Source organism: Mustelus asterias, chromosome 19 (assembly GCF_964213995.1).
Source record: "Mustelus asterias chromosome 19, sMusAst1.hap1.1, whole genome shotgun sequence".
NCBI lineage: Eukaryota > Metazoa > Chordata > Chondrichthyes > Carcharhiniformes > Triakidae > Mustelus > Mustelus asterias.
Genome location: NC_135819.1, coordinates 13,599,444 through 13,709,679, shown reverse-complemented (window position 1 = coordinate 13,709,679; position 110,236 = coordinate 13,599,444). Strand labels below are relative to the sequence as shown.

At 47.7% G+C, this 110,236-nt stretch overlaps 1 protein-coding gene across 1 annotated transcript; it reads right to left on the bottom strand.

Annotated features, from left to right (window-relative positions):
* Positions 1–15,501: 15,501 nt before the first annotated feature.
* rtbdn (retbindin) lies at positions 15,502–90,144 on the bottom strand. Its single transcript, XM_078235083.1, has 6 exons — positions 89,896–90,144; positions 67,193–67,345; positions 43,219–43,306; positions 37,481–37,609; positions 32,324–32,435; positions 15,502–17,313 (listed from the first exon to the last, which is right to left on the bottom strand). Exons 2-6 carry the CDS (start codon positions 67,323–67,325, stop codon positions 17,044–17,046), a joined length of 732 nt encoding a protein of 243 aa, XP_078091209.1. The 5' UTR covers positions 67,326–67,345; positions 89,896–90,144; the 3' UTR covers positions 15,502–17,043.
* Between the last annotated feature and the right edge of the window lie 20,092 nt (positions 90,145–110,236).

Sequence of the window (110,236 nt, the reverse complement as noted above, 5' to 3'; positions counted from 1 at the left end):
CTGAATTCCATATCCCCCTGTTAATACACTTCTGTATGTATGTAAATAGAAACAGCATGTGTACTGTCAACTGCAGTCCATGATTAATGGTTTAAGGTCCCCCGCGTACACCGATAGGAATTCACTGGTGGTTAACTGTACAGTGCATCAGCCTCTATATTTTAGGTTGAGCATGAAGGACGCCGCCAAGGTCGCAAAGAAGCTAAAACTAGGAGATAAATCAAGTAGCAGTGATCATTCCCTCAGTATTGTACTGACGTGGGCAGCACGGTGGCACAGTGGTTAGCACTGCTGCCTCACAGCGCCAGGGACCCGGGTTCGATTCCCGGCTTGGGTCACTGTCTGTGTGGAGTCTGCACGTTCTCCTCGTGTCTGCGTGGGTTCCCTCCGGTTTCCTCCCACAGTCCGAAAGATGTGCTGGTTAGGTGCATTGGCCGTGCTAAATTCTCCCTCAGTGTCCCCGAACAGGTGCCGGAGTGTGGCGACTGGGGGATTTTCACAGTAACTTCATTGCAATGTTAATGTAAGACTACTTGTGACTCAAATAAATAAACTTAACTTAAAGTATGGGCTAAATGAGATGCCGAATTCTCTAGGCGTCTGCGTTGAACCTCCTGCCTCGGAGGTGAGACTGGTTTTAACTATACTAAACTGACACTGAAGTTGCAGATCGTGTGGCAGAGATAGAGCGAATCATAGAATCCTAGGGTGCAGAAGGAGGCCACTCGGCCTATCGAATCTGCACTGACCACAATCCCACCCAGGCCCAATCCCCACAACCCTATGCATTTACCCTAGCCAGTCCCCCTGACACTAAGGGCTAATTTAGCCAATCCACCTAACCCCGCACATCTTTGGACTGTGGGAGGAAACCGGAGCTCCCGGAGGAAACCCACGCAGACACGGGGAGGACGTGCAAACTCCACACAAACAGTGACCCGAGCCGGGGATCGAACCGTGTCCCTGGCGCTGTGAGGCAGCAGTGCTAACTACTGCGCTGCCACCAAGCCCGCCCAGTGAGTGAACTGTTTACAGTGTGTCACCGCTGCCAATCTAAACCATGGGACTGTGACCTGGTTCTGTCTTTTAGCTCCCTCAGTGGCCTCTCCCCTCCGTCTCTCTTTAACCTCCTGCAGCTTTACAATCCAATGAGGTCTACTCCAATTCTGACTCTTGTGCATCTTGTCTTTTTATTGCTGCATGATTGGTCGCTATGCCTTCAACTGCCAGGGCCTTAACAACTGGAGTTCTCTATCTAACCCTCTCCTTTTTAAAAATTTGATTTATTGTTGTCACATGTATTAGTATACAGTGAAAAGTATTTTTTCTTTCGCGCTATACAGACAAAGCATGCCACTCATAGAGAAGGAAAGGAGAGAGTGCAGAATGTAGTCTTACAGTCATATCTAGGGTGTAGAGAAAGATCAACTTAATGCAAGGTAGGTCCATTCAAAAGTCTGACGGCAGCAGGGAAGAAGCTGTTCTTGAGTCGGTTGGTACATGTCCTCAGACTTTTGTATCTTTTCCCCGGCAGAAGAAGGTGGAAGAGAGAATGTCCGGGATGCGTGGGGTCCTCGATTATGCTGGCTGCTTTGCCGAGGCAACGGGAAATGTAGACAGAGAGAATGGATGGGAGGCTGGTTTGCGCGATGGATTGGGCTACACTCACGACCTTTTGTAGTTCCTTGCGGTCTTGGGCAGAGCAGGAGCCATACCAAGCTGTGATACCACCAGAAAGAATGCTTTCTATGGTGCATCTGTAAAGGTCGGTGAGAGTCGTAGCTGACATGCCAAATTTCCTTAGTGTTCTGAGAAAGTAGAGGCGTTGGTGGGGCTTGCTTAACTATAGTGTCGGCATGCGGGGGGGACCAGGACAGGTTGTTGATGATCTGGACACCTAAAAACGAAGCTCGACCATTTCTACTTCATTCCCACTGATGTAGACTTGCAATGTAATGCAACCCTAGAATGCAATGTTTAGAGACCAGTCTTTTTTAAATGTTTTAAAAATCCAGTCAAATGTGAATGAATATATAATCAGTCTCTGCATCCTGACCCCGTGCACTCTAATTAATTATTAATTTCTCACCGAGTGCATTTCTTTGACAACCTCAGTCATCACAAGGCCCCTTGGGTTGCTAGGGCCTTTCTCCCGTTAACAGTTGCCATTAATGGATGTCGCTGTCGGCTAGCAGATGGCTCCCCAATCAGTTTCTGGAGCTTAAGACAAGCACATTGAACCGAACAAAAACAGAAGTAACGGGTGAGTGCGCTGTAGCAGCATTGCACACTGATGTGTTGAGTGTCGCGCTGAGTAATCCCCCACTTGCACGGAAGTGGCCAGTGCCTGGGTTAGTTCCTCCGCTGCTTAGTAAAGAATTCCGGCCTTTATGTTCTCACTTTAGCAGCATCCTTGCTTTCCCCGCAGAACTGGTCCTGACTGACCATGATTCACAGCGCCAGGGATCCGGGTTCGATTCCCAGCTTGGGTCACAGTTTTATTTAAAGTTTATTTATTTATTAGTTACAAGTGGGCTTACATTAACACTGCAATGAAGTTACTGTGAAAATCCCCTAGTCGCCACATTTCGGTGCCTGTTCAGGTACACTGAGGGGGAATTTAAGTTTAAGTTTATTTATTAGTGTCACAAGTTGGCTTACATTAACACTGCAATGAAGTTACTGTGAAAATCCCCCTAGTTCCTACACTCCGGCGCCTGTTCAGGTACACTGAGTGAGAATTTAGCACGGCCAATGTGCCTAACCAGCATGTCTTTTGGACTGTGGGAGGAAACCGGAGCACGTGGAGGAAACTCAAGCAGACACGGGGAGAATGTGCAAACTCCACACAGACAGTGACCCAAGCCAGGAATCGAACCCGGATCCCTGGCGCTGTGAAGCAGCAGTGCTAACCACTGTGCCACCGTGCCACCCTGTCTGTTGTCTGGAATCTGCACGTTCTACCCGTGTCTGCATGGGTTTCCTCCGGGTGCTCCTGTTCCTTCCCACAGTCTGAAAGACGTGCTGGTTAGATGCATTGGCCATGCTAAATTCACACTCAGTGTACCCGAACAGGCGCCAAAGTGTGGCAACTAGGGGGATTTTCACAGTAACTTCATTGCAGTGTTAATTGAAGCCGACTTGGACAATAATAAATAAACTTAAACTTTAAACTTAAAAATATTCGCAGTCCAAAACTAGTCTTGTCATCATAGAATCCTACAGTGCAGAAGGAGGCCATTCGGCCCATCGAGTCTGCACCAACCACAATCCCACCCAGGCCCTATCCCCATAATCCCATGCATTTATCCTGATAATCCCCCTGAAACTGAGGGGCAATTTAGCATGGCCAATCCACCTCACCTGCACATCTTTGGACACTAAGGGGCAATTTAGCATGGCCAATCCACCTAACCTGCACATCTTTGGACACTAAGGGACAATTTAGCATGACCAATCCACCTAACCTACACATCTTTGGACACTAAGGGGCAATTTAGCATGGCCAATCCATTTAACCTGCACATTTTTGGACACTAAGGGGCAATTTAGTATGGCCAATCCACCTAACCTACACATCTTTGGACACTAAGGGACAATTTAACATGACCAATCTACCTAACCTACCCATCTTTGGACACTAAGGGGCAATTTAGCATAGCCAATCCACCTAACCCGCACATCTTTGGACACTAAGGGGCAATTTAGTATGGCCAATCCACATAACCCGCACAACTCTGTCCCCAAAACGGCTTAGCTCAGTGGCTGATTTTAAAGAGAGGCGTGCAAGGGTTAAATGATGAGGACCGTTTGCAAGATTAAGCTTGCATTCCCTTGCGTATATGCGATTAAGTGGTGATTAAGGGCAGTTAGCTGTTCCCTCTGATGTTGGAATCCAGGACAAGTGGACATGGCTTTGAAATTGGAGCATAGCCATTCCAGGCTTTGTCGGGCTGCACTTCTCGATGTAATGGGTAGATAAGAACCTGGAAATCTCTTTCTCAAAATCCTGTTGAGACTTGCGGGGGTGGAGGTCGGGCGGGGGTGCGGGGGGGGCGGGGGGTGCGGGGGGGGCGGGGGGTGCGGGGGGGGGGGGGTGCGGGGGGGGGCTGGCGGTGTGGCCAAGTGAAGGTTGTAAAACTGAGAATGAATGATTTTTACAAAAGCAAAATACTGCGGATGCTGGAATCTGAAACAAAAACAGAAAATGCTGGAAAATCTCAGCAGGTCTGACAGCATCTGTGGAGAGAGAATAGAGCCAACGTTTCGAGTCTGGGTGAGCTCTGATGAAGGGTCATCCAGACTCGAAATGTCTGTGATTGAATGATTTTTGTTAGGCAAGCGTGTTAAAGGAGACCGTGTCAGTGCTGTTTGTTGGAGTTAGTTTTAAAGTTTATTTCTTAGTGTCACAAGTAGGCTTACATTAACACCGCAATGAAGTTACTGTGAAAAACCTCTTGTCGCCACACTCCGGCGCCTGTTCGGGTACACTGAGGGAGAATTTAGCACGGCCAATGCACCCTAACCAGCACGTCTTTCGGACTGTGGGAGGAAACCGGAGGACCCGGAGGAAACCCACGCAGACACGGGAAGAACGTGCAGACTCCGCACAGTCACCCAAGCCGGGAATCGAACCCAGTTCCCTGGCGCTGTGAGGCAGCAGTGTTAACCACTGTGCTACCGTGCCGGCCAGTCTGAGGTGTATCTTTAGTGCCCTGGGGTGGCACAGTGGTTAGCACTGCTGTCTCACAGCGCCAGGGACCCAGGTTCAACTCCAGCCTCGGGTCACTGTCTGTGTGGAGTCTGCACATTCTCCCCGTGTCTGCGTGGGTTTCCTCCGGGTGCTCCAGTTTCCTCCCACACTCCAAAGATGTGCGAGTTAGGTTGATTGGCCATGCTAAATTGACCCTAGTGTCAGGGGGATTAGCAGGGTAAATATATAACAGGGCGTGGGTGGGATTGTAGTGGGTGCCGACGCGATGGGTCGAATGGCCTCCTTCTGCACTGTAGGATTCTATGAAGATACAGATTGGCTACAATCTAACTGAATGGCGCAATAGGCTCGAGGTGCCAATAGCCTACTCTGATGAGAGAATTTAAGTTCTTAACGATCAAGCTTATTCCTTTCTTTTGTGAATTTTATCTTTGTTGAGATAAGAACCATCCATAATGGGAAGTGGAGCTACTTCTATTTCAGTCACTTGGAGGCCAGGTATGAGAAAGTTAAATGTAAAGCAAACTTCCTGCTGTTATTGCTCAATAATCTACCTCGATCACTGACCTTGGAAGCAGCTACCCCTAATTCAATGCTGCGTTGCATCTTTCTCAGCCTCATGCTGCCATTGGAATAAGGTTTCCCAAACTTATTGGATTGTTTTACAATTTGGTAATGGTGAGAGAATTCAATTCCTATGCTGAGTTAATACTATGATGTGGAGATGCCGCCGTTAGACTGGGGGGTGGGCACAGTAAGAAGTCTCACCAGGTTAAAGTCCAACAGGTTTATTTGGTATCACGAGCTTTTGGAGTGCTGCTCCTTCATCAGAGGATGAAGAGGGAAAGTTTAAAGGAGATGTGAGAGGCAATTTTTTTTTCACAGAGTCATAGAGGTTTACAGCAAGGAAACAGGCCCTTTGGCCCAACTTGTCCATGCCGCCCAGTTTTTACCACTAAGCTAGTCCCAATTGCCCACATTTGGCCCATATCCCTCCATACCCATGTAACTGTCTAAATGCTTTTTAAAAGACAAAATTGTCTCACCACTCACCTGATGAAGGGGCAGCGCACCAAAAGCTCGTGATTCCAAATAAACTTGTTGGACTTTAGCCTGGTGTTGTGAGACTTCTTACAGCTGATACTAAATCACCCAGGCGGCACGATAGCACAGCGGTTAGCACTGCTGCCTCACAGCGCCAGGGACCCGGCTTCAATTCTGGCCTTGGGGTCACTGTCTGTGTGGAGTTTGCACATTCTCACCGTGCCTGCATGGGTTTCCTCCGGGTGCTCCAGTTTCCTCCCACACTCTGAAGATGTGCGGGTTAGGTTGATTGGCCGTGCTAAATTGCCCCTTAGTGTCAGGGGGATTAGCAGGGTAAATATGTGGGGTTACGGGGATAGGACCTGGGTGGAATTGTTGTCAGTCCAGACGTGATGGGCCGAATGACCTCGTTAAGTCAGCTAGGATTATATTCATAGAATCTACAGTGCAGAAGGAGGCCATTTGGCCCAACGAGTCTGTGCCGACCACAATTCATTGGAGTTTAGAAGAGTGAGAGGGAATCTCATGGAAACGTATGAAATTCTAACAGGGTTAGACAAGGTAGATTCAGAAAGAATGTTCCCAATGGTGTGGGGGAGTCCAGAACTAGGGGCCATACTTTGAGGATAAGGGACTTTTAGGACTGAGGTGAGGAGAAATTTCTTCACTCAGAGAGTGATGAATGTGTGGAATTCACTACCACAGAAAGTAGTGAGGCCAAAACATTGTGTGATTTGAAGAAGAAATTAGATATAGCTCTTAGGGCTAAAGGGATATGGGGGGAAACGTGGGGAAGAGGATATTGAATTTGATGATCAGCCATGATCATAATAAATGGCAGAGCAGGCTTGAAGGGCCGAATGGCCTCCTCCTGCTTCTGGTTACCATGTTTCTGCACTGTCGGGACTCTACGATTCTAACACCTCCTTGTCGCTGTGCTCTATCAGCTATTCAACTTCCTCATTCACTGCCAAAGGTTTCACAAACACTTGTTGCTTAAATAATTTGGAAAATGGAATTAAACAAAAAGATGTTCATGTTCATCAGAATTTTTGGTACCTTTGAGAGGGCATCCTGATGGTAGAATATTCCGATTAAAATTAAAATTGAACTGTGTTTGATCGTTCTGGATTTTCACCGTGTATCCATTGCACTGGCACGAGCTGAGGGTTACAAGAGAAACATGGATTGAGTTAGTGGTCCTGATTTGTGACTCGGAAGCCATCATGGGCATGGTGGTGCTGTGATCATATTGCTCCATTCGGAGCACGGTCGCAGCAGAAGATTCCCAGAAATCATTCCCACGTAAATGCTTTAGGGTGTCCTCAAAGTTCATAAGATATAGGAGCAGAATTAGGCCATTCGGCCCATCGAGTCCGCTCCGCCATTCGATCATGGCTGATATGCTCCTCATCCCCATTTTCCTGCCTTCTCCCCATAACCCTTCAACCCATTACCAACTAAAAATCTGTCTCACTCCTTCTTAAATTTACTCACTGTCCCAGCATCCACCGCACTTTGGGGCAGCGAATTCCACAGATTCACAACCCTTTGGGAGAAGTAGTTTCTCCTCAACTCTGTTTTAAATTTGCTAACCTTTATCCTAAGACTGTGACCTCTCGCATTAAAGCATCCCTGAACAGGTCAAATATACACACTAATGCATGGGAGACGAGCTCATGACTGGCCAAAATAGGGAAAGTTCAATTGGAAAGGCACTGAATGGGGTGGCACAGTGGTTAGCATTGCTACCTCACAGCACCAGGGACCCGGGTTTGATTCCCGACTTGGGTGACTATGTGGAGTTTGTACGTTCTCTTCCATGTCTGCATGGGTTTTCTCTGAGTGCCCCGGTTTTGTCCCACAGTCCAAAGATGTGCGGGTCAGGTGGATTGGCCATGATAATTTGCCCCCCTTTGGTGTGTAGATTAGGGGGATTAACCATGCTGAATTGTCCCTTAGTCTCCCAAGGTATGTAGATTAGTGGGATTAGTGGGATATGCGTGTGAGGTTACGGGGATAGGCCTGGGTAAGATGCTCTGTCGGAGAGTTGGTGCAGACTTGATGGGCCAAATGGCCTCCTTCTGCACTGTCGATTCGTCAGGAATGTGCAGAGACAAACTTGAGGCAATGAAGGGAGTGCATAAACCTCCAGACAACCCATCCACCCAACCCTCCGAGTACCACCTTCCCCACATGGAGCAGAGTCTGCAGATTGTACATTGGACTGATTCACCACCTCAGAAAAAACAAGAAGGTTAGCAAGTCATCCCCAATCCTGAGGGACTGTCTAACAAGAAGATACTACTGGAATAGTACCTCAGAGACCTAGACGTGCTGGTTAGGTGTATTAGCTATGCTAAATTCTCCCTCAGTGTACCCGAACAGGCGCCGGAGTGTGGCGACTAGGGGATTTTCACTGTAACTTCACTGCAGTGTTACTGTGACACTTGTGACATGAATAAATAAACTTTAACTTTTAATAATCTGGAGACATTGATTCAACTCCCACTACGACAGCTGGAGAATTTAAATTCAGAGAATTAAGTAAATCCTGCAGTTAAACTATATAGAATTTTAGTTTGGCCACATTTGGAATATTGTGTACAATTCTGGTCGCCACACTACCAGAAGGATGTGGAGGCTTTGGTGATAGGACAGAAAAAGTTTATCTGGATGTTGCCTGGTATGGAGGGTATTAGCTATGAGGCGAGATTGGACAAACTTGGTTTGTTTTCACTTGAGTGTCGAAGGGGCAACGTGATAGAAATTTACAAAATTATGAGAGGCACGGATAGAATGGATAGTCAGAGTCTTTTTCCCAGAGTAGAAATGTCAATTACTGGGGGACATAGATTTAAGGTAAAAGGGGGAAAGTTTAAAGGAGATGGGAGAGGCAAGTTTTTTTTACACAAGAGTCACAGAAATTTACATTCTGGAAACAGACCCTTCGGCCCAACTTGTGCAGGCTGCCCAGTTTTTACCATTAAGCTAATCCCAATTGCCCGCATTTGGCCCATATCCCTCTATACCCATCTTACCCATGTAACTGTCCAAACGCTTTTTAAAAGACAAAATTGTACCCACCTCTACCACTACCTCTGGCAGCTTGTTCTAGGCACTCACCACAGTCTGTGTGAAAGAATTGCCCCTTCTAGACCCTTTTGTATCTCTCCCCTCTCACCTTAAACCTATGCTCCCCTACCTTTGGGAAAAGAAGTTGACTATCTAGCTGACCTATGCCCCTCATTATTTTATAGACCTCTATATGGTCACCCCTAAGCCTCCTACGCTCCATAGAAAAAAGTCCCAGATGATCCAGCCTCTCCTTATAACTCAAAACCACCAAGTTTCAGAAGGTGCCTGGAACGCCCTGCCAGAGGAGGTGGTGGAAGCAGATACAATGGCAACATTTAAGAAGCATCTTGACAGATACAAGAATAGGCAGGAAATAGAGGGATACGAACAGCTTGGAGTTAAAAGGTTCTTTAGTTTAGAAAGACATCATGTGTCGGCGCAGGCTTGGTGGGCCGAATGGCCTGTTCCTGTGCTGTACTGTTCTTTGTTCTTTAAAAAAGCAAGACTCAGTGATGGTGACCATAAAACTACTGAACTGGCATTAAAGACCCATCAGGTTTGCTAATGTCCACTAGGGAAGGAAATATGCCATCCTTACCTGGTCTGGCCTACATGTGACTCCAGACGTACAACAATGTGGTTGATACTAACTGTCCTTTGAAAGAACTTCACAAGACAATGCCTACTCATGAACATTTTGAAATGGGCAATAAAAGTCAGCATTTATTCTGATTCCTCTAAATGAATTTTTAAGAAGTGTCAAATCTCTGAAGGCGGAAAGGCAGGTTAATAGGGTGGTGAAAAAAGCATAAGGCACACTCGCCTTTATCAATCGGGGTATAGGTTACAAAAGCAGAGAGGTCATGATGGAGTTGTATAGAACTTTGGTGAGGCCACAGCTGGAGCACTGTGTGCAGTTCTGGTCGCCACATTATAGGAAGGACATGAACGCACTGGAGGGAGTGCAGAGGAGATTCACCAGGATGCTGCCTGGGATGGAACATTTAAGTTATGAAGAGAGGTTGGGTAGGCTTGGGTTGTTTTCTCTGGAGCAGAGAAGACTGAGGGGTGACCTGATCGAGGTGTTCAAGATTATGAGGGGCATGGACAGAGTGGATAAGGAGCAGCTGTTCCCCTTCAGTTGAAGGGTCAGTCACGAGGGGACATAAGTTAAAAGAGAGGGGTGAGAGGCTTGGGGGGGGATTTGAGGAAAAACATTTTTACCCAGAGGGTGGTGACGGTCTGGAATGCGCTGCCTGGGAGGGTGGTGGAGGGGGGATGCCTCACATCCTTTAAAAAGTACCCGGATGAGTACTTGGCACATCATAACATTCAAGGCTATGGGCCAAGCAGTGTAAGTGGGATTAGGTGGGCAGGTCAGGGCCTTTCATGAATCGGTGCAGACTCGATGGGCCGAAGGGCCTCTTCTGCACTGTAGCATTCTGTGATTCTGTTGTACAATTTAACACAAGCACTTTGAAGGAAACCTGAACAGCACAAATGTTGTGAGAAATCTCCAGATATTTTGTTCTGGAATGCTAGAATATAAATAAGTCTTCATGACGTGAAGCGTTTTATCACCGTGTTTCCCATTTTATTAGTAAATCTCACAGTTCTGTAGAATTGCACAATACCAGTATTACAGGGACAGATAATCTGGTTAATAAAAATATAGAAGGAGCAGAGACAAGAAAAGCGCACTATCCACGTATACAAGGACATCCTGCTTACAACACACATTGCACAGGGACCAGATCTTTACAAGCTGCTGCAGCGAGGTAAACAGACTTTAATAACCAACATTTTACCAGACATTACGAGGCAGGTACGGTGCCTAAAATACAAAAGAGTCTGCAATAAAATCTATTATACTCTTCATTTTCAACGTACGTGACAAGGAAGGGGTTGGCAAGGGGAGCAAGTGAATTGTTGCGAACGTGTTGTGTGACAGGAGGATCTAGTCTGAAGTGAGCAGCGATCAACGCAAGAACGTTCTCCGCTTGTCGACATAGCTGCAGGCCCCCAGGTTGGAATGTTGCAAGAAAATTGATCATTCAGATGTTTGTTGGATGAAAAAGGTCAAGGATAGAACTGTTCTCCCCTTCTCTCACCACCTCTCACTTTGACTCATTGACTTCCAATTGACTTTGGCCAATAGGCCCAATCTCTCCTCAAGTCTCAAGAGGTTTGGACTACTACTCTGTTTGAATATTGTCAATAAAGCCAGAATTGGCACCATGCCAACACCAACACGCAGCAGGAGACAGAGAATGATGATTTTTATTGTGTCTCGCCAGACTTGGATAAGTTATCGACCCATCTCTCGTATCTCTGTTTCCAATTTATATATTTTTCCTTCCATAGTGTTGTAAAGTCGACAAAAAAAAGAGACTTTAAGTCTCCGGTAAACTGAGAAACTCTCAATAGATCACGGTCAAATCATCGAGATAAAAGCAAAAAACTGCGGATGCTGGAATCTGAAACAAAAACGGAAAATGCTGGAAAATCTCAGCGGGTCTGACAGTATCTGCGGAGAGAGAATAGAGCCAACGTTTCAGGTCTGGATGACTGAGCTCTGACGAAGGGGTCATCCAGACATGAAACATTGGCTCAATTCTCTCTCCACTGACGCTGTCAGACCTGCTGAGATTTTCCAGCATTTTCTGTTTATGTTATGGTCAAATCACCTGTGCTTTTTTTGCCCTCGTTGTGAAGCAATGCACGATTGAAATGTGGCGTTACTCGAGTCCGGGCTGTGTTGATTTATCACTTAGCTTCCAAGGGCGAGAATTCGTACGACAAAGCTAAGCATTTTTAAAGCCACCCAGTGGTACAAACTGCAAAAAAAATTAATAAAGAGAGATCCGCAAGCAAGGTTAACCCAAGTCTATGCTGGGACAAAATTCTTCTGCTTCACAGCCTATTTCTGTTTCAAGCTCTATGTCCTGTTGTTGACACAGTCTTGTTGTATCTTAAATGGAATTTGATTTTTTTTAAAAAAGACTTAAGTTTCTGCGCATGCTTACTCTGCAGCAAGTTGCTAATTAGGTCACATCAGTCAGTTCTCTGGCTGAAAACGCAGCATTGGCAAAGCAAAAAAAGATCTGTTTCACTGATAGTTAAATGCAAGCATTGAAGCAGTCTGTACTCTGGCTTTCTCCGTGTCATTGTTAATATGATTCAAGTAAGATGCCTAGGCAAATCCTTCACCCTCTGGTAAATAAGAATGTATTGTAGGAATACTGAATAGTACATTGAAGTGTAATAAAGTGTACACAAACAGCTCAGAATATCAAGTACAGAGCTACATCACTGAAACCAGCCTCCCACCCATTGAAACTGTCTACACTTCCCACTGCAAAGCAACCAGCATAATTAAGGACCCCACGCACCCCGGACATTCTCTCCCTGCCACCTTCTTCCGTCGGGAAAAAGGTACAAAAGTATGAGGACGCGTACCAATCGACTCAAGAACAGCTTCTTCCCTGCTGCCATCAGATTTTTGAATGGACCTACCTCGCCTTAAGTTGATCTTTCGCTACACCCTAGCCATGACTGTAACACTACATTCTGCACTCTCTCCTCTTATGAGTGGACTGCTCTGTCTGTATAGCGCGCAAGAAACAATACTTTTCACTGTATGCTAATACACCTGACAATAATAAATCAAATCAAATATCAAATCAATTTACAATTAAACGGTGGAAGAAAATTGTGGACTTCCAAATAAAATAGTTTTAGAAGCTTTTAATACCCATTTTATCCTGTCCTTTAAAACAGCGAAGCAGATGTAATGTTTAAAATTTAATTTGGAGGGATAAAAAGCAAGCCAGCACGTACATACCGGTCTGATCATTGAGGGTCTCATTCTAGCAACTCAGCCAGCTGATGCCACTTGGATGACAGGGGTCCTTTTTAAACATTTAACCCAAACTTTGCCAGTCACCCAACTGTAGTTACAACCTCAGGTGGTCTTCAGTCATGTGATCTGGAATGTCAGTAATAATGCCCCATTTGTGATTGGCCCGCTTGCTATGACATCGCAATGACTGTGAGGTTAATATTGCAATGGGGGAAGGTCAGAGTGGGAAATGGCCACTCCCAGAGTGCACCGGGACTAAGTTGTAAGGTAGACTTGTACTAAATGGGCTGGTTTGGCAGAAATGGCCACAGTTGGCCTATGTTAAAGACTGGGGGTAGAGGTGGCTCAGATCTCCAATCCTGATTTCTGCTGGAGAGATTTGAGCTCCTTCCTCCTCTTCCACTCTCCTCCACCCCCCCTCTCACCCACCTCTTCGACCCCTCTCACCCCCTCTCCTCCTCTCACCCCCAACCTGTCTCTCACCCCCCAGCCCTCTCACCCCACCTCTCTGAGCCCTTTCAGTCCCTGTTTCCCTCTCCCCCACCCCTTTGACCTTTCTCTCCCTCCCCACCGCTCTCATCCACCTCTCCTTCTCCCCTCAGAAGCACGGTGGTTAGCACTGCTGCCTCACAGCACCAGGGACCTGGGTTTGTTTCCCGGCTTGGGTCACTGTCTGTGTGGAGTTTGCACATTCTCCCCGTGTCTGCGTGGGTTTCCTCCGGGTGCCCCTGTTTCCTCCCACAGTCCACAGATGTGCGGGTTAGGTTGATTGGCCATACTAAATTGCTCTTTGGTGTCAGGGAGCGGGAATTAGCAGGGTAAATAAATGTGGTTACAGTGATAGAGTTGGATTGTTGTCGGTGCAGGCTCGATGGGCTGAATGGCCTCCCTCTGCACTGTAGGGATTCTAAGATTCACCCCCCCACCCCTCTCACCACGACCCCATTCCCCCCCCACACCCCTCTCAATCAAATGGTCAAAGTGAACGTAGTTACTTCAGTGAGAGTTTGAGTTACTGGTAGCCACTGAATTGTACTTTAGCATGGCTTCAGGAAAGGAGCGAATTAAAGGTTGTGACAATATTTTCTTTATGACTTGCCCATTGTATGAAACCTCTGTTCATGCAGGTCAGGTTAACTTTGCCTTAGTGATCTTGTCCTGCAGTGTGTAACACTACATCACCAGCCCTGTATTCCTACACACACACACACGCTGTGCCACCCCATGTACTGCGGTGACACTCTAACACGCATATACATTCTGAAAATCACCACGGAATTACATGTTCAATATGGTGACTAATGCTCCATAGCTATTCCATCCTTTTACTTCTACTATGGAGCAGAGAAGACCGAGAGGCGACCTGATTGAGGTGTTCAAGATTATGAGGGGCATGGACAGGGTGGATAGGGAGCAGCTGTCCCCCTTAGTTGAAGGGTCAGTCACAAGGGGACACAAGTTAAAAGTGAGGGGTGGGAGATTGAGGGGGGGCGGGGGGATTTGAGGAAAAACGTTTTTACCCAGAGGGTGGTGAGGGTCTGGAATGCGCTGCCTGGGAGAGTGATGGAGTCGGGGATGCCTCACATCCTTGAAAAAGTACCTGGATGAGCACTTGGCACATCATAACATTCAGGGCTATGGGTCAAGGACTGGCAAGTGGGATTAGGTGGGCAGGTCGTGGCATTTCATGAGTTAGTGCAGACTCGATGGGCTGAAGGGCCTCTTCTGCACTAGAGTATCCTGTGATAAAATGAGCAATTGTAAATTTACAGAAAAAAAGTGATTATTTTGGAAGCCAAAAGATCATTAATTGTAAAATCCAGCAAGTAAACTATATCTTTGTGGATATTTATATGTTATATTTAAATACAGAGTACAGCTTATAGAATCTTATCCCCCACACCCAACAGAATTAGGCTGTGATGCATATAAAGCGTGATTTGTCTTTGTTAAAAATGCCAAGTGTCAATAAATCTCCTGTCTTCTTACAGCAGGGTTTAGGATCAAAGGTCGAAGATTCCACGCCGTTTACACCCAAACTGCAAAATTGGAGTGTCTAAACATTTGCGACTGCGGTGCGAGTTGAGATTCAGAATTGACCAGAGATTTTCCAACACCTAATGCTTGACACAATTCCTGATCAAAGGTGAAAAGGAGACGGCAGCTTTTGTGGGGGAACTTTGCCTGAAGTGTCGGCATTGCTGTCGGACGAATTTTAATTTTGTACGTCTTGTGTTTCATTCTGAGTCTGTCTCCAGTGGAGAAATTGGATTTCAGAGGAGATGCGGGTCAAAATGAGGTGAGGTAGGGGTGGGGGCCGGTTATTTTAATTTAGATAAGGAGCCAGAGAACAGGAATACAATATTAACGAACCTCAATTATAATCAGATTTCTTGCCAAGACCCCGACATCAAGAATAGTAGCTGTTCGGCATGGAACCCGCTTTGCTAAGTCTCTTGTGAACAGTTACTTATTTAGTCCTCTCAGGATTTAGATTAGTCGCCACACTGTAGGAAGGACGTTATTGCCACTGGAGGGGGTGCAGAGGAGGTTCACCAGGATGCTGCCTGGGATGGAACATTTAAGTTATGAAGCGAGGTTGGATAGGCTTGGGTTGTTTTCTCTGGAGCAGAGAAGACTGAGGGGGTGACCTGATCGAGGTGTTCAAGATTATGAGGGGCATGGACAGAGTGAATAAGGAGCAGCTGTTCCCCTTAGTTGAAGGGTCATTCACGAGGGGGGGGGCGGGGGGCATCAGTTCAAGGTGAGGGGCAGGAGGTTTGGGTGGGGGGGGGGGGGGGGGGATGTGAGGAGAATCTTTTTTACCCAGAGGGTGGTGGTGGTCTGGAATGCGCTGTCTGGGAGGGTGGTAGAGGTGAGTTGCCTCACATCCTTTAAAAAGTACCTGGAGGAGCACTTGGCACATCATAACATTTAAGACTATGGGCCAAGTGCTGGCAGGTGGGATTAGGTGGGAGTTCAGGTGTTTCTAATGTGTTAGTGCGGACTCGATGGGCTGAAGGGCCTCTTCTGCGCTGTATGAGTCTACGATTATATATATATATGTGGGCTGACTGAATGATTTGTGTGCACGGTTAAATAGTTTGTTGTTAAATACTGCTTCCAATTTCTTTTATTTATTAGTGTGACAAGTAGGCTTACATTAACACTGCACCGTATGATTCTACGATTAATTGTGACATTCTATTATTCCGCTCAAGATAACAACCCCAGAATGGAGGTCGGAGTTAGCTGTAAGATTAGGTTGATATCCTGTGTATCAGGCATCAGGGACAGAATGCAGAACTTTTATCTACTGGCTCGTTTTATTACCTCTCTTGGGTTAGGTTGTGTGCACGTTCTCAAGAGGGGACTGGCTCATGAGCTAAAATGTGTACTTGAGGATTGTCTTAGGAATGGGGGAATGTCCATGAAGGTTTTTTTTTTGATGGGGTAACCTCGCTGTTTGAGTCTTGCCCTATAATTGCTTTCTTTAAAGTTTCCATCCATCCTTCTGTATTTTTGCTTAAGGGTCATTCTCGATGAGAATCAATAAAGGAAGCCTCCTTGAAACTGATGGGTCTAACTCTGCCTCAGGAAGAGTCCAATAGCAACCAAGGTCCCACCTTCAGACACCGGCTATTTTCGTAACGATATTGCACCACTTATTCATGTCTGAAAAGTTAGCAGCCTGATAGTTACCCTGGAACTTTGACGCGGGTTGTAATCTTAATCCCGGTTGACTAGATTATGAGGGGGAAAACTGTGCAAAACTGAAAACTGGGCTGGGGGAGGATAGAGAGAGGAGATGTTTTTTCCTTCCTCTGTGGTGCTTTGGTTGACGTTAGGCTCAGAGGGGCGGCACTATGGCACAGTGGTTAGCACTGCTGCCTCACAGCGCCAGGGACCCGGGTTCGATTCCCAGCCTTGGGTCACTGTCTGTGTGGAGTCGGCACATTCTCCCCGTGTCTGCGTGGGTTTCCTCCGGGTGCTCCCGTTTCCTCTCGCAGTCCAATGATGTGTAGGTTAGGTGGATTGGCCATGCTAAATGCGTGGGGTTACGGGGATAGGGTAGAGGGGAGGGGGCCTGGGTGGGATGCTCTTTTGGAGAGTCTGCTCAAGACTCGATGGGCCGAATGGCTTCCTTCTGCACTGTACGGATTCTATAGTTCTATATAAGGGAATTTGGTGGTGTTTATGGAGAATAGTGGGAGGGGGTGAGGGATGGGTGTTAGCTCTGGAGTATTTCAGTGTATGATCGCAGCAAGGAGCAGGTTCTGTTAACAAGAGCAGCAACTATGCAAAACAAAAAACAAAATAAAACAGACAGCAGCTGCAGTTTTAACTATTCGCTTGTCGGGAATCCGCTTCCGCTGCCGTCAATATCTTCCACAAAGAGCGAGCGCTTACGGATAGAGAGCCTCAGCTGGTTCAGAGTGCTGCGCTTCTCTTTGCATGGGAGCTCTCCATTAATACCAGCCTTGGTGCTGTCCTCCTGCATCAGGTTTCTAATCACCTGCTCATCACTCTTGTCCATGTTCAGGCAGTTGCAGGATCTGACCTTGAAAGAATCCCCAGACGTACTCTCGCACAGGTCCTTGCCATCCTTGTACATCTTGGAAGGAAATAAAGCAAAGAGGGTCATTAATCCGTGAGCATTAGCTAACTTAAGGATAATTTATTGGAGGCTGTATCATCGATAGTGCGCACTGTCATATATTACCATGATCATATATCTGTAGTCGTGGCATCTAACCTTTGCTTTCTGTGCAACACTGCAGTAGTGATCTCCAACTAAAGTTTAAAGTTTATTCATTAGTGTCACAAGTAGGCTTACATTACCACTGCAATGAAGTTACTGTGAAAATGACAAGACAGAGTACAGGAATGAGATAGAGAACCTGGTGAACTGGTGCTGCAATAATAATCTCTCCCTCAATGTCAACAAAGCAAGGAGATTGTCACCGACTTCAGGAAGCGTAAAGGAGAACATGCTCCTGTCTACATCAATGGGGATGAAGTAGAAAGGGTCGAGAGCTTCAAGTTTTTAGGTGTCCAGATCACCAACAACCTGTCCTGGTCCCCCCCATGCCGACACCATAGTTAAGAAAGCCCACCAACGCCTCAACTTTCTCAGAAGACTAAGGAAATTCGGCATGTCAGCTACGACTCTCACCAACTTTTACAGATGCACCGTAGAAAGCATTCTTTCTGGTTGTATCACAGCTTGGTATGGCTCCTGCTCTGCCCAAGACTGCAAGGAACTACAAAAGGTTGTGAATGTAGCCCAATCCATCACGCAAACCAACCTCCCATCCATTCTCTCTGTCTACACTTCCCGCTGCCTCGGCAAAGCAGCCAGCATAATTAAGGACCCTCACGCACCCTGGACATTCTCTCTTCCACCTTCTTCCTTCGGGAAAAAGATACAAAAGTCTGAGGTCACATACCAACTGACTCAAGAACAGCTTCTTCCCTGCTGCTGTCAGATTTTTGAATGGGCTTAATTTGCATTAAGTTGATCTTTCTCTACACTCTAGCTGTGACTGTAACACTACATTCTGCACTCTCTCCTTTCCTTCTCTATGAACGGTATGCTTTGTATAGCGTGGAAGAAACAACACTTTTCACTGTATGTTAATACATGTGACAATAATAAATCAAATCTAATCAAATCAAAAAATCCCCTAGTCGCCACATCCGGCGCCTGTTCGGGTACACTGAGGTAGAATTTAGCACGGCCAATGCACCTAACCAGCGCATCCTTCGGACTGTGGGAGGAAACCGGAGCACCCTGAGGAAACCCACGCAGACATGGGAGAATGTGTAGACAGACAGTGACCCAAGCCGGGAATCGAACCCGGGTCCTTGGTGCTGTGAGACAGCAGCGCTAACCACTGTGCCACCATGCTGCCCAGTCCGACGTATATCTTTAGTGCCCTGGGGTGACACGGTAGCACAGTGTTTAGCACTGCTGCCTCACAACACCAGGGACCAGGGTTCGATTTCAGAATTGGCACGTTCTCCCCGTGTCTGAGTGGGTTTCCTCCGGATGCTCCGGTTTCCTCCCACACTCCAAAGATGTTCCTGTTAGGTGTATTGGCCATGTTAAATTGCCCCTTAATGTCAGGGGGATTAGCGGAGTAAATACAGGGGGTTATGGGGATAGGGCCTGGGTGGGATTATTGTCGGTGCAGGCTCGATGGGCTGAATGGCCTCCTGAAATGGATTAGCGATGGGAAAAGTGTGGGGTTACAGGTATAGGGTGGGGGAGAGGATCTGGGTAAGATGCTCTGTCAGAGAGTTGGTGCAGACTCAATGGGCTGAATTGCCTCTTCTGCACTGTAGGGATTAACACTATAGTTAAGAAAGCCCACCAATGCCTCTACTTTCTCAGTAGACTGGGGAGATTTGGCATGTCAGCTAAGACTCTCACCAACGTTTACAGATGCACCATAGAAAGCATTCTTTCTGGTTGTATCACAGCTTGGTATGGCTCCTGCTCTGCCCAAGACCACAAGAAAGTACAAAGGTCGTGAATGTAGCCCAATCCATCACGCAAACCAGCCTCCCATCCACTGACTCCATCTACACTTCCCGCTGCCTCGGAAAAACAGCCAGCATAATTAAGGACTCCACACACCGTGGACATTCCCTCTTCAACCTTCTTCCATTGGGAGAAAGATACAAAAGTCTGAGGTCACTTATCAAGCGACTCAAGAACAGCTTCTTCCCTGCTGCTGTCAGACCTTTGAATGGACTTACCTCGCATTAAGTTGATCTTTCTCTACACCCTAGCTGTGACTGTAACACTACATTCTGCACTCTCTCGTTTCCTTCTCTATGAACGGTATGCTTTGTCTGTACAGCACGCAAGAAACAATACTTTTTACTGTATACTAATACATGTGACAATAATGAATCAAATCAAAGGATTCTATGATTGAGGAACTTTCCAACATCTCGATCAAAAACAAGAACTCTGAACTTTTCTTTCCAGTCTCTATACTGGGATTCTGATGCCATTTTGCCCCTTAGTGTTAGGGAGATTAGCAGGGTACATATGTGGGGTTAGGGGGATAGGGCCTGAGTGGAATTGTGGTTGGCGCAGGCTCGATGGGCTGAATTCAGTGTAGGGATTCGATGATTCTATTCTATGATTCCAGAATTGGGAGCAGCAGTGGTGCAGAGTGAGAGAGGAGCCTGGGGCCACATTGATCTCCTTGGAGCATAGGAGATTGAGGGGGAGTTTGCACATTCTCCACGTGTCTGCGTGGGTTTCCTTCAGGTGCTCCGGTTTCCTCCCACACTCCAAAGACGTGCGGGTTAGGTGGATTGGCCCTGCTCAATTGACCCTTAGTGTCAGGGGGACCAGCGAGGGTAAATGCATGGGGTTACGAGGATAGGGCCTGGGTGGGATTGTGGTTGGTGCAGACTCGATGGGCCGCATGGCCTCCTTCTGCACTGTAGGGATTCTATTCTACTACATGGTATCCATAGCAGCCTTACCCTTTTAGAGTGGCTTCTGAACAGCTTGAAGCCTGACTGAGGGACGGAGGGTAATATTGAGGTACGCTCATTATTTTGGGAAGTGAGTCAGTCAATTCCTGACCCGTATCCTGTTCATGTTGGAAAGCGCATTTGTGGATGTAACACAGTCTGCTGGTCAAAGAGCCTGCTGTCTTAGTTTCAGCCAGAACAATGGCTTCTTGGAAGGTACGAGAGGACATTTCAAAGAATCCCTACAATACAGAAGGAAGCCATTCAGCCCATCTAACCTACAAATCTTTGGACATAGGGGGCAATTTAGCATGGCCAATCCACCTAACCTACACATCTTTCGGACACTAAGGGGCAATTTAGCATGGCCAATCCACCTAACCTATACATTTTTGGACACTAAGGGGCAATTTAGTATGGCCAATCCAACCTAATCAACACATCTTTGGACACTAAGGGACAATTTAGTATGGCCAATCCAACCTAATCTACACATCTTTGGACACTAAGGGACAATTTAGTATGGCCAATCGAACCTAACCTACACATCTTTGGACACTAAGGGACAATTTAGTACAGCCAATCCAACCTAATCTACACATCTTTGGACACTAAGGGGCAATTTAGCATGGCCAATCCACCTAACCTACACATCGTTCGGACACTAAGGGGCAATTTAGCATGGCCAATCCACCTAACCTACACATCGTTCGGACACTAAGGGGCAATTTAGCATGGCCAATCCACCTAACCTATACATTTTTGGACACTAAGGGGCAATTTAGTATGGCCAATCCAACCTAATCAACACATCTTTGGACACTAAGGGACAATTTAGTATGGCCAATCCAACCTAACCTACACATCTTTGGACACTAAGGGACAATTTAGTATGGCCAATCCAACCTAATCTACACATCTTTGGACACTAAGGGACAATTTAGTATGGCCAATCGAACCTAACACATCTTTGGACACTAAGGGACAATTTAGTACAGCCAATCCAACCTAATCTACACATCTTTGGACACTAAGGGGCAAGTTAGCAATGGACAATCCACCTAACCTACACATCTTGGCACACTAAGGGCAATTCAGCATGGCCAATCCACTCAAGAATAATGGCTTCTTGGAAGGTACGAGAGGGCATTGCATTGGATCTCTACAGTACAGAAGGAGACCATTTGGCCTATCGGGTCTGCACTGACCACAATCCCACCCAGGCCCTATCCCCATAACCCCATGCATTTACCCTAGCTAGTCCCCCTGACACTAAGGGCCAATTTAGCATGGTCAATCCATCTATCCCGCACATCTTTTGGACACTAAGGGGTAATTTAGCATTGGTCAATCCACCTAACCCGCACATCTTTGGTCACTCTGCGGCAATGTAACGTGGCCAATCCACCAAACCTGCACATCTTTGGACACCAAGGGGCAATTCAGCATAGCCAATCCACCAAACCTGCACATCTTTGGTCACTAAGGGGCAACTTAGCATGGCCAATCCACCTAACCCGCACATCTTTGGTCACTAAGGGGCAATTTAGCATGGCCAATCCACCTAACCCGCACATCTTTGGTCACTAAGGGGCAATTTAGCATGGCCAATCCACCTAACCCGCACATCTTTGGACTGTGGGAGGAAACTGGAGGAAACCCAGGCAGACACTAGGAGAATGTGCAAACTGCACACAGACAGTGACCCGAGGCCAGAATTGAACCCCGGTCCCTGGCGCTGTGTGGCAGCACTGTGTCCCCGTGCCTCCCGTGCAGAGATGTATTCCGAGGCAAGAAAATGCCTTTGGTCAGAGTGGAGAATAGAAAAGAAAGAGCGGGGATGGGGAAGGCAGGAAGAGAAACAATTTGGGAGTAGCAAAGAAATGTGTAGCTCTTTATGACAGGCGGGTTCTAAATAAGACATCCTGTCCCACACATCACAACAGGGAGTTCATCTGTCTTGACAACCCCTCAGTACTAGCAGCAATGTTCCAGTACATTTCCAGCTGGCTGACAAACTCCCTTCCGGGGCCCGGCATCCTCCAAAAGACAAAAGCTTATCGATGCGACATAATTCGCAGACATCTGTGACCGTTTGTCATGCATGTCATAATCCCTCAGCAGAATAGTCACACAATTATCATCCGGCTGGAAGCAGGGTTTGAGATGCGTCTCACGTGCTGCGGAGGAAGCGCTGCATACTCCTCCAAAGTGGGATCAGCTCATTGAGTGCCGATTTTGAGTGCCGAAGCAGCAAAGCTTCATTTTACAGTGTGAGCACCACGCTAATGAATCCACATTCAGTTATCTCCCCGTCTCATTGAGCAAGGGGTGCGTTAACAAGCAGCACGGCGGCACAGTGGTTAGCGCTGCTGCCTCACTGCTCCAGGGACCCCAGGTTCGATTCCCGGCCTCGGGTCACTGTCTGTGTGGAGTTTGCACGCTCACCCCGTGTCTGCGTGGGTTTCCTCCGGGTGCTCCGGTTTCCTCCCACACCCCAAAGATGTGCAGGTTAGGTGGATTGGCTGCGCTAAATTGTCTCTTAGTGTCCAAGCATGTGCAGGTTAGGTGGATTGGCCATGGTAAGTTGCCCCTTAATGTCCAAGGATGTGCAGGTTAGGTGGATTGGCCATGGTAAATTGCCCCTTCGTTTCTAAAGATGTGGAGGTTAGGTGGGTTGACCGTGCTAAATTGTCCCTCAGTGCACCCGAACAGAGTGTGGCGACGAAGGGATTTTCACAATAACTTCATTGCAGTGTTAATGTAAGCCTACTTGTGACAAATAAATAAACTAAGCGTTTGTCCAGCTGTGGCTCAGTGCTGGTAGCCAGGCTCGCTCATCAGACTCAGAAAATCAAGCGTCCAAGTCCCACTCCATAGACTTGAGCGCAGAACCTAAGCCAAACATAGTACTGAGTGAGGGAGTGCTGCATTGTCAGAGGCACAATCTACTCTCTCAAATGGATGCAAGAGATCCCAAGGCGCTCATTCATATTAGAGTAGGGTGTCCTGGCAAATATTTACCCCTCAAGTAACCTCACCAAATCAGATATTTGTCATTATTTTGTAGGATCTTGCGCTCAGAAGTTGACTCGCGTGATAACATTTCACATGCTGTGAACAGCATCCTGTCTAAAGTCATCTATTATTAATGCCACAAGTCGGCTTACATTAACACTGCAATGAAGTTACTGTGGAAATTCCCTGGTCGCCACACTCCTGTTCGGGTACACTGAGGGAGAATTTAGCATGGCCAATGCACCCTAACCAGCACGTCTTTCAGACTGTGAGATGAAACCTGAGGAAACCCACGCAGACACGGGGAGAACGGGCAGACTCCGCACAGTGACCCAAGCCAGGAATCTAACCAGGGTCCTTGGCGATGTGAGGCAGCAGTGCTAACCACTGTGCCACTGTGCTTCGCAAATGCAAGCTTTTCTTTCTGGTCAAATGACAAACTGCGTTTAAGACATGGAGTGGTATTTATTTTTGAAATTCCTTTATGGCCTTGTCCTCTCCATTCTCTGTAACCCCCAGCCTCAGAAACCTTTGAGATATCTGTGCCCCATCCTATTCTAGTCCCTCGCACATCCGCACCATTGAGGCCTTACTCTCAGCTGCCAGGGCCCTCAACTCTGGAATTCTCTCCTGAAACCTCTCTGTCTTTCTTCCCACCTTTAAGACACTCCTTTAAACCTCCTCTCTGGCCAGGTTTTTGGTCAAAGATGTGCTGTCTAGGTGCATTGGCCGTGCTAAATTCTCCCTCAGTGGTTAGCACTGCTGCCTCACAGTGCCACGGACCCGGGTTCGATTCCCGGCTTGGGTCACTGTCTATGTGGAGTCTGCACGTTCTCCCTGTGTCTGCGTGGGTTTCCTCCGGGTGCTCCGGTTTCCTCTCACAGTCCAAAAGACGTGCTGGTTAGGGTGCATTGGCCATGATAAATTCTCCCTCAGTGTACCCGAACAGGCGCCGGAGTGTGGCGACTAGGGGATTTTCACAGTAACTTCATTGCAGTGTTAATGTAAGCCTACTTGTGACATTCATAAATAACTATCTTATGTGGCTCAGTATCAGATGATGTTTCGATAATCATCCTGTGAACACTATGGGACATTTTGCTGCCCTTGTCCTTCCATAAGACCATAAGACATAGGAGCAGAGTTAGGCCACTTGGTCCATCAAGTCTGCTCCACCATTCAATCATGGCTGATATTTTTCTCATCCCTATTTTCCTGCCTTTTCCCCATAACCCCCCGGACCCCTTTATCAATCAAGAACCTATCTATCTCTGTCTTAAAGACACTCAATGACCCGGCCTCCACAGCCTTCTGCGGCAAAGAGTTCAACAGATTCACCACTCTCTGGCTGAAGAAATTCCTCTTCATCTCTGTTTTAAAGGATCGTCCCTTCAGCCTGAGGTTGTGCCCTTCTGGTGGTGGTGGCCACCGGTTTGGAAAGTGCTGTTGAAGGAGCCTTTTTACAAACAGGCTTTAGGTTGGGTCAACTAGGCCTGTATTTGCTGGGGTTTAGAAAAATGAGAGGGGATCTGACTGAAACATATAAGATTCTGACAGGACGGGACAGACTGGACACAGGGATGTTGTTTCCTCTGGCAGGGGGAGGCCTAGAACAAGGAGTCACACTCTCAGGAGAGAGGCTGGGATATTTAAGACTAAGATGGCGGCACGGTGCCACAGTGGTGATCATGGTGATCCGGTGAGTGTGAAGAGCGCAATAGGAATGCAATTGAAGGATTATTCCAGTTCTTAGAGGGTGAGCGTAGACCTGAGGACGTGATTTGATAGATTGAGAAAGACTCAAAAATAGAATTCACATAAGACTGAAAAGATATGTGGGTGGCACAGTGGTTAGCACTGCTGCCTCACAGCGCCAGGATCCCAGGTTTAATTCCAGCCTCCGGTCACTGTGTGGAGTCTGCACGCTCCCTCCATGTCTGCGTGGGTTTCCTCCATGTGCTCCGGTTTTCTCCCACAGTCCAAAGATGTGCAGGTTAGGTGGATTGGCCATGCTAAATTAACCCTAGTGTCAGGGGGATTAGCAGGGTAAATGTGTGGGGTTACGGGAATAGAGCCAGGGTGGGATCATGGTCGGTACAGACTTGATGGGCCGAATGGCCTCCTTCTGCACTGTGATTCGAGGAAACACCTCTTCACTCAGAGGGTGGTGAACCTGTGGAATTCTCTGCCACAGAAGGCTGTGGAGGGCAAGTCACTGAATATACTTAAGATGATAGATAGATTCTTAGACTCTAAAGGTGTTGAACAGTCGGGGGGTGCACGGGAGCGTGGTGTTAAGATAGAAGATCGGCCTTGATCATATTGAACGTTGGAATAGTCTCGAAGGGCCAAATGGCCTACTCCTGCCCCTATCTTTCTATGTTAAAACAAAAGCTTAACTTCACCCAGTCACTATTTGACTGATCTTGATTATTCAAGGGTGGTGCAAACCCTGATCCATCAACTATGGGTGGCAAGGTGGCACAGTGGTTAGCCACTGCTGCCTCACAGCACCAGGGACCCGGGTTTAATTCCCGGCTTGGGTCGCTGTCTGTGCGGAGTTTGCACGTTCTCCCCGTGTCTGCGTGGATTTGTCAGAGACTTGGGAATGTATTGGGCCTGACGAAACCCTTCCAGCCTGGCAAACTGAAGCCAAAGATTTGAAAACATCTCCCGCCATTTTCTCTGATGCTCTCAGTCACTTTTGGAGTTTCCCTCAATGACATCTAGATCACCTTGTTTGAGATCCATTCATTCAACTGCAACTAACCAATGCCCCAAAGGATCAGATTGTTCCCACCTCGTATGTTCTTGTGATGGATAAGTAGTTAACTGGGCCAGAAAATTGCATTTTTGCATTCCTCTTCTCATTCTTGCAATCCTGAATCCAGTTTTCCTGTCCCGCCTGCCATGGGAATCGTAACGGGCGGGACACGGACCATGCAAAGGTCCCTGGACCTCGGGTGGGATTTTCTGGTCTTGGGTTGAGCGAGTCCGGAAAGTCCCACCCATTGGACGAGGGCAGCCGTAATATCCCACCCCCTGTCTATTGTTTCCAACTGCACTTCCTGGTTGTGTCACAGCTTGGTATGGGCTCCAGCTCTGCCCAAGACCGCAAGACACTACAAATGGTTGTGAATGTAGCCCAATCCATCACGCAAACCAGCCTCCCATCCATTGACTCTGTCTACACTTCCCGCTGCCTCGGGGAAAAGCAGCCAGCATAATTAAGGACCCCATGCACCCCGGGCATTCTCTCTTCCACCTTCTTCCGTCGGGAAAAAGATACAAAAGTCTGAGGTCACGTACCGACCGACTCAAGAACAGCTTCTTCCCTGCTGCTGTCAGACTTTTGAATGGACCTACCTCGCAGTAAGTTGATCTTTCTCTGCACCCTAGCTATGACACTCTTCTTTCCTTCTCTATGAATGGTATGCTTTGTCTGTATAGCATGCAAGAAACAATACTTTTCACTGTATGCTAATACATGTGACAATAATAAATCAAATCAAATCAAATCAGCGGGCATCAGATGCCTTTTACTTTCTGAACATTAGTCTTTTCAGCGTATGTCTGTCAAGGGGACAGCATGGTGGCACAGTGGGATTAGCACTGCTGCCTCACAGCGCCAGGGACCCGGGTTCAATTCCAACCTTGGGTCACTGTGTGGAGTTTGTACACTCTCCCCGTGTCTGCGTGGGTTTCCTCCGGGTGCTCCTGTTTCCTCCCACAGTCCAAAGATGCGCGGGTTAGGTGGATTGACCATGCTAAAATGCTCCTTAGTGTCGGGGGGACTAGCTAGGGTAAATGCATGGGGTCATGGGGATAGGGTCTGGGTGGGATTGTGCTCGGTGCAGGCCCGATGGGCCAAATGGCCTCCTTCTGCACTGTAGGGATTCTATGAATGCTCAACATTACTCAATGTCAATCCTTTGGAGGAAGTTTCCTCTCCTTTCCTTGTTTGCTTGTTTGATCGGAGTCCTTACAGCAAACAGTTTTCTCCCCTCTGTCCCAGCCTGTTGGCCACAAGCCAAGTGCTTAAAAGGAACAAAGAGCTTGTGTCTTTCCATGTCCCGACCAGTGAATTGTTTGTGAAGTATCGTCACTATTTGTCATCTAGGCAATAGCAGAGCCAAATTTATTCACCAGCTGCAAGCGAAGTGAATGGCCAATTAATTTGAACTTGGTGGTGGTGGCTGAAGGAGAAGTGCCTGCCAGGAGCTTTCGCCACGGGACCTCTGATGTCTCCCCCCCCCCCCCCCCCCTTAAAGAGGTAGACAGTGCAAGGGTTTAATACATCAATGTATTGGCAGCACCTTCAACAATACAGCTCTGCAGCATGGTGGCACAGTCGCACAGTGGTTAGCACCACTGCCGGGTTCAATTCAGGCCTTGGGTCACTGCCTGTGTGGAGCTTGTATGCTCTCCCCGTTTCATAGGATCCCTAGAATCATAGAATCCCGACAGCACAGAAGGAGGCCATTCGGCCCATTGAGTCTGTACCCACCTCACCCTGGCCCTACACTCCTGTTTACCCTGCAAATCCCCCTGACATTAGGGTCAATTTAGCATGGCCAATCAACCTAACCCGCATATCTTTGGAGTCTCTGCATGGTTTTCCTTCAGATGCTTCGGTTTCCCCCCCACACTCCAAAGACTTGCAGGTTAGGTGTATTGGCCATGCTAATTTTCCCCTTAGTGTCTCAAGATGGGTAGGTTAGGCGGTTTGGCTATACTAAATTGCCCCTCAGTGTCCAAAGCTGTGAAGGTTAGGTGGATTGGCCATGCTAAATTGCCCCTTAGTGTCGCAAGATGGGTAGATTAGGTGGACTGGCCATGCTAAATTGTCCCTTAGTGTCTCAAGATGGGTAGGTTAGGTGGATTGGCCATGCTAAATTGCCCCTTAGTGTCTCAAGATGGGTAGGTTAGGTGGATTGGCTATACTAAATTGCCCCTTAGTGTCCAAAGATGTGAAGGTTAGGTGGATTGGCCATGCTAAATTGGCCCTTACTGTCCAAAGATGTGTAGGTTAAGTGGATTGGCCATGTTAACTTACCCCTTAGTTTCCAAAAATGTGTAGGTTAAGTGGATTGGCCATGTTAACTTGCCCCTTAGTGTCCCAAGATGTGTAGGTTAAGTGGATTGGCCGTGCTAAATTGCCCCTTACTGTCCAAAAATGTGTAGGTTAAATGGATTGGCCATGCTAAATTGCCCCTTAGTGTCAGGGGGATTAGCTGGGGTAAATGCATGGGGTTGTGGGGACAGGGTCTGGATGGGATTGTGGCCGGTGCAGTCTCGATGGGCCGAATGGCCTCCTTCTGCACTGTAAGGATCCTACGATTCTATAATAAATGTCCCAACCTGCTGCGGTATACTTGTTCTGGATTCTGTGTTGGATACACTTCACAATTTTGAAATACAAACTTCACCCATAACGAGTAATGGGGGCAGATAAAGAGACGTTGCCTAGCAACCACGGCAGTGCTTTGGCTGTCGACTAATAACGCAAAGGCACTTAATGCTTGAAAAGTTGGAAAGCTTAATTCTAATTACTGGATCAATGTGAAAAAAACCCCAGCATAAAGTGGGAATTTAATGTTGGAATATAATTGGAATCAATCGGATAAGTGGACTGTTAAGGATCTAATGAATTGAAAGTCTGTTGCCCTCTCTCGACCGCCACCTTTCCTGTGTTCCACAACCCCAATTCTCTCGCGGTTTTAGTGATTTTTGTTTTATCCCAAGGAAGATGAAACTATTCCAGATTCATTCTCCCTCCTGAACAGCTGCTCTGGGCCTCGCGCGCGCTCTCTCTCTGCGGAACACCCCGTCGAATTGATTCAAATAATATCTTCCCTGGATTATTTGGTGGTGTGTAATGCATCAGTGTCTGTTCACGGACCATTTACACAAGGAAGCAGCGAGGGGGTGGGGGGAGGGGGGGTGGTAGTCTCATTGCCTCATTGTAAAATGAGATGTGACAGAACCTCGCAGACAAATGGGAATTTTAAACTCGCGTCCTACAGCTCAAGGACACATGAACGAACAAAGCAGACATTAATTTTTCTTTTAAAAAAATGCTTTACATTCTCTCTCTGAGGTCACTGCGCCATGTGTAACTCTCCCCCCCCCCCGCTCCCCCCCCCACCCCTGCTGCACTCCCCCACTTGCCATCCTCAAGTCCAGCTGCTTGTGACTCCTGAAGGAACTTATTAAATACTTCGGCACAGCTGGTGGGAGCTGACCTTTGCCTGCAATTGTGCCTCTCCGGGGACACCTGGCACCTCCGCTTAAAAGCCTGCGAGCTAGGCCGAGAAGAGGGTTTGCGCTCGCTAACTTGACTGCCACCGCTGTCGATGTCCTCTGCAGCATCAAAGCGTTTTCCCAGCTCAGTCGGAAAATGGAGCGTAAAAATACCCCACTTCAAATGCCCTACAGAATTGTCACAGAGCAGAAGGAGGCCATTTGGCCCATTGTGTCGGCACCGGCTGTCCAAAAGTGGCTTAGTGCCATTCCCTTGCCTTTACCCCATACCCCTGCACGTTTCTATTCAAGTAATCTCTATATATCTATATATATATATTAATACCTATACAATACCACATCTACATTCAATCCCTCCACCACCGATGCTCAGTAGCAGCAGTGTGTACCATCTACAAGATGCACTGCAGCAATTCACCAAAGATCCTGAGACAGCACCTTCCAAACCCACGACCACTTCCTTCTAGAAGAACAAAGGCAGCAGATACATGGGAACACCACCACCTGCAAGTTCTCCTCCAAGCCACTCACCATCCTGACTTGGAAATATATCGGCCGTTCCTTCGCAGTCGCTGGGTCAAAATCCTGGAATTCCCTCCCTATTGGCATCGTGGGTCAACCCACAGCACGTGGACTGCAGCGATTCAAGATGGCGGCTCACCACCACCTTCTCAAGCGGCAACTAGGGATGGGCAATAAATGCTGGCCCAGCCAGCGACACCCATGTCCCAATGAATAAAAAAATTTTTTTAGATGGCAGCACGGTGAGTAAGTGGTTAGTGCTGCTGCCTCACAGCACCAGGGACCTGGGTTTGTTTCCTGGCTTGGGTCACTGTCTGTGTGGAGTTTGCACGTTCTCCCTGTGTCTGCGTAGGTTTCCCCCGAGTGCTCTGGTTTCCTCCCACAGTCCGAAAGACGTGCTGGTTAGGTGCATTGGCCATGCTAACTTCTCCCTCAAAGACTATTTCCTCGGGTGGATGGAGCTATTACAAGGGGGCATAACTGTAGGGTTCGTGGTGGGAGATACAGGAAGGATATCAGAGGTAGGTTCTTTACGCAGAGAGTGGTTGGGGTGTGGAGTGAAGGAACTTATTAAATACTTCGGCACAGCTGGTGGGAGCTGACCTTTGCCTGCAATTGTGCTTCTCCGGGGACACCTGGCGCCTCCGCTTAAAAGCCTGCGAGCTAGGCCAAGAAGAGGGTTTGCGCTCGCTAACTTGACTGCCACCGCTTTCGGACTGTGGGAGGAAACCGGAGCACTCGGGGGAAACCCACGCAGACACAGGGAGAACGTGCAAACTCCACACAGACAGTGACCCAAGCCAGGAAACAAACCCAGGTCCCTGGTGCTGTGAGGCAGCAGCACTAACCACTTACTCACCGTGCTGCCATCTAAAAAAAATTTTTTATTCATTGGGACATGGGTGTCGCTGGCTGGGCCAGCATTTATTGCCCATCCCGAGTTGCCCCTTGAGAAGGTGGTGGTGAGCCGCCATCTTGAATCGCTGCAGTCCACGTGCTGTGGGTTGACCCACGATGCCAATAGGGAGGGAATTCCAGGATTTTGACCCAGCGACTGCGAAGGAACGGCCGATATATTTCCAAGTCAGGATGGTGAGTGGCTTGGAGGAGAACTTGCAGGTGGTGGTGTTCCCATGTATCTGCTGCCTTTGTTCTTCTAGAAGGAAGTGGTCGTGGGTTTGGAAGGTGCTGTCTCAGGATCTTTGGTGAATTGCTGCAGTGCATCTTGTAGATGGTACACACTGCTGTTACTGAGCATCGGTGATATCTAGAGCATCGGCCTGCAGTGATAGTGGAGTCAGACACTTTAGGAACATTTAAGCGGTTATTGGATAGGCACATGGAGCACACCAGGATGATAGGGAGTGGGATAGCTTGATCTTGGTTTCAGATAAAGCTCGGCACAACATCGTGGGCCGAAGGGCCTGTTCTGTGCTGTACTGTTCTATGTTCTATGTTCCCTCAGTGTACCCGAACAGTGTGGCGACTAGGGGATTTTCACATAACTGCATTGCAGTGTTAATGTAAGCCTACTTGTGACACTAATAAAATAAATAAAACTGCAAAAATGTTTGAAATAAATTACTCTGAAGTGAATCTATTGTTTGGCATGCCATTCTGTGCATCAGATACCACAATAGTGAGATGCATGACTCATCCCAACTGGCTCTGGTTGAGGGAGGAACGCTGGACAATTTACCAAATGAGCTGGTTGCCCTGATAGTGCCATTTTCTATCTGATTGTTGGATGCTGTGTTGCAATCCTGGAGCGAGACTCGACCCCACAATCTTCTGATTCTGATCCAGTAGTGCCATTGCTGGAACCAATGGGGAGGTGACGGCCTCGTAGTATCATCGCGAGACTATTAATCCAGAAACTCAGCTAGTTCTGGAATCCCGCCACAGCAGATGGTGGACTTTGAATTCAATAAAAAATATCTAGAATTAAGAATCTACTAATGACCATGAAACCATTGTCGATTGTCGGAAAAACCCATCTGGTTCACTAATGTCCTTTAGGGAAGGATGTTCTTTAGGGAAGGAAATCTGCCGTCCTTACCCGGTCTGGCCTACATGTGAATCTAGAGCCACAGCAATGCGGTTGACTCTCAACTGCCCTCTGAAATGGCCGAGCAAACCACTCAGTACAAGGGCGACTAGGGATGGGCAATAAATGCTGGCTCAGCCAACGACGCCCATGTCCCATGAAGGAATTTAAAAAAGATTAGTCAGAGTGGCATTGTATTCACTGCCTAATGATTTCACTATTGCTCTCCCTTTGTCTCTGCTGTAGCAGCTCCAAGCACGATCATCAATCCTACCTTATTGAAAGGAATACAGTCCGAGGTGCAGGCGCCCTGAGTGCGATTTGACCACTTGAAATCTGCATTCCAGTTCCTAACGCAGGTCAGATCATGCTCACATGCCTTGTACCTGTAGAGGGAGAAAGGAACCGCTTCAGACAGCCATACCACCAGGATCACTCCCTATTAAGCTTATTTTAAAATAAGATGAGTTTCACAATTTCTGTTGCACCATGACTTGGATTCTGCTTTTACAACATTTTCTTTGAGCATGTAGTCGTAAAGCTACTTCATAGGTGGAGGTATTTCCAACTCAAGATGCTAGGGCGGCATAGTGGTTAGTGCTGCTGCCTCACAGCGTCAGGGACCCGGGTTCGATTCCTGGCTTGGGTCACTGTCTGTGTGGAGTTTGCACGTTCTCCCCATGTCTGTGTGGGTTTCCTCCGGGCGCTCCGGTTTCCTCCCACACTCCAAAAATGTGTAGGTTAGGGGGATTGGCCGTGCTAAATTGACCCTTAGTGTCCAAAGATGTGCAGGTGAGGTGGATTGGCCATGCTAAATTGCCCCTTAGTGTCCAAAGATGTGCAGGTTAGGTAGATTGGCCGAGTTAAATTGCCCCTTGGTGTCAGGGGGATTAATGGGGTAAATCCCACAGTCTGAAAGATGTGCTGGTTAGGGTACATTGGCCATACTAAATTCTCCCTCAGTGTACCCGAACAGGCGCCGGAGTGTGGCGACCAGGGGATTTTCACAGTAACTTCATTGCAGTGTGAATGTATGCCTACTTGTGACACTGATAAATAAATAAACTTAAACAGTTGGCCGTTAACTCGGATAGTTAGAGCATGGTGCTAATAAAGCCAAGATCGTGGCTTCGATCCTTGTACTGGCCTAACGTAATTATATGTGCTCATACAATCCAGATTCCTGTTTATTGGTGGCATAGTGGGGGGAGTAGACTCATCTCCTGGCCAGATGTGCACAGGACACCAGAACTCACCCCATCCCAACAAAGCAAGCTGGGATTAAATCCAGAGGAGTACATATAGTTGGTGTGGCTCAATTCCACGTAGAGTCACACAGCGCAGAAAAGGCTCTTTGGCCCATCTGCACTGACAATAACCACCACTAAAGGCATGCATAGAGTCATGGGGCTGGATTTTCCGGCCACGCTCGCCCCAAGGCCGGAATTTCCTGACCAAGGTCAATGGACTAACCGCCCCCCATCCACGACTATTCCCATGGTGGGCGGGATGGGAAAATTCCACCCATAGAGTCAGTTACTACATTCCCTAAGCCACAAACAATGGGACATTGGTGGGACATACATGGACAACTCCCTCTGTGAACCTGGTTCCCCATCGACCTTTTCCGGTTACTATTTGCTGATAAAATAACACTTATCACAGGGGATGTGATAAATGTTTTTGAATGAGCCCATCAGGTCATTATTTTTGGAAGACTTTCGAGGAAACCAGAAACTTGATGGCATCCACTTCACAAAGTCACCTCTCATGACAAAGTGGGATCCGCGTTGGCTTGTATTTTGTTTTATTCATTCGTGGGACATGGGCGTCGCTGGCTGGGCCAGCATTTATTGCCCATCCCTAATTGCCCCTTGAGAAGGTGGTGGTGAGCTGCCTTCTTGAATCGCTGCAGTCCACGTGCTGTGGGTTGACCCACAATGCGGTTGGGGAGGGAATTCCAGGATTTTGACTCAGCGACTGCGAAGGAACAGCCGATATATTTCTAAGTCAGGATGGTGAGTGGCTTCGAGGGGAACCTGCAGGTGGTGGTGTTCCCATGTGTCTGCTGCCCTTCTAGATGGAAGTGGTCGTGGGTTTGGAAGGTGCTGTCTAAGGATCTTTGGTGAATTGCTGCAGTGCATCTTGTAGATGGTACACACTGCTGCTACTGAGCGTCGGTGGTGGAGGGAGTGGATGTTTGTGGATGTGGTGCCAATCAAGCGGGGCTGCTTTGTCCTGGATGGTGTTGAGCTTCTTGAGTGTTGTTGGAGCTGCGCCCATCCAAGAAAGTGGCGAGTATTCCATCACACTCCTGACTTGTGTTTTATATTGATATTCAGTCTGCTGCACTGCCAGAGCTCGGGGCTCCAGAGTCAGGAAGTCAGTTCTGTCTTATCACTCTTCTGACATCTCACCAACTTTACCCAGGGGACCATGGTGCCACGGGACCAAGAATATACCCAAATGAGCCCCAGGTCTGAATGGACTTAATTGATCTTGACTGCAGAGCATTGGGACAGTAAATTGATCTTCACTCAAGGATAGAAATCCTTCCCCATTGTCCTGCTGCAGGTTTTCTCACATGAAGATAACCAGTCTGAGCGGAGGCCTCCACACTGCGGAACCGCCTGTTGACACTTGATTCATCGGCCACTTGAGCCGAGTGCTCTGGAGACAAAGGGAAATTTTTCTCAAGTCTTCCTCACGTAAATATAACCCGGGGTTGGTTGGGAGGTAGAAAATAGAGAATAAAGATAAAGGGTTCATTGTCTGATTTGCGTTTTCCTTACTTCTTGTATGTCCCATTTACTGCCACCCCCATTATGTGTGGGTTAGTGAATGTACTAACCAATGTGGAATTGAGCCATCGGTGGCCCTGCCTTTGGTTGCCTAGGTCACAAGCTCTAAGGGGAGGCAATGGCCTAGTGGTATTATTGCTAGACTATTAATCTGGGTTCGATTCCTGGCTTGGGTCACTGTCTATACGGAGTCTGTACGTTCTCCCCGTGTCTGCGTGGGTTTCCTCTGGGTGCTTCGGGTTGAGACCATCCAGGACAAAGCAGCCCACAAGATTGGCACCACATCCACTCCCTCCACCACCGACGCTCAGTAGCAGCAGTGTGTACTATCCACAAGATGCACCACAGCAATTCATCAAAGATCCTTAGACAGCATCTTAAAAACCCACGACCACTTGCATCTAGAAGGACAAGGGCAGCAGATACATGGGAACTCGACCATCTGCAAGTTCCCCTCCAAGCCACTCACCATCCCGGCTTGGAAATATATCGGCCGTTCCTTCGCGGTCGTGGAGTCAAAATCCTGGAATTCCCTCCCTAACGGCATTGTGGGTCAACCCACAGTCCGAAAGATGTGCATTGGCCATGCTAAAATTCTCCCTCAGTGTTACCCGAACAGGCGCCGGAGTGTGGCGACTAGGGGATTTTCACAGTGTTAATGTAAGCTTACTTGTGACTAATAAATAAACTTTAACTTTTAATGTTCTGGAATGAATCTTGCCATGGCAGGTGGTGGAATTTGAATTCAATTTTAAAAAAAAATCTGGAATTAAGGATCTACTGATGACCGTGAAACCATTGTCGATTGTCAGAAAAACCCATCTGGTTCACTAATGTCCTTTAGGGAAGGAAATCTGCCGTCCTTACCCGGTCTGGCCTACATGTGACTCCAGAGTCACAGCAATGTGGTTGATTCTCAACTGCTCTCGGGCAACGAGGGATGGGCAATAAATGCTGGCGACGCCCATGTCCCACGAATGAATAAAAAAAATTCCCTTCCTAAACCTCTACCGCTCTCTCCTGCATTAAGGCAGGAGAGACACATTCTCCCCGTATCTGCGTGGGTTTCCTCCGGATGCTCCGGTTTCCTCCCACAGTCCAAAGATGTGCGGGTTAGGTGGATTGGCCATGCGAAATTGCCCCTTATTGTCAGGGGGACTAGCTCGGGTAAGTGCATGGGGTTACGGGGATAGGGCGTGGGTGGGATTGTGGTCGGTACATATTCGATGGGCCGAATGGCCTCTTTCTGCACTGTAGGGATTCTATGTATAAAGCCTTAAAACTGACATTATTGACCAACCTGTCCCTATATCTCGCAGTTCCTTCACTGTCGCTGTTTCAAAAACCTGGAACTCACTCCCTAACAGCACTGTGTGCCTACACCACAGGGCTGCAGTGGTTCATAAAGACGGCTTATCACCACCTTCACCAGGACAGTTAGGGATGGTTAACAAAAACCGAGCTTGAAGACGACACTCGTCTCCCGTGAAAGAACAAAAATAAAGTGCAGTTTGGTGTCAAACTTTGTTTTACACTCCTTGAAAGCTCCTTGAGACGTTTTATTACATTTTAAGGGCAGCACAGTGGCACAGTGGGTTAGCACTGCTGCCTCACAGCATCAGGGACCCGGGTTTGATTCCTGGCTTGGGTCACAGTCTGTGTGGAGTCTGCACATTCTCCCCGTGTCTGCGTGGGTTTCATCCGAGTGCTCCAGTTTCCTCTCACAGTCTGAAAGATGTACGGGTTAGGTGCATTGGCCGTGCTAAATTGCCCCTTAGTGTTCAAAGATGTGCAGGTTAGTAGGATTGGCCATGCTAAATTGCCCCTTAGTGTTCAAAGATGTGTGGGTTAGGTGGATTGGCCATGCTAAATTGCCCCTTAGTGTCCAAAGATGTGCAGGTTAGGTGGATTGGCCATGCTAAATTGCCCCTTAGTGTCCAAAGATGTGTGGGTTAGGTGGATTGGCCATGTTAAATTGCCTCTTAGTGTTCAAAGATGCGTGGGTTAGGTGGATTGGCCATGCTAAGTTGCCCCTTAGTGTCCAAAGATGTGTGGGTTAGGTGGATTGGCCGTGCTAAATTGCCCCTTAGTGTCCAAAGATGTGCAGGTTAGGTGGATTGTCAATGCTAAATTGTCCCTTAGTGTCAGGGGGATTAGCAGGGTAAATGCATGGGGTTATGGGGATAGGGTCTGGGTGGGATTGTAGTCGGTGCTGACTCGATGGGCCGAATGGCCTCCTTCTGCACTGTAGGGATTCTATGAAGGTGCTGTTTAAGTCCTGAGTGAGGAGTTTACTCATCAGCCTGTGTTTAATCTAATCCCAGATGCTGCTGTGATGCTGCATGTGATGATTCACTGTGCGACTTTATATACATGCTCAGCATACTGGTGGGATGACTTCAGCCAGGCTAATGAGGTTGGCTGTCCTAACTGATGGATAAATCAGGGAGCCTCGTGCTCCCTATTTAAAGCAGGTGTGTCAGACTCCCAGCCTGCATTCAGCAGAGAGCAACTGGAGATGCATGGTGTAAATAAAGTAACTTGGGTGACGGGGCTTTTGCCTGAGTTATTACAACTGGCATCTAAACCGATCAGCCCTTACAGAGCTGCATGAGTATCAGTGTACTTACCATTGGTCACAGAAGCCCTGGCAGAGAGGTACGTTCAGAAGGGAATTGGAATGACTGGGATTTGCCCAAACTGTTGCATCTGGGGAGCAGCGATAGAAACACGACAGTTGTTTGAAGAATTGCTCGCACCTGGAAAAATGGGAAATTGGTTAAGGACTGCGACATTGCATCTTTGTTTTATCTCAACAAGACTTTGTGTCCCAGGATACCCAGTCACCTTTCTTTCTCCCCCTTTTTTTTGGTTCTTTGGACAAATTTCTGGAATTTCACCAAAATGGTCATTTTCCATTTACTTTCTGGCCAATCCACATTCAGCCCTGGAATGGAATTATCACAGGAGTCATAAGAACATAAGACCTCGGAGCAGGAGTAGGCCATCTGGCCCCTCGAGCCTGCCCCGCCATTCAATAAGATCATGGCTGATCTTTTCGTGGACTCAGCTCCACTTACCCGCCCGCTCACCATAACCCTTAATTCCTTTACTGTTCAAAAATTTATCTATCCTTGCCTTAAAGACATTCAATGAGGTAGCTTCAACTGCTTCACTGGGCAGGGAATTCCACAGATTCACAACCCTTTGGGTGAAGAAGTTCCTCCTCAACTCAGTCCTAAATCTGCTCCCCCTTATTTTGAGGCCATGCCCCCTAGTTCTAGTTTCACCTGCCAGTGGAAACAACTTCCCTGCTTCTATCTTATCTATCCCCTTCATAATCTTATATGTTTCGATAAGATCTCCCTTCATTCTTTTGAATTCCAATGAGTATAGCCCCAGTCTACTCAGTCTCCCCTCATAAGCCAACCCTCTCAACTCCGGAATCAACCCAGTGAATCTCCTCTGCACCCGCTCCAGTGCCAGTATATCCTTTCTCAAGTAAGGAGACCAAAACTGTACACAGTACTCCAGGTGTTGCCTCACCAGCACCTGATACAGCTGCAACATAACCCCGCTGTTCTTTAAACTCCATCTCTCTAGCAATGAAGGACAAAATTCCATTTGCCGCCTTAATTATCTGCTGAGTCCCTGGACAGCGACAATGGCCGGAATTCTCCCTTTCTGCCCACCATTGGAATTTTAGCGAGTGGGTTGCGGAGAATGTGAAACCCGATTGACAGTGGGGCGAGAATTTCCGGCTTTTAGACCAGCGCACCCGGAGAATCCCGCCCAAGGAGCTAGAATCCTGGCTGGTTTCGCTCTTCCGTAGCTCAGCTCACCACGGCCATTGAAGTGCTCCATTCACCAATTTCTGCTCTGACTACTTCACGGTGGCACGGTGGTTAGCACTGCTGCCTCACAGCGCCAGGGACCAGGGTTCGATTTCAGCCTCGGGTCGCTGTCTGTGCGGAGTCTGCACTTTCTCCCCGTATCTGCGTGGGTTTCCTCTGGGTGCTCCGGTTTCCTCCCACAGTCCAAATGATGTTCTGGTTAGGTGCTAAATTCTCCCTCAGTGTACCCGAACAGGCGCCGGAGTGTGGCGACTAGGGGATATTCACAGTAACTTCATTGCGGTGTTAATGTAAGCCTATTTGTGATACTAAGAAATAAACTAAACTAAAAACTGACTAAGTCAACCGAGTGCAACTTGGACAGAAGAAATCAAACTTGAGACCTTCTTGAGAAAAGGTGACTTGATAGAGGTGTATAGTTGAGAAGTATTGATAGAGTGGATTCTCAGAGGCTTTTACCCAGGGCTGAAATGGTTGCCACAAGAGGTCACAGGTTTAGGGTGCTGGGGAGTAGGTACAGAGGAGATGTTAGGGGTAAGTTTTTCACTCAGAGGCTGGTGGGTGCGTGGAATCGGCTGCCGGTAGTGGTGGTGGAGGCGGATTCGATAGGGTCTTTTAAGAGACTTTTGGATAAGTTCATGGAAGTTAGTAAGATAGAGGGTTATAGGTAAGCCTAGTAGGTAGGGACATGTTCGGCGCAACTTGTGGGCCGAAGGGCCTGTTTGTGCTGTGGCTTTTCTATGTCCTATGTTAAAATGCTGGAAAATCTCAGCTGGTCTGGCTGCATCTGGCTGTAAGGAGAGAAAAGAACTGACGTTTCGAGTTCAGATGACCGCTTTGACAAAGAGTAATCCAGACTCAAAACGTCAGCTCTTTTCTCTCCTTACAGATGCTGCCAGACCCTGCTGAGATTTTCCAGCATTTTCTCTTTCGGTTTCAGATTCCAGCATCCGCAGTAATTTGCTTTTATTGAGACGTTCTAGCCCGTACTTTCTAGTGCTATTGCAGACGACTCATTGTGAGAGGCTCCCCTCTTTCCTTGTATTGAGTAGGGAGTTACATGCAACGGATTATTCCTTACATAAATGAAATCACAATCTCCAATTGCAGAGGTCACACCCATCTGATTCCCTTTAGGGAAGGAAATCTGCCATCCTTACCTGGTCTGACCTACTTGTGGCTCCAGAGCCACAGCAATGTGGTCGACTCTCAACTGCCCTCAGGCAACTAGGGATGGGCAATAAATGCTGGCCCAGCCAGCGACGGCCATGTCCCATGAATTATTAAAACAACACACAGCAGAGATGTTGGTTGCGGGGTCAGCTATGACCAGGATAATCTTGCTCTCCCTCAAGTAGTGCTGTACCTCCATGGGATCTCGGTTTAATGCCTGAGCGGAAAGAAGGCACCTCTGACAGTACAGCACTCCCTCTGTACTGCACTGGAGCGTCAACCGAAATGCCATAGTCAGGTTTGTGGAGTGGGACATGAACCCACAAACTCCTGACTCAAGAGGTGACAGCGAGGTGAGTACCCACTGAGCCACGGCTGGGAAAAAGTACAACATTGGTGGAACCTACGAGGACAAATTAATATTTCTTGGAGTTCCCTTCCAGTTTTAATTTGTAATCATCTAAACCGCTGTACCTTGAATCCAATTTTATAAATCCATTAAGTGCATGAAAACTGATTTGAAATGTTCCAATGTTTTCGAGACAGGATGGCAGTTCAACACGTGACTATTTTATAATTTATCCTCTGTTGAAGGTGGAATGCGGATTCCAGGCCAATAATTCAGTACGCTAATGGAGACAGCATAATGGCAGAGTGCAAATTTCTAATCCCCAAAATATGCATGGGTTTGGATCTAATAGGATGATTAAATATTAAAAATCTGAATCTCGACTTTCAAAGTTTAACGTTTATTTATTCGGGTCGCAAGTAGGCTTACATTAACACTGCAATGAAGTTACGATGAAAATCCCCCAGTTGCCATATTCTGGCGCCTGTTCGGGTACACTGAGAGAGAATTTAGCATGGCCAATGCACCTAAACCAGCACGTCTTTCGGACTGTGGGAGAAAACCGGCGCACCCAGTTTTTGTCTGTGTGGAGTTTGCATGTTCTCCCCGTGTCTGCGTGAGTTTCCTCCGGGTGCTCTGGTTTCCCCCCACACTCCAAAGCTGTGTAGGTTAGGTTGATTGGCCATGCTAAATTGCCCCTTAGTGTCAGGGGGATTAGAAATCATAGAAATCATAGAAACCCTGCAGTACAGAAAGAGGCCATTCGGCCCATCGAGTCTGCACCGACCACAATCTCACCCAGGCCCTATCCCCATATCTCTACATATTTTACCCGCTAATCCCTCTAATCTACGCATCCCAGGATACTAAGGGGCAATTTTAGCATGGCCAATCAACCTAACCCGCACATCTTTGGACTGTGGGAGGAAACCGGAGCACCCGGAGGAAACCCATGCAGACACGAGGAGAATGTGCAAACTCCACACAGACAGTGACCCAAGCCGGGAATCGAACCCAGGTCCCTGGAGCTGTGAAGCAGCAGTGCTAACCACTGCGCTACCGTGCCGCCCATTAGGAGGGTAAATATGTGGGCTTATGGGGATAGGGCCTGGGTAGGATTGTTGCCGGTGCAGGCTCGATGGGCCAAATGGTCTAATTCTATCGGAGAATGGGGATGAGAGAAATATCAACCACGATTGAATGGCGGAGCAGACTTGATGGGCCGAGTGGCCTAATTCTGCTCCTATGTCTTATGGTCTTATGGCCTCCTTCTGCACTGTTGACTCTATGATTTTATTCACCCGGAGGAAACCCACGCAGACACGGGCAGAACGTGCAGACTCTGCACAGACAGTGAGCTGAGGCCGGAATTGAACCCGGGTCCCTGGTGCTGTGAGGCAGCAGCACTAACCACTGTGCCACCATGCCGCCCCTATTGACTACTTCCAGTTTTAAGCCACGAGGAAAGTGAGGAGACAGCCCCCTCAAGTTGGTGGGTTGACAATGTAAAAATTATATTGAGGCCGTGTCCCTTGTAACGGGCATAGGAGCAGGAGTTAGCCATTTAGTTCCTCAACCTTGGCTTGCCTTTCAATGGCCATTCACCCATTGACTTTGTCTACACTTCCCACTGCCTAGGGAAAGCAGCCAGCATAATCAAGGACCCCACGCACCCTGGACATACTGGGAGGAATTTTCCCGTCCTGCTCACCACGGGAATCGTAGCGGGTGGGACAGGGACCCTGCAAAGGACGTGCAAACTGTGCTCATAATTTAACCCTTTTATCTGATAATAATTTAGAATCCGTGTTGCATCTGCTCAGAGGTTGAATTGAAATAACCCTTGAATAGTATCACATCTCTCTCTGGCCAGAATTCAAATCTGATTCCCACTGATGGGACACAAGTCTTCTGTCATATACTGCCTCTAAAGGGTCCAACCTCAAAAGATCTGGGACAGTTTGATCCAGTTGTTCTGAGTCATATACCCAAAGCATAAAAATACTGCATATTATTTGTCTATCAGTCCATCGATCTCAAGCTTACAGATGAGAAAATGGCTGAAAGAATTATCATACAGGTGGCACTCCATAGACATAGGAGCAGAAGTAGGCCATTCAGCCCATCGTGTCTGCTCTGCCATTCAATGAGATCATCTGATGTGATAATCCTCGATCCCACACCCCCGCCTTATCCCCATAATCCTCCATTCCCTTACTGATTAAAAATCTGTCTGCCTCAGCCTTGAACACACTTAATGACCCAGCCTCCACAGCCCTCTGCGGTAAAGAATTCCATAGATTCACTACCTCTGAGAGAAGAAATTCCTCATCTCTGTCTTAAATGGATGACCCGGATGGCATGATGGCACAGTGGTTAGCACTGCTGCCTCACAGCGCCAGGGACCTGGGATCAAATCCGGCCTCGGGTCACTGTCTATGTGGAGTTTGCACGTTCTCCCCCGTGTCTGTGTGGGTTTCCTCCGGGTGCTCCGGTTTCCTCCCGCACTCCAAAGATGCGCGGGTTAGGTGGATTGGCCACGCTAAATTGCCCCTTAGTACCCAAAGATGTGCAGGTTAGGTGGATTGGCCATGCTAAATTGCCCCTTGGTGTCCAAAGATGTGCAGGTTAGGTGGATTGGCCATGCTAAATTGCCCATTAGTGCCCAAAGATGTGCAGGTTAGGTGGATTGGCCATGCTAAATTGCCCCTTAGTGTCCAAAGATGTGTAGGTTAGGTGGATTGGCCATGCTAAATTGCCCCTTAGTGTCCAAAGATGTGCAGGTTAAGTGGATTGGCCATGCTAAATTGTGAGGAAAGGAGACTGTAGTGCTTTATTCCATGACCTTAGAGTCCTTGTACCCAAAATGCGAAGGATTCTGTTCACCCATTCAATCGTTCCTCACCTTGATCAATACGCAGACAAACTCAAGTGAACACTAAAAAAAAAACCCTACGAGGAAGTGATTTAAACAGAAACGTGTTGTACTAACTTCGGACTTAAGTGTCCACATCGGTTCCAGGACTCAGCCTCTGGTGAAGTATTCATCTTATCCTTTACGTTCGCTGTGCAGCAAGCATCTGTAATTCAAACAAACAGAATATGTGATATCTCGGAGCTTAAAGCAGATCAGTCAGACCTAAATGTCTAAAAGCAGCCAGGATTGATTCATTGGGAATATTAGCAGTCCCTGGTCGAGGTAGCACAATTCATAGGATCACAGAATCCCTCCAGTGCAGAAGGAGGTCATTTGGCCCATCGTGTCTGCACCAACTCTGGCGGCACAGTGGCACAGTGGTTAGCACTGCTGCCTTACAGCGCCAGGGACCCGGGTTCAATTCCAGCCTCAGGTCACTGTCTGTGTGGAGTTTGCACGTTCTCCCCGTATCTGCGTGGGTTTCCTCCGGGTGCTCCGGTTTCCTCCCACAGTCCAAAAATGTGCGGGTTAGGTGGATTGGCCATGTTAAATTGCCCCTTAGTGTCAGGGGGATTAGCGGGGTAAATGTGCGGAGTTACAGGAATAGGGCCTGGGTGGGATTATGGTTGGTACAGACTCGATGGGCTGAATGGCCTCCTTCTGTACTGTAGGGATACTATGAATCTATTCTATAACTCTCTCTTACCGAGGCCCTTTCCCCGACACTATCCTCGTAACCCCGCACATTTTCCATGGCAAATCCATTTAACCTAGACATCTTTGGACACTAAGGGGCAATTTTGCATGGCCAATCCACCTAACCTGCACATCCTTGGACACTAAGGGGCAATTTAGCAAAGCTAATCCATCTAACCTAGACATCTTTGGACACTAAGGGGCAATTTAGTATTGCCAGATGCTAATAGAAGAAGGTGGCTTAGTGGTATTATCGCTAGGCTATTAATCCAGAAACTCAGCTAATGTTCTGGGAACCCAGGTTCGAATCCCGCTACGGCAGATAATGGAATTTGAATTCAATAAATAAAATATTTGGAATTAAAGATCTACTGTTGTCAATTGTAGGAAAAACCCATCTGGTTCACTAATGTCCTTTAATGAAGGAAATCTGCCGTCCTTACCCGGTCTGTCCTACATGTGACAGCCACAGCAATGTGGTTGACTCTCAACTGCCCTCGGGCAAGTGGGGATGGGCAATAAATGTTGGCCCAGCCAGTGACGCCCATGTCCCATGAATAAATAAAAAATCCACCTAACCTGCACATCTTTGGAGACTAAGGGGCAATTTAGCACGGCCAATGCACCTAACCAGCACATCTTTGGACTGTGTAAGGAAACCTGAGCATCCGGAGGAAACCCATGCAGACACTGGGAGAACGTGCAGATTCCACACAGACAGTGACCCAAGCCGGGAATCGAACCGGGTCCCTGGCGCTGTGAGGCAGCAGTGTGTGCCACTGTGGCACCCTATTTAGCATTCACTTCTTGCCAATTTAGCACTTTGATTTGATTTATTATTGTCACATGTATTAGTATACAGTGAAAAGTATTGTTTCTTGTGCGCTATACAGACAAAGCATACCGTTCATAGCGAAGGAAAGGAGAGAGTGCAGAATGTAGTGTCTCAGTCATAGCTCGGGTGTAGAGAAAGATCAACTTGATGCAAGGTAGGTCCATTCAAAAGTCTGATGGCAGCAGGGAAGAAGCTGTTCTTGAGTCGGTCAGTACGTGACCTCAGACCTTTGTATCTTTTTTCCGACGGAAGAAGGTGGAAGAGAGAATGTCCGGGGTGCGCGGGGTCCTTAATTATGCTGGCTGCTTTTCCCCGAGGCAGCGGGAAGTGTAGACGGAGTCAATGGATGGGAGGCTGGTTTGTTTGATGGATTGGGCTACATTCATGACCTTTTGTAGTTCCTTGTGGTCTCGGGCAGAGCAGGAGCCCATACCGAGCTGTGACACAACCAGAAAACTTACCATACTTTATTTAGGCTTCCGCACGGAGCAGCAACTGGAAAATTGGGGCAAATTTAACCGTTTGAGAGTGCTGCTTTGAACGGGGTTACAGGACTGAAGCCAGCCGAGAAACTCAGGTCACTGGGGCAGTTGAGAAGGAGACGATTGGAATCTGTTCACAGTGCCCACGTTTGTACATAATTCGCTGTGAACTCATTGAACACTGCTTCCAGCTCCCCGAGTTTACAGCACTGTCTTTTCACTATTATTATTTTTAATTACAGTCATTACCAAACCAAATAATCAAATAAATGTCAGCATCTCTCCCTTCAGATCTCCTTTGCTCCTTTCTGCCACCATTTCCTGCTGGTGTTTTAAAAAAAAAGCCTTTTGAATGTTCGCTAAACCAGAACTTTATGAATATTTTAAGAAGGCTGTTTCTCTGTCTCCTCAAAGAGGGTTCAGAGTCCAACTTCCTCTCATTAAAGGCACGGTGGCACAGTGGTTAGCACTGCTGTGTCACAGCGCCAGGGACCTGGGTTCGATTCTGGCCTTGGGTCACTGTCTGTGTGGAGTTTGCATGTTGTCCATGTGTCTGCGTGGGTTTCCTCCGGGTGCTCTGATTTCATCCCACAGTACAATGATGTGTTGGTTAGGTGTATTGGCCATGCTAAATTGTCTCTTAGTGTCCCAAGATGTGCTGTTTAGGTGGATTGGCCATGCTCAATTGTCCCTTAGTGTCCAAAGATGTGCTGTTTAGGTGGATTGGCCATGCTAAATTGTCCCTTAGTGTCCAAAGATGTGCAGGTTAGGTGGATTGGCCATGCTAAATTGTCCCTTAGTGTCCCAAAATTTGTAGGTTAAGTGGATTGGCCATGCTAAATTGCCCCTTAGTGTCCAAAGATGTGCAGGTTAGGTGGATTGGCCATGCTAAATTGCCCCTTAGTGTCCAAAGATGTGCAGGTTAGGTGGATTGGCCATGCTAAATTGCCCCTTAGTGTCTGAAGATGTGCATGTTAGGGGGATTAGTGGGATAAATACGTGGGGTTATGGGAATAGGGCTGAGTAAAGGTGCTCGCTTGGAGAGCCGGTGCAGACTCAATGGGCCGAATGGCCTCCTTCTGCACTGTCGAAACTCTGGGATTCTAGGTGCAGAACAGAACACCCTTCTTCCCCAATTTTGCACCCAGTATTCGCACTCCCAACTGAAGGTTACATTCAGAGTTAAACTTGCTGTAATCGGCCCCAATAGTGTGCCTCCCTCCAGTGTCAAAGTATACCCCAGTGTGCGCCAGTGTGCTATTTGTGCCCTCGAAGGACATTTGGCATCAAATTCTTCTAAACATTCAGTTGTGAAAAAAAAGATCTGATGGCGTTTTAACGTTATGTTGTTAACTTCTGTTGATTGGGTTGTGAATGTAGCCCAATCCATCACGTAAACCAGCCTCCCATCCATTGACTGTGTCTACACTTCCTGCTGCCTCGGAAAAGCAGCCAGCATTATTAAGGACCCCGGACCTTCTCTCTTCCACCAGGAAAAAGATATCGAAGTCTGAGTGTGGCGACTAGGGGATGTAACTTCATTGTATTGTTAATGTAAGCCTACTTGTGACACTAATAAATAAACTTGTAGTCTCTGCTTAAATCCTGGTTTTGGAGAGTGAGAGTGAAGCTCTTTCCTCTGTTACTACAGGCGGAGGCTGGTGATCAGCCGGTCATGGATGTGACAGTTAAGGTTTAATTTTGCAGAAGAATAGAAAGTCCGTCGCACGCATTGCTCTGCTCACCCCAGAGGGAACTTCACTGGGCTTCAGCAAGATTGCGAGTCAAATCGGCTGTGATAGGGAGTATGCTGGGAGGGAAACAGGAGCCTTGCTTTATTCTGCTCAGTGACAGCGGCAGCGCTGAGCCCCCGAGAATACCTCTTCATCGTCTGATCCACACGACGAAGCTTCTCGTTATAAATAAAATGCTGCCAAGCGAGATCCCAACACTTCTCTCTGAGAAGATGTCTGTAACAGTGTGGCGCGCTTCGGGTGTCGTTAAAAGGCTTTAGACTTTTGTCAGGAACAAAAAAAGTATTGACAACAAGAAACTATGTACGAGCAGTTGTAGCCCATGGCTGTCTAGAGCAGCGCTCCAGCCTTTACATGTTGACTACATGGCTGCCAGATGCATTCTAACCAAGGGAGGACTTCACACTCTGGGGTGATCACTTGCTGTCGGTTTCCACTGGTTCCTCAACCCAGCTGATACTCTCGTGTTGTGCTATCTGAAAGAGACAGACATCACAACCACGACAATGTCCGCAGAACCCTGTGGTTAGAATCATAGAATCCCTACAGTGCAGAAGGAGGCCATTTGGCCCATCGAGTCTGCACTGACAACAATCCCACCCAAGCCTGCTGATCCTAACCTGACACTAAGGGACGGGATTTTTTGGCTCGCCCCAAAAGTGGAAAGGTTGGGGCTCACCCCAAACCGGAAAATCCCGCCCGAGGTCAACAGAGCTTTTCATGATCCACTGCGCACCTCCCCCCCCCGACCCCCCTGCGTGCTACGATTCCCGTGGAGAGCGGGACAGGAAAATTCCAGTCTAAGGGGCAATTTTTTAGCATAGCCAACCAACCTAATCTGTACATCTTTGGAGTGTGGGTGGAAATCGGAGCACCTGGAGGAAACCCATGCAGACATGGAGAGAAAATGCAAAACAAATCCATGGAACTCAATCTTTCTGTAAGCCTTCAGTGTGTTTTAACTGCAGCACTGCTGCCTCACAGCGCCACGGACCGGGTTCAATTCCAGCCTTGGGTCACTGTCTGTGTGGAGTTTGCACGTTCTCCCCGTGTCTGTGTGGGTTTCCTCCCACACTCCAAAGATGTGCAGGTTAGGTAGATTGGCATGTTAAATTGCCCCTTAATGTCCAAAGATATGCAGGTTAGAGGGATTGGCCATGCTAAATTGCCCCTTAGTGTCCAAAGATGTGCAGGTTAGGGGGATTGGCCATGATAAATTGCCCCTTAGTGTCCAAAGATGTGTAGTTAAGGTGGATTGGCCATGCTAAATTACCCCTTCGTGTCAAAAGACGTGCAGATTAGGTGGATTGGCCATGCTAAATTGCCCCTTAGTGTCCCAAGATGTGTCGGTTTGGTGGATTGGCCATGGTAAATGTGTGGGGTTACGGGGATAGGGCATCGGGGGGTGGGCCTGGCTAAGATACTCTTTCGGAGAATCGGTGCAGCTTCGATGGGTTGGATCGCCTCATTCTGCACTGTATGGATTCTACGCTTCTTCAAGCTTGGAAGATGTCACGTTAAAACCCCTGACCCCGTTTCTCACACAAGTGCAAATGAAGAGAAAGGCTTGGAGGCAGATATGACATTACCTCCTGCCTTCCCCCCCCCCCCCCTAACTTCCTCCCCCCACGTCAACCCAGATCAGCAGTATCACAGTATTGTTAACCGGCTGAAGTCAGGGAGTTCAGGTGTAAATGGAAGAATATCCTCAATCTGAAAGATTCCAGATTTCCAGCATCCACAGTATTTTGCTTTTATCATCAACGCGGTCGGTGCAGATCAGCCCACTTTTAAACGGGTTAATTACACCGCAAGTTGTCACCGCCATGAGAAATCGATTGTCCACCCTGATGTGCTTGGCAGAGCGAACATGCCGAGTGGAGTTCTGGTCACATCATCATAACATTGAGTTTTCTGTTACGGTTGGGTTGGGTTGCTGCGTGTCCTCCGTTATTGTCTGAGTTTGGCAGCAGCCTGTACCACGAGCCAGATTTTTTGGGATAATTTCTCTCAGTTCAGCTTCAGTGGGTTTTATTTCCCCCCAGAGTGAGTCATAAAATTCTCCCTCTCTCTCTCTCTGCATTCAGTTCTCAAGCATTGCAATTGGCGAATCTTTCTCCTCCACTCAAGGTCAGAAAGCACAAATGAATGGATATGATTTGGGCTCTTTGCATTTACAATTCTCACCGCAGTGAACTGTCACTGTGCTATATGTCCCTCACACGGGAATGAGAGACAAAACTGCCTGCTTTTATGTGACAAAACAGCTAGACCATGCCAAAACCTGGGAACAAGGCTGCTAATACGGCATAGCTTTTTCTTTTATTCATTCCTGGGACATGGGCGTCGCTGGCTGGGCCAGCATTTATTGCCCATCCCGAGTTGCCCAAAGACAGTTGAGAGTCAACCACATTGCTGCGGCTCTGGAGTCACATGTAGGCCAGACCAGGTCAGGACAGCAGATTTCCTTCCCTAAAGCACATTAGTGAGCCAGATGGGTTTTTTCGACAATCGACAACGGGTGATTGCCTGTGTGGGATTTGCACGTTCTCCCCGTGTCTGCGTGGGTTTCCTCCGGGTGCTCCGGCTTTCTCCCACAGTCCAAAGTCATAGAAGCCCTATAGTGCGGAAAGAGGCCATTTGGCCCATCGAGTCTGCACCGATCACAATCCCACCCCGGCCCCACCCCCTACATATTTACCCGCTAATCCCTTTAACCTACGCATCTCAGGACACTAAGGGGCAATTTAGCATGGCCAATCAACCTAACCCACACATCTTTGGACTGTGGGAGGAAACCGGAGCACCCGGAGGAAACCCACGCAGACACGAGAAGAATGTGCAAACTCCACACAGACAGTGACCCAAGCTGGGAATCGAACCCAGGTCCCTGGAGCTGTGAAGCAGCAGTGCTAATCACTGTGCTACTGTGCCGCCCCAGTTGTGTGGGTGAGGTGAATTGGCCAGGCTAAATTGCCCCTCTGTCAGGGGGACCTGAAGAGTAAATGTGTGAGGTTACGGCGATAGGGTCTGGCTGGGATTGTTGTGGGTGCTGACTCAATGGGCTGAATGGCCTCCTTCTGCACTGCAGAGATTTTCTGCTGTCCCAACTTTGAAAAGGAATAATTCCTTGGTTACCAATAGATTCTTAATTCCAGATTTTTAAAATTGAATTCAAATTCCACTATCTGCCGTGGGGGGATTTGAACACGGATCCCCAGAACGTGAGCTAAATTGGGCGACTAACAGTCTAGCGATAATACCACGAGGCCATCGGTCTTTGTGTGGACATTACGGGAAAAGAAGCAACAAAGGACATTTTTAAAAAAACCTGCAGTGACCAACTTAGATCATCTAAATGTGCTTTCTGGCCAATGACGTACTTTGCAGTGTAGGAGATATCGCAGTCAATCAAAAACATGAGAGGAGATTTTTAAAATCTTCATTCATGGAATATCGGCATCGTTGACTGGGCCAGTATTTATTACCCATCCCTAATTACCCCTGGACTGAGCGGCTTGCTCGGTCATTTCAGAGGGCATTTATGAGTCAACCACATTGCTGTGGCTCTGGAGTCACATGTAGGCCAGACCGGGTAAGGACAGCAGATTTCCTTCCCTGAAGGGACATTAGTGAACCAGATGGGTTTATATGACAATAAATGCATGGTCTTCATTCCAAATTCCACCACAGTGGGATTCAAACCCAGGTCCCCAGAGCATTACCTTAGGTTTTTGGATTACCAGCCCAGTGACAATACCACTAAAAAAAGTTATAGTTTATTTATTTGTCACAAGTAGGTTTACACTAACACTGCAATGGAGTTACTGTGAAAATCCCCTCGTCGCCACACTCTGGCGCCTGTTCGGGTACACTGAGGGAGAATTTAGCACGGCCAATGCACCTAACCAGCATGTCTTTGGACACCAAGGGATAATTTAGCATGGCTAATGCACCTAACTAGCATGTCTTTGGACACTAAGGGAGAATTTAGCACGGCCAATGAACCTAACCAGCACGCCTTTGGATTCTAAGGGAGAATTTAGTATGGCCAATGCACCTAACCAGCACGTCTTTGGACATCAAGGGATAATTTAGCACGGCTAATGCACCTAACCAGCATGTCTTCGGACACTAAGGGAGAATTTAGCACGGCCAATGCACCTAACCAGCACGTCTTTGGACACCAAGGGATAATTTAGCATGGCCAATGCACCTAACCAGCATGTCTTTGGACACTAAGGGAGAATTTAGCAGGACCAATACACCTAACCCCCAGCATGTCTTTCAGACTATGGGAGCACCTGAAGGAAATCCACGCAGACCAAGGGAGAATGTGCAAATTCCGCACAGACAGTGACCCGGGAATCGAACCCCAGGCCCCTGAAGCTGTGAGGCAGCAGTGCTGACCACTGTGCCACCATGCCACCCCTACATCACCACCTCCACTCTTGGTGAGAATATGACAACAATGTGACTGACTCTTAACCGACCTCTGACATAGCCTAGCGAGCTACTCGATTCAAGGGCAATTAGGGAGGGGCAGCAAACGCTGACCTTTCCAGTGATGTTCACATCCTAGGAAAGAATAACAGTAAAGGGGAAAAAAATGTATGCACAGGAAGCTGCAGGAACAGCAATGTGTTAGTGACCAGATCATTATTTTTTCTTTAAAAGGTGTTGGTTGAGGAATTAGCTTTGCCCAAGACACAAGGGATAACTCTCCTGCCCTTCTTTGAACCAGGCTCAAAGAGCTGATCAGGCTCTGCAGGCTCGAGGGGCCGAATGGCCTACTACACTTGTATTTGCTATGTATCAACAGGATTTTATATGACTGTGATGACTTCAGGCAGGCAGCTGAGGTTGTTGGCCTGCTAGAGTTTGAACTCCCTGATTGAATCCTAGGGTAGCACACTGGTTAGCACTGCTGCTTCACAGCGCCAGGGACCCGGGTTCAATTCCCAGCTTGGGTCACTGTCTGCGTGGAGTTTGCACGTTTTCCCCGTGTCTGCGTGGGTTTCCTCCGGGTGCTCCAGTTTCCTCCCACATTCTGAAAAGACGTGCTGGTTAGGGTGCATTGACCCGAACAGGCGCTGGAGTGTGGCGACTGGGGGAATTTCACAGTAACTTCATTGCAATGTTAATGTAAGCCTTACTTGTGACTAACAAATAAACCAGAAAAATATGTCTCTGATTGAGTCCTAAACAAAAGAAAAGAAATCCCGGATGGAATCCTAATTGATGGCCTCATGTTTCCTATTTATAGCAGGTGTGTCAGTCTCTCTGCCTGCTGAAGCAGTAAGCATTCGGTTGTGTCGTATGTCCTGTAAATAAAGGAACTATTGGTGGCGGGACTTTCGCCTCCGTGGATTTATTACAATGACCATCTGAGGAGACGGACAGGCCTCAAGTTACTGTCTCAACGAAAAAACTGCACCTCAGACCATGCAGCACTCCTGGGTGACTGTGTGGAGTTTGCATGTTCTCCACATGTCTGCGTGGGTTTCCTCCAGGTGCTCCGATTTCCTCCCACAGTCCAAAGATGTGTAGATTAGGTGCTAAATTGCCCCTTAGTGTCAGGGGAGTTAGCAGGGTAAATGCGTGGGCTGATGGGGGTAGGGCCTGGGTGGGATTGTTGTTGGTGCAGCCTCGAAGGGCTGAATGGCCTCCTTCTGCACTGTAGAGATTCTATGATTCTATGGGAGTGTCAACTAAAGTTTATTTATTAGTGTCACAAGTAGGCTTACATTAACACTGCAATGAAGTTACTGTGAAAACCCTCTAGTCACCACTTGTGTATCTGAAATGGCGCTACTCCGGCGCCTGTTTGGGTACACTGAGGGAGAATTTAGCACCTAACCAACGCATCTTTTGGACTGTGGGAGGAAACCGGAGCACCCATAGGAAACCCACGCAGACACGGGGAGAATGTACAAACTCCACATTAACAATGACCCAAGCCAGGAATCGAACCCAGGTCCCTGGCGCTGTGAGGCAGCAGCACTAACCACTGTGCCACCATGCACAGGCGCTGGAGTGTGGCTCCTATGGGATTTTCACAGTAACTTCATTGCAGTGTAAATGTAAGACTACTTGTGCCACGGTGCCGCCCACAGATTTATGTGCCCTGATCTCTGCAGCGGGATCTGACTTTCTAACATAGCGTGGGTTGCGAATCCCTTAACGGTGAAACATGAGGAATCATAACTGGAGGGGACAGGGTAGGTGGGTCAGCTATACGTTCCCTATTGGTATTTCCACATACCTACAACAGCTAGTGTCAATGACTTCCCTTACAATCGCAGACTCAAACTGCACTAAATCTTGCTGTCAACTGGCACAAGTGGCTTCAATATTTGACACCAAGGTCTGTTTAACCTTGTGAGCGGCAGGTCGCGATTTCCTTTGTGTATTTGTTTCTCAGACACCGAGGGCCCCTCAATCTCGACATCACTAATCTCAAGCTTTAAACCTTTCGCCCGCTAATCTCTGGTTAAAGCACCTACACTCAGAACGGCAAATCCCTGTTTATGTGAATTACACGATCGTGTATCGCATTCCTCCGGGACTGGAGGATTTAATATCTGCTGCAACTCAGCAGTGTTTTTTGTCTCAGCCATTTTCTCTACATGGAATCTTACAGCACAGAAGGAGGCCATTCACTCCATCGTGCCTGTGCTGGCACTTTGAAGGAGCTATTGGATTAGTCCCACTCTCCTGCTTTCTCCCCATAGCCCTGGCAATTCTCCATCCCGTTTGAAAATTACCATTGAATCTGCTTCCACTGCCCTTCCAGACAGCATGTCAGAATTCTCCAGCCATTCAGGCCAGCGGGAGTCTCCGGTCCTGCTGGCAGTACCCATGGATTTCCTGTGGACGAAGGGTGACGTCAATGGGAATTCCCCTTGACAGCAGCGGGAGCAGAGAATCATAGAAGCCTACAGTACAGAAGGAGGCCTTTTGGCCCATCGAGTCTGCACTGACCACAATCCCATCCATGCCCTATCTTCGTAAGCCCACGTATTTATCCTAGTTAGTCCCCTGACACTAAGGGGTAATTTAGCATGGCCAATCCACCTAACCCGCACATCTTTGGACACTAAGGGGTAATTTAGCATGGCCAATCCACCTAACCCGCACATCTTTGGACACTAAGGGGTAATTTAGCATGGCCAATCCACCTAACCCGCACATCTTTGGGCACTAAGGGGTAATTTAGCATGGCCAATCCATCTAACCTGCACATCTTTGGACTGTGGGAGGAAACCGGAGCACGCACCAACCGATTGTTGTCAATGCAGGCTCAATGGGCCAAATGGCCTCCTTCCGCACTGCAGGGATTCTATGATCTGGCAATGCATTGCTCCCTTGGTACTGCACTGGGTGTCGTTGCATTTGTCAACTCAAGTCTCTGGAGTGGAACCTGAACTCACAACTTCTGACATAAGAGGTAGGAGTGCGATCCACCGGGGTCACGGCTAACTTACTGTTCCGAAAGAAAGAACAACTTGTGCCGTGATTCCTGACGTTATATTGGACCTCCTCCTCACCCAATAGTTACACAAAGGCATTTTCAGCATGGAAGCCAGGACCCAACACCAATTGGAACTCCACACCTTACCTGCTTGTCAATAACTCCCTCCAGATCAAGGTTTTCCTTGTCTGAACGTAGTGTGTATGGGAATGTAGTACTTATATAACTGGTTGAATAATTCTGGACCAATAATCCAAAACTGGGGATTCAAATCCCTCCAGGGCAGGTTGAGAATTATAGAGACATAGAATCCCTACAGTACAGAAGGAGGCCATTCGGCCCATCGAGCCGGCACCGACAACAATCCCACCCAGGCCCTATTTACGCTGCTAATCCCCCTGATGCCAAGGGGTAATTTATCACGGCCAATCCACTTAACCCACACATCATCGGAGTGTGGGAGGAAACCGGAGCACCCGGAGGAAACCCACGCAGATACAAGGAGTACATGGGGCGGCACGGTAGCACAGTGGTTAGCACTTCTGCCTCACAGCTCCAGGGCCCTGGGTTCGATTCCCTGCTTGGGTCACTGTCTGTGTGGAGTTTGCACGTTCTCCCCGTGTCTGCGTGGGTTTCCTCCGGGTGCTCCGGTTTCCTCCCACAGTCCAAAGGTGTGCGGGTTAGGTTGATTGGCCGTGCTAAAATTGCTCCTTAGTGTCCTGAGATGCGTAGGTTAGAAGGATCAGTGGGTAAATATGTAGGGATATGGGTGTGGGGCCTGGGTGGGATTGTGGTCGGGGCAGACCCGATGGGCCAAATGGCCTCTTTCTGCACTGTGGGGTTTCTATGATTCGATGACTCAAGAACAGCTTCTTCCCTGCTGCTGTCAGACTTTTGAATGGACTTATCTTGCATTAAGTTGATCTTTCTCTACACCCTAGCTATGACTGTAACACTACATTCTGCACTCTCTCGTTTTCTTCTCTATGAACGGTATGCTTTGTCTGTATAGCGCGCAAGAAACAATACTTTTCACTGTATCCCAATACATGTGACAATAATAAATCAAGTCAAAATCACCCGGAGGAAACCCACGCAGACACGGGGAGAACGGGCAAACTCTACACAGACGGTGACCCGAGGCCGGAATCGAACCCGGGTCCCTGGCGCTGTGAGGCAGCAGCACTAACCGCTGTGCCACCCTAACAAATAATGCGCCACCACCTGCTGGCGAGATACATGTGGCAGGGAGGCTGGAGAATCTCACCCCACATTCCTTCTCTACTCCAGACTGATCATTGGTAGGCTATTTGTCTGTCTGAGGGAGCAGGGCAAACTACAACCAAAGTCAACCTTCTCCTCGCCCATTATTGATACATTCGCACTCTCCGGTAACAATCAATGAATAGCGGTTAGAAGAAAGAAACTCGATGGGTGGCACAGTGGTCAGCACTGCTGCCTCACAGCGCCAGGGACCAGTGTTCGATTCCCGGCTTGGGCCACTGTCTGTGCGGAGTTTGCAGGTTCTCCCCGTGGTCTGCGTGGGTTTCTTCCGGATGCTCTGGTTTCCTTCCACACTCCATAGATGTGTGGGTTAGGTGGATTGGCCAGGCTAAATTGCCCCTTAGTGTCAGGGGGAACTAGCAGGATAAATACGTGGGTTTATGGGGATAGGGCCTGGGTGGGGTTGTTGCCGGTGCAGACTCGATGGGCCAAATGGCCTCCTGCTGCACTGTAGGGATTCTATGAATGTTAATAGATAGCCAAGTACATCCACTGTCTCGCGCTCCACCTCTTTCAACACACTAGGATGGAGCTCATGTGATCCGTGGGATTGCTCAACCTTCAACTCTGTGGTGTCCCTGTTTTGAAAAGGAATCATTTCTTGGCATATGGTGAATTCTGCCATCTCTGGAAGGAACTGAGTGCCTGGCTAGGTCGGTCAAACCACACTGATTTGGGACTGGAGTCACATGTAGGTCAGATCAGGGGAATCTCTTCAAGTTTTCTTCCCTCATGGACGTGAGTGAACATGTTGGGTTCTGTGGCCTTTTAAAAAATTTCTGCCCTTCTGTTCTTCCCCGTCTCTTCCACCACCCCCCTCTCCAACTATATCATTCATTACAATTCAATCCCTCTTGAGCTCTGAAGAAGGCATGTGGACTTGATGTTGCCAGACCTGCTGAGTTTATCCAGCATCTTCTGTTTTTATTTCAGGTTTCCAGCATCCGCTGTGTTTTGCTTTTATATTTATTTCTAGATCTTGCTTTAACTGGATTATAATTATTTGAGATGGCACAGTGGTTAGCACTGCTGCCTCACAGCGCCAGGGACCCAGGTTCAATTCCCACCTTGGGTGACTGTCTGTGTGGAGTTTGCAAGTTCATTTATTATTTATTAGTGTCACAAGTAGGCTTACATTGACACTGCAATGAAGTCACTGTGAAAATCCCCTAGTCGCCACATTCCAGCGCCTGTTCGGGTACACTGAGGGAGAATTTAGCATGGCCAATGCACCCTAACCAGCACATCTTTGGAGTGTGGGAGGAGACTGGAGCGCCCGGAGGAAACCCACGCAGACACGGGGAGAATGTGCCGACTTCGCACAGACAGTGACCCAAACCACAAATCGAACACGGGTTCCTGTGAGGCAGCAGTGTTAAGCACTGAGCCGCCGGGCTGCCCCATGTTCTCCCGTGTCTGCGTGGGTTTCCTCCGGGTGCTCCGGTTTCCTCCCACACTCCGATGATGTGTGGGTTAGATGGATTGGCCATGAGAAATTGCCCCTTAGTGTCAGGGGGATTAGCAACGTAAATAGGGCCTGGGTGGGATTGCTGTTGGTGTAGGCTCGATGGGTCGAATGGCCTCCTTCTGTACTGTAGGGATTCTATGTTCCTATAATTCTCAACCTGCCCTGGTGGGATTTGAATCCCCAGTTTTGGATTATTGGTCCTGAATTATTCAACCAGTTATATAAGTACTACATTCCCATACACACTACGTTCAGACAAGGAAAACCTTGATCTGGAGGGAGTTATTGACAAGCAGGTAAGGTGTGGAGTTCCAATTGGTGTTGGTTCCTGGCTTCCATGCTGAAAATGCCTTTGTGTAACTATTGGGTGAGGAGAAGGTCCAATATAACGTCAGGAATCACGGCACAAGTTGTTCTTTCTTTCGGAACAGTAAGTTAGCCGTGACCCCGGTGGATCGCACTCCTACCTCTTATGTCAGAAGTTGTGAGTTCAGGTTCCACTCCAGAGACTTGAGTTGACAAGTGCAATGACACCCAGTGCAGTACCAAGGGAGCAATGCATTGCCAGATCATAGAATCCCTGCAGTGCGGAAGGAGGCCATTTGGCCCATTGAGCCTGCATTGACAACAATCCCACCCAGGGCCTGTCCCCGTAACCTCACTTATTTACCCTGCTAATCCCCTTGACACCAAGGAACAATTTAGCATGGCCAATCCATCTAACCCGCACATCTTTGGAGTGTGGGAGGAAACCGGAGCACCCGGAAGAAACCCACGTAGACACGGGGAGAATATGTAGACTCTGCACAGACAGTGACCCAAGCCAGGAATTGAACCCGGCGCTGTGTGGCAGCAGTGCTAACCCACTGTGCCACCAATACACCTAACCAGCACGTCTTTCGGACTGTGGGAGGAAGCCCACGCAGACAGGGGAGAACGTGCAGACTCTGCACAGAGAGTGACCCAAGTTGGGAATTGAATCCGGTGCTGTGTGACAGCTGTGCTAACCACTCTGCCACTGTGTCACCACTGCACCCTAACCAGCATGTCTTTCGGACTGTGGGAGGAAACTGGAGCACCCGGAGGAAACCCACGTAGACATGGGGAGAACGTGCAGACTCCACACAGACAGTGACCCAAGGCCGGGAATCGACCTGGAGTCCCCGGCGCTGTGAGGCAGCAGAGCTAACCACTGTACCAGGTTTAGCACGGCCAATCCACCTAACCAGCACGTTTTTTGGAGTGTGGGAAGAAACTGGAACACCCGGAGGAAACCCACGCAGACACGGGGAGAACGTGCAGACTCCGATGTTAACGTAAGCACCCGGTGCAGTGCGGCAGCAGTGCTCACAACCGTGCCACCCCTTTGGAATTGAAAGATGGATAATGAGTACGGCCTGTGGGATCTTGCTGTGCGCAACCTACGCATCCCAGGACACTAAGGGGCAATTTAACATGGCCAATCAACCTAACCTGCACATCTTTGGACTGTGGGAGGAAACCGGAGCACCCGGAGGAAACCCACGCAGACACGAGGAGAATGTGCAAACTCCACACAGACAGTGACCCGAGCCGGGAATCTTCCTGGGATGCGTAGGTTAGAGGGATTCGCGGGTAAAATATGTAGGGGTAGGGCCTGGGTGGGATTGTGGTCGGTGCAGACTCGATGGGCTGAATGGCCTCCTTCTGCACTGTAGGGTTTCTATGATTCTATGAAAGGGGCTGCTGCATTTCCTAGATTAGAACTGTGCTCCAAAAGCACCTAATTGGCCGTAAAGCGCTTTGAGATGTCCTGAGGTTGCGAAAGACACAAGTCTTTTTCCGACAAGCAAGAAGAGTGTGTTACAGAGTGGATTAGAAGTAGATTAGGCTGACAGGACCTGATAACCAGTGTCCACTGGAAACCTGAAGCAGTGTTTTCTTTGGAGAATCAGCCATGCTTGCTAAGCATTTTCAGCGCACACAGCTTTTATTTCTACTATTAGGCACCGTTAAAACTCAAAATGCTTTACATTTCCTCTACTGCCAGCATTAAGGAAAAGCTCCCCACCTTGCGAGTTGAGTTAAGTACATCAAAAGGACAAAAGCCGGAAAAAAAAACCTTTAAGCATGGGTCATCTGTAAATAATTCATATCCAGCAATGAGTTACAGGACTGAAATTGAATCAAACCCTTCTGATGAGGTTATAAGCTAAAGGGAGTTAAGCTTGAACAGTTCCTGTACATCAGCAGGATGTGGCCATTGATTTTGCGATTCGAAATGCACTGCCAGCAATTTTTAAATTCTTTTTATGTCGTGCAGCCTCACTGCAAAATAGATTTTCTTCAAAATCAATAAGTAATCAGCGTACAAGATATGGCAGAGGGCGGGTAAAGGTGAGAGGCGTGATCTGAAGATGCGTCGCCAGATCACGGATTTTCACATTGCAGTGTTAATGTAAGCCTACTCGCGACACTAATAAATAAGCTTTAGGTGGGGAGAGGGCACCGTGTGCAGGTGTAAAATCTGTCGGTTTTACAAGGTGGAGACCAGAGAACGAAGGCAATCAAAGCAAGTAGTGGTCGGTCATTGCTTTAAACAAGGTGCTCAAAGGGGCAGCACGGTGGCACAGTGGTTAGCGCTGTTGCCTCACAGCAGCAAGGAACCTGGTTTCCTCCTACAGTCCGAAAGACGTGCTGGTTAGGTGGATTGGCCATGTTAGATTTGGCGCAGTGGTTAGCGCTGCTGCCTCACAGCGCCAGGGACCTGGGTTTGATTCCCAGCCTTGGGTCACTGTCTGTGCGGAGTCTGCACATTCTCCCTGCATCTGCGTGGGTTTCCTCCGGGGGCTCCGGTTTCTTCCCACAGTCCAAAAGACTGGTTTGGTACACTGACCATGCTAAATTTGGCACAGCGATTAGCACTGCTGCCTCACAGCGCAAGAGACCCGGGTTCGATTCCCAGCCTTGGGTCACTGTCTGTGCAGAGTCTGCACATTCTCCCTGCGTCTGCGTGGGTTTCCTCCCACAGTCTGAAAGACGTGCCAATTAGGTGCATTGGCTGTGCTAAGTTCCCCCTCAGTGTACCCAAACAGGCTCCGGAGTGTGGCGACTTGGGGATTTTCACAGTAACTTCATTGCAGTGTTAAAGAACAAAGAAAATGACAGCACAGGAACAGGCCCTTCGGCCCTCCAAGCCTGCACTGATCATACTGCCCGACTGATGGTAGTGTAAGCCTATTTGTCACGCTAATAGTTATTTATTTGTATCACAAGTAGGCTTATATTAACACTGCAATGAAGTTACTGTGAAACTCCCCTAATCGCGACACTTCAATAAAATAAATAAAAATCGTGAGGGTTTTTGATAGATGGGGTGGTACCTTGCTGCATGAGGGTTATAAAGTAGGAGGCAAAGTGCTCCAAAGGTGTTATATAAATGCAACCTGTCTTTAACTGTCTACTCTGTGGGTGACTCCAGTACAAGAAATCAGCTTACACCAGTTAATGGGCTCAGCTAATGGCCTCCCTCCCCAACATTCAGTTCTTCCGGCAGGAGACAAGGTCATCAAAAAGCACAAGGTTTAAGTAAAAATAGTTCCTTAATTCCAGTTATTTAACACCACTCACGCCAGGTAATGCTCCGATTACAGCCTCCTGTAATTCAGATGATGCGATTATTTTGTGGTAATGATGTCAACGTAACTTCCTTAATACCAAATACACTGCAGCCTCTAGATCCCAGTGTAGGTTCCCTTGCAAGCCAAAAGAGTGAGTACGCAACTTCAAGTTCGCTCTCTCTCTCTGTGGTGCTCTCGATATTTTCTTCATAGGTGCTTGGCAGTATTTACCCCAGTTTCTTTTCTCTCATCCTCACTTCCCCCGACCACAGATGGTTTGGGTAGGATTGGGATTCACAGGCAACCTTTGAGCACATAATAGGCTGGGATGGAGGCCGTACTGTATGCTTTGGACCAGACCCTTAAACCAAAGGCCCTCTCAAATAGGCCGAGAGGACCTTGTTCGAAGAAGAGCAGGGGAGTTATCGCCGGGGTGGCACGGTGGCACAGTGGTTAGTACTGCTGCCTCACAGCGCCAGGGACCCGGGTTCGATTCCCGGCTTGGGTCACTGTCTGTGCGGAGTCTGCACGTTCTCCCCGTGTCTGCGTGGGTTTCCTCCAGGTGCTCCGGTTTCTTCCCACAGTCCAAAGATGTGTAGGTTCGGTGGATTGGCCATGCTAAATTGCCTCTTAGTGGCGGGGGAACAAGCTAGGGTAAATGCATGGGGTTAGGGGGATAGGGCCTGGGTGGGATTGTGGTCAGTGCAGTCTCAATGGGCTGAATGGCTCCTTCTGTACTGTAGGATCCCATGATTCTATCACTATCCTCGCCAGTGTTTATCCTTCAACCAACATCTTTAAAAAAACCCCAGACGTTCTGGTCATTTATTTGCTATTTGTGCACTTGATTGGCTGCCACGTTTCCTTCATTACCATAGTAACAACATTTTCAAAGGATTTCATTTCATAGAAACCACTCTGGGATGTCCTGAGGTTGCAAAAGGCGCTTTTTAGTTGCAAGTCCTTTTGTCTTTACCACATTTCTCTTTCGAGAATCTCTTGCCAATTCTGCTGAGGTTTTGAGCCACACAGACAGGTAAGGATCTCAACTGAATCCCTTAGGTGGCACAGTGGTTAGCACTGCTGCCTCACAGTGCCAAGGATCCGGGTTCGATTCCGGCCTTGGGTCGCTGTCTGTGTGGAGTCTGCACGTTCTCCCCGTGTCTGCGTGGGTTTCCTCCGGGTGCTCCGGTTTCCTCCCACAGTCCAAAGATATGCAGTTTAGGAGGATTGCCCATAGTAAATTGCCCCTTAGTGTCCAAAGATGTGCTGGTTAGGGGATTAGCTGGGCTAAATGGTGACTGGGCGAAGGTGAGAAGGGGATGGGTGTGGGCAGAATGCTCCTTTGAAGAGTTGGTACATACTTGATGGGCTGAATGACCTCCTTCTGCACTGTAGGGATTCTATGATTCTTATCTGATCTTAACAGGGCTAACGAAGCAATGCAAAATGTCTCAGGTGTTCCTTGGAATATAAAGCAAAATGAACCAGTGAGGCTTTTTACAATTTGTTCATGGGATGTGGGCGTCGCCCATCCATGAAGCCTTTTAAGAGCCAACCACATCGCTTGGATCTGGAGTCACATGTCTGCCAGATCAAGTAGGGGCGGCAGATTTCCTTCCCCAAAGGGACATTAGTGAACCAGATGGGTTTTTACGACAATGATTTCATGTTCATCAGTAGATTCTTAATTCCAGATTTTTTATTGAATTCAAATTTCACCATCTGCCGTGGTGGGATTCGAACGCAGGTTCTGAAAGCATTACCCTGGGTCGCTGGGTTACTAGTCCAGTGACAATACCACTACGCCCACGCCTCCCCTCTCTGAACATTGATTACAGAATCACAGAATGGTTACAGGACAGAAGGAGGCCATTCGGCCCATCATGTCTTCCGTTGCTCTCTGAAGGACCAATTCGCCTCGTGCCGCTCCCCAGCCTTCTCTCCATAGCCTTGCACATTCTGCCCTTTCAGATAATAACCCAAATCCCTCTATAATGCCTCGATTAACCTGCCTCCATCGCACTCTCAGGCAGTGCGTTCCACCTCCCGTGTATGTCTGGGTGCATCTGTGTGTGTTTGTGTGTGTGTTTGTGTATCTGCGCGTGTGCACGTCTGTGTGTAAGCGTGTCTGTGTGTCTCTGTGTGCTCATCTGTGTGTGTGTATTTGTGTGCACGCCTGTGTGTGTGTGTGTGTGAGTGTGCGTGTGTGTATCTATGTCTGTGTGTTTGTCTGTATCTATGCGTGTGCGTATCTATCTACTGTCTGTGTATCTGTGTGTGTGTTTGTGTGTCTGTGTATGTCTGTGTATCTGTGCGTGTGCGGGTCTGTGTGTGTATCTGCGTGTGCACATCTATGTGTGTGTACCTGTGTCTGTGTGTATGCATGTTTGTGTGTCTGTGCATATCTGTGTGTCTGTATTAGGACTGTAAAGGTCAGTGGAAACCGCCTCCGTATGGAAGAAGATAGAAATCTGGGAAATAAATCTAAAACTGACTGGTAAACTCTTTGTACCCAATAACTTTGATTCTTGCACTTAACCATTGTCCATGCAAACAAATTATGCAAGTTTGAATATGCCAATTTATCCAATCAAAATTTTAAAATAAGTTTATTTATTAGTGTCACAAGTAGGCTTACATTAACACTGCAAAGCTTTGGCCGCAGTCTCTAATCAACTGCACCCTGAATTGACCAATTGATTGAATTTGCTTCAAACTAGTAAGAATTTGGTTGTACAAAGAGCTATTCCTCAGCTGAAGGATAAATAACCCCGCCATTAAAGGTTTGCTGGCAGGAACTGATTGATGTTAAGGGGACAGGTGAGGATCTTCAACGCAGCGCCAGATCCAAACAGATGCCGGTCAGCACAATGTCACACAGGGAGGGGGAACGAAAGGTCGTCTCCATAATGCAGGAAAATTGAAATCTCTGCAAATTGACCGGTTGTAATGGCTTCATCTGCTGCCAGGAAAGGAGGTAAACTGCCACAGAATCTAGTGAAGATGAGGTTAACATTGGTGTACTCGGCACTTTCCTCCATTGAGTTAAGATTCTGCTTACACTTTATAGATTTGGCCTGGACAGAAACCAAAATGGTGAAATGTGGAGAAAGTGTTTCAACAACATCCATGAGGAGAACTTGTTTTTTTTTTACATTTATTTATTAGTGTCACAAGTTGGCTTACGTAGAAACATAGAAGATAGGCGCAGGAGGAGGCCATTCGGCCCTTCGAGCCTGCTCTGTCATTCATCACGATCATGGCTGATCATCCAACTCAATAGCCTAATCCTGCTTTCTCACCATAACCTTTGATCCCATTCACCCCAAGTGCTATATCCAGCATACATTCTTGAATACATTCAATGTTTTGGCATCAATTACTTCCTGCGGTAATGAATTCCACAGGCTCACCACTCTTTGGGTGAAGAAATGTCTCCTCACCTCCGTCCTAAATGGTCTACCCCGAATCCTCAGACTGTGACCCCTGGTTCTGGACTCCCCCACCATCGGGAACATCCTCCCTGCATCCACCCTGTCCATTCCTGTTAGAATTTTATAAGTCTCTATGAGATCCCCCCCTCATTCAACAGATCTCCAGCGAAAATGATCCTAATCTCGTCAATCTCTCCTCATACACCAGTCACATTACATTACATTAACACAACAATGAAATTACTGTGAAAATCCCCTAGCCGCCACACTCCGGTGCCTGTTCGGGTACACTGAGAGAGAATTTAGCATGGCCAATGCACCTAACCCACACATCTTTCGGACTGTGAGGGGAAACCGGAGCACCCGGAGGAAACCCACGCAGACACGGGGAGAATGTGCAGACTCCGCACAAGCCGGGAATCGAACACGGGTCCCTGGCGCTGTGAGGCAGCAACATTTGCCTGAAGCTCATTATGTTCACTGTATTCTGGCTCGGAGTCCCTTTTAACATAGCCAATTCTGACGCACCTATCTCGAAACATCGAGAGATCGATTGACATGGTGGTGAGAGCAGACGGTCGTGGAGTCAGGGTGTTCAAAAACGAGGGCAACACAGGAATCTCCAAACTTTATCCATCCTGTGTTTCGGAGTATTGGAATTTTAAACACTAGGAGGACAAAGTGTGAAAGGGATGTGGGAAAGTCACATGCACAATTCTACTCGATCGCAGTTGGTGATGCTTACCCTTTTAAAGAAAAACAACTTTCAGTCGCAGCTTTCACAACCCCAGGACATTCTTTACAGCCAATGGAATACTTTCAGCATGGTCAAAGTTGCAACTTGCGAAACATAGCTGCCATTTTATATACAGCAAGACTCCACCAACAGCAATGTGACAATGACCCGATAATCTTTTATTAATATTGCCTGAGAGACAAATATTGGCCCAGACACCAGGGGTAATGGTGCCTTGGGAATTTTTGGGGATAGATGGGGCATCAGTTTAATATCTCATCCAAAGAATTCTCATCCCTTTGGATTCACTGACTAGATTTCAACAATAAAGGTCTTTTCATAGAATCCCTACAGTGCAGGAGGAGGCCATTTGGCCCATTGAGTCTGCACCAACCACAATCCCACCCAGCCGCTATCCCCATAACCCCATGTATTTACCCTAGCAAGTCCCCCTGACACTAAGGGGCAATTTAGCATGGTCAATCCAGCAACCCGCACATCTTCGGACTGTGGGAGGAAACCGGAGCACCCGGAGGAAACCCACATGGACACGGGGAGAATGTGCAAACTCCCCACAGACAGTGACCCAAGACAGGAAGCCAACCCAGGACCTGGCGTTGTGAGGCAGCAGTGCCAACCTCTGTGCCACCGTGCCACCCCAAATAAAGAATAAACAATAAAGAAAAATGAAGACATATGTAGGAGTAGATATCATTTGAAGGAAATAATCCAATTGTTGTTGAATCCTTGGACATAAAACCAGTTCCGGGCAGAAGGGTTTAACTCTCCATGTCATCAATGCCTCATAGTATTAAGATTAATGTCTTAGAACAAGTAATCAACAGGGATAATTCTTCAGCCAGACAGTAAAAGCAGATGGCTTCCTCGTGTTAATGACAAGCATTTCCTGCTCCTTTGCTATGTGAGAAGACGCTACAAGGGTGACCATTTTCGAATAGGTTTCTCTCACGCACAGACATTGTTCATCACTGGCTGTGTCCTCCAGACATGAGTCATAGCTTTAGCTGATGGACATGAGGTGGAAATGTCGGTGTTGGACTGGGTGGGCACAGTAAGAAGTCTCACAACACCAGGTTAAAGTCCAACAGGTTTATTTGGAATCACGAGCTTTCGGAGCGTTGCTTCTTCATCAGGTGAGTGGAGAGGTAGAGAAGTGTCTTTGTCTATATATGCCGTGTTTGTGAACCTACCTCTCCACTCACCTGATGAAGGAGCAGTGCTCCGAAAGCTCGTGATTCCAAATAAACCTGTTGGACTTCAACCTGGTGTTGTGAGACTTCTCACTTAGTTGATGGTGAACACTTCACAAGACAATTGAATATTTTCTGCTGGAAAATGCACCTAGCTTCGGACCTTAGATGGGGTGGCACGGTGGCGCAGTGGTTATCACTGCTGCCTCACAGCGCCAGAGACCCGGGTTCGATTCCGACCTCGGGTCATTGTCTGTGCAGAGTTTGCACTTTCTCACCGTGTCTATGTGGGTGTCCTCCGGGTGCTCCGGTTTCCCCCCACAGACCTAAGATGTGCAGATTAGGTTGACTGGCTATGCTAAATTGACCCTAGTGTCAGGGGGATTAGGAGGGTAAATATGTGGGGTTACAGGGATAGGGCCTATTCCTATAGACTCGAAACATTGGCTCTATTCTCTCTCCACAGATGCTGTCAGACCTGCTGAGATTTTCCAGCATTTTTCTGTTTTTGTTTCAGAATCCAGCATCCGCAGTTTTTTTGCTTTTTTTCAGGAAAAATGTCTTTATCCAGAGAGTGGTGAGAATGTGGCGCTTGGTACCACAGAGAGTGGTGAGAATGTGGCGCTTGGTACCACAGAGAGTGGTGAGAATGTGGCGCTTGGTACCACAGAGAGTGGTGAGAATGTGGCGCTTGGTACCACAGAGAGTGGTGAGAATGTGGCGCTTGGTACCACAGAGAGTGGTGAGAATGTGGCGCTTGGTACCACAGAGAGTGGTGAGAATGTGGCGCTTGGTACCACAGAGAGTGGTGAGGGCAAACGCATGGATGCATTAAAAGAGAAAATAATGGAGGGAGGAGGCAGAGAGAAATAGAAGGTTTTGCTGATGGGTCTTAATGAAGATAGAGTCAGAGTTTTACAGCACAAAAAGAGGCCCTTCGGCCCATTGTGTCTGCGCCAGCCACCAAGCACCTGGATAGGTGGGCAAAGCCTCCTGTGGCACATGAACACTGACATGGACCAGTTGATCCAAATGGTCTGTTTGCGTTCAGTATGTAGCATGCAAACACTTACTCTTCAAATATAATGGACAGTCGTGGAGCTCCGGCTCGGGGCTTGGGACAGCTTTGTGGCTCCCAGTTGCTGGACATGTTGCCTCCAGGCGTCGAACAGTCCCACACAACAAAAGGACAGCAACCAGCAGCATTTTGGCACCTTGTGTGGACCCTGAAAGAGAAAGAGGAGGGAAATTAGAAACGTCTTAAAAATTAAATTGCACGCCAGCCACTGGAGCGTCACTATGCGGGAAGGTAAATGGGGTACTGTGGAGGGTTGCTCCCCAGAAGTCAAGTGGGTTTGATCCTTGGGTTCTGATTCTTCCCATTGGAGCAGAAATGAGCGAGTGTTCCAAATCCTACAGATTATAGAACAGCAGGAAGTTTGTTCCCTGCAGATGACGATGCATCACGCACCGTGTGACGGATTAGTTATGTGGCTTCATTAACTACGGCTTTGTTCTGAGGAGCCGGAACACTATTTTTCAAATTTCTTTTAATTTCAAGTGTTTGATCTCTGGGACAGGGTCATTGGGCAAGAAGAAAGATTGGCGTTCTTCACAGTTTCGGGACGTTAATGGAGCTCGTTTGAAGTGTAGCCACCATTGTAATATCAGCACCCCCCTTACGCACAGCAAGATTCCACAAGCAGCAATGTGATAATGGCCAGATAATCAGTTTTTAGTGATCTTAATGAAGGGGTAACTATGAGCCTGGACACTAGGGAGAACAACGTTCTCTTCTTTAGAGAATACTGCCATATACATGTACATGACATGCAAGTTTGGGGCCACAGTTTATTATCTCATCCAAAAGACAGCATCTCCAACAGTGCAGCACTCCCTGATTGGAGTGTCAGCCTAGATTTTGTGCTTAAACCTTTGGAGTGGGGTTTGACCTTCTGACTCAGAGGCAAGAATTATGATCTAAGCACACACCTCCCTTATTTTTTGAACTGGTCCAAAGCTTCTGCGCATTTTCCCTGCTACCTACATCCCTGCCCCATTAGCCTTCAGAAGAGCTAAAGTTTCACGTACGAAATGCTCCGGTTTCCTCCCATAGTCCAAAGACGTGTAGGTTAGGTGGATTGGTCATGCTAAATTGCCCCTTAGTGTCCAAAGATGTGCAGGTTAGGTGGATTATGGGAATTGGGTGTGCAGGTTAGGTGGATTGGCCATGCTAAATTGCCCCTTAGTGTCCAAAGATGTGCAGGTTAGGTGGATTGGCCATGCTAAATTGCCCCTTAGTGTCCAAAAATGTGCAGGTTAGGTGGATTGGCCATGCTAAATTGCCCCTTAGTATCCAAGGATGTGTAGGTTAGGTGGATTGGCCATGCTAAATTGCCCCTTAGTATCCAAAGATGCGTAGGTTAGGTGGATTGGCCATGCTAAATTGCCCCTTAGTGTCCAAAAATGTGCAGGTTAGGTGGATTATGGGAATTGGGTGTGAAGTGGGCCTGGGTAGGATGGTCTGTTGGAGAGTTGGTGCAGACTCGATGGGTTGAATGGCCTCCGTCAAGATTCTATTCTATGAATAAATACTTAATGAACTGATTTTTCAAAACGTGGACACTTGGAGCACTAAAAACTTTGGCCTTTTTTTTTACTAGCGGTTAAAGGCTCTATTGGAGCAAAGCAAAATCATCCAAGAGTGACATATTTAGTTAAACAAAGTATGGCGGCACAGTGGTTAGCACTGCTGCCTCACAGCACCAGGGACCCGGGTTCAATTCCCGACTTGGGTCACTGCCTGTGTGGAGTCTGCACATTCTCCCCGTGTCTGCATGGGTTTCCTCCGGGTGCTCCGGTTTCCTGCCACAGTCCGAAAGACGTGCTGGTTAGGGCGCATTGGCCATGCTAAATTCTCCCTCAGTGTTACCCGAACAGGTGCAGGAGTGTGGCGACTAGGGGATTTTCACAGTAACTTCATTGCAGTGTTAATGTAAGCCTACTTGTGACACTAATAAATAAACTTCAACTAAATGGTGAATATAGCTTATAAAAGATGTCATTTGTTATTCACAAAAGCGTTTGTGGTACTATTCATAATTAAACTCTCTTTCGGGAACTGCTGTCACTGTCAGGTATGTCACCTCACTTATTTAAAAGGCACTTCAGGGTTAGACACTGGCTTTTCATTTTTGAGACATTGGGTGAGTGCCGAAGAGAGACATGACGAGTTGCAGGTCCAGTCTGGGCTCCTCTGTGGACGCCCTCCCTTGTGAAATGAGGTCAGCCTGTCTCAGTCCAGTTCCAAGGCCACAGCACAATGAATGCCCACCATTCACCAAAAGCTTAATGGCAAATGGAGCAGATCATTGAAGTGCAGGAGAGGATGCAGCACGTAGACTGCAGCGATTCAAGAAGGCAGCTCACCATCACCTCTCAAGGGCAACTAAGGATGGGCAATAAATGCTGGCCTGGCCAGCGACATCTATGTCCCACGAGTGAATAAAAAAGACTAAGGGGCAATTTAGCATGGTCAATCCACCGAAGCTGCACATCTTTGGACACTAAGGGCCAATTTAGCATTGGCCAATTTACCGAACCTGCACATCTTTGGACATTAAGGGCTAATTTAGCATGGCCAATCCACCTAACCTACAAATCTTTGGACACTAAGGGCCAATTTAGCATGGCCAATTTACCTAACCTGCACATCTTTGGACACTAAGATAGCAATTTAGCATGGCCAATCCACCTAACCTACACATCTTTGGACATTAAGGGCCAAATTTAGCATGGCCAATGTACCTAACCTGCACATCTTTGGACACTAAGGGGCAATTTAGCATGGCCAATTTACCTAATCTACACATCTTTGGACACTAAGGGGCAATTTAGCATGGCCAATTTACCTAATCTACACATCTTTGGACACTAAGGGGCAATTTAGCATGGCCAATCCACCTAACCTGCACACCTTTGGCACCGTGTGTGTGAAGATCTTTTGAAGTCACGGCAGAATGGAGAGAGCTTGATTCTGTATCTGACACGGGCGTAATCGTTGCTGACGCAATGTCTAACATGCCAAGTGCTCCGGTTTCCCCAATACTAAATCTCATCCCTGGGTAATTACAAAACTCACCACAACTCATTTAGTGAAAAGCTTCTTTTCTAACCTTGATGGATCCAATGTTATTTTTTAAGTATGGTCAACGAGTTTGGGTTTAAACATTCAGAGAGGAGGATTGCGAGTTTGAGAAACTTTCGAAGGCACGACTAACTCTGGTGCAGGCACACTCTGAAATCCTGGTGCTGCGTGTTAACAAAGGATGCTGTTGTTTAGAAGATAATGAGTACTTCCCAGCAAATTATAAGACAATAATCCAATTGAGAGGTTCAATGACGTCATTACTCACAAGACTGAAACTTGAGCGGTTTAGGTTCATCTTCAGTACCCAAGGATAACGGACTTAACCTTTAATAACACTCCTCTCCAGCCCCACACCAGTTGCTGCTGAAACTCTCGTCCATAACTTTGTCACAATTCTAATTCTCTCCCCCCTCCCATTCTTTTTTTAAAAATTCATTCATGGGACATGGGCATCGCTGGCTGGGCCAGCATTTATTGCCCATCCCTAGTCGCCCTTGAACTGAGTGGCTCGTTCGGCCATTTCTGCGGGCAGTTGAGAGTCAACCACATTGCTGTGTATCTGGAGTCACATGTAGACCAGACCAGGTAAGGACGGCAGATTTCCTTCCCTAAAGGACATTAATGAACCAGATGGGTTTTCCCGACAATCGTTACATGGTCATCAGTAGATTCTTAATTCCAGATATTTTTTATTGAATTCAAATTCCACCATCTGCCGTGGTGGGATTCGAACCTGGGTCCCCAGAACATTAGCTGAGTTTCTGGATTAATGGTCTAGCGATAATACCACTGGGCCATCACCTCCCCTTAACCAAAACACTGCCACCCTATCATAACTCACACTAAGTCCCGTTCATCAGTCACCCTCACATTCACTGGCCTAAGTTGGCCCCAGTTTTAAAACTTGTTCTCAAATCCCTCCATGGCATTGCAACCCCCCCAATCCATGGCTGGAATTTTCCAACCATTTACACCAGTGGGATTCTCTGGTCCCGCTGCAGTGAACGGGGCGCGAACGGCCGGAAAACTCCAGCCCATATCATTATACACCCCTCCAGCTCTTCAAGCCTCAGAGATCTCTGCGTTTCTTCAATTCTGGCCTCTTGAAAATCAGGATTGGTTTTGCTCCCCCACTGAAAACCAAGGCCGGGAAATCCCAGTGGTAGAGGCGGTTCACCATTGGCCGCCAACAGGGTCTTCCAGTCCCGCCGAAGTCAATGGGCATTTGCATTGCCCGCCAGCCATGCTACTGGGGAACCTTCAGTGGAACTGGAAGATTCCACCAGCGAGAAGGGCCAGAAAATCCTGCCCTGTGGCTTCAGTGACATAGGCCCCACATCCTGGGATTCCTTCCCTACACCTCTCAACACATTTTTAAGATGCTCCTATCTCTTAGAACAGGTGACCAAAAGCTTGGTCAAACATCTCTATGCAACTTGGTTTCGTAACACTTATGTGTGGTATTTTGGGATGTTTTAGGTAATTGCAAGTCCTTGTTGTGGCATTATGGAGTGACTGACTCATCCAGGTCATGTTGGGACCCAGATGCCAACTGTAACCGCACTTGTCTGCTTTTAGCTAAGAGGACCAAAGGTCGACTTGATTACACCTATCCATTTCCAAGCTTCAGCTTCAGGTTGTCTAAAGGGCCTTCCTAAAAAAGAAAACCATTCACAGAATATGGATTTTAATACCAGCATTTATTGTCCATCACTAATTGCCCTTGAGAAGGTGGTGGTGGGAAACCTTCTTGAGTAGCTTGCTAGGCCATTTCAGGGGACTGATAAGCGTCAGTCACATTGACTCGTGTCTGGCGTCACATGTAGGCCAGACCGGGTAAGGACATCTTGGGTTTTTAAGACAATTTGGTAGTTTCATGGTCACTGTTACTGAGACTAACTTTATATTCCAAATTTGCATTGAATTTCCCCAGCTGCTGTGGTGGGATTTGAACTCCAGGGGCCCTATTTTACCGTTTTGATTCTAAGTGCTGGGCGGACTTGAAACTGGGAGTGTTTCAGATCCGACTTTTAGATCCGTTCTCAGATACGCACGCTGCCGGAAAAAATATCAGTGATTCCGAATCGCGCCACACAAGCCTGTGGGCGGGGCTTAATGTGCCCAAAATCCTGCAGCTCCGATCGGCACCTGCAACTGCGCATGCGCAGAAAAAAAAATGATAGAATACTGCTCCCCTGCCACATCCCTCCCGGGCCGGGTAATGCCTCCCCCTGGCCCCCACAGACATTGCCCCACCCCCACAACATAACTGACCCCCTTATCCCCCCACCACTCCTTGCCACCCAGACCGATCATGGGCCCCTCCCTTTCCCTTCCCCCCCCCACTGATCTCAGGCAGAGTGGCAGTGGACCCCCCCTACCCCCCTCTGATCTCAGGCAGAGTGGCAGCGGACCCCCCCTACCCCCCTCTGATCTCAGGCAGAGTGGCAGCAGACCCCCCCTTCCCCCCGCTCTGATCTCAGGCAGAGTGGCAACAAACCCCCATTCCCCTCCACTGATCTCAGGCAGAATGGCAGCGAACCCCCCTTCCCTCCTCCCCATTGATCACAGGCAGAATGGCAGCGAATCCCCCTTCCCTCCTCCCCATTGATCACAGGCAGAGTGGCGGCGGACTCCCCTTACCCTCCTCTGATCTCAGGCAGAGTGGCAGCGGACCCCCCTTCTCCCTCACTGATCGCAGGAAGAGTGGCAGCGGACCCCCCCCCCCAACGATCTCAGGCAGAGTGGCAGCGAACCCCCCTTCCCCCTCCCCCCCCCCCCGCGAATTGCGCTACTCTCCTCACGCCCGACTTTACCATGTTTCTGAAAACGGGCACAACTTGATGGTAAAATTGGACCCATGGTTTCAAAGCCTTTGTCCAAGCTTCTGCATTCTGACATAACACTATGCTAAAATATCCAGTTTCAACTTCCTAAATAGACAAAGTAACTACAAAACCAAGGGGGAAATGATTTGGAAAGATAAAATATTAGGTTATCCCTGGAAAGACGGAGGATGAGGGGAGACTTAATAGAGGTGTATAAAATTATGAAAGGCATAGATAGGGTGAACGGTGGGAAGCTTTTCCCCAGGTCGGTGGTGACGTTCACGAGGGGTCATAGGTTCAAGGTGAAGGGGGGGAGGTTTAACACAGATATCAGAAGGACATATTTTACACAGAGGGTGGGGGGGGCCTGGAATGCGCTGCCGGGCAAGGTGATGGAGGTGGACACACTGGGAACGTTTAAGACTTATCTAGATAGCCATATGAATGGAGTGGGAATGGAGGGATACAAAAGAATGGTCTAGTTTGGACCAGGGAGTGGCACGTGCTTGGAGGGCCGAAGGGCCCGTTCCTGTGCTGTACTGTTCTTTGTTCTTTGTTCTTTGTTATTGAAAAGACACAATAAGGAACACAGATCCAGCGGTAGGCCATTCAGCTCTTCTAACTAGTTTGGCGACTCACTTAGTGTGAATCTTGACCCCATTGCCCTCCTTGGTTCCACACCCCTTTGCCTAACAAAAATTCTATCGATCTATAGGTTTGAAACTTTCCATTGACCCTCCCAGTCTCAAGACGTCTTTGGGGGAGAGAGTGTCAGATTTCCAAGACCCCTCGTATATAGAAACATGGAAACTAGAAGCAGGAGAGGCCATTGGGCCCTTCGAGCCTGCTGCACCATTCATTCTGATCATGGCTGATCATCCAATTCAATATCCTGATACCCCCTTCCCCCCATATCCCTTGATCCCTTTAGCCCCAAGAGCTATATCTAATTTCTTCTTGAAATCACACAACGTTTTGGCCTCAACTACATTCTGTGGTAGTGAATTCCACACATTCATCACTCTTTGGGTGAAGAAGTTTCTCCTCACCTCAGTCCTAAAAGGTTTACCCCTTATCCCTTTGTCCCTTATATAAAGTGCTTCTTGACACTGTCCCTTAAATGACTGAATTAAAACTAAACTAAAATGATGGGGAAGACAGAGTGTGTATCCACTTCGTTAAGCTGGGGGCCTCTTATAGCTTTCTTATGAATGTACAAATCAGGAGCAGAAGTAGGCCACTCGGCCCCTCGAGCCTGCTCCGCCATTCAAGAAGATCATGGCTGATCTAATATAAACCTCAGAAGGGGAAATATTTTCACAGAGGGTGGTGAGTGTCTGGAACGAGCTGCCAGAGACGGGTACAATTTTATCTTTTAAAAAGCATTTAGACAGTTACGTGGGTAAGATGGGTATACAAAGAACAAAGAACAAAGAACAATACAGCACAGGAACAGGCCCTTCGGCCCTCCAAGCCTGCGCCGCTCCCCGGTCCAGGATTGAATCCTGAATCCAGGATCCCCGCCCAATTTTCCAGCCTATCTACATACCAATATCCTATCCACCGAGCTGTCCCTCACAGCTACGATGCTTTGTTCATCACAACCTATTAACTCACCCCCACCCCCCCATTCCAGACCATGTGATCTCCAGGGAGAGGCGAAAACCCAGAGTGAAAACCCCAGGGCCAATATGGGGAAAAGAAATCTGGGAAATTCCTCTCCGACCCCCTGAGGCGATCGAAACGAGTCCAGGAGATCACACTGGCCCTGATCGGAAAATGCTTCCCAACCCTAGTCATTTCCACTTCCACGAACACCATATGAATTCCCTGCCCCCGAGACAGGTTCCCAACTATCCGCAGTCTCGCTCTGTACTGGCACCAGCAAGATGATCATAGAATGAAGCCTTGAAACGAGAAACAAGGAACAATTAGCCCGCGCCGCTCCCTGGTCCAAACTAGACCACTCTTTTGTATCCCTCCATTCCCACTCCGTTCATATAGCTGTCTAGATAAGTCTTAAACGTTCCCAGTGTATCCGCCTCCACCACCTTGCCCGGCAACACATTCCAGGCCCCCACGACCCTCTGTGTAAAATATGTCCTTCTGATATCTGTGTTAAACCTCCCCCCCTTCACCTTGAACCTATGACCCCTCGTGAACGTCACCACCGACCCGGGGAAAAGCTTCCCACCGTTCACCCTATCTATGCCTTTCATAATTTTATACACCTCTATTAAGTCTCCCCTCATCCTCCGTCTTTCCAAGGAGAACAACCCCAGTTTCCCCAATCTCTCCTCATAACCAAGCCCCTCCATACCAGGCAACATCCTGGTAAACCTCCTCTGTACTCTCTCCAAAGCCTCCACGTCCTTGTGGTAGTGTGGCGACCAGAACTGGACGCAGTATTCCAAATGCGGCCGAACCAACGTTCTATACATCTGCAACATCAGACCCCAACTCTTATACTCTATGCCCCGTCCTATAAAGGCAAGCATGCCATATGCCTTCTTCACCACCTTCTCCACCTGTGACGTCACCTTCAAAGATCTGTGGACTTGCACACCCAGGTCCCTCTGCGTCTCTACACCCTTTATGGTTCTTCCATTTATCGTGTAGCTCCTCCCTACATTATTCCCACCAAAATGCATCACTTCGCATTTATCAGGATTGAACTCCATCTGCCATTTCCTTGCCCAAATTTCCAGCCTATCTATATCCTTCTGTAGCCTCTGACAATGTTCCTCACTATCTGCAAGTCCTGCCAGTTTTGTGTCGTCCGCAAACTTACTGATCACCCCAGTTACTCCTTCTTCCAGATCATTTATATAAATCACAAACAGCAGAGGTCCCAATACAGAGCCCTGCGGCACACCACTAGTCACAGGCCTCCAGCCGGAAAAAGACCCTTCCACTACCACCCTCTGTCTTCTATGACCAAGCCAGTTCTCCACCCATCTAGCCACCTCCCCCTTTATCCCATGAGATCCAACCTTTTTCACTAGCCTACCATGAGGGACTTTGTCAAACGCTTTACTAAAATCCATATAGACAACATCCACGGCCCTTCCTTCGTCAACCATTTTGGTCACTTCTTCAAAAAACACCACCAGGTTAGTGAGGCATGACCTCCCTCCCACAAAACCATGCTGACTATCGTTAATGAGTTTATTCCTTTCTAAATGCGCATACATCCTATCTCTAAGAATCTTCTCCAACAACTTCCCCACCACGGACGTCAAGCTCACTGGCCTATAATTACCCGGGTTATCCTTCCTACCCTTCTTAAATAACGGGACCACATTGGCTATCCTCCAATCCTCTGGGACCTCACCTGTGTCCAGTGACGAGACAAAGATTTGCGTCAGAGGCCCAACGATTTCACCTCTCGTCTCCCTGAGCAGCCTTGGATAGATTCCATCAGGCCCTGGGGATTTGTCAGTCTTTATATTCTCTAACAAACCTAACACTTCCTTATATTCTCTAACAAACCTAACACTTCCTTATATTCTCTAACAAACCTAACACTTCCTTATATTCTCTAACAAACCTAAACTGACCCCCTTATCCCCCCACCACTCCCTGCCACCCAGACCGATCATGGGCCCCTCCCTTTCCAGTATCCCTCCAGTATAGAGGGCTATGGGCCAAACGCGGGCAATTGGGACTAGCTTATTGGTAAAATAAAAGGACAGCGTGGTCAAATTGGGCCGAAGGGCCTGTTTCCATGCTGTAAACCTCTGTGGCTGGAATTTTACCGGCATGTCCACCCTGATTCTGGGGGCGGGTGAGGCTCGGAGAATGGCCTCCTCCTTTGGCCTCGGGTGGGATCATGCGAATCTCGGGCAGAGGTGCCGGTTAAATTCTGCCCTTTGACTCTGTTGCTGCCTACCGCTGATAACCTTTCACCCCCCCTTGCCAATCACAAACCTATCTATCTTGGTCTTAAAAATATTCAAAGATTCTGCGTCCACTGCCTTTTGAGCGTTCCAAAGATTCACGAGCCTTAGAGAAAGAAATGTCCCCTCGTCTCTGCCTCAGATGGGCGACCCCCTTATTTTTTAACAGCAGCCGCTAGTTCCAGATACTCCGAGAAGAGGAAACATCCTTTCTACATTCCCCCATGTCAAGACAGGATCTTTAACACAGGGGTTCATTTTCTGATCCCGCCCTCCACGCCAACTATCGGGGTGGGATGGACAAGTTAACGGATCATTGAAAGGTCCGTTGACCTCGGGCGGGTATTTCCGGTCCCACGGTTGGCAACACCGGAAAATCCCGCCCACAGAATTAACAGCCATTCAACCCAATCAGTTTGTGCGCCACATGCACTTCTTCCCTCTTCATCTCATCCTTTCTCCCTCATAGCCTTACCTAACTTCTCCCTGAAGACCAATCGCGAGTGGTGGCGAGTTCCACAATCGAACCACTGTCTGGGTAACGATGATTCTCCTGAATTTCCTCCTGGTGATTCTTTTGAAAATGACCCCTAGTTTGAGACAGTAAGTGAGGGAGCCTTGCCCCCTTCTGATGGAACAGCGCGATCCCAGCTCGCTATCCAGTTGGTTTAAGTTTGCGGCCGGAGATTTTACCGCTCCGTCTGCCACTGGAATCTGAGTGGGCGAGGGACGGACAATGGGAAGGTCCGTTGACCTTGGGTGGGATTTTACGGTTTCGGGATGAGCGAGGCCCTAAAATCCCGCCCTAAGGTTGATTTATTAGTGCCACAAGTAGGCTTACGTTAACACTGCAATGAAGTTACTGTGAAAATCCCCGAACAGGATTAGGCAATTGAGTTGGAAGAACAGCCATGATCGTAATGAATGGCGGAGCAGGCTCGAAGGGCCGAATGGCCTCCTTGTGCTCCTATGTTTCTAATCGCCACACTCTGGCACCTGTTCGGGTACACTGAGGGAGAATCTAGCATGGCCAATGCATCTAATCAGCACGTCTTTCAGACTGTGGGAGGAAACCGGAGCGCCCGGAGGAAACCCACGCAGACACTGGGGGAGAAGGTGCAGACTCCGCACAGACAGTGACCCAAGCCGGAAATTGAACCCAGCTCCCTGGCACTGTGAGGCAGCAGCGCTAATCACTGAGGGAGAATTTAGCACGGCCAATGCACCTAAACAGCACGTCTTTGACCAAAAACTTGGCACAGACAATGACCCAAGGCTGGGAATCGAACCTGGGTCCCTGACGCTGTGAGGCAGCAGTGCTAACCACTGTGCCACCGTGCTGGGGCAGAGATTTGTCATCATTTCGTGATATGCAGCAACTCTCCCTATGATCCCATCAACATTCCCTGCTCCGAGCAACACCGCAGGAAAAGTAGACTAACTGCCTCTTCATTGTAATGCTGATATTGCTGTGTCTGTCTGCAGAACAACAACTTCTTAAAGGGAACTCATGCACGGAGCGAAATGCATGCAGGTTCTGCTATCCAATTTAATGCTTAAGGATTGATATTTCTGTAATAAAATTAATCTGTGAGTATCGCTACAAAACAATGTTATTTCAGCATTGCCACGCAGGAGCCAAACAAAGATATTGAACCAAGGGAGAGAGGTTTCCCTGTGTGCGCTAACAGCCTCAGTCACACTTACAGAATCCCACCAGTTAAATGCCGAGATTACAAGGCTGAGTCTTACCCTGTCCCCTCCCCGCAAAATCTTCTACGCTGACCTGATTTCTGCCTGTGATCATAGAAACCCTACAGCACAGAAAGAGGCCATTCGGCCCATCGAGTCTGCACCGACCACAAACCCATCCAGGCCCTACCCCCATATCCCTATATATTTACCCACTAATCCCTCTAACCTACGCATCTCAGGACACTAAGGGGCAATTTTTAGCATGGCCAATCAACCTAACCTGCACATCTTTGGACTGTGGGAGGAAACCGGAGCACCCGGAGGAAACCCACGCAGACACGAGGAGAATGTGCAAACTCCACACAGACAGTGACCCAAGCCGGGAATCGAACCCAGGTCCCTGGAGCTGTGAGGCAGCAGTGCTAACCACTGTGCTACCGTGCCATTGTGATGAACAACCCGGAGGAATACCTACCTCCTGATAGGATGCCGAAGTTATTTTTTAAAATTGGCGAATTGAGTGCTCTGTGCACGATGAGGAGAACACGAGATTGCCTTTCTCCTGAGCTGGTCACAATCTCAGGACGTCCCAAAGCCAGGAAAGCACTTTTTGAGTTGTAGCCATTGATGTCGGAAACAATACAGCCAATTTGTGCACAGCAAGCACCCACAAAACAACCATGTTTCAGTGATGTTGATTGAGGGATAAGTTTGCTTATTAGTCACAAGTCGGCTTACATTAACACTGCAATGAAGTTACTGGTAAAATCCCCTAGTCGCCACACTCCGGCGCCTGTTCGGGTACACTGAGGGAGAATTTAGCACGGCCAATCCACCCTAACCAGCACGTCTTTCGGACTGTGGGAGGAAACCGGAACGCCCGGAGGAAACCCATTTGAGAAGACTGATAGGACCACCGTTTAACAGAACACCTGAAAGGCAGCTCCCCAAACGGTGCAGCACTCCGCGAGGCATACAAGATGATCAGAGGATTAGATTGGGTGGATAGTGAGAGCCTTTTTCCTCGGATGGTGATGGCTAACACGAGGGGACATAGCTTTAAATTGAGGGGTGAGAGATACAGGACAGATGTTAGAGGTAGGTTCTTTACTCAGAGAGTAGTAAGGGCGTGGAATGCCCTGCCTGCAGCAGTAGTGGACTCGTCAACATTAAGGGCATTTAAATGGTTATTGGGTAAACATATGGATGATATTGGAATAGTGTAGATTAGAGGGGCTTTAGATTGGTACCACTGGTCGGCGCAACATCGAGGGCCGAAGGGCCTGTACTGCGCTGTAATGTGCTATGTTCTATGTACTGCATTCCTGGTAAAATGCTCAGGTCCCTGGAGCTGGACTTGAACCCACAACCTTCTGACTCAGTGCAGTGGAGGGCATGCCCCTGTCTACATCAATGAGGACGAAGTAGAAAGGGTCGAGAACTTCAAGTTTTTAGGTGTCCAGATCACCAATAACCTGTCCGGTCCCCCTCGTGCCGACACTATAGTTAAGAAAGCCCACCAACGCCTCTACTTCCTCAGAAGACTAAGGAAATTTGCCATGTCAGCTACGATTCTCACCAACTTTCACAGATGCACCATAGAAAGCATTCTTTCTGGTTGTATCACAGCTTGGTATGGCTCCTGCTCTGGCCAAGACCGCAAGAAATTACAAAGCGTCATAAATGTAGCCCAATCCTTCACACAAACCAGCCTCCCATCCATTGACTTCCTGCTGCCTCGGAAAAGCAGCCAGCATAATCAAGGACCCCACGCACCCCGGACATTCTCTCTTCCACCTTCTTCCGTTGGGAAAAAGATACAAAAGTCTGAGTTCACGTACCAACCGACTCAAGAACAGCTTCTTCCCTGCTGCTGTCAGGCTTTTGAATGGACCTACCTCGCATTAAGTTGATCTTTCTTTACACCCTAACTATGACTGTAACACTACATTCTGCACTCTCTCGTTTCCTTCTCTATGAATGGTATATTTTGTCTGTATAGCGCGCAAGAAACAATACTTTTCACTGTATCCCAATACATGTGACAATAATAAATCAAATCAAATTTAAAAAAACAGCTTCTTCCCTGCTGCCATCAGACTTTTGAATGGACCTACCTCGCACTAAGTTGACCTTTCTTTACACCCTAGCTTTGACTGTAACACTACATTCTGCACTCTCTCCTTTCCTTCTCTATGAACGAACAGTATGCTCTGTCTGTATAGCGCACAAGAAACAATACTTTTCACTGTATGCTAACACTTGTGACAATAATAAATCAAATCAACTTAAATCATAATTAAGGACCCCACACATCCCCGGGCATTCTCTCTTCCACCTTCTTCCGTCGGGAAAAAGATACAAAAGTCTGAGGTCACGCACCGACCGACTCAAGCACAGCTTCTTCCCTGCTGCTGTCAGACTTTTGAATGGACCTACCTTGCATTAAGTTGATCTTTCCCTGCACCCTAGCTATGACTGTAACACCACATTCTGCACTCTCTTCTTTCCTTCTCTATGAACGGTATGCTTTGCCTGTACAGCGCGCAAGAAACAGTACTTTTCACTGTATACTAATACATGTGACAATAATAAATCAAATCCAATCAAATCAGAGGCGAGAGTGCTGTTAACTGAGCCCGGCCAAGACAAAGTTGAACAATGCCAGGCCAGTGCATTTTGTTACTTGTACATGCCAGTGTTTACACTCAGCTCCACAGAAATCAATGCCCCATCACATCCCGGCAGCATCTATTGCTGCAACACAGTACTGACATTCTAAAGGCCCATAGGACATTATATCACATGGCAAATCATAGCGTGGCACTCCCCATGTAGTGTGACACGCCTAACACAGTGTACGTTGTTCCGTGTTACAGTTTCGACAGCTTCCCGCCCCCTCCTCTCTATTTTGTCCACTTTATTACAGACAGAGTCTGTTTTATATCGTGTCGACTGACAATCCAACATTAATTTCATAAAGTTTATTTTATTAGTGTGACATTAACACTGCAATGAAAATCCCCTAGTCGCCACACTCCGGCGCCTGTTCGGGTACGCTGAGGGAGAATTTAGCATGGCCACTGCACCCTAACCAGCACGTCTTTCGGACTGTGGGAGGAAACCCACGCAGACCCGGGTAGAACATGCAGACTCCGCACAGAGAGTGACCCAAGCTGGGAATCGAACCCGGGTCCCCGGCGCTGTGAGGCTGTTTACATAATGTGGCCCCCCCCTTTCCTATCTCCCTAGCCTGATGGGGGCAGCGCCTTCCAGAGGTGAGTTGTGTGTGGGGGAATCAGGCTAAATGCTTCAGCTTGTCTGGAAGATGGATAGCTACCTGGTTAATCCTCTAACTGCGTCCTTACTGCTTCCACGCCTCACAGAAAGCTTCACCATCTCCAGAACACCTTCAACATCCCAAGTTGTGATACACAGACAGTCAGTGCATTGCAGTAAGTGGGGGCAGCACGGTGGCACAGTGGTTAGCACTGCTGCCTCACAGGACCAGGGACCCAGGTTCAATTCCCAGCTTGGGTCACTGTGTGGAGTCTGCACGTTCTCCCCGTGTCTGTGTGGGTTTCGTCCCGGGTGCTCCGGTTCCTCCCACAGTCCGAAAGACGTGCTGGTTAGGGTGCATTGGCCGTGCTAAATTCTCCCTCAGTGTACGTGCTAGGTCATGTTTGACCCATCTATTAGAGTTTTTCGAGGAGGTTACCAGGAAAGTGGATGAAGGGAAGGCGGTGGATGTTGTCTACCTGGATTTCAGCAAGGCCTTTGACAAGGTCCCTCATGGGAGGTTAGTTAGGATGGTTCAGTCGCTAGGTATACATGGGGAGGTAGTAAATTGGATAAGACACTGGCTCAATGGAAGAAGCCAGAGAGTGGTTGTGGAGGATTGCTTCTCTGAGTGGAGGCCTGTGACTAGTAGTGTGCCGCAGGGATCGGTGTTGGGTCCATTGTTGTTTGTCATCTATATCAATGATCTGGATGATAATGTGGTCAATTGGATCAGCAAGTTTGCTGCTGATACAAAGATTGGAGGTGTAGTGGACAGTGAGGAAGGTTTTCAAAGCTTGCAGAGGGATTTGGACCAACTAGAAAAATGGGCTGAAAAATGGCAAATGGAATTTAACGCAGACAAGTGTGAGATATTGCACTTTGGAAGGACAAATCAAAGTAGAACGTACAGGGTAAATGGTAGGACTCTGAAGAGTGCAGTTGAACAGAGGGATCTGGGAATACAGGTACAGAATTCCCTAAAAGTGACGTCACAGGTGGATAGGGTCGTAAAGAGTGCCTTTGGTACATTGGCCTTTACAAATCGGAGTATCGAGTATAAAAGTTGTAGTGTTATGGTAAGGTTATATAAGGCATTGGTGAGGCCGAATTTGGAGTATTGCGTACAGTTTTGGTCACCTAGTTACAGGAAGGATGTAAATAAGATTGAAAGAGTGCAGAGAAGGTTCACAAGGATGTTGCCGGGACTTGAGAAGCTGAGTTACAGAGAGAGATTGAATAGGTTGGGACTTTATTCCCTGGAGCGTAGAAGATTGAGGGGAGATTTGATAGAGGTGTATAAGATTTTGATGGGTATAGATAGAGTGAATGCAAGCAGGCTTTTTCCGCTGAGGCTAGGGGAGAAAAAAACCAGAGGGCATGGGTTAAGGGTGAAAGGAGAAAAGTTTAAAGGGAATATTAGGGGGGGCTTCTTCTCGCAGAGAGTGGTGGGAGTGTGGAATGAGCTGCCGGATAAAGTGGTAAATGCGGGGTCACTTTTAACATTTAAGAAAAACTTGGACGGGTTCATGGATGAGAGGGGTGTGGAGGGATATGGTCCAAGTGCAGGTCAGTGGGACGAGGCAAAAAATAGTTCGGCACAGACAAGAAGGGCCAAAAGGCCTGTTTCTGAGCTGTAATTTTCTATGGTTCTATGATTCTATGGTACCCGAACAGGCGCCGGAGTGTGGCAATTAGGGGATTTTCACAGTAACTTCATTGCAGTGTTAATGTAAGCCTACTTGTGACACTAATGATGAAACTTTAACTTCTTATTAACCAGATTTTCTGGAGTTAATTCGCAAAAGATCCAGGGTGGGAGGGTGTTGTGGGCAAAGATGAGAATTTTGATTTTTTCATGGGGTGAGTGGTGATGATCTGAAATGTACTGTCTGAGAGGGTGCTGCAACATACTAAGGGAATTGGATAAATACAGGAACAGGAAAACGTTTGCAGCTCCACAGGGAGAGACAGGGGGAGAGGGACTCATTGGATAGCAATGTGGCGTGGTGGCATTTTCAAAATGTGAGCGACCCCATGGATTAGAACATAAGAACGTAAGAACTAGGAGCAGGAGTAGGCCATCTGGCCCTTCGAGCCTGCTCCGCCATTCAATAAGATCATGGTTGATCTTTGCGTGGACTCAGCTCCACTTACCTGCCCGCTCACCATAACCCTTAATTCCTTTGCTGTTCAAAAATCTATCTATCCTTGTCTTAAAAACATTCAATGAAGTAGCCTCAACTGCTTCACTGGGCAGGGAATTCCACAGATTCATAACCCTTTGTGTGAAGAAGTTCCTCCTCAACTCAGTCCTAAATCTGCTTCCCCTTATTTTGAGGCCATGCCCCCTAGTTCGACTTTCACCCACCAGTGGAAACAACTTCCCTGTTTCTAGATTATCTATTCCCTTCATAATCTTATATGTTTCTATCAGATCTCCCCTCATTCTTCTGAATTCCAATGAATATAACCTCAATCTACTCAGTCTCTCCTCATAAGCCAACCCTCTCAACTCCGGAATCAACCTAATGAATCTCCTCTGCACTCCCTCCAGTGCCACTATATCCTTTCTCAAGTAAGGAGATCAAAACTGTACACAGTACTCCAGGTGTGGCCTCACCAGCATCTTATACAGCTGCAACATAATCTCGCTGTTTTTCAACTTTATCCCTCTAGCAATGAAGGACGAAATTCCATTTGCCTTCTTAATTACCTGCTGCATCTGTAAACCAACGCCTTGTGATTAGAGTCATAGAGTCATAAAGGTTTACAGCATGGAAAAATGGTGGAGCGATGAAACTTGGGTTTATGCAAGAGCCCAGATAGAGTCACAGAGTCATAGGGGTTACAGCATGGAAACAGGCCCTTCGGCCCAACTTGTCCATACCGCCCTTTTTTAAAAAATCCCTAAACTAATCCCAATTGCCCACATTTGGCCCATATCCCTCTATACCCATCTTATCCACCTAACTATCTAAATGCTTTTTAAAAGACAAAATTGTACCCACCTCTACTACTACCTCTGGCAGTTTGTTCCAGACACTCACCACCCTCTGTGTGAAAAAATTGCTGAGTGAGTGAGAGTGAGTGAGAAAGAGTGAGTGCAAGAGAGTGAGTGCGAGAGAGTGAGTGCGAGGGAGTGAGTGCGAGAGAGCGAGTGCGAGAGAGAGTGCAAGAGAGTGAGTGCGAGAGAGCGAGTGCGAGAGAGTGAGTGCGAGACAGTGAGTGCGAGAGAGAGAATGCGAGAGAGCGAGTGTGAGAGAGTGAGTGCGAGAGAGTGCGAGAGAGTGCGAGAGAGTGTGAGAGAGTGCGAGAGAGTGAGTGCGAGAGAGTGAGTGCGAGAGAGTGAGCAAATGAGAGTGAGTGAGAGAGAATGAGTGAGAGAGGGAGAGAGATAGAGAGACAGAGAGAGTGAGCGAATGAGAGTAAGTGAGAGTGTGAGTGAGAGTGTGAGTGTGAGAGAGTGAGTCTGAGAGAGTCTGAGAGAGTGCGAGAGAGTGAGTGCGAGAGAGAGTGAGTGAATGAGAGAGAATGAGTGAGTGTGAGGAGTGCGAGAGAGTGAGTGCGAGAGAGAGTGTGAGAAATGAGTGAATGAGAATGAGTGAGAGAGAATGAGAGAGAGAGATAAAGTGAGAGAGAGAGTGAGTGAGAGAGAGTGAGAGAGTGAGCGAATGAGCGTGAGTGAGAGTGAGAGAGTGAGAGTGAGTGAGTGTGAGCGTGAGTGAGACTGAGTGAGTGAGAGTGAGTGAGTGAGTGAGACTGAGTGAGAGAGTGTGAGAGAGAGTGTGTGTGAGGGAGAGTGTGTGAGAGAGTGTGTGTGAGGGAGAGTGAGAGAGAGAGTGTGTGAGAGATTGTGAAAGAGAGAGTGTGAGAGAGAGTGTGAGGGAGAGTGTGAGGGAGAGTGTGAGAGGGAGAGTGTGAGGGGGAGTGTGTGAGAGGGAGAGTGTGAGAGGGAGTGTGTGAGAGGGAGTGTGTGAGAGGGAGTGTGTGAGGGGGAGTGTGTGAGAGGGAGAGTGTGAGAGGGAGTGTGTGAGAGGGAGTATGTGAGAGGGAGTATGTGAGAGGGAGTGTGTGAGAGGGAGTATGTGAGAGGGAGTATGTGAGAGGGAGTGTGTGAAAGGGAGTGTGTGAGAGGGAGTGTGTGAGAGGGAGTGTGTGAGAGGGAGTGACTGAGAGGGAATGTGTGAGAGGGAGTGTGTGAGGGGGAGTATGTGAGAGGGAGTATGTGAGAGGGAGCATGTGAGAGGGAGTGTGTGAGAGCAGTGGTTAGCACTGCTGCCTCACAGCGCCAGAGACCCAGTTTCAATTCCGGCCTTGGGTGACTGTGTGGAGTTTGCACATTCTCCCCGTGTCTGCGTGCATTCCCTCCGGGTGCTCCGGTTTCCTCCCACAGTCCAAAGATGTGCAAGTTAGGTGGATTGGCTATGCTAAATTGCCCTGAGTATCAGGGGGATTAGCAGGGTAAATTTATGGGACTAGGGGATAGTTCTTGGGAGGGATTTTCGTTGGTGTAGGCTTGATGGGCTGAATGACCTCCTTCTGCACTGTAGGGATTCTATGAGAGAGTGCATGTGTGTGAGAGAGTGAGAAAGAGAGAGAGAGCGCGAGTGAGAGAGAGCGAGTGAGAGAGAGCGAGAGAGAGAGTGCATGTGTGTGAGACAGAGAGTGAGTGTGAGATGGAGTGAGTGTGAGACAGAGAGAGAGTGTGTATGAGACAGAGAAAATATGTGTGAGACTGTGTGTGAGACAGAGAGTGAGTGCATGAGACAGAGACAGAGTGTGTGAGACAGAGAGAGTGTGTGTGTGAGACAGAGTGTGTGAGACAGAGAGTGTGTGTGAGAGAGTGTGCGTGAGACAGAGAGTGCGTGAGACAGAGAGAGAGTGTGTGAGACAGAGAGAGTGTGTGTGTGAGACAGAGAGAGTGTGTGTGTGAGACAGAGTGCGTGAGACAGAGAGAGTGTGTATGAGACAGAGAAAGTATGTGTGAGACAGAGAGTGTGTGTGAGACAGAGAGAGAGTGTGTGTGAGACAGGGAGAGTGTGTGTGTGAGACAGAGAAAGTATGTGTGAGACAGAGAGAGAGTGTGTGTGAGACAAAGTATGTGTGAGACAGAGAGAGAGTGTGTGTGTGAGACAGAGAGAGTGTGTGAGACAGAGAGAGAATGTGAGACAGAGAGAGAGAGTGTGTGAGACAGAGAGAGAGAAAGTGTGTGAGACAGAGAGAGAGAGAGTGTGTGTGAGACAGAGAGAGTGTGTGGGACAGAGTGTGTGGGACAGAGAAAGTATGTGTGAGACAGTGTGTGTGAGACCGAGAGAGTGCGAGACGGAGAGAGTGTGAGTGTGAGGGAGAGAGTTCACCCCTTCCCCTACCTGCTCTATTCTCCATCTATGAGACTGCACATTCAGACAGGCTGCTTAATGAGGTTACCAATGTCTAATGCTCAATTCCCTGAAAAGCACATCTGGCAATCGATGCTGAATATCTTAGGTGAAAAGTGACCCTTTATGAGCCTGGACTTGTGACACTATTACCCAGGCAAACTAATGTATAAGATCCACTCTTTAATGTTAAAATAAGTGGGTTCAAGCTCTTGAAATCAGAGCTAAACAATTTCACACCAATATGCCCTTTGCATGTCCTTTTACACACAGTCATTTCACAGTTTAAGAAAGTAGGTAAAACATTCTCTCAGTATAAAACAAAAAAGAACAACTTATCAAGGTTTAAAGTCTGGAATATAAACATAAGCTTGTGCAAGAGGTTAACTGGCAGCTATGCAGAGAAAATAAGTTAAATGTCCCACCCTTCTTCATTGAAGAATTAAATCCAAACTACTTTGCTTCCCCGCCGCTTGTTTTGGCTTCACACTGTTAGCTACAAGATCAATCAGTAGGAAACACACATTTATCACACTGCAGCAGTCACACGGATCCTAGTTTAACAACTGGAGATTAGACTTTGAACCTGGCTTCAGTATCCGAGACTAAACGGAATTGGAGAGCACTGGGGCCAGGAGTCCAAAGTCTCATCTAAATCATTCCATAATTCGGGGGTTTGGCCCTAGTTTGTCCCCGATTTGCAATCAGAGATTCAAGTGATCCCCACTATCTATCCGCCTTTCTCAAACATCCACGGTGTTGTCTCTTAAGTTTCCAATTCAAAAGTGAGAGACAATTCTAGACAATATTCTCCCGCTTCCTCGCGGATGACAATTTTACCAAACAAACCTGAAATTTATTTTTTTAAAAAAAGAAAATTAACCGAGGATTTCTGAAGACAATTTTTTCTACAAGCCTAAGAAAAATATAATTAATTGAAAAGCAAAAAGCGCCCAAGTGCATTTTAATTTGGGAGAACTATTCAATTTGTCTGGGGGAAGATTCTGACTCAATTGCTAGAATGTTCCTTGCAATCCATCCTTCCCAATTTTATTCAAAGGGCATCTCAGACCCACCCCAAAATTCGGTTCCTCTTCCAGCCCCCGCTGACCCTGGTAAATCTCAAAATTGATCCTCTGTATTTTAACAGTGACTCATTTGAAACCAGATTAACCCCGAGAGGATTGGCTCCTTCCTGGAACCCACTCTCACAATCTTCCCCCGCACCCCCCCACCCCCGACTCTCCCCAATGAGGAACTTTAATTTGAGGAAATTAACTCACTGTTAATTTCTGGGAAATAACTCTTGTTAATTTCTGGAAAATAACTCTTGTTAATTTCTGGAAAATAACTCGTGGTTAATTTCTGGAAAATAACTCATGTTCATTCCTGGAAAATAACTCATGTTAATTTCTGGAAAATAACTCGTGTTAATTCCCGGAAAATAACTCGTGGTTAATTTCTGGAAAATAACTCATGTTAATTCCTGGAAAATAACTCATGTTAATTTCTGGAAAATAACTCGTGTTAATTCCCGGAAAATAACTCGTGTTAATTTCTGGAAAATAACTCGTGTTAATTCCTGGAAAATAACTCGTGTTAATTTCTGGAAAATAACTCATGTTAAGTCCTGGAAAATAACTCATGTTAATTTCTGGAAAATAACTTGTTAATTTCTGGAAAATAACTCGTGTTAATTTCTGGAAAATAATTTGTTAATTTCTGGAAAATAACTCGTGTTAATTTCTGGAAAATAACTTTTGTTAATTTCTAGAAAATAACTTGTTAATTTCTGGAAAATAATTCAATTTCAGGAGTGTTATAATTTGGGGAAATTAGTTCACTGTTAATTTCAGAAAGATAACTTAATTTCAGGAAATTAACTCCCTATAATTTTCAGAAAGATAATTTCAGGAAATTAACTCAAGTGTTAATTTCATGTAACCACCGGGCACCAACCCACCCCCAACATCCAACCCCACCCCCAACATCCAACCCCCCCCGACCCTTAACTGCAAAAATAAGCAGTTTTTTTCCCTTTTGCTTGCTGGGGTGGGTGAAGGCTATCTCACAGTTCAGCCTGATCCTCTGATTGCGGGAGTTTGACGCATTTTAGGTGAAAATAAAACGGGGGGGGGGGGGGGTGGTGGTGGCGGGGGCAGCGAAACAAGACAGAGCGAGAGAGACACAAGACACAGAGAAACAAGACAGAAAGACACAAGACACTGAGAAAAACGACAGGAGATAAAAACACCAGGATATATTGTGCAGAAAAGAAACTTCATTTATTTTCGCAACCCTCATCGATATTCTTTGGCCAAATCAGCCCCCCTCCCAAAGAAAATATGCAAAAGCATCCCATCTCGATGAATTATTATTACACATTAAAAGGAAATGTAAACACGGTTTTCAGACGAGTGATATGACGAGGGATTTAATTGATCGAATTTGATCTGGAAAATTGTACACGACTTGTTCAAATGCCGCCGTTTAACATTCAATACAATATTGCCCGGCTCCAACAGAACATGCTGCTCTGGGTACCTGTGTTACAACCGCTCTCCCACTGTCTCTGCCGAGTTCAGTTTGCAAGGGCAGTGCAGATTCCTTCGCTCCTGGGGTCAGCTGGATCTCCTGCTTGTGTCTAAGGTTGGCTTGAAGTCTCGCACGGTTGTGCTTGTCAGAGGACGGAAGCTCTATCTAGTAGGCTGCCCCCTCGCCAGCATCTCTCGCCACCTGTCCCCACCTCCGAAGCCTTTAGCTTTCCCCATCACAGCAATGCATCAGGGCTGCAGGGAGGTGGAGTCTAGCTCTTTGAGGTGGGGCTGGGATGGCATCTGATCAGTCCACCACCAGCCCCCCCCCCCCCCCCCCCCATTGATTTTTCTGCACATATTTTTAAAAAATGTCACAATGAGGAAAGGCAACTCATTGCAAAAAAAAATCCTAGTGTACCAGAAGGTTGGAATTCAGTTTGAGGCAGCACAGTGCACACCGGTTAGCACCGCTGCCTCACAGCATCAGGGACCCGGGTTCAATTCCGGCCTCGGGTCACACTTTGTGCGGAGTTTGCACGTTCTCCCCGTGTCTGCGTGGGTTTCCTCCGGGTGCTCCGGTTTCCCCCCACACTCCAAAGATGTGCGGGTCAGGTTGATTGACCATGCTAAATTGCCCCTTAGTGTCCTGGGGTGCGTAGGTCGGAGGGACTAGCGGGATAAATATGTGGGATTACGGGGGTAGGGCTTGGGTGGGATTGTGCAGACTCGATGGGCCGAATGGCCTCCTTCTGCACTGTGGGGATTCTGTGGGATTGGCCGTGCTAAATTGACCCTAGTGTCAGGGGGATTAACAGGCTAAATATGTGGGGTTACGGGGATAGGGCCTGGGTGGGATGGTGGTCGGTGTAGACTCGATGGCCTCCTTCTGCAGTCAGGGCTCTATGACTCCCTCTATGAGATGTGAGCAATTCAGGACTATCAATACAGCACAGAAACAGGCCATTCTGCCCCTTCTCAAGCCTGAAAAAAGATGCCTGTGACAGTGCTAGCACTGGAGTGTCAGTCTTGGTGTTTGTACCTGAGCAGGAATTGAACCCAGAACTTTGTGACTCAGAGGCAAGGCTCCTACCAACTGAGCCATAGCTGACACGGGTGTAGTTCTGATACAAATCAAACACTAACTAGATGACTCACTTTACCTGTGATGTGGAGATGCCGATGTTGGACTGGGGTGGGCACAGTAAGAAGTCTAACAACACCAGGTTAAAATCCAACAGGTTTATTTGGAATCATGAGCTTTCGGAGCACTGCTCCTTCCTCAGGTAAGTGGAGAGGTAGAGAGGTGTCTTTGCCTATATATGCCGTGTTTGTGAACCTACCTCTCCACTCACCTGATGAAGGAGCAGCGCTCCGAAAGCTCGTGATTCCAAATAAACCTGTTGGAATTTAACCTGGCGTTGTGAGACTTCTTACTGTGCTTACTTTACTTCTTTCCTTTTTAAATACCTGTAGAAACCCTTTTTTACATTTCTAGCTATCTTCCTCTCATACTCTAATTATGCTGTGGAGTTGCCGGCGTTGGACTGGGATAGGCACAGTAAGTAGTCTCACAACACCAGATTAAAGTCCAACAGTTTTAGTTGGTAGCACGAGCTTTCAGAGCGTTGCCCCTTCATCAGGTGAGTGAGTCACAGGATGGGAGAATTCCAGCCTTTGTGATTGGAGAGATATTTTAAAATTCTTGTAAATAAACTTGTTGCATACTTAGAAACTAGTGTTATCTCTGTATTGCTCTGGACGGCATGGTGGCGTAGTGGTTAGCACTGTTGCCTCACAGCGCCAGGGACCCGGGTTCAATGTCAGATTTAATCTGGTGTTGTGAGACTACTTACTGTGCCTATCCCAGTCCAACGCCGGCAACTCCACAGCATAATTAGAGTATGAGAGGAAGATAGCTAGAAATGTAAAAAAGGGTTTCTACAGGTATTTAAAAAGGAAAGAAGTCACTCACCTGATGAAGGGGCAACGCTCCGAAAGCTTGTGCTACCAAATAAAGCTGTTGGACTTTAACCTGGTGTTGTGAGACTACTTACTATACTCTAATTCATATCTCCTGATTAACCTCTCTGTGATTCTTTATATTCTGACCACTCATCTGACCTACTACTCCATCTTTGTGTGGTTATATTCTTTTTCCTTAAGTTTGATGCTTTCCCTAATTTCCATAATCAACCACAGGCCCTCCCTTTAGTACTGTTCCTTATAATAGGAATATCCTGAATATTCTGTAATATCCCCTTAAAGGTCTGCCTCTGCTTTTCTATTGATCTATCCTGTAACCTAGTGCCCAGTTCACTTCAGCCAGCTCAGCCTTCATGCCCACATAGTTGCCCTTATTTAAGTTTAAAATACTAGTCTGAGACCCACTCATCTCTCCTTTAAACTGGATGTAGAATTCAATCATAATGTGGTCACTGCTCCCGAAGGGTGATCTACTTTGAGGTCATTAATTAAATATGTCACTTTACACTGGATGGCACAGTGGCACAGTGGTTAGCACTGCTGCCTCACAGCACCAGGGACCCAGGTTTGATTCCCGGCCTGGGTCACTGTCTGTGCGGAGTTTGCACATTCTCCCCGTGTCTGTGTTGGTTTCCTCCGGGTGCTCCAGTTTCTTCCCACAGTCCAAAGATGTGCGGGTTAGTTGGATTGGACATGCTAAATTGCCCCTTAGTGTCAGGGGGACTAGCATGGGTAAATGCATAGGGTCATGGGAATAGGGCCTGGGTGGGACTGTGGTTGGTGTAGACTCGATGGGCCAAATGGTCTCCTTCTGCGCTGTAGATTCTATATGAATAGCATGTCTAATCTAACCTGCTCTCTCTGGTTTGTTCCAGAACATGCTCCTCTCAGAAACTCTGTAGAAAGCAATCTATGAACTCCTCATCCAGGCCACCACTGCTAATCTGAGTTTTCAAATTTTTATGTAGATTAAAATCGCCCATGATTATTGCCATCAATTTATGCCATCCCTTTAGGGAGCACGGTGGCACAGTGGTTAGCACTGCTGCTTCACAGTAAGAAGTTTAACAACACCAGGTTAAAGTCCAACAGGTTTATTTGGTAGCAAAAGCCACACAAGCTTTCGAAGCTCTAAGCCCCTTCTTCAGGTGAGTGGGAATTCTGTTCACAAACAGAGTTTATAAAGACACAGACTCAATTTACATGAATAATGGTTGGAATGCGAATACTTACAACTAATCAAGTCTTTAAGAAACAAAACAATGGGAGTGGAGAGAGCATCAAGACAGGCTAAAAAGATGTGTATTGTCTCCAGACAAGACAGCCAGTGAAACTCTGCAGGTCCACGCAACTGTGGGCGTTACAAATAGTGTGACATGAACCCAATATCCCGGTTGAGGCCAGGGATATTACTTCACAGTGCCAGGGATCCGGGATCGATCCCGACCTTGGGTGACTGTATGGAGTTTGCACGTTCTCCCCGTGTCTGCGTGGGTTTCCTCTGGGTGCTCTGGTTTCCTCCCACAGTCCAAAAGATGTGCAGGTTAGGTGGATTGGCCGTGCTAAATTGCCCCTTAGTGTCAGGGGATTAGAAGGGCAAATACGTGGGGTTACGGGTTAGGGCCTGGGTGGAATTGCGGGCGGTGCAGAATCAATGGGCCGAATGACCTCTTTCTGCAGTGTAGGGATTCTATGATATGATGACTGTCTGTGTGGAGTTTGCACGTTCTCCCCATGTCTGCGTGGGTTTCCTCCAGGTGCTCCGGTTTCCTCCCACAGTCCAAAGATATGTAGTTTAGGTGGATTGGCTATGGTAGATGGGGAGGGTGGCGGTTACGGGATGAGGGCGGAAGAATTGGGCCTAGATAAGGTGCTCTTTCAGAGGGTCGGTGCAGACTTGATGGGCTGAATGGCCTCTTCTGCACTGTAGGGATTCAATGGTTTATCACAAGGACCCAATATTTTTTTCTTAATAAAAGCAAATTATGGAATCTGAAACCAAAAGAGAAAATGTTGGAAAATCTCAGCAGGTCTGGCAGCATCTGTAAGGAGAGAAAAGAGCTGACGTTTCGAGTCCAGATGACCCTTTGTCAAAGCTTTGATAAAGGGTCATCTGGACTCGAAACGACAGCTCTTTTCTCTCCTTACGGATGCTGCAATATTTATTCTTGTTTATTCTGTTCAATGTCATGGTTACTGTTAGGTTTAATGGTTGCTACTATGCAGTGTGCAAAGTCTTTTATTGGCACCCTTTACTTTCCATTCATCTGAATGCCCTACATTCCTGGATGTAATTGGAGGGATGATGGAAGGTCATCGATTCAAAAGGTTAGCTCCCCACAGATGCTTCCTGACCCGCTAAGTGTTTCCAGCATTTTCTGACTTAAGTTACAGCCAACGAGAACGTGACCTACAAACCAGAAATTTGAATAGAATAGTGAATTTGCAGCGACGATCAGAGAAAACTAACCCAGCGTACATCACCAGAGCGAAACTAAAGTCGCACAGAACCACACAGCAGGAACTGATGGCATGAATTTCAGGGAGATGGATTTTTATTTCCGATTCCTATGTTGGGGAATAATAAACCCGATAGCACTGCAGTGAGAATCACATGATTCCATTTAACTTGAGACAAAGTCTTTTCCTTTTGTCCTTCCAAAGCTTCCAAAGTGGCCAGCACGGTGGCGCAGTGGTTAGCACTGCTGCCTCACAGCGCCAGGGACCCGGGTTCCATTCCCGGCTTGGGTCACTGTGCGGAGTCTGCACCTTCTCCCCCGTGTCTCTGTGGGTTTCCTCCGGGTGCTCCGGTTTCCTCCCACAGTCCAAAAATGTGCGGGTTCAATGAATTGGCCATGCTAAATTGCCTCCCACAGTCCGAAAGTCATAGAAACACTACAGTGCAGAAGGAGGCTATATTCAGCCCATCGAGTCTGCACCGACAATCCCACCCCAGGCCCTATTCCCATAACCCCACACATTTACCCAGTTGATCCCTCTAACCTACACATCCCGGGACACTATGGGCAACTTAGCATGGCCAATCAACCTAACCCGCACATCTTTGAACTGTGGGAGGAAACCAGAGCACCTGGAGGAAACCCACGCAGACACGGGGAGAATGTGCAAACTCCACACAGACAGTGACCCAAGCTGGGAATCGAACCCAGGTCCCTGGTGCCGTGAGGCAGCCATGCTAACCACTGTGCCACCGTGCCTGTGCATTCCTCGAGTAAGTGCCAGATTGATTACAATTCCTTGGGGTCTCTGGCATGGGGAATTGCGTCTAATAACTTAAGTAAAGCCTTCTTAAGTAAAGAAACGCACAAGACTGATCACCCAATGCTCCACAATCATAAATGTGAGGTTATCCACTTTGGTAGCAAAAACAGGAAGGCAGATTATTATCTGAACGGCTATGGTTTGGGAGAGGGGAGTGTGCAACGAGACCTGGGTGTCCTCGCACACGAGTCGCTGAAGGTTAGCACCCAGGTGGTGAAGAAGGCAAATGGTATGTTGGGCTTCGTAATGAAAAGATTCGAATACAGGAGCAGGGAGCCTCAGGATGGACATGCCGGTAAAATTCCAGCCAATGGTTCCTAAGTGACAACAATGATGACCTTCAGAAGTGTCTGTAAAGCACTTTGGGACATCCTGGGGCGGCGCGGTGGCACAGTGGTTAGCACTGCTGCCTCACAGCACCAGGGACCCGGGTTCGATTCCCGGCTTGGGTCACTGTCTGTGTGGAGTTTGCACGTTCTCCCCGTGTCTGCGTGGGTTTCCTCCGGGTGCTCCGGTTTCCTCCCACAGTCCAAAAATGTGCGGGTTCAATGAATTGGCCATGCTAAATTGCCCCTTAGTGTCAGGGGCACTAGCTAGGGTAAATGCATGGGGTTGTGGGGATAGAGTCTGGGTGGGATCGTGGTCGGTGCAGACTCGATGGGCCGAATGGCCTCCTTCTGCACTGTATGATTCTATGTCATAGGGGCTGTATCATCGCGCAATCACTTTTTTTGTCTTGTCCTGAAGGTGCCGATTCACAGATTCTTTGGCTGGAATTTTATCGCCCTTGCCTGCCACTTGAATCGGAGCGGGCGAGGGGGCGGAAGTGGGAAGGTCCGTTGACCTGGGGCGGTATTTTACGGTTTCAGGATGAGCAAGGCTGGAAAATCGCGCCCGATGTCTTTGCGGGACTGGCTGGCAGGGGAACAACTTGCAAACCCTTTGCCCGGCTGACCGGAGGGTGACATGGAGGGTATGGGTGGAGATGTCGTGAGAGAGAGATCATCGTGTCTGCGGCTTCGGTGGAGGACGGGCTCCACAAGGCTCGCAAAAGCAAAGGTACAGAAGATCCGACTTCAGAAGACTTCAGATGCAACATTTGTCTGAAATCCCCCGGCACTCTCTGTATCCACAGAAAACACAGTGTCATCAAAAAGTGAAAAGATAGTCAGCGGATGAAAGCTGTCATTGTTTTCAGTGAGAATCAGGTTAACCTTGCTGATTCAATTGGAAACTTTTATTTGTTGAAAAGACAAATATGACAACTTTTTTTCTCTCCATGGTTCCCCGCTGCTTCATGTAGATACAATGTTTTCAAATCGATTAGATTATTTCCCTGGGCTTCATGCCGGCAAGAGATGTTTGACCTTTGAGGCTGATGCTGCTTTCTTTTGAGCTCTTCCTTTTTTTCTCTCTTTCTCTCCCCCGCCCCCTTCCCTTTTGTTTTGCTCTACCTTCCCTCTCTCTCTCTCTCCTTCTCTCGCTCTCCTCTCTCTCTCCCTCCCTCTCGCTCTCTCTCGCTCTCCCTTTCTCCCTCTTTCTCTCTCCCTCTCTCTCTCTCCCTCCCTCTCTTTCTTTCCTTCTCTCCCCTTCCCTCACCCCCTCTCTCTCCTTCTCTCTGCCCTCCCCTCTCCTTCTCTCTCTCTCCTTCTCTCTCTCTCTCTCTCCTTCTCGCTCTCTCTCCCTCCCCATCTCTTTCTCTTTTTCTCTCTTCTCTCTCTCTCCTTCTCTCTCTCCCTCCCCATCTCTTTCTCTTTTTCTCTCTTCTCTCTCCCTCTCTCTTTTTTTTTCTCTCTCCCCCTCTCTTTCTCGCTCTCTCTTCCCCCTCTCTCTCTCCCCCTCCTCTCCCTCTTTCTCTTTCTCTGTCTGTCTCTTTCCCATCTCTCCCCTCTCTTTTTCTTTCTCTCTCTCCCCCTCTCTTTCTTTTTCTCTCTCCCCCTCTCTCTCTCCCCTTTCTCTCTCTCTCCTTCCCACTCTCCTTCTCTCCCTCTCTCTCCCCCCTCTCTCTCCCCCTCTCTCTCTCCCTCTCTCATTCTCTCCCTCTCTCCCTCCCCCTCTCTTTCTCTTTTTCTTTCTTCTCTCTCACTCTCCCTCTCTCTTTTTCTCTCTCTTTCCCCCTCTCGCTCTCTCCCTCTCTTTCTTTCTTTCCCTCCCCCTTTCTCTCCCTCTCCCTCTTTCTCTCTTTCCCTCTCTCTCTATCTTTTTCCTCCCTTTCTCTCTCTCTCCCCCCCCTTCTCTCTTTCCCTCCCTCCTTCCCTCCCTCCCTCCCTCCCTCTCTCTCTCCTCCTCCCCACTCTCTGTCTTTGGTACAGTGTGTACAGGGGTGGGTGCATTTTGCTGTGTCACAGTGTCTCACTCTTTCTGAGTAAGCAGCTAATCAAAGCACTCTACACGTCAGGAGATTTAGTTTTCAACTCTGACACCAGGTCCGTCCTGATGGGATCTTTCTTGCCTTCCTCTGAAAAGACCCCAAGACAAAGTGAAAAGTTTGGACGATTTCATAACATCTAGGTGTAAAATTGAAATGGGAAATAAGTCATTAACCCAAATCTCCCTTCTGAGACAGAGGAGGGTCAAGGGGGGAGTTTTTCAGATATTCTCCACATTAATGCCGGGTTATATCTGGATTTTTCTTCTCCCAGGAGATCTTGAAGGTTTTGGGTGGGCTGGCGTTGTGTATTGTGATACCCAAGGCATTACATTGTGATAAGACTGGGGTCGCCCATTGAAGACGGAGATGTGGAGAAATTATTCCTCTCAGAGGGTTGTGAATCTTTGGAACTCTCTTCCCCAGATAGTGGTGGGAGGAAGGGTCACTGAACATTCCTAAAGTCGAGATAGATTCTTGATAACAACGGAGTCAAAGGCAACCAGGAGTAGGAGGAATGGGGAATTGAGGCCACAATCAGATTAGACATAATCTTGTTGAATAGCAGAGCATGCTGGATGGGCCAAATGGCCTACACCTGATTTGTAAATTGTGCATTCATAGTGTCATTTATTCTGCCAGTCATTGTCCTTTATGCCCGACTGTAATAAGTTCTCGGAGGCGGAAGCCCCTTCACCAGAATTCCTTTATTTACAAAATCCAACAGCACTATATAGAATGCTCCCAGTATGCAGTCTGCATCTGGAGTGCCAGAGGAACTGGCACTCCTGGAGTGCCAGAGGAACTGACACTCCTGGTTAAGTACAGAGCATGGGGCTTCCCGAGGGTGGTGAGTATCTGGAACGAGCTGCCAGAGGCAGTAGTAGAGGGGGGTACAATTTAGTCTTTTAAAAAGCATTTAGACAGTTACATAGGTAAGATGGGTATAGAGGGATACGGGCCAAATGCAGGCAATCGGGACTAGCTTAGGGGTTAAAAAAAGGGGCGGCATGGACAAGTTGGGCTGAAGGGCCTGTTTCCATGTTGTAAACCTCAATGATTGGACCATTAATTTGGCCTTTAATCAGGGAGTTCATATTCAAGCAGGCCCATCCCAATTGCCTGATTAAAGTCATTACACTGACATCTTACCCCCCACTTTTAAAAAATATTTTTGTATCCAGGTATGATGGGATTGGAGGAAACTTGTGTGGACTATAAACACCAGGGGTGGTCGGGCTGAATGGCCTGTTTCTGTGCTGTACTTGCTATGTCTGCTCTGCTCTCCTACTCTGTTAGTCAGCTCTCCATCAACTGCTTATCCAGCCTCTTGCTAAATGCTCACATCATTTCTGCTTCAGTTCCTGGCAGTGTATTGTGTAGCCTCTTAACCCTCTGTCATAGTGAACTCTGTATCTGTTTCAGGTTTGACTTGATAACCTTCAAAACTTCAGCTAGGTAATCTAGAACCTTCTCTTTCACAAAGGAGGGAAGGTCAACTTTCGTAATTGATTTTGATACAGGAACGTAGGAATTAGGAGCAGAAGTAGGCAATTCAGCCCTTCGAGCCTGCTCCGCCATTCGATCAGATCATGGCTGATCTCTCCCTGGTCTCAAATCCACCTCCCCACCTGTTCCCCATATCCCCTTAACCCATTCATTATTAGAAATATATCTATCTCCTTCTTGAACCCATTCAATGATTCAGACTCCACCGTGCTATGGGGCAGCGAGTTCCACAAATTCATCATCCTCTGCGAGAAGTAGTTCCCCCTCATCTCAGTCTTAAATCTACTGCCTCTCAAACTATACCTGTCACCTCTTGTTCTAGATTACGCCTCTGCGACTGGATCCTGAACTTCCTAACTCACAGACCACAATCAGTAAGGATAGGCAACAACACCTCCTCCATGATCATCCTCAACACCGGTGCCCCACAAGGCTGTGTTCTCAGCCCCCTACGATACTCCTTATACACCGATGACTGTGCGGCCAAATTCCCCTCCAATTCAATTTTCAAGTTTGCTGACGACACCAACATAGTGGGTCGGATCTTAAACAATAATGAGACAGAGTACAGGAATGAGATAGAGAATCTGGTGAACTGGTGTGGAACAATAATCTCTCCCTCAATGTCAACAAAACAAGGAGATTGTCATCGACTTCAGGAGGCGTAAAGGAGAACATGCCCCTGTCGACATCAATGGGGACAAAGTAGAAAGGGTCGAGAGCTTCAAGTTTTTAGGTGTCCAGATCACCAACAACCTGCCCTGGTCCCCCCATGCCAACACTATAGTTAGGAAAGCCCATCAACACCTCTACTTTCTCAGAGGACTAAGGAAATTTGGCACATCAGCTACGACTTTCACCAACCTTTACAGATGCACCATAGAAAGCATTCTTTCTGGTTGTATCACAGCTTGGTATGGGCTCCTGCTCTGCCCAAGACCGCAAGGATCTACAAAAGGTCGTGAATTAGCCCAATCCATCACGCAAACCAGCCTCCCTTCCATTGACTCTGTCTACACTTCCCGCTTCCACGGCAAAGCAGCCAGCCTAATTAAGGACCTCATGCACCAGGACATTCCCTCTTCCACCTTCTTCCTTCAGGAAAAAGATACAAAAGTCTGAGGTCACGTACCAACCAACTCAAGAACAGCTTCTTCCCTGCTGCCATCAGACTTTTGAATGGACTTAGCTTGCATTAAGTTGATCTTTCTCTACACCCTAGATATGACTTTAACACTACATTGTGCACTCTCTCATTTCCTTCTCTATGAACGGTATGCTTTGTCTGTATAGCGCGCAAGAAACAATACTTTTCACTGTATGTTAATACATGTGACAATAATAAATCAAATCAAAAAGAGGAAACATTTGGTCTATGTTTACTTTATCAATCCCTTTTAGAATTTTATTTACCTCGATCAGATCCCGTCTCATCTTTCTAAACTCCAGCGAGTGCCAGCCCAAACTACAATATATAATTACAGAACGTGCAACTTGCTATCTCAACGAGTAGTTGAGGTGAATTTTTTTATTCCTTCACAGACGTTGCTGGCTAGATCAGCATTTATTGCCCATCCCTAACTGCCCTTGTTAAGACGGCATTTAAGAGTCAACCACATTGCTGTGGCTCTGGAGTCACATGTAGGCCAGACCAGGCGCAGATGGCAGATTTCCTTCCCTAAAGGACAAGATCCGACAATTGATTAATTAATTCTAGATTTTTTTCCATTTCAAGTTCCACCATTTGCCGCAGTGGGATTTGAACCTGGGTCCCCAGAGCATTACCCTGGATTACCCATCCCATGGCAATACCATTATGCCAGCACCTCCCAATAGCACAGATCTATTTGAAGGGAAGCAAGATAAACTCACAATGGAGAAAGATATGGAAAGTTGCGTTGATGGGGATCAGATGAAGAAGCCCGTGTGGAGAATAAACACCGGCATAAACAAAACTCCTTATTTTTAAGTTGTGTCCTCTAGTTCTAGAGGATAGGCGGGAATCTTTTATTATTCATTCGTGGGACATGGGCATCACTGGCTGGCCACTCTTTATTGCCCATCCCTGGTTGCCCTTGGAGGGCAGTTGAGAGTCAACCACATTGCTGTGGCTCTGGAGTCACATGTAGGCCAGACCAGGTACGGACGGCAGATTTCCTTCCCTAAAGGGACATTAGTGAACCAGATGGCTTTTTCCGACAATGATTTCATGGTCATCAGTAGATTCTTAATTCCAGGATTTTTTTTATTGAATTCAAATTCCACCATCTGCCGTGGCAGGTCCCTAGAACATTAGCTGAGTTTCTGGATTAATAGACTAGCGATAATACCGCTAGGCCATCGCCTCCCCGAATGTGAAGTTGAGGTTACGATCAGATCAACTATGATCTTATTGAATGGCAGTGCAGGCTCGAGGGGCTGCTCCTGTTCCCAGTTCGTATGTTTACATTGTCTCTCACACAAGGGGAAACACTCAGCATCCACATAGTGCGAAGGAATCTCTAACCATCCATCTGAGCAGAGAAACGGGAACTTGGTTTAATATCTCATCTGTGAGAAAGTGCATTGGACAGTGCAGCTTGCCTGCACTGGAGTGGATTTTGTGCTCAAGTCTCTGGAATGGGACAAGTAAACTCCCTCATATCAGATCAATGTTAAATTCATGCACATTCCATGCCTTATTTACCGAAGTTCCTCTTGTCCAACCCAGGCTCCAGCCAACCAACGGATAATTGGAAGCAAGACCACTCGGAATCAAGGCCAGTGGATGACGACACCAGCTTAACTCTCTTAAATCCGCATCATTTGTAAGTTTCCCTCTGTGGGCAGCTTCCTACAGGACAGCGAGTTCTTGAGTGACTACGTTGATCTGGCTGGTCTGATGGAGAATTTTAAGCAAACACTTTCCCTGCATCCATCACTTTAGAAGCGAAAGTCCAACGTACTTTGCTGAATATCAAATATCCATTTACTTGCTTTCATTATTTTCTGTTTATAAGAATGTTGCTTCAGGGAGAATGGGAGTAATTTGATGTGCTACTTACAATGATAGAGAGAATCATAGAATCCCTACAGTGCAAAAGAAGGGTTTTTGGCCCATCGAGCCTGCACCAACAGCAATCCCACCCAGGCCCCACCCCATAACCCCACGTATTTACCCTGCTAATCCCCCTGACACTAAAGGGCAAATTAATATGGCCAATCAACCTAACGCACACATCTTTGGAGTGCGGGAGGAAACCCGCACAGACATGGGGAGAAGGTGCAAACTCCACACAGATAGTCATCCAAGCTCAGAATTGAACCCGGGTCCCTGGCGCTGTGAGGCAGCAGTGCTAACCACTGTGCCACCGTGCCGCCCTATATAAGCAATCACTTTTTTTTGACAGTGTGTGGTCAGAGTGTTCTAGCGTACAGAGTCTGCAGCATAGAAACAGGCCAGTTGGCCCATCTGGTCTATTCTGGTGTATGGGCATCACAAAAAACCCTTCTTCCATCTCTTCTTAATCTAACCCGTTCAGTAAATACTTCAATTCCTTCCTCCCTTAGGTGTTGATCTAGCATCCCCTTATATGCATCTATAGTGTTTGCTTCATGTGGGTTGCCAGTTCCACATTCTCTGTGTGATGCGCGATATAACACACGAGAGGCTGGATGTACTCGGGAAATAAAGGCTTTTATTGTCAACAATAACAGAGCTACCATATACAGTATACGATCCCAGACTAAAGGGTCACCAGGCAGAGCAGTGACCTTTATACCTCTCCCAGGAGGCGGAGCCGACTGGGGTGTACCATAAGGACTATATTAACAGGTAGAACAGCCCAACCCTAACCCCAACAGTAACATATCTACAGACTCATAGTACTGGCTAGACCATGGCTCAGCACTACCTGGTGGGAACCAACAATGGTTCACCACACTGTGTAAAGATGTTTATCCTGTATTCCCTTTTGGATTTATTAGGAGTGACCCTGATAGAAGTTTATACAATTATGAGGGGCATAGATAAGGTGAACAGTTGGAAGCTTTTTCCCAGGGCAGAAATGACAATTACAAGGGGGCACAAGTTCAAGATAAGGGGGGAAGATTCAGTGGAGATGTGCGGGGGAAGTTTTTTACACAGAGGGTGGTGGGGGCCTGGAATGCACTGCCAAGCGAGGTGGTTGAGGCAGACACATTAGCGACATTCAAGACTTATCTGATAGGCACACGAACGGATGGGGAGTAGAGGGATACAGGCGGTTGGTTTAGATAGGGCAATGTAATCGGCGCAGGCTTGGAGGGCCGAAGGGCCTGTTCCTGTGCTATACTGTTCTTTGTTCTTTATTAGTGAAAGAGGGAAGTTGGGTTAGCTCTCAACTTTGTTAAAGTACAATGGCCGCACGGTGGCACAGTGGTTAGCACTGCTGCCTCACAGTGCCAGGGACCCGGGCTCGATTCCCGGCTTGGGTCACTGTGTGTGTGGAGTCTGCACATTCCCTCCGTGTGTGTGTAGGTTTCCTCCAGGTGCTCCGGTTTCCTCCCACAGTCTGAAAGACGTGCCGATTAGGGTGCATTGGCTGTGCTAAATTCTCCCTCAGTGTACCCGAACAGGCGCCGGAGTGTGGAGACTAGGAGATTTTCACAGTAACTTTATTGCAGTGTAAGCCTTACTTGTGACGAATAAATAAACTTCAAACTCATTGTGAATACAGTAAGAAGTCTCACAACACCAAGTTAAAGCCCAACAGGCTTATTTGGAATCACAAGCTTTCGGAGCGCTGCTCCTTCATCAGGTGAGTGTTAAGTCTTGACTTGCCTGAGGAAGGAGCAGCGTTCCGAAAGCTCGTGATTCCAAATAAACCTGTTGGACTTTAACCTGGTGTCGTGAGACTTCTTACTGTGTTTACCCCAGTCCAACACCGGCGTCTCCACATCCTTGTGGGAAGCCAGTTACACATTCTCTATGTAAAGCTGTTTATCCTGTATTCCTGATTGGGTTTATTAATGAAAGAGGTAAATAGCTCTCAGCCTGATTATAGTGCAATAATAGGAGGGTGGTCAGGATTATTGGGGCCAGCAATTCTTCGCTGTTTCCTTCTGAGATTGTACTCAACATCTCCCCCCACAAGATCAAGAGATCCTCGGTGTAGCGAATCACTTGTGCAGGCCCTGGTTTCAGTAGACAGAGAATAATCCAGCTTCTTGCTACCTGAGCTAGAACATAGAACCCATACTATGCAGAAGGAGGCCATTCAGCCCATCGAGTCTACACCGACCACAATCCCACCCAGGCCCTAAACCCATAACCCCACATATTTACCCTGCTAATGCCCCTGACACTCAAGGACAATTTAGCATGGCCAATCCACACATCTTTGGACTGTGGGAGGAAACCGGAGCACCTGGAGGAAACCCACGCAGAGACGGGGAGAATGTGCAGACTCTACGCAGACAGTGACCCGAGGCCCGGAATCGAACCCGGGTCCCTGGCGCTGTGAGGCAGCAGTGCTGACCACGGTGCCACCCTGCCGGCCAAGGCGGGCTGGATTCTTCACAAGCCGGGCAGAGGCAGAAAGATAGGCTGAACTGACTCTGCGAAACAAGAGTCTCCGACGCACATTGCCAAGCATGTGATGTTACACTGTGTGAGTCTTTATGTCGTGACCTTCAACGGGATATGTGACTGTCGAATACGTTCCGTGCAATGGGATGTGGCGTCCATTGTGTCACGAGTGTGTTTCGCAAAGACAACACCAAAAATGGGAAATCAATAGAAACCTCAATGAGTGACACAGATGTGGGGGTCAGTCATTTCTTTTCCCGATGTCTGGAGTTGACCTGTTGCTGCCAGGCTTTGAGTAGAATTCTGGCTTTGCTCCCACTTGCAGAAGCCATAACAACTCAAAGACAAAACATGTTTGACTAAGTTTTGCAGAACTCCTTGTTATCCAGACACTTTCTTATCTGTGTGTGTGTTTATATGAAATAACCGAGGTTACTTGATGCCAACAGGGTGTTTCCGCTTGGCTCATCACATGGAAATCTTGATGAATTCATCAGCGACTTCTTTTGTTTAGGTGAACCACGCCAATAATTTTAAAACCAAGCATTGCAGTAAGAGGCCATTCAGCCCATTGTGCCTGGACCAGCCCTCCGAAAAAGCTATCCGAATAGTGCCACTTTCCAGCTCTTTACCCATAACCTGCAAAGTTCTTAAGTTCATAAGGTATAGGAGCAGAATTAGACCATTCAGCCCATCAAGCCTGTGTTAGCCCTGTGAAAAAGCTATCTGAATAGTGCCACTTTCTATTCCCATAGCCTACAAAGTTCGTCAGTTCATCAGTTCATAAGATATTGGAGCAGAATTAGGCCATTCGTCCCATCGAATTGGCTCCGCCATTCGATCATGGCTGATATGCTCCTCATCCCCATTTTCCTGCCTTCTCCCCATAACCCTTCAACCCATTACCAATAAAAAAATCTGTCTAACTCCTCCTTAAATTTACTCACTGTCCCAGCACCCACCGCACTTTGGGGCAGCGAATTCCGCAGATTCACAACCCTTTGGGAGAAGTAGTTTCTCCTCAACTCTGTTTTAAATTTGCTGCCCCTTATCCTAAGACTGTGACCTCTCATCCTAAAATGTCCCACAAGAGGAAGCATCCGCTCCACGTTCTACTTTATCCATAACCTTTTATCATCTTGTATACCTCAATTTGATCTCCCCTCATTCTTCTAAATTCCAGAGAGTATCGGCCTAAACTGTTCAATCTCTCTTCATACGACAAACCCCTCATCTCTGGAATCAATCTAGTGAACCTCCTCTGAACTGCCTCCAATGCCACTGCATCTTTCCTCAAATACGGGGACCAAAACTGTGCACAATACTCCAGGTGCGGCCTCACCAACGCCTTCTATAGTTGCAAAATTATACTTTTTAAAATAAACATACATCAGATTCCATTTTGAAAGGGATGATGAAATCGCATCCACCATCCTTTCGGGCTGCGTGTTCTGGATCATGTGTAAGTTATTTCGCCTGATCTTGCCTCTGATCTTTTACCAAATACCTTAAACCTTTGTTCTTTGGTTACTGACCCTTCTGCCGGTGTGGAGTTTCTCTCAATCTGAGCTATCAGAAACTCCCACAGTTTTAAAGCTCATTAAACCGCAACCCCCCCTCCCTCCCCCCCCCCTCACCTCCCAGCTTACTCTGTTCAAAGGAGAACAGTTCCAACTCTTCTGGTCCCTCCGCATAACTGAAGCAACTCTTATTTATTTAAAAATACTATTTTGTGAAAGGTGTTATCTTTTCTCCACCCGTTGTGCGCTGTACTCTGTTAAGGGAGCAGGAAGTGATGTCCTGGGCTTCTTAAACTAAGCTAGGATGTGTATGGCTTTGGCAATTGCATAAGAGCCACCCTTTGGTGTGGGCGGCACGGTGGCACAGTGGTTAGCACTGCTGCCTCACCGCGCCAGGAACCAGGGTTCGATTTCCAGCTTGGGTCACTGTCTGTGTGGAGTCTGCACGTTCTCCCCATGTCTGCGTGGGTTTCATCCGGGTACTCCGGTTTCCTCCCGCAGTCTGAAAGACGTGCTGGTTAGGTGGACTGGCCATGTTAAATTCACCCTCAGTGTAACCGAATGGGCGCCAGAGTGTGGCGACTCGGGGATTTTCACAGTAACTTCATTGCAGTGTTAATGTAAGCCTACTTGTGAGACTAATAAATAAATTTTAGCTTGGCTCAGTTGATAAAACTCCCATCTTTGAGTCAGTGAGATGCGAGTACATTCCCCATGCCCCAGCTCCTAAACCTATGGGTGGCACGGTGGTTAGCGCTGCCGCCTCACAGCCCCGGGGACCCGGGTTCGATTCCCGGCTTTGGGTCACTGTCTGTGTGGAGTCTGCACATTCTCCCCGTGTCTGCGTGAGTTCCCTCCGGGTGCTCCGGTTTCCTCCCACAGTCCGAAAGCCGTGCTGGTTAGGTGCATTGGCCGTGCTAAATTCTCCCTCAGTGTTACCCGAACAGGCGCCGGAGTGTGGCGACTAGGGGATTTTCACAGTTAATGTAAGTGTTACAGTTTATGTTGCAGTGTTAATGTCAGCCTACTTGTGACACTAATACAAAAAACTTAACCCCAGACTGAGGGAGTATGGGTGCTATGTGGGGAGAGATTAAACAGAGGCGCCAACTGATAACGAAGTTAAGGTCCAGCCCCCTCCACTGTGCCACCAGCAAACCAGCAGAGTTCCTGATGATTTTCTCTCAACAGATATTTCCAGCATTGGAACAACTGGTCTTTTATCCATTTGCTCTTTGTGCATTCCAGTTGGAAAAGCCAGGAAAACTCAGAAAAGAAGGGTACCTGTAAAACTTGTCTGAACTGGTCTTGTACACCTTAAAATGGCACTCCAGTTATACCGGTGTCACTATTACCGAGTGCTACACCGAATTGAAAAATTGCAGCAGATTTTTCACAAAGGAAGCATAGAAATATAGAAAATAGGAGCAAGAGGAGGCCATTTGGCCCTTCGAGCCTGCTCCACCATTCGTTACGATCATGGCTGATCATCCAACTCAATAGCCTGATATAGAAACATAGAAAATAGGAGCAGGTGGCACAGTGGTTAGCACTGTTGCCTCACAGCGCCAGGGATCCGGGTTCGATTTCCAGTTTGGGTCACTGTCTGTGCGGAGTCTGCACGTTCTCCCCATGTCTGCGTGGGTTTCCTCCGGGTGCTCCGGTTTCCTCCCACAGTCCGAAAGACCTGCTGGTTAGGGTGCATTGGCCGTGCTAAATTCTCCCTCAGTGTACCCGAACAGGAGTGTGGTGACTCAGGGATTTTCACAGTAACTTCATTGCAGTGTTAATGTAAGCCTCCTTCTGACACTAATAAATAAACTTCAACTTTAAATAGGAACTGGAGGGATATCCTTCTGGGATCTTTCTACGTACAAAGTGGTTGCAGCTCTTGCCTGAGTACTCACAGTCCCCCGCCCCTTTAGAGTAACTGATTACATGCAAAGCCCTTTGGTGTGTTTTTCTTCCAAAGATGTGATGAGATGCCCCATAAATGCAAACCTTTCCTTCATTTCTCGCTTCCTTCCCTAATGTGAAGCATCATAAAAGCTACAGGGCAAGATGGAGAATATGATGACAGAGCAGAACTGGCAGCTCAACTCAAGTGAGAACAGATTTTTATTATATTGCCTTCAAGTATTCTGCGATTTCATTTGACAAGAATCATCTCCCAGGCAGAAAGTTATCACAGAACCACACTGGGCTGCAGCACAGAAAGAGGGCATTTAACCCACTGTTAAATCCAATATAAACTCCTCCACTGTCGCTCTCTCCCCATTATCCTGTATCAGTCCTAAATAAACCTCTGTGCCCTGTCCTATCCCCACAGTTATTGTGTCTGAAATAACTCCCATGAGGCCGGTGTCCTTTCACTAAAACCAGATTTATTTATAATAGTTAGTAATAGTTGGTGGCATGGTGGCCCAGTGGTTAGCACTGCTGCCTCACAGCGCCAGGGACCCAGGTTCGATTCCCGGCTTGGGTCACTGTCTGTGTGGAGTCTGCAAGGTCTCCCTGTGTCTGCGTGGGTTTCCTCCGGATGCTCCGGTTTCCTCCCATATGTGCAGGTTAGGTGGATTGTCCATGCTAAATTTCCCCTTAGTGTCAGGGGAACTAACGAAGGCAAATGCATGAGGTTATGGGGTAGGGCTTGGGTGGGATTGTGGTCGGTGCAGACTCGATGGGCTGAATGGCCTCCTTCTGCACTGTAGGATTCTATGATTCTATAATACTCAGACAGGAATTTCCCAATACAGAGTATACACCCTGAGTGCCAGTAACCCAGACCTCCACATCATATACCTCCACAGGGCTCCCATGTTGGACAGCAATAACTGTCTCGATCAGGGAGCTCATATTCGAATAGATCTACCTTGTGGACCTTGTTAAATTCATCACAATATCCATCCACACTAACCTTGTGTCCATACTAACTAATCCCACCCACTTGCTCTATCTCCACAGTTAACGGGGCGGCACGGTAGCATTGCTGCCTCACAGCGCCAGGGACATGGGTTCAATTCCGGCCTCAGGTGCGGAGTCTGCACGTTCTCCCAGTGTCTGCGTGGGTTTCCTCCGGGTGCTCCGGTTTCCTCCCACAGTTCGAAAGATGAATGGGTTAGGTGGATTGGCCATGCTAAATTAGTGTCAGGGGGATTGGCAGGGTAAATAGATGGGGTTACGGGGATAGAGCCTGTGTGGGATTGTTGTCGATGCAGGCTTGATGGACCAAATGGTCTATTTTTGTACGGGTTCTATGATTCTAAGGCTGGGTGCTCTGGAGTTGCCTCGGGGAGGTGTATTGCTGGAGAAATGAAACAAGCTCAGAGGAAAGCTACACACTGCGGCTGTGCTGCAAAGCAGCTGACAGCAGGCATCAGAGAACATTGGCCTTCAAAAGTCCTTCCCCCAACATCTTCATCTGTTACAGCTTCTCTGCCGTTTGGCCATCCACACCCTTTATTCTCTCTGTGGGCTGCCATTAGCAGCCTTTCCCCTGGTTTCTGTGGCTATGACTCATCTTTCATTCCCTCACCCTGCAGCATAAATATCTCCCACTTCTCTATGCCTTTTAGCTTTGACAAAGGGTCATCCGGACTCGAAACGCCAGCTCTTTGCTCTCCTTACAGATGCTGCCAGACCCGCTGAGATTTTCCAGCGTTTTCTCTTTTGGTTGCTTTCATTTTATATCACCTCAGAGTTTTTCTCCTGCCCTGGAATGTGTTAGTTGTGGCCGATTGGCCAGTCTGCCAACCACAAAAGTGGATGGGCCAATGTACAATCACCATCGAAACAGAGAAACTAGAAGCAGGAGGAGGCCATTCGGCCCTTCGAGCCTGCTCCACCATTCATCACGATCATGGCTGATCATCAAATTCAATATCCTGATCCTCTCTTCCCCCCATATCCCTTGATCCCTTCAGCCCCAAGAGCTATATCTAATTTCTTCTTGAAATCACACGTTTTGGCCTCAACTACTTCCTGCGGTAGCGAATTCCACACATTCACCACCCTCGGGGTGAAGAAACTTCTCCTCACCTCAGTCCTTTTCCTCAAACTATGACCCCCCCAAGTTCTGGACTCACCCGCCATCGGCAACATTCTTTCTGAACCTACCCAGTCTAATCTTGTTAATCAT

What these genes read in the sequence shown, in the direction of transcription:
- rtbdn (XM_078235083.1), bottom strand. Translation starts at nt 67,325, where the DNA reads ATGCTGCTGGTTGCTGTCCTTTTGTTGTGTGGGACTGTTCGACGCCTG. An exon ending in TGTGGACACTTAAGTCCGAA is followed by an intron (nt 37,610 to 43,218) that starts GTTAGTACAACA and finishes CCATTTTTCCAG; the next exon opens with GTGCGAGCAATTCTTCAAAC. An exon ending in ACTGTATTCCTTTCAATAAG is followed by an intron (nt 17,314 to 32,323) that starts GTAGGATTGATG and finishes TTTCCTTCCAAG; the next exon opens with ATGTACAAGGATGGCAAGGA.